Raw genomic sequence first — 144,179 nt, 5'->3', positions numbered from 1 at the left:
CCAGTGTCAAACGAGAAATTTCTAGGAACTCGAACACTTGCTTTTGTCTTACGCGGAAAGGACTTCATCAGTTCTGATAGAATTTATGTTTGTTTCCTTACTGTCTATATCTTTAACAATTTTACACTCTTTTTTTTTTTTCTTTTTTTCTAAAGGTAATACAGATAAAAATATAATGTAACTTGTTTTTTATTTTTTTAAAGGTAATGCAAATAAAAATATAATGTAAAGGTTATCTTCAAGTGGAAATTATATCGAGATGTATGGATGCTTCACTTGCTAAATCGATTAACTCCATGAAACAAAAAGTCGAAAAAAGTGATGAAGAAGATAGTGTTCTCCAATAGGAGTGAATGGGCCCTCGTGTTACATTTTCTGCCATCGCAGGATCAGAAATGTACTGAACCAAAAGTTTAATATAAAGTCACATTCTAAGCATTGATTAAGCACTATTAAAGCAGAAATGAGGATATTTTTAAAAAGTGGAGTAATCCATTTGGCAACTGAGGCATCCATATGTCGTTGAATGACGCAAAGTTTATTTATTTTCTCTATTTGTCATTTTGAAGCCTTTCTAATTTTAGTAGTTTGGTTCTCATCTCGAACAGATGCGTTAACGAGCGATACGGCAATGAATTCTTCTTTTACTTTTCGATGAAATGTTCATCTCATCCACCACACTGCAAGTATGTCGTTTAATTTTCTGAAAAAAAATTAATTTTCTCTTGCACAACTTTATCTGCGGCTAGGATCCCACAAGTAGGGAACTTTTTCCGGCAAACTGTCAACCTTTTCCATTTGAGGTTCTCCAAAACCATGTTTAGCTTTTTGTTTGTCTAGGATATTCACCATTTCATCGAACAGAATCTGTTTCACACAAATGGGATTGTTCTCCAGAAGAGTTCCATGGCACTTGAGGGCAGCATCAAAATCTGAGACATTAGTAAACTCCACAAACGCTCTTCCGTTCGGCTTGTATTGATCGTTGAGCAAAACGTGAATACAGTCAGGCCTTAAACCAAAGTTAGAAAAGAAAGCAAAAACTTTTGAAATTGTTATACTTGTGGGTAGTCCAGTAAGCAGAGCACATAGGGAACGCTTAGAAGAATCTAATTTCATATCAGGCTTCAAGTCCCCATTCTTCCTTTTGGATTCCATCACCTCTGGTAAAGTACATGCAGACATTTTTATCTGCTTGTTGTCCATAACACTCCCATTCTTTTGTCCTGCAGCAAGAAAATTCCCAACATCTGGGAAAGAAACAAAAGCAATTCCTCTCGTGTACCCCTTATATGTGTAAACAATGTAAATATCTTTGACTTGTAGTCCATTAAAGAACTGTGTGATATCTTCTCGAGTTACCATAAATGGTAAACCCTTTAATTTATAACACAAATCTTTATGAACCACCGACTCTGGAAGAATCTGGGGTTCATCCATGAAATATGCTCGATGAACTGCTGCAGGGCAAACTTTGACACTTATGTTCATACCTTTGTAAGTAACTTTTTTCTTTCTTTTAATTCTATTAAAATCACTTTTTTGTAAGCGGAGAATTGCAATGTCAGTTTTCACTCCCTTGCTGTCAACCATCCACTTAATGCAATCCTGTGGCGCATAAATTCCTTTGAACATATCAATAATGTCTTTGAGAGTAAAAGTTGGTGACAAGCCGGACAACAAGACAAAATGTCTACTGGAATTTTGGTTGTGATGTAACTGCTTAGGCCGAAAACCAGGCTTTGAAAATTTCCTATTATTTTGGGGAACAATAAATTTAGAACTTTGTTCCAAGAAGGAATTGCATACATTTGTGGGAAAACTTTGGATTTCTTCAGGAGGTGATGGAGTTGCGTGTGGTTGAAAAAAAGTAGAATTATGAGCGTTATCTTTTAAAACAGGTGAACTGATTTCATGAAAGTTGTTTGGAAATTTAGAAAAAGGCATTGGATCCAAACTATTTATAACATTCTCAGTACAAACAACAGGTGAACTGATTTCATGAAAGTTGTTTGGAAATTTGGAAAAAGGCATTGGATCCAAACTATTTATAACATTCTCAGTACAAACAATATTTTGCTTGTCGTCAAGTTGATTACTTAAATGAAGTACATTAGATTCTGCTTTTTGTCTTGAATCAAAGCAGTTACTTGAAGCATCTCTGATATGTTTCTCGAGCAATGATTGTGGAACGGGTATTACATTCAACGCGTCCGTCTTAGCCAGAGACTGAAAGCTAGAACTGTTTCCCATAGAAAGATTTTTTGAAGCTAAATTTTTATTTTTTTCCTCAGAATCACCTTGTAATTGTAAATCACAGACATCAGAAAAGGAATCTGGAATAGAAGATTGTTTTGTAACATCTGGCGGAAGAAAAAAGCGATCCTCTTTTTCTGAAGCATTAACCAATATGTTACATATTCCCGTAGAGTATGCAGAATTATATGTCCTGCTTTTATCGAGTTCGGAGCAATAATCACTGCTTTCCAGTGGTACTTGCTCATGACGGGATGAAGAACTTCCTTCACGGGAGTTCTGATGAAGTTCCAAATTAGGAGACATTGATTTTTTGAGAGTGGATAATGATGCTGAAGGAGAGGAGACAAGTTCTGGGTTAGAGTGGTTGGACTTTGTCCTTTGCGACGAGGGTGAGCGAGAGATTGAATGATGACAGCCGGATCTTAAACGAGGAGAGTAAGATCTTGAACGATGGGAGTGAGATCTTGATCTAGGAGAGCGAGATCTTGATCTAGGAGAGCGAGATCTTGATTTAGGAGAGTGAGATCTTGATCGCGGAGAACGAGATTTCGATCGAGATCTTGATCGAGGCGAACGAGATTTTGAATGACGGGAATGGTATCTTGAATGATGAGAAGGATACCTTGAAAAAGAAGAGCGCGATCTCGAACGATGGGAGTGAGATCTTGATCTACGAGAGCGAAATCTTGATTGATGAGACCGAGATCTTGATCGATGAGAGCGAGATCTTGATCGACGAGAGCGAGATCTTGATCGATGAGAGCGAGATTTTGAATGACGGGAATATCTTGAATGATGAGAACGATACCTAGAACGAGGGGAATAAGATCTTGAGCGAGACCTTGAACGATCGTGATGAGAGTTACGCCATCCAGACCTTCTTGGCGAATGGGATCTTGAGCCGGAAGATGACGATCTTCTTGGTGAGCGGGACCAAGAATTGGACGTTCTTGATTTCTTCCGCGAGGAAAGAGCTTTCACTGAGGTATATTTATGTCGTTTAGGTGAAAGAGTGAGTTTTGAAGTAGAATTGTTCGGTGAAAGGATCCCGACAAACTCCCTACGAGTCACACTTTCGATTTCACATTTCATTTCATCATAGCTACTGATGCTGAGTTTCACACTTGCACCATGGATTTCCTGACCACTCAACTTCATGGCGATTCCTGCATCAATATCTGACAGAAAAACAATGAAGGCATCTCCGAGTTTTCCGCCCAGAATGTGGACACCACCTTCTGGTATGTGAAGACGATCAAAGAATTTTCTTATGTCTCCCGGCTTTGCCATCTTCGGGAGATTTTGGAGACGAATAACGACAGGCATTGTCACAGACTACACAAAATACCTAATAAAAGATAAAATCCTATATTATTTGACTCAACAGTTTTTGCAATTTAAATGTATTAAATTCAGAAAAGTTTAACTCAAATCATAAGTCGTTACAAACTGAAAACAAATATCTTCGGTACAAAAAACATAAAATCATAATTTATAGAAATTGTATTTAAAAGTTGAAATTAAGAATAAAAAATGATAAAATAACAATGTTAGTTTATTTGAGTAAGTGGGCTTTAAGGCACAACCTTAAGTTCGCAACCTTTTTCTCCACCTTGCGAACCCCCTCCAAAATCCAATCAAAATTGGCGAAGCCCTTGTATGTATATTAGTAACAGATAACAAAACAATAGAATTTGGGTAAACATTCCTATTTTGTATAACAAATCATAAGAAGGAACGAAAACATACTATATAGGGTAAGTGCACCAGTAGTCGGCCACATAACGACATACAAATGCTTATAAATAGTATATGTATAATTCAACAGTGGCGTATATACAGGGTGTTCCGTTTTAACCTGTAAGACCTCTATTTCCGCAACTGTTAGTCCTAGATTCATACTTCAAATTGAAAAAATCTTCAGATTCAGATGCGGAGTTAAGGTATGAAAGTTTGAAGCAAAAATAAAAATGAGTCAAAAAATACAAAATGTAACTTTTTATACGGGCCCCAGATTCCCAAACTAGTATTTAGAGAAATAATCTCCATTGAAAACAATTACTGACACAAAGAACTTGACATTTGTGTGACCAAAACTCAAGGAGATATTCCAGTTTAAAGTTTTAAGGAACCATACAGAAGATGAGATTGAAACTTATCGCCCTTTCAGAAGAATGACAGGTTGTCAAAAGTAAAAAAAAAAAGGTATTTATAGTTTTCATTGCTATTTAAAAATAAATGCAAATGTTATGCCGTGATACCCAAAAACTCACTGACAGCTCGAAAATTTTGAAAAACCACTCTATGCACACATATAATTTTAAGCACTTGTTAACCGCTATATTTTCCTCCGAAAGATGTTATTGACAGAGAGAGTTCAGTGGTTGTAAGTCCCAAAACGCGGCTTTTTATATCTCGGTGAATATTGGTCGTACTAATTTCAAACTTTTTGTGTTGGAATTGTTTTTCATTGGAAATTATTTCTTTAAATATAAGTTAGAGGACCTGGGGCCCGTATAAAAAGTTAAATTTTGTATTTTTTGACTCATTTTTATTTTTACTTCAAATTTTCATTATCTTAACTCTGCATATGATTTTGAACATTTTTGCAATTGGAAGTATGCATCTAGGACTAACGGTTGCAAAAATAGAGGTCTTGCAGGTTGAAACGGAACATTCTGTATGTCTTTATTTTGGAGAGGGAAGCAACAGTTTTTCGGAGATGTAGCAGAAGACTGTCGCCCTACCCATCTTCCTTCAAGATTCTTGATCAAGTTTTATTAATTTACTAGTGGTACCCGCACGGCTTCGCCCGTAATAGAAAAATTAAAAGGTCTTTTGGTTCGCCTGTATTTACAAATACTGTATGGTGAATTTTCTCGCCAATTGGCTTGTGCCCATGTTACGGTTCCACGTTATGATAATTTCGTAATTTACTCTTCCATCTTATGATATTTTTGTTCTTAAAATTGAAATAGAAAAAGAACCACATCGAATTTTCGAAAAATCGCCTCGAGGTGCACACCCCCATGCTACAAACTAGCCCTGTGCCAAATTTCATGAAAATTGGCCAAACGGTCTAGGCGCTATGCGCGTCACAGAGATCCAAACATCCATACAGAGAGACTTTCAGGTTTGTTATTTAAAAAGAAAAGAAAAGAGGAAAGATAAAGAAGTAAAGAAAAGAAAGATAAAGAAAGAAAATTTTCAGTACAAATTATTTCCCATTTTATTAAATTTCTGTGAAAAATGGGCTTAAAATTGGAATAGAAAAAGAACAAAATCGAATTTTCGAAAAATCGCTTCGAGGTGCACACCCCATGCTACAAACTAACTTTGTGCCAAATTTCATGAAAATCGGCCGAACGGTCTAGGCGCTATGCGCGTCACAGACATCCGGACATCTAGACATCCAGACATTGAGCTTTATTATTAGTAAAGAAGATTTCTAAGCTCAGAAGAGAGGAGAATTAATCATAACTAAGACAGGTTTAATACTGAGAAATACTTATTGTGCAACTTATTACATTGGAGCAGCGGTTTCGCGAGAGGTTTTCAGAGGGTTTGCGAAAAAATATTGTAATGTCAAAGTTATAACATGCCTGTTTCTGCTGAAGTTTCATGTTCAAGTGGTTTCAGGTAAATTTTCCTCCTTTTTTATTCATTTGTCTCTCGCATATTCGTTACTCTTAACATGAAAATATTTGCATAATTGCTGATGTATTTTACATTTAAATACATAGTTTACTCTGTCATTGAAAAGTGCCAGTTTTAGCGCTTCCATTGACAATGATAGTCCTGCCTGAAGCCATGCTGAAAATCTCTACTTATGAATACAATGTCCTCAGATGAAAGAATTGGAAAGCGTTCGTTTCCTCAGAAGCTTTTGATCGGAAAGATTGATTAAACTTGATGCAAACGTTACATGGAGCATATACGAGCGTATAAAATATTTTGATGTTTAGTTTCTTTACCATTTAAGTCCGACAAAGAGTTTATCGCTCTTCTTTTGTGTTGAGTCAAAAATGCATAGAAGCATCAATGCAAAAATGCATCACGCTGTTTGTTGCTATGATTTTCACACTACATTGACTGCAATTTACTTCGAGCTTTACTGTCGAAAAAGGGAAAGAATGACTAGCAATCCAAGAATATCATAGGAAGTATGAAAAATTAATTACTATAGAAAATTTTCGTGGGTGAAAATTTGGCAATGTGATGTTTACACAGTAAAAAAAAAAAAAAAAAAAAAATCAACGGAATTTAACCATGCAACTTAATTTGCGCTATATGTAAATACGGATTTTATGAAATTTGTATAGAAAATTTCTCTTGTAGTAAGCTTAAAAATATTTGTCTTGTTAAAAATTGCATATTGTGTTACAAAAAAAAAAATGAGTAAATATGTATATTGAAAATACGCACGTCTATTATTCTTCAATATACGCATTTTACTCCTCACTTATAGCATAATTACAAGAAAAGTCTTATAGTAATCAAACGATTAATGTACGCAGTATATCTTTACCAAACATTTAGGCTCGTAGTCCTTTTCAAAGAGACTTAAACCTAGAGATAATTTTCATTTTACTGTAAGAAAAAAAATTGCATTTAGTTAATCAGAGAGTTTCCTGAAAGGTATTTTAAAGATCATTCTTTAATTGACTGATTTAGTGATGAGAGATAAATGAACCCAAGTGTTAGAAAAATTTCAGCCAAACTTTTTAAACCTCTTTATCCCACATATTTCCCATTTTCAAAACTTTTTCGAAGTTGATTGAATCTCAACGCAGAATAATCACAGTGTTTATTTTTTGGTGAATTTGTTTTGTGTTCATTCTTTTGCGACCATTTTAGTTCGTAGCAATATTTATAATTCTATATTTTGCAATTGTGTTTTCTTTCTTGTTATAAACTACGGAGCAACATCAAACTAAAAAAAAAAAAAAACTTCCAAATTTTATTGTCTATGCGTGTGTGTGTGCAAGCGCGTTTTTTTTTTTTTTTTTACTAGTTATTTATTACCTAATACCCAAGGGGTTCGCCAACTTCCTTCGGAGTTTGGAAGGAGTTCGCAAGGAAGAAAAGGTTGGGAACTGCTGTTTTAGAGCAATATGGATACTAAAAGTTAAGTTTTGTAGGAACACTTTTTTAGACGATCTTTCGTTGTAAAAAGAAAAGGAGAAGATGTGAGTATGGAGGAGGGAACTACCGGGACGAAGTTTTCAAAATAAAATTAAATAACTGATTTTTTTTTGAAATGCTAAGCACTTTTCATAATGCACTCAAAAATAAACTTTTCTAGGCCAGAAAGAACAACTTAACATGCATATAATTCTTAATGGGAAAGTTTGGTTTAAAATGACTCGAGCCGCACTTTTCTTCGTTTGTGGTGACATTTTCTTGGAATAATTGTAAAATTACAGGAATGCTTAAATTGTTCTTTCTGACGAAAAAAATTATTTTGTCCTTTTGAGTGCATTATAAAAAGTGCTTGATATTAGAAAAAAAATCTGTTATTTTATTTATTTTAATGTATATGTCCATCACGAAACTTTACCTTATTTTTTCATATAAATGCTCCATACTAAAAGGGAAAAAAAAACCTATATGCGTGTCTAAAACTTTAAGAAAATTGCCGCTAAAATTTAATCCTTGTTCCTTACTAGGATTTTTTTTTTTTTTTTTTTTTTTGGGCTAATTTAATTAGAACCATTTTAATATTAAAGGCTTCCCAAACTTATTTATTTTTCACAACATACAAAGAGCCAAATATATCTTTTTACATAGCCCCGTTATCGATTATTGGCATAGATGAAGATAAAAATCCTACAAGAGCAATGAAGGTGAATAAATTTCATGCTTGCTCCAGAAAAGCCTTCATTCAAAATTTTCATTATTATTACTGTCGTAAGGCAACGAATTTTTGTAACGATGGGTTTCATTTTAGTCATTTAATGGGGAAATTACATGAAATTAACTGTTTTCCATTCTAACTGAAATGATAATTTTATTTCAGAATTTAAATTTTTAGCGTTAAGTTTTATCTTAAGATTAAACAAATCATAGTGAAAACCCGAAGCCTCTAAGTAGTCTAGTTGCTGAGACAAAAGCAAAATCAGGCCTCAGAATTTTTGTGACAAACATACCAAAAACATTAAAAATGCTTAAATACTGTAATTTTTGGTATAGATAGGAAATAGGTCAGTTTTGGGTTCAGTCCAGAACTTTTCTCGAAATTGATGTTAATTTTTGGCTGAATTTCGTGATGTTAAGGAAATTAGGAATACACGAGGGATCTCTACTGAAATATTTCGACACTGAAGCACAACTCAGGATATGTTTGAGGATGATAGAGGGAAGAAGAGAAAGTAAACTCCTGATTTTTTTTTTTTTTTTTTTTTTTTAATGCTTTTCCAAACTAAAGTCAATTTTAGGCTATCTCTGGAAAAGAAAAGTTCGGGGATCTTCCCCTGAAAGGTTTTTTCAAATAAAAAACGCAATTCCAAGTCATTTTTGGAAACGTTAAGCGATTAAGAGCGGTTAGGGCCTTTAAAAATTTTCAAAATTGTTATCTTATAGGCGCAATTTCAGACTATCTTCAGTAGAAACGTTAGGGAAAGGGTGATGGTTCGGGGACCTTCTCCGAAAATGTTTTGAAATCGATGTTTGAAAAACGCCTAAAAAAAAATTTGAAAAAAAATAGAACCGACTTCAAAATTGCTCTAAAAAGTGAAAAATAATTTTATTCTTTAAACACCATCGATAATGCTTTTAAACATAATTTTTGAAGTTGGCGCAAAAACAAAACGTAAAATCCAGGGTAACCATGCTTCGTTCATATTTTTTTTCAGAAAAGCATCCAAAGTAAGCAGATACTTTTTGAAGTCGGTTAAAAATGCGATTTTAGGACATCCATTTCCCATCATTTCTCCAACCGAACAATTCGATCAAAATTCAAATATTTTGCGGTGGAGGAGAGTTAAGAGCAGACCATTTTGAAGACTTATTTTCACTTATTAGAGGGAAAAAAGGGTAGGGCGGGGGTGGGGGGTGGAGAGAATGAAAAAAAAGAAAGGGAAACGATATTTGCTGATCAAAAATCTGCATCTGTTTTTTTTATTTAAAGATTTCTTTTTAGGAAAATTAAAAAAAAAATCCAATATTATTTGAATTTTTTTATTTAAATAACTTAGTTTTCTCAAGACACGTTTTTCCTTTCTTCGTAAGGGGCACGGATTCCCCAACCCCCTCAGGTTGCACCACTGCCTGGTGCCATCTAACGTACTATGTACTATTGTTATTATCACAATCCAGGGTTCGAAAATATCATGATATTTTCCAGAATATTAGCTGTTTTACTCATTTTTCTTCTATTAGCTACTTTTACATATACACTGGTGTAAGAAATTAAGAATTTTTAGATTCGGTCTATTATCTCCAGAACTACTGGACCGATTTTAAAGAAATTTGGTATGTACATACATTGAAACCATACAAAACAGATAACCACCAAAAATTTAAAATACACACGCATGATCATAAAAAAACACTCATTAAAATCGAAAGGCATGAAACAGCGGTTGCAAAATTGAACAAAAAAATGGGTTAGTAGATGGTATAGTCCCCTCTAACAGACATATAGGCCTCGCAGTGTGACTCCATACTTGAAATGAAGCAGTTTATGGGATCATAGGGCAGTTGTTTCCACTCGTTCATTTACGCTGTTCTCAGGCTATGGAGGGTCCCCGGAGGGGTGTTGCGAGTTGCGATTGCCCAACCGAGAGCGTCCCAGACATGCTGTATAGGGTTGGAGTATAGAGATCTGCTTGGCCAATCCAACTAGGGAATATCCTCCCTTCCAGAAATTCGTCGACCACAAGAGCTCTATATCGACTTGTGTTAACATCCATTAAAATTAGCTCAGGGCTAGCAGTGCCCCTCAAGAGGTAAGCAGAGGGTTCCTAGACCACATCCCTATATCTCGCAACTGTCACAGAGCCTCTCTCAAAGACATGGAGGGGTGTGCGGCCATCCAACATGATGTCTGCCCAAACCGCCAAACCACCACCGCCATAATGGTCGATTTTGCGGATATTGGAGGGTAGGTAGCGGGTCCCGGTTCATCTTAACCGAGTATTATTGTCCTACGTTCATTTGGATAGAAATAGGTTTGGCGGTCTGGGCAGACATTATGTTGGATGGCCGCACACCACTCCATGTCTTTGAGAGAGGCTCTGTGACAGTTGCGAAGTATAGGAACGTGGTCTTAGAACCCTCTGCTCACCTCTTGAGGGGCACTGCTAGCCGTGAGCTAATTTTAATGGATGTTAACGCAAGTCAATATACAGTTCTTCTGGTCGACGAATATCTGGAAGGGAGGATAATCACTAGCCAAGATCTCCAGACTCTAATCCAATAAAGCATGTCTGGGACGCTCTAGGGGGCGTAATCTCAACGCCCCACCCTCCATAGCCTGAGAACAGCATTGTTGAACGAAATGAAACAATTGTCCCAGGATTCCATAAACGATTTCATTTCAGGTATGGAGTCACGCTGCAAGGCCTATGTGTCTGTTAGAGGAACCATACCCCCTACTAACCCATTTTTTTGTTCAGTTTTGCAACTGCTGTTTCATACCATCCTACTCTAACGAGGGTCATTTATGATCATGCTTGTGTATTTTAAATTTTGGGTGGTTATTTGTTTTGTATTGTTTCAGTGTATGTACATACCAGAGTTGGGCAAATTTTAATTGAATTGACAATTAAAGATTAACAATTGATTAATTGGTAAACGTAACCGCAACAACTAACAATTGATCAATTGTAATTGTAGTTTACTACAGTTAACAATTAATTAATTGTTAGTTGTCGTTTACCACAGTTAACAATTAATTAATTGTTAATTGTAGTTTACTACAATTAACAATTGTCGATTGTTCCGTGAATTTTAATTAAAACTAACTTATAAAAACATTACTGGTTTTGTACAATATATTCTACAGACTACAGGTCTACCTGGGACGTGGACGCTAAACGGGTACCATATTACTATCTAACTATTTAAATACACAAGTTAGCAACAAATAAAATATCAGTAACTTTCAGGAAATTACCGCCGAATAGCCAGAGCTAAAGCAGAAATACATGAAATACTCTAGTTGAACCGAACCATTGTGTCGGTCACTCGTCTGGTCTGCGCTATATTAGCTACCAGTTTGTTTGGCACTCTTGGCTTCCTTAAGATGTTTTCCATCTCCAACTCGGTCAAATTCCTATGCCGGGCTGATGCGTGCAAATAAGCACGAAACTGCAGTCCTCGGCTGGAAATGACCGAGCTGGCGGTGTATTTCATGTATCAGTAACTTGATTACGAGCAATAAATTATTCAATGCAGCATATAACTTTTCTCAAAAAATCTTATGGCTCCAGCAAATTATCCTCAAAAAAGATATATTTCAATTAAAATTAAAAAAAAAAAAAAAAAAATTCCTTACTAGTAAAAGTCCAAAGAACATCTGAGGGAAATTACAGAAATGCAATTGAATTACACGATTTAAAAAAAATAAATAAAATTAAACAGAGCGGTCTCTGAGATCTTACGTCCCCTGTCATGTCATTTTTTCTGATTTCCCCTGTTACAGGTTAAACTATAAAACAATGATTTGCACAATTTTAAAACACTTAATTAAAACACAAACATTTACGTGTGGAAAAAACTTGCCAAGACGAGAATAGTTCACGCGGCGAGCGAGTAATCAACACTGAACGAAAATACGAATTCGAATAATACTTTGAACTCTGTACGCTGCGCTGTACCTATTAATACATTAAGTTAATTGTTAGTTTTAATTGTTTCATAAAACAATTTAAAAAATTAATTGCAATTATTTTAATTGTGAAAAGCGATTAACGTACATTAATCTAATTTAATTAATTACAAAGTACAATTAATAGTTTAATTGCAATTGATTTAATTGCAATTACTTTTTTAATCAATTAACAAGGCAATTGAAAAAATATTTGATTAATGCCCAACACTGGTACATACCAAATTTCATTAAAATCGGTCCAGTAGTTCTGGATATAATAGACAAAATCTAAAAATTCTCTTAATTTCTTACACCAGTGTGATTCAGAAATAAAAATTGCATCTGTCGCTGCACAGTCATAAGATATTTCTTTTTTTTTTCTGACCAACATGTAATATTTAACTAGGCACTTCCAATATGAATTAAAATTGTAACATTACTGATAATTTTATGAATATAAAACAAGAAAAGAATACTTTGCTGCATTAATAATGTATTAATACATCTTAAATATATAGTACATAACTTTTTGGTTATTTTTAATAATAAATGAACATTAGTATGATAATTATTTAATTTTTACATTGAAAATACCGTAGTTGAAAAAATAAATATCGGATATATATCGTGATATATATCGGCGAACCTTGTCACAATCATTATTTATTCATTTACTTAATTTATTCATTTACTTTATTTATTCATTTACTTTAATTTAATTTATTTATTTTCATTTATCTATTTATTTGAAGCTAAAAGTACGGAAATTACTAGTGAGGAAATTAAAACTGAATAATAAAACTATATTCATTTAATTATTTTTCCAAATTTTGGGAGGGGCCGGGGCCCTTTCGGCCCCTCCCTTATACGCCCTTGTAACTCAAAATTGGATGTGACGCATTGACACGTTCATTTACCTATCCTCAATTATCATCGAATAATAGTTAAGAGTGGTACTTTTTCTTAGGTCGTAATGAATCATTTTATTCACATATATTATACACATTCACAATAAGTGAATCCCTTCTAGGGATCATTTACCTCGTATCGAGAGTCGACACTAGTTATTGTACTGCACCCTTTCTGGGAGCATGCTCCTTTCTATTTTTATCTCTAAACAACTTTTTAACATTGTCTTTATTTTATTTTATTATCTTTATTCATTAGCGTAGAAATCCTCCACGTGAGGGGGGGGGGAGGGTATGAAACTTAAAATACGTAGGAAGGGGAAAAAAACAATCTAAAAATTATTTTTAAAAACTCTATTTGAAAAACGTTTCTGAAATTACATTAAAAGACGAATTAAAATGGAAACCAATCCGGCAGCTACGTTATTCGGTGTCTTTGCGATACTGGTAAAAACTATTCTCGCGAAGCGATCATTTTATCATTACCACGCCCATCATTGCACAGCTATGTCCCATAATTCCGGCTTCAATTTCATCTCCTTTTTACCATAGACAGGGCCCCTCGATGTAAATTTCTTTACTTATGGGCCTGATTGTCACGGAAAAAAAAAAATCTGAGGCCTGCTTTTGCTAATATCTCAGCAACTAGATCACTTAGGCACTTCGGGATTTTACTAAATGATGCGCTTAATCTTAAGGTACAACTTAACGCTAAAAAATTCAATTCAAAAATAAAATGATTATTTCTGTTAAATTGGAAAACAGCAAATTTTACGTCATCTCCCCATTAAATGTTCAAATATGAAACCTATTGTTACAAATTTTGTTGCCTTACAACAGCAATATTAATAGTAATCTTATATGATTAAAAACTGAGCGTATGTACCTATGTATCTATGTCCAAGTTTCTTCCCCCGAACGACGAACTGACCATCGAACCAAGTATGGATGGATTCGTAAACTTTTAATATGGATGAAAGTTTTAACTAAGATTTTCCCCCATCTTATATAGTTTGAAACTAAGCGTATGTATCTGTGTATGTATCTATGTCCAAGTTACTTCTCGCGAATGCCAGTGAACTGACCATCAAACCAGGTATCGATAGATTCGTAATTTTCCCGTCTTCATGTTTGGCTATTTAACATAATCCTACGATAATAATTAGCGGAGGTATCAATTAAAAACTATTCATTAGGACACTTAGATTTCGACATAAAATCCCTATTTTTCGAAGACTTTCCCCCATTCAAATTATTATTCAGTGCTTCATCTCAACTTTCCGCAACAATGCTTTTATTAAAATTTATAGCAGTGAAGAAAATCATTGAGACGAAAGATCTGTTGCCATTTTTTTTTCTCGAGTATGAGCAAGTAAAATTCTGGGTTTTGTTTTAAAGGCTTTTCCTGTAATGGGGGGTTTTAAAATGTTTACTTTTTGGTTATTTTTCGGCCAACTGCCGCAAAATTTTACTGATTTTTTTTTTTTTTTTTTTTTGAAGCCTGAGTGTTGAACACGCGTCACTTGACATAACTTTCATTTTCAAGGTGGACCGAGCACAGCCGGGCGACGCAGCTAGTCATAATAAAAATTTTGAATGATGGCTTCTCTGGAGCAAGCATGAAATTTATCCACTGTCATTGCACTTGTATCACTTTGTTTATCCTCATCTATGCCAGTAATAGATAACGGGGATAAGTAAAGAGACATATGATCTTTTAGAGACTTAATCTTAAGGTACAACCAAGGCTTCACTCGATGCGCGTCTTATCAGGCTCAGTCATTTCTCAAAAGATCAAAGGCGCCGACTTGCCCGCAAGAGTGCGCTGTAGTATAACCGGGCGATCCTTTGTTTACATTAGTTAACGTATTATGCGTATTATTTCTGCTGCGAAACGGGGCGTATTTTCTATCTTTAACGTAAAATTTCATTGATATGATTAACCAATGAGTAGTACAGGGCGAATTGATGCCGGAATGGCGTATCAGTTCTGTTTTTCAGGGGATTTTTTTTTTTTTTTTTTTTTCGTTTCAGGTAAAGCTGGTCCCAACTTAGAATTCAACTATTTCTCATTGGCGTTCACTTCTGGGAAAATGCATCCCTGAAGCACAGGGGACATCCAAAGCATTGTGGGCCTTGGAACTCACTTTTAGTAAATCAAGCCCAGGGATTACGTATAGTTTTTTGAGACATTTAATGTCAGTTGATATCGAGAAGGATTCAAACATTACTATTTCTCTAATTAAAAAAAAAAAAATGTCTAAGAAGGAAACTATGCTGTTTATAAATTATGTAGTATTTTACTGCATAATTAAAGAAGGTATTTAATGGCTCAATCGTCTAGATTTCGACAAAATTGTTTTCCTCTCACCACATCGGTAAGACTGCAATACATATTTTCTCTTTTGATATTATTTCGGTATTATTTCTCTTTTGATATTTTTCTTATAGGTACTTCGCTTGACTTGGTGAGTTTTCTCTTTACCTTGACGAAATACGGATGTCTAAATAAATTAGACTATCGAAAGCACTATTACCTATATATTTATTAAAAGTTTCAATAATCCTCCCAGTAAATGAAACCGCCCAGGAAACGACATTAAAAGTTTAAGTAAAATATTTAAAAAAAATCCGCTGAACAAACTATATTTGACAACAATAAAAGCTTCATTTTATTGAAACCAAAAAACCAAATACGGGGGCAACAAATAAAATGAAAAATAATCGCCAAGATTTGAAAAACATCGTGACGCACACATATGTAATCCTTTGGCGTTACAAAATTTGACAGCATTATGTTTCTTGCCATTTAAAATTCACATTAAAATTAATGGAGAATTATCTCCTTGCGGAACATGAGAAGTTGGCGAAAAAATTTTCTATTGCTAAAATTACTGCCGCCAATGTTTGTTCTTCTGATATTTTGATTGAACTTTTATTGTTTTTAAATTAATTGATACATTTATTCGGCGAATTATTTTACACTTTAATTGATCTTTGGCTGAATACAGTAACGTGGTAGCTTCCTAATACTGTTTAGTTTTGATTTAGAGGACTACTTAATAGCTTAATTTATTTTTCCAATACATTTTTTTTCATTTTAATGTCACTTTTTATGCTACTTAAAGGCTTTTTTTTTTTCGAAATTAGATTTTTAGCAAATAATTCAAACGTTTGTGGAACTTTTTATATTTTTTTGGTGCGTAATTTATTTATGTGGGGAAATTTATCCCCTTTGAATTTCCTCACAATGCGTAAACATTGGAATACCGTTTACCTTTTTAACAGATTTGTTTTTATTTTTTAACTGTTATTATTACTTTTATTTATTTATTTTTTCAACAAGCAAAAGTTTTATTCTAAAAAAATTAGAAGGAATTTTTATTATTATTTTTTCAAAGGTTAGAATGTAGGTTTATTAAAATCTTTAAATAAAAAGCTACCATTTTATCATTTTTTGCAATTTTTATTGGCATGTTTCTTCTGCTGAATTCATTGTTTCAATGTAGTTTTAAATGATTTCAATTTCTTGTTCTTTAACATACAACGTACTCCTTAATGATATAAATTGAAATGTATAATGATCGATACTAACGATCAGTTTCATGGCAAAATTTTAATTTGATATGTTTTCTACATAATTTTCTTTAAAATAATTGTATTTCTATGCGTTTTTTTGTGCATTTTATTAGTTCTTATTGTGAAAAAAATAAAGATAGCAAATTGAGCTATTCACCATTTTCAGAATATGTCCTAAAAAATAACTAATTTTGAATCAAACTTTAAAGTAAGAAAAAAAATTACTAAAAGCTTTTTTGAATGTTTCCATAAATATATTTATCAACTAACAAAAAATATCCGGCGTTGCCTGGGTTAGTAATAATTATGAGAAACAATCGCTACTTACATTTCTTTTCTCTTTTAACTGACAAATATATTTATCAGTTGTGCTTGATGAAGCATATATAATTAATTTTTGCATAATAAAACAAAAAAAAAAAAAAATATTTTTTCTTGATACAAATTATGGAGCTTAGTTCATATGTTTAATAGACAGTATGGTTTCGTCCATAAAGTGTAATGATTAATTTTATAATATTATGCATAATTTCATTCAAAACCAAATTTCCAATATTTGTTTTTTATTAATTGGAAGCAGAAATTACCCCCCCCCCCCCAAAAAAAAAAAACTAAAGAAAAACGCCAAAAAAAAAAAAAAAAACAGTATTTCCAAAACATTTTATTCACATACGTTTTCAAACAGCAAACTTCTTATCAAGCTCGTTTGAATTGTTATCTAATGAATAAATTGCAATAAATGCTAACTCCTATTTATATTTATTGAAGGTTTGCAGTTACATTACTCAAATAATTTTGAAAATGCTTCATTGCGAAAAGTTGGAATTGTTTATCACAAAAATTTTTCATACACCGAATTTACATTGATTTAACTAGATGAACATTCTTTCTAAGCATATATTCATGTGATTTTGTTACAAAACTTAATTTTTCTTGAAAACAAAGTTTCATATTTTTTCACTTTTTACCTAAAATATCTTTACAAACACTTTTAATCAGGAAGAAAAAATCCGCTTTTAAATTAACTAAAATACTTTTCAACTCAATTTTGAATACGCATTCTCTTTAAAAATAAACTTAATTGCCACAAAATCTAACAGATGTCGCTGGAGTCTGACCAGGTTTTTTGTTTGATTGATTGTTTTCATACTACAACTTTTATTGAAATGACTGAGCCTGATAAGAAGCATATCAAGTGAAGCCTTGGTACAACTTAACGCAAAAAAATTCAATTCAAAAATAAAATTATCATTTCTGTTAAATTGGAAAACAGAAAATTTCATGTCATCTCCCCATTAAATGTTCAAATATGAAACCTATTGTTACAAATTTTGTTGCCTTACAACAGCAATATTAATAGTAATCTTATATGATTAAAAACTGAGCGTATGTACTTATGTATCTATGTCCAAATTTCTTCTCCCGAACGACGAACTGACCATCGAACCAAGTATGGATGGATTCGTAATCTTCCCGTCTTCATGTTTGGCTATTTAACATAATCCTCCGATAATAATTAGCGGAGGTATCAATTAAAAACTATTCATTAGGACACTTAGATTTCGACATAAAATCCCTGTTTTTCGAAGGCTTTCCCCCATTTAAATTATTATTCAGTGCTTCATCTCAACTTTCCGCAACAATGCTTTTATTAAAATTTATAGCATGAAGAAAATCATGGGGCCGTGGTAGCCTGATCGGTAAGGCATTGGACTCGGGACCGGAGGGCCTCGGGTTCGATCCTTGCTGGTCGAAGACCCACCGTCGTCATTAAAGGGGACTGGGCGACGTTAAATATGCTCGTGGTCTCAATGTCCTCCAAGTGAAACGATACCTGTGGGGGTGCTAGCACCAGGTGGCTATTAGCTCTTGGACTAGTTCTAAATTCTCATTAACTGCTCGATCCGGTGATGGTGCTGCCATCTATCGGTATATAAAAATAATAGAGGCAAGGCACATAGTATGCAGTCCTCGACATAAATGCAGTTGAAGTCAGTTGTGACTCTGAATCGAATCGAATCGAAAATCATTGAGACGAAAGATGTTGCCATTTTTTTTTCTCGAATATGAGCAAGTAAAATTCTGGGTTTTGTTTTAAAGGCTTTTTCTGTAATCGGGGGATTAAAAATGTTTACTTTTTGGTTATTGGTTATTTTTCCGCCATCTGCCGCAAAATTTTACTGATTTTTTTATTTTTTATTTTTAAGCTTGAGTGTTGAACAGTTATGTCACTTGACATAACTTTCATTTTCGAGGTGGACCGAGCGAAGCCGGGCGACGCAGCTAGTCATAATAAAAATTTTGAATGACGGCTTCTCCGGAGCAAGCATGAAATTTATCCACTGTCATTGCACTTGTAGCACTTCTTTTATCCTCATCTATGCCAGTAATAGATAACGGGGATAAGTAAAGAGACATAGGATCTTTTTCACGAGTAACTTGTATGTTGTGAAACAGAAATTAGATCGGGGGGGGGGGACCTTTAATATTTAAATGGTTTTAATTAAATTAGCACACAAATAAATCCTAGAGAGGAAGAAGGATTCATTTTTAGTGACGATTACTTCAAGTTTTAGACACGTATGTAGGCTATTTTTTCCTTTTAGTATGGATCATTTATATGAACAAATAAGGTGAAGTTTCGTGATGGTAACATCATACTATTTCTGAAATACATTTACACTAAAAAGAATAAAATACCAGAATTTTTTGAAAATACTAAGCACTTTTCCTAATACTCTCAAAAGGACAAAATAAATTCTCTGGGTCAGAAAGGGCAGTTTAAGTATTCCTGTAGTTTCCAATTATTTAAAGAAAATGACATCACAATCGAAGAAAAGTGCGGCTGAAGTCATTCCAAACCAAACTTTCCCAGAAAAATATGCATGTTTATACACTCAAATTTATGACAGAAAGTTAAATAATGGTTATTTTAAATAGTGTGTCCGTCATCCTAGCGTGCAATTCTGCTTATTTTTCAGTTAAGTAGAAACATTTTCTTTAAATGATAATTATCCTTAGTTTTTTCATTCTACTGTAAATTTGTTTTTACTTTGGCTTTCATGGAATGAATAGCATAACGTTTTAATGAAAAAAAAAACATCTACACTTTCTAAGACTCAGACACTTGCATGCTGTTTCGTTGATATACCCAATAGTGGGTCACGTTCTTAATATCGCTCATTTGAAAGAAGAATGCCACAATACGAAGATTACAGGAGAAGCATTTGAAGTTGAACTCTTCAGGCAATTTGCGGTAAGAAAAGTAAGTTTGCTGTGCTCTCCAGGGGTTAATATTGGAACTAGAGCCGCTATATAGATAGGCCGACGCATCAGCTTAAGTTAAGCCATTTTGGATCGGATTTTTCATTGTTGCGCTGCTAGGGTTACCATAGAAAAGTTTTGGATCTCGCCGAAAAGTATTTTATTTAATAAACAGTTCCCGTGCCGCTAATAATTGCTCACAGTGAACAATCACCAAACGCGATAACTCGCCAGAAAAGACAACCGATCAAACATACGCTCCGACCCCAAATGGCTAATCTTAAGTTGATGGCGTCGGCTCGTATATATAGGGGCCTTAATTGAAACACAACATCTGTTATTATTTTCCAAAGAAGATAACGTCATTTGAAGGACTTTAATCGAAAAAAAATTAAAAATTTCGTATTGTGGCACTCTTTTTTCAAACCAGCGATATGGATTTTCTAATGTTAGTTCATCTATTTAAATAGAAGTAGTTTATTTAAATAGAAATTAAATTAAAGTATTGGAATAACAACGACAATTTAGCTGTGTTGAGTAAAAATTTCCTTTCTGACATAATTTCTTATAATGAAAATGTTTAAATTTTGTTCATTAATTTTTTCGACAAAATGAGTCATTTCGACATTTTATTGCTTCTGATGTTGATTTTAATTTAGAATTCTTGAAAAGAAGTTTTATAATTTCAGTCAATAGTTGCATTTAGAAAATAAGTTCTAATGCTCAACTTTTCATTACCAAACGGTAATTTTTCGTTTTTCTTGTCAAATCCTCTTACATTGATGAAATTTAATTTCTAATGGTATTTATTCGTCAACTAGTGGCACCCGCACGGCTTCGCCCGCAATAGAAAAATCAAAAGGTCTTTTGGTTCGCCTGTATATTTACAAATAATGTATGGTGAATTTTCTCGCCAGTTGGCTTGTACCGACATTACGGTTCCACGTTATGATAATTTCGTATCTCGCCAATTGGCTTGTGCCCATGTTACGGTTCCACGTTACGATAATTTCGTAATTTATGATATTTTTTCTCTTAAAATTGGAATAAAAAAAGAACCACATCGAATTTTTGAAAAATCGCTTCGAGGTGCACACCCCCATGCTACATACTAACTTCGTGCCAAATTTCATGAAAATCGGCCGAACGGTTTAGGCGCTATGCGCGTCACAGACATCCTACAGACATCCTACAGACATCCTCCGGACAGAGAGACTTTCTGCTTTATTATTAGTAAAGATTAACGAACATTTCAATCGTAAGGATTGAGATGTAATACTTCGACAGTCGCGTTAGCTCAAATTATTTCTATGAGTCTTAAATATGTGGTTATTTTTTCTATTGCTCATTATGCTAAACCTTTTGCTTTCCCAAAGGTTCAAGAAGCCTGTATTCTACTTAGGCCAATTATTTCAAAAGTTGGTACCTTTCTTGTTACTGCTCTATAACCAAACATTTAATTCCTTGGATCTTCTTCACAAGGAAATCAAAATTTATTTTTCATTTAAGATTTTGCTGTATTTGTTTTATGTTTTAAAGTTATATGGTTTCAAAATTGCATTATGCAGCTACACACTCCATTTTGGCTAATTTATTAGGTTATTCGTTGTTTGCTAATGTTCTTGTTGAAAATTGTACGAGTATCATCAAGACATCCCACCAGTTCTCAATTTCAATTTACTACCTACATAATTCATCTTATTCCAGTTCGTTTACAACAAAGTAGCAATAAACTGTGTTTTAGATGTGGCTATATTTGAAAACCCCTTTTGACACTTTTTAAACGGATTTTTACTTGCATTGTTTTCAGGTGAAGTTATTTTCAAAACAACAATTTTAGTTTTATGTTCTACTAGCGGTATCCGCACGGCTTTGCCCGTAGTAGAATATTAAAAGGTCATTTGGTTCGCCCGTTACTACTCATTTTTACTTCAAAGTTTCAATATCTTAATTCCGCATCTGTTTTTGAACATTTTTGCAATTGGAAGTATGCATCTAGGACTAACGGTTGCGAAAGTAGAGGTCTTTGCAGGTTAAAATGGAACACCCTGTATAAACAAGTTCTAACGAAAAAGTTTTGATTTAAAAACCTAGAACTACTACTTGGCTTTTTTTTTTTTAGGAGCTTGTTCAAACAGGTTATTGCTAAATCTCTATTGCATAGGCGAATTCGATGATAAATGTAATGGAGTAATAAATGGTCAATTGATTCATGAATAAAAATCAAATAAAATTAGGGAAAAAAATGAATTATTACGGTTGTCGTCAAGTTAACCCTCAATATATCTAAAATAAATAAAGATGTTTTGTGAACTTTCTCATTGCTTATAAAAATGCGTATATTTTCTTTCTGAAATATGCCAAATTGCAATAATTTGTCTAATGTTAAAAAACTAAATTTTGGATCCAAAATACAATAACTTTCCAAAATAAGTGATTTGACAAATGGAAATAGTTAAGTAATGTAAATTAGAAAAATAAGGCCTCCATATAGGGCTGTCGCCAGGGTGGGGTGCTACCCCCCCCCCCCTCTTCTAGTTTGTCAGAAATGGGGCCGCCAATTTCACCTTATTCATGAAAAAATAAATTAGAAAGAAAACCTTCGCGGTCTTAAAAAATGAAATAGAAATAATAAGTGAACAAATAGAATATAAAGGTGTCAAAAATTTTAAATTTTTTTTTGGTGAAGTTTTGAAAGAAAATGCAATTTTCGAACATTACATATTTAGGAACGTCCAGGGTTCTGCATTATGATTTACCTAACTGATGGCCGCTGAAACGTACGTTTCAAACATTTTTTAACGAAAAGAAAGTTTTCAGTGTATAGTACAAACATATGACAAATTTCAGTCAAATAAAAAATGAATAGCTAAACAAACATAACTTCATGGAGGGCGCCGACATGTTTAAATTTCTATGTCTTTCTTTCTTTCTTTCTTTTTTTTTTTTTTTTTGTAAAAGTATGATAATCAAAATCGCAGTTAAGTGGAGAAAAATATTTGTACCCCCGAAATATGTTTTGAATAGCGAAAAAGTTAAAATTGCTAAAGGCTGGAAATTGAAAATTTCATTATGAAAGAACTCACATGGTTTTGGAAAAGAAAAACTGGTGAAGGGTTTCTAACAACATTTTTATCAATAATTTAATCAATCAAAAAAATATAGGGACATCGCGAAGAAAAGGGAAGAGAGGTCCCCGAACTCTGAACCTTCATTTCACGTCACCAAACCTATCCTAGAAGCGCTCGGAAAAATTTTCCGAACTCATTCGTTCCTCAATCGCCTATCGCCATTAAAGATGATTTGCAATAACGTATTTCGGACTTCGATTTCGAAACTCTTCTAGGATTGGGCCTCCGCCCAAACCTTCGAAAAATAGCCCCACCCTACCATTAAAGATCGTCTAAAATTCCGATTTTAGGACTTTAAATTGGGAAAATTCTGAAGTTCCCCGAACCTGCTCCTCCTCTACCTCTAATATCACCAAAGACAGTCAAAATTTCACATTTAGGGCTTCAAATCTAAAAATTCGGATTTCAATTTCAGAAAATTGCCGAAAAAGGGCTCCAACATCTCCTCCCACTAATATTACCTAAGATAATCTAAAACTTCATTTTCATAACTAACTTCGGAAATTTTATGGGGGAGCGCCCCTCCCCACCCTCGCTAACATAATTAAAAGTAGTCTTAAATTTCTTTCTGGGTTTGATTTTTATGGGCTTGCGGGGGCTTTTATGGGTTTGATTTTCGAATAATTACTGGGGTAAAGCTCCCGAAAACTCCTCCACTAAAAATCATTGAAAGTCGAATAAAATTGTTTTGAAGCTCCAATTTAGAAAAATTCGATCCTGTTAACGATGCCAAAGATGGTATGCAATTTTATTTTTTCGATTGCTTATTTTCGAAAAATGTCCGGGAGTGGGCGTCCGAATCGCATCCCCGTAACATCTCCGAAGATGGTCTAAAACTGCGTTTATAAAACTACAATTTCAAACATTTTTCGAGGGAGAACACTTGAATCCTCTTTTTCTTAACATAAATAAAGAAAAAATACTATAGTTGTGCTTTTCAAGTTTCAATTTCAAAAAAATTGCTGGAAAACCCCCCCATAACATTAGCAAACATCGTCTAAAATGCGTTTTAAAAAGAGCATACAAATTAGAAACATTTCCGGGGGGTGACTTCCGAATCTTCAATATCACCAAAAAATGTCTAAAACTGTTTCTAGAGCTACAATATTGAAAAGTTTTCCAGGGGAGGTCCTCCGGAGTCCCAAAATCGGAGGTAACAATTGAGTTTTCTACGTTTCAATTTCAAAAAAATAGACGGGGGAGCGCTCTAGAAACTCTTCTCCCCATAATATTACCAAAGATTGTCTCAAATGCATTTTTAAGACTAAATTTAAAAAAATTCCGGGGGAGAAATCCTCGGATCCCCTTCTTCTGCATGATATTACCCTTACAATCAGGTTCATATAATGTCGATATTAAGATTTATTTATGACTTCCTCTTACACAAGAAACTGAAACCATAAATTCTCTATACGAATCTGCCTCCATTAAAATAAAAACTGTAACATTTAGAACATATCTAGTTTTCGTAGAGGCATACTGTATTTCTTTTTCTTTTATATACTAATAAAGCAACAACGTTTTATTGGTAAGAAACAAGCACAAGCCTTCAATAGCAATATTTTTAGATTCTTTATATCCAAAGATAGCAAAACTACCGGTACCCCACCACCCTTTCTTTGTCGAGCCATGTCGTACCCCCTCCTCCGCTCAGACCGAGATACTATTGTTTATGGGTACACATTTTAATAATGACCCCCTCTCCCTAAACCAGAGCCGGGATCCGTCCTTGCTCGAACCCCATTCTAACCTTATCAGAGATCGCCTATGATTTCGTTTTTGAACTTCAGTTTTGTTAAACATTCTGGGGGAGAGTCAGTGAATCCAATCCCCCCGTTAACGTCAAAAAAAGGTGGCTTACAGTTGCTTGTATAGGACGTCAATATCGAAATTTATAAGGACAAAAACCCTGAACACCATCCCTTCCTGTAACATCATTAAAAACGTGAAATTATGTTTTAGGGCTTCAGTTTCAAAAAAAAAAAGAAAAGACTCCTTGGAGGGTTCCGAATCAGACCTCTCTCTCGCTGACGTCAAAAAGATGGTCTACAGAGGAGTAACTTGGTCACGTGAAGGGGGGGGGAGGGAGGGGGCAAACCTTTTTTTTCCCAAGGGAAATTATTTTGATTCATATTCTGCCATCCAACTAAAATAATGAAAAAATTTACTTTTTAAAGAAATAAATGAATACATTTTAAGAAATCATAATGACTTTTAACGTAATGTATGTTATTCAGTTTAAACAGAACAGAGCCACAGAGAGTAATGCGCAATATATATCCGGAGAAGTTCCACTCTTTCCCAAAAAATATGCTGACCCTCTTTTGTTGTTGCGTTCATAGTTTATACACGATCAGTGGCGCCGAACAGTTGTGCTTACGTTTTGTAACCCTAAAGTACGGATACCTTTTTCTAAATTGCGTTGGTTTTAATTCCCGAATAATTCCATGGCCTAATTAGAAAGTTCAAGGAATTCTAAGTACTTTGGAAATGATATTTCTTTCTTCCGAAGCTGTTTTCCAGGATCCCACGATTGATGAATCTGTACAGTGTACACACCCTGTTATTAGTGACCAATGCCCTGAATCAAAGCGATATTCTATTTCAGTGACGCAACGAGAAAAAAGCTTTTAGGGGGAGGGAGCACATTGAGAAATAAAAGAAAAATTTAGACGTGATAGGAAAGGGGGGTTTTGGGGCTCTCCCCTGGAAAAATTTTGAAACTTTTAGCTTTAAAAACGCAATTATAGACTTTCCTCGTTGATGTTAGGGGTACAAAAGGTCGTACAGGGGTCTCAGCGGAATTTCTAGAAATTGAAGCTTTAAAAACGCGATTATAGGCCATATTTATCAGAGTTAGGGTAAGAGATGGAGCTCAAGGACTGTCCCCGATCGATTTTTTTTATAAGTCGAAATCAATTCCTCCTCGCCCTGCTTTCGACATTGAAGTTTCAAAAACGCAATTTTAGATAAACGTTGAAGATTTTACAGGAAGGAGGTTCTGATGGTCCTCCCGGTAAAATTTTCAAAATTATAGTACTAAAAAACAAAAGCAATGTTTTGTATTCAGGGGCTATTCCATTTAAAATGTTTGTAAGTGTAGCTTAAAAAACCACATTGCTTATGATATTGGAGGATGGCACCATAGGAACCATTGCCCGAATATTTTCTGAAATTCAAGTCTTAAAAAAGCGATTGTACGGCCATATTTTGCAAAATAAGGGCCAGTAATTTTTCGAAATTAAAGCTCCAAAAACGTAAATTTTAAATGATTTCCGATGTTCGGTAATTGGGGCTTTCCCTTGGAAAATTCGTGAAATTGAAGACCTAAAATAAAATTTCAGATGCTCCATAATGCTTCCGGTGAGAGAGGGGGAGCCTTCGGAGGAGCAGTGTTTTGATCATTCTTATTTTCAGACGAACTAGAAAAAAAGAAAAAAAAAAGAGATAAAAAATAGGACTGGGGGGGGGGATTAGCTGATCAAATAAAGCTGTTACTTACTGAATATTTTTTATTCAAAGATTTATTTTTAAAAGAAATTAAGATTTTCGCCTAACGTTACTATTAATTTTTAAAAATCACTTTGTTTTCCAAATACGTGTTCTTTTCTTCTCATCAGTAATAAAGAATAGTTTTGAAAAACATTCAACTCAACATTCGGGGGTAGGGGGTGGCTGTGGGCCCCCTTTCTGATTGTGCCAGTTTTATTTTGACCCGTCTATTACATGGTTGGTTGTTCATTCATGTGAGCGCCAGTTAAATGATGAAAAGTAAACTTCGCTTCAAGAAAAAATTCGGAATTGCAGCAACATTTCCACCCTTTCCCGAAAACTCTGGTAAAAACTCTGGGGGGGGGGGGAGGTGGTTGGAGAAGCTCATCACTTTTGGATCAGGCGATCAAGTACACGGGCCTCTTCTGCGCTTCAGATTGCGCCGCTGAGGTGCAGTTTAAAAACAGATGAACTATAGGTTGAAATTACTAATTGGTGGTTGAAGATGGATACATTGGTTGGATACATCTTTTGCATATAATTCATAACAATTGCATTGATAATAAACGAATTACATTTTATTATCGTTTGAAAATAAGGTATAGATCATTTGGTTCAATTAAAAAAAAAATCCTTTGCTTAAAAACTAAGGGGGGCAAAATAATAACTCTGCCCATGGCTCAAAAAAAGTAGGGGGGCACTTGCCCCCCTAGTTTACACCAATGATGGTCTACATTTGCGTTTCCAGCGTTTTAGTTTCAAAAAAAAAAAAAAAAAAAAAAAAATCCAGAAGACAGTCCTGAAACATATTCCTTTTCCGAACGTCATCAAAAGATAGTGTACAGTTGCGCTTTTAGAACTTCAATTCCGAAAAATTTGCTGGGAGGACAGAACCCTACCCTGTCCTCTAAAGACATCAGAACTCACCTACATTTGCGTTTTAGGACTAGAATTTGGAAAACTTTCAGGGGGAACCAAATTCCACCCCCAAATTCCTCCTAACATAGTTAAGTATCGGTTTTAGGACTTCTTAATTTTGAAAATATCCAGGGCTCCCGAACTCTTGTTGTCCTCGAAGATCGTCTAAAATTGCGTTCAGTTTCGAAAAACTTGCATGGGACAGTTCAAGAACCTTATTTTTTCTTCTAACGTTACCAAAGATGACCTACAATCATGTTTTTACGATTCTGATTTTAAAAAACTTTCAGAGTTTTTTTTTTTAAATTGAACCCCTCTTCCTCCCCTTTCGACACTTTAAAAACAATATTCGAAGTAGGTAGGGTTGAATTTATTTCAGAGGGGAAAGGGGTGGTCCTCTCCCTCGTCCATAAACACTCCTGTGGACACTCCAAGTTTTGGACTCTTCGAATGCGCAAAGTGTCCTCCCAGAGCAAAAAGTCTGAGAGAAACACTGCTGCAGTTGTGATTCATTTATAACTTTTTAAAGAAATTACTTTCAGTTCTTTTTGAAGAGGTAAATTTATTTTCTATTCATTGAATGACTATCTTTAACTCTTGAACACTCCCTAATGTGAGCACCCCGATATTCTAAACACATTTTGATTTTCCCGGCGAAACTTCATAGACCAAAAAAAGGAACTTAATTTGATTTCAGTATTTTGTAGTAAATCTTGCGAAGTTAGTACACTTTTGTTTGTAACTGAGTGTAACTTTATGCCATATAGCAATCTATATATGAGAACAGTTACTAAGAATTCCTACCCGTTCAAAAACATTGTTGCTCGTACTTTTACATTTTTAAAGCACAATATTTTTTTCCCTTATATACTTAACTACAGTGCGTCCCACATAAAGCAAGCTTTACAGACAGACAACATACACGCCCTGAGAATATTGTATTCCTGCGTATAACCGCGCATCATACTACCGTCATTCATTATGCAACTAATAATAAGTACTAAACTTCATTACACAGACGTTGATAGCTTTATGAATACTCCATTTGGAGAGTGAATGTTATCTGTCGGCACATAGTTATGTCGGACGTACTGTAGTTAAGTATATAATGAAAACAAATATTGTGCTTTAAAAATGTAAAAGTACGAGCAACAATGTTTTTGAACGGGTAACAATCCTCAACAACTGCTCTACAAACTGTTTGTTATCTAAAGCCATACTAACCAGGCCCGAATCTGCTTCCTCGCAGTGCGGGGGGGGGGGGGGGGGCACTTCCTTGGACCCAAAGGACCAAGAAATTGAAAAAAGAAAAAAACGAGCACTAAGACTTATTAACGTTGCAAATACACACTGCTGGCCTCTGGGGAGGGGCCTAACAGATTTTGTTGCAGAGGGGCCTAAAATTTATAGATCCGGGCATGATGGTAACCTTGTCATAGAAGGGCAATAAATTAGTCACACTAGATGATCTCCCCCTCCAATTTATATATATATATATTTATTTATTTAAAACGTAGAATAAGTTTGTCAGTAACGAAAAACTAAACAATCAAGTGGCAAAATATCACAGACTGGAAAGTGGAAATGAAGTGCTTTAAATTAATTTTAATTGTTCTAGAATCTAGATTCCTCGAAAATAATTAAATGAGCCTTTGAAACTCCTTGAAAAGCACTTCCATTTTATTTTTTATCAAGTGCATAAACTACGAATTGTCCGATTTAAATTGAAACCAAGTTTTGTACTTAAATTATTATCACTTTTTTTTTTGCGACAAATTTTAGTTTACTTTATTGTGACGCCAAAAATTTGAAGGATCAATAATGTACATAATTCTGTGCTCATAAGCAGCAATATACTTAATTAAAAACATTTTTAAATTGAGTATACTAAATTTAACGATTGCTGTTTACGTTAAAATTCATTTTCGTCCCATTTTGTTTGAAAAAGGATCCTATATTTTTTAAATTGGTCGCTTTGATACTTGCTTCAGAGAAAAAGCCAAACAAAGTGAAAAGAAAAAAGCCTATTTGTCCTTACTGCAAATGGGTCCCCCGTACCAGAAATAACTTAGGGCCACGTTAAGTCTAAATCTGGTCCTGCATACACACACGCAATTTCATTAAGAACGACAGGGATAGATCAATGGGTCTTTATCTAGGGTGGTAAAGTTTTATGCCGTTTTGAAACCAAAGGGAGAACTAATAAAGAGAGCTAGGTGTAGGCGTGTTTGGTTGACGACAGATAAGTGCCAAACAGAGGAACAGTCACGAACTACGCTTTTTGCACTAGATCGCATGCTGAAATTTTTAACTGGTTCAACAACTTGTCAATACACTAGGAGGCCAAAAAAAAAAAAAAAAAAAAAAAAAAAAAATCAAGAAGGAATAGAATTTGTAATTTACAAATCTTCAAACCCAACATTTTTCAAAAATATCGTCTAGACACACCCTAATAGCAATTTTGAAAAGAATTATTCATTCTCAATACTGATTTCTTAAATGGTGGGGGCGGGGGGATTTCAGAGCAAAATTTTCCTTTAACAATCAAATTCACTGTACGATTCTTGTCTTCCAAAAAGCATTTTTTAAATGTAGATGTAGTCACCAAAAAGACAATAATATTGGAAGTATAATCAAATTTATTATTATTATTTTTATATATAATAGTAGAGAGAATTGTTTGAGATTTTTCTGATTTATAGCCTAGTAAAAAAAAATACTTTTCAGCGTAGAATAATGAATAACTTTTTAACAATATAAGTAATAAAATATGTACGTTTTGCACATGCTGTGTTCATAATTTAGTAAAAATAAATCAAACAAACAAAAATTATTATGTTCAGAAAGTCAAACCAAATAAAGTTATTGAATCTGCATCTATATATAGATCTGATGATGGGAAAAGTTCTATATACATTTCTATTTTTCATTCACATTATTCCACACAAAACTACAGCCATTCAATGGAAGTTTTCAAATCAAGTTCACTTGAAACAGTTTTCAAAAAAAAGAAAAAAAAATTTTTTTTTCAAGATTCCTTCTAAGTTACTAGTTTTATACTACATTCATATTTCGCTTTAGATACACAAATGCAATTTTTAACACGTAAAATGAGTATTTCTTTTTTCCCAGCAGGCTGGTTTTACCACTTTCATCATTGATGTCAACCTTTCATCATTGCATAAATGAAACATTTTTTCAGAGAACTTAAATGACAGATAGGACATCCCAAAGACAGAGCTTTGGCAATTCTAAGTTCGACATAGATCTACAATACCAAATGATCACAACAAAGATTACTTTAGCACGCGACATTTTGGCATGGAAATCAATAGGCATATTGAGCGAAATTGATTATTATTTTACTGCTTGACAAGACTGTTTTGAAGCATCTAAAAAGTGAGCATACCATTTTTCTATTGCTCAAAAATCAAGGTTTACTGCACAGCTCAATTAACAATTAAGGACACCAATGGTTGTCCATAATACAATTCCCTTTCGTATAGCGGCAAAACAGAACTGGAAGATTAAGGAAGGTCAACAAGATCTGAAAGCTAAATGTATCCTAGCTCACAAACCACTAAATTATTTTTCACCACCTAATTAAATCATCAAAGTCTAAGCATGTATCTGACTAAAATATATTTAATAATGCACAAGTTTTAAAAAATCAGTTAATATACCGATGAATTTATACTGCAATGAATAGAAGCAACAATAAATTAAAGAGTGACCAATTTGTATCGGTGTAGAGCACTGTCCTCACTATTGAAAAGATATTTCTGCACACAAGCTAAATGTTCCTCGGGTAACAAAGGAGTACCTGGAAGATAACAATTTCAATATTTAAAATTGTTTATGATGAAAAATAGAATGATAACTGACTATTACAAAATTTGCTGTTAAAAACTTGATTTTACTTTAAAATCACAGAATTCCTTATTATTTTCAGCTTTAAAGAGTTAATTCTCATTTTTTCTTCATCACTTGCATTAATTTTTCCTTTTGTTTCACACTGTTTACATGCTCATATTCTTTGGCAGTATATCTTTCAATTTTGCAAAAGCTCACATACAGAAACAGATATCATTTATCAAGTAGCTAGAAGGCTTCTTACTATATATGCAAAGAACAAGCTGGGAGGTACTTTTTCGTGAAGGGTTTTCCAGATTTCCAACCTTAACATGACTACGAACAATAAAAGTCAAGACTCTTGTGACTTTTCTTCACAAAGCATGCTCAGCCACAAGTCACGTGAAATGTTAAGTACAATATGAGTGAGCAAATAGCAGTTAAAGTAAAATTAAAAAAAGCATTGATTTTTAAAATATGGAGTTGTGATACATTGCACAGAAAGAAAATAAATGTAAAGTCACCAAAGTTCGATCCTTGGCTTTATTCAGACTCTTTTAGTCAATAATGTTACTATCTGCATGTATAATCTGCTGCATATTGTGATTGAGGTAGAATTTTGTTCATTAAAAATTTTATGTCACAGTATTTAGAAAGCTTCAAGTAACAGCTTCTAAATATGGAACAGCAATGTGTTGTTTTCTGCTAGATAAATACCATAATTTCCAAAACTTCTGTGCTTACATAGTCCTAAGAAAAAAAAATCATAAGCATCTTGACATAGTTGATATGGTGATAAAAATTTGAAGGTCACAAAGAAGTGCTTTAAAAGATCAATAATAATGCACTTTGGAATAACAGATGAAACTGATTCAAACTAGGAAAATAGCCCATTTAATCCAATCTTCCGATGACAATCTTGAAGATTTGCTCACCTCAGAAAAACCCCTGTCACAAAGAAGTTTAAGTATTCTTGAAATAAAAAGTTAATTGGCAATATTTCACCTTCTTTCTTCCATTAATTTTTTTTTTTTTTTTTTTTGTATTCAATAGCGTTGAAGTTAGATTTTCGTACACTCTTAATATGATTGCAAAACAAATTTCATGATTTTGAAGAAAAGCTTCATGTCTACATATATTGAAAAATATTTGCATTATGAATGGGGCAGCCAAAAACTCAATTTCGATGAAATGTATTTGAGCTGAAAAAAAAAATGTTAAGTCAGATATTTCATGGCAGTTTATAAATAAGACAAGGTTTGATGAAATCATGAAACCTTATGGAAATTCTCTGTAATATTAATATAGAACTTTTCATTTTTTCCACTTCGTGAGGTGAATAAGATAAGTTTTAAAACAGGGGAGAACTATGACTGTCAAGCACTGAAAGCTTCAAACCAATTTTGCATCGTTCAACTGAAATATACTCTACAAAACTTTGCAGTTCTTCAATATCTGAAAAGTATTTTTCCACTGAGGGAGCAAATGCTACAAGGACTTCAATAATTACACCCATATTCATTGTAATTGAAGCAAAAACTAACAATTATTTTAATCAATCAGAACATAATGAATACTTTGAACTTTTGCATGCGTCATTTCTTCCTTTTTCTCAATCAGAAATTATTCTCGTTTAAAAGTAGTAGAACTAAATAAGTATGTTTCTTCCATTAGTCAACATTCACACCTTTCATGGAGTAAGAATTGAGAAGTTTTTGTACAGGAACAAAGTGCGAGGAAAATATCAAGATTCTAAAAAATTAAATTCTTGATAGTGTCCGAAATAATATTAACAACAAGTGCTCAGCTCATAACATATCTTTCTTGGAAGAGGAATATTAGCATAGTATTTTGAATGGACAGAAAGGAATTTTGATGACGAAACAATTTACACATAAAAATATGTACATATCTTTTCCAGATGGTCCATATGGTACACTGTTTTTTCTAGGTATAACGTGAATGAAGTATCCAGCATCACAAAAACACTTTTCTTTATCTATGGTGTTTCATGCAATTCTTTCATTTTTTGAATACTTTTGCACGTAAAAATTAATTTTTAAATTTTCACTGAAAACTTATAAAGATAAAAATAATTTTAATCAGCATCAAAGATTTCTAAAGATGTGTGACAGTTTTAACTGGGGAGATGAGTTCCTTTAAAGTTCATGCAAACGCTGTTAATTCAAGAGAAGCATATTGATGCGCTGCCCACCCAGGAAGTGCCCATTGAGAGCATCTAAAGCTCTTTGTGCCTCAAGCAGACTGGAGAATGTAACTCGGACATCACCAGTGGGCTCTCCAAATTCTGTAAATCTCCTGATGCATTTTTCTTTCAGAATTGAGAAACTGTAAAAAAATGACATCAGTGCATCTGTATCAATAAAACTAGGTACATTACTTAACTGAAGTGAACATTCTCGTTTCGAATCAGACATGGGAGTTCTGTGTAAATCATTCTGTTGCGAAAGAAAGTGCCTTCCTCGATTAGATCTCTTTTTTTCATTCATGCTTGAAAGACGATCACTGGTCTTGGATGACGTTTTTAAGCACGACTTTAAGGCAGTTGCTGCTTTAGGGATGTGCACACTATTTTTGGATAAATTCAATTTTGAAACTTCTTTTTTCACAGAAGAAGAAAATCCAGATGAAATTTTACTAGCAAGAGGAGTACTAACTTTTTTAGGAACATTATCGAGAGTACTATCGCATTCGTCATCATCTTCTATAACAATGACATCATCATCCTGTTCATTGTACGTCGAGTCTGTCACTAGAGTCAAACCTGGAATTTCTGTTTTCACTTCGGCAGTACATTCTTTAGGATAGATAACACTTGCTTCGGTACTATGTTGAAAGGACTTTGTGTTTGCTTTGATTGCACTTATGTTTGTTTCTTTACTGTCAATATCCCTAGCAATTTTACAATCAGTTTTCTTTTCTGAAGGTGACGAAAATGAAAATTCCTTTAAAAGTTTCTTTGGAGTGGTTAACACACTAGAATCTACATTAAATGACTGAACATTTTCAGTAATTTTGCAGCTTATTAAATTTGAACGATTCCGAATCAAATTCTTCACTCGACTAGATTGGCCCTTATCTTGAATGGCCATGTTAACATGCGATATAACACTGCATTCCTTTTCAATTTTTGGAAAAGTTATCATCCCATCCATATTACTGCATGGCTTTTGGCTTTCTGGCAAAATAGTCATTTCACCCACAACTTCATCGGTTGGATCCCACAAGTAAGGAACTTTTTCTGGCAAACTGTCAGGCTCTTTCTCTTCTCCAAAGTCATGTTGAGCCTTCTGTTGGTCCAAGACTTTCACCATTTCATCGTACAGAATCTGTTTTACACATATAGGATTGTTCTCCAGAAGATTCCCATGGCACTTGAGGGCAGCATCAAAATCTGAGATATTAGTAAACTCCACAAATGCTCTTCCGTTTGGTTGGCGTTGATCGTTGAGTGTAATGTGAATACAGTCAGGCCTTAATCCAAACTTGGAAAAAAAAGCAGAAACTTTTGAAGTTGTTATGTTTGTGGGAAGTCCAGTAAGTAAAGCACATAAGGATCGCTTAGAAAAAACGGATTTCAAATTAAGCTCAAAGTCTCCATTCCTCCTTTTGGATTCCATCATCTCTGCTAAAGTACATGCAAACATTCTGATCAGTCTATTTCCCAAAAACGTTTCATGTTTTTGTCCAGCTGCAAGAAAACTCCCCACATCTGGGAAAGAAACAAAGGCATTACCATTTGAGTACCCAGAATTTTTGTAAACAATGTATATCTCTTTTATTTGTATCCCGTCAAAGAAGTGGGTGATGTCTGCTGGCGTTACCGTAAATGGTAAATGTCTTAACTTGTAACACAAATCTTCATGAGTCATTAACTCAGGAACAACCCGAGGATCATTGTTGAAGTAAGCTTCAGCAACTGCTGGAGGGCAATATTTGACCCTGATGTTCATGTCTTCGTAAGTAAATGTCTTCTTTGTCCTAATTTTATGAAAATCTCTTTTCAGTAAAGCAAGAATTGCAATGCCAGTTTTCATCCCCCTGTTGTCAAGCATCCACCTGATACAATGTACAGGTACATGAATTCCTCTAAACATACCATGAATGTCCTTGAGGGTACAAACTGGTGACAAACCAGTCAACAAGAGGAATTTTCGATCAAAAATTTTCTTGTAAGGATTGCCGCCATGCAACTGCTCAGGCTGAAAACCAGGATCTGAAAACTTAACATCATTTTTCGGAATAATAAATTCCGAACTTGGTTCCATGTAAGGATTGCCCTGGAAACTATGAATCATAGGAGGTAATTGACTTGAGTGTGACTGAAAATAAGTAGAATCCTGAGCATTATCTCCTGAAACAGGTGAATTGATTTCATGAAAGTTGCCTGGCAACATGGAATAATTCTCATCATGTAAACTGTCCATACGAGTTTCAGTACGAACAACATTATTGTGAATGTCAGCAAGTTGCTCATTAAAATGTAATGCATTAAATTCGGCTTTCAGTCTTGAATCGTAGCCGTTATTTAAAGCATCTCTAATGCGCTTCTCGAGTAGAGCTTGTGGATCCTGTACCACAACCATTTGGTCCATTTTAGCCAAAATAGTCCGAGGTTCAGAACTGTTTCCTGAAAATAGCTTGTCTGTTGCTAAATTGATATATTTTTTCTTGGAATCGTCTTGTAGTTGAAAATCGGAAGCATGTGAAAAAGAATCTGAAGTAGAAGATGGCTTTGTTGCATCTAGAGGGAAAGAAAAATGATCGGTGTCAAAAGAAGCACTTACTCCCAGGAGGCCAGATGTTTCTCTAGAATATACAGAATGATATGTTCTGCTTTTTTTGTCCTTAGAGATATAATCAGTGCTTTCCTGTGATTCTTGATCATGGTGGGAGGAAGAAATTTTTTTGTGTGAATTGTGATGTCTGAAATAAGGAGATTTTGATCTCCTGCGAGAGGATAATGATTCTGATTGTGAAGAAACAGACTCTCGGCGAGAGCGGTAGGATTCTGTCTTTTGCCATGAGGATGAACGAGAGCCCGAACAATGGGAGTAAGGGGAGCGGGATCTTGAACGAGAGGAGCGGGATCTTGAACGACGTGAGCGAGATACTGAAAGGCGTGAGCGAGATGCTGAACGGCGTGAGCGAGATGCTGAACGGCGTGAGCGAGATGCTGAACGACGTGAGCGAGATGCTGAACGACGTGAGCGAGAAGCTGAATGACGTGAGCGAGATGCTGAACGACGTGAGCGAGATGCTGAACGACGTGAGCGAGATGCTGAACGACGTGGGCAAGGTTTTGAATGATAACTTGAATGATGCCTTGAACGAGGAGAATAAGACCTTGAGCGAGATCTTGAATGAGGATAGCGAGATTTATGCTGTCCATGCCTGCTTGGCGAATGAGACCTTGAACGGGAAAACTTGGATTTTGGATGCAATGGTGGTGGTGGTCTTCTTGCCGAGCGGGACCGAGAATCGGGCATTTGTAAATCCCTCCCGGATGAATGAGCTTTGACATCATGAGGATGAGATCTAAAGTATTTATTTCTCTGTACCTCGGGAGAAATTCTCTGTACCTCGGGAGACTTTCTACGCCTCGGTTTTTCAAGATAATAATCCAGTTCTTGAATAGGAGAATTTAAACGACATGTTTTACTTGAATTTCGTATTTTTGCATCATGACGAGGCCTATCATCTTTTTGTGAGGGATATTTATCTCGCTCGGGTGAAAAAGTGCGTTTCGTAGCAGAATTTTTTGGCGGAAGTATCCCAACAAACTCACAATGAGTCACACTTTCGATTTTATATTTCATTTCATCATAGTTACTGATGCTCAGTTTCACACTTGTACCATGGATTCTCTGACCACTCAACTTCAAGGCAATACGTGCATCAATATCCGACAGAAAAACAATAAAGGCATCTCCGAGTTCTCCTCCAAGAATGTGGACACCACCTTCTGGAATGTGAAGACGTCCAAAGAATTTTCTTATGTCTCCCGAATTTGCCACTTTAGGGAGATTTTGGAGACGAATAATGACAGGCATTGTCACGCACTATATATTACACCTAATAAAAGATAAAATCTCATATTATTTGATTCAACAATTTTGCAATTTGAATGTATTAAATTTTTAAAAAGCTAACTCAATTCATAACTGGCATTGCTCCACTGAATGAGCTATTCTTATAAAACTGGGTTCATCAAAAGGATTTAAGAATCAATTTAAAACCTCAAATAAGCTATTATTCAAGCAAAAATGTATTGAGCCTTCTTTTACAGGGCGCAGCAAAAAAACTCGGACAAGCGATTTTTCATTCAACTTCATTGAAAGTAAATTTTACAAAACACAAGCAATAGTCATATGAGTAGATACTAAGTAATCAAAAAATTCAATTGTTTTCAAATTGGCAGCTGGCTTATTGAAATTTTCAGCCATTGGCCGCAAGTTTTTTACCTTTAATCTATCCTATTTCCGCTCAATAAATTGATCTAGAGAGTCAAAACTTTTCTTGCACTCTTTTCTTTGTGGAAAAGTAAGCTGGAGCGGATTTTCTAAAAGGAACGTTCAGTCTATATTGTCGAAGTGCTTAATGGCTCACAGAACTACAACAGGTTCAAAATTGTTCTTCTGGTGTACATTTTGACTCATTTTAGCGTCCTCATCCACAAAAACCAAAGATTTTTTGCCACTTGTACAAATTTAGCCACATACCAAGGCCAACTTTGGATTTTGGCTATGTTCAACATTCGTCAAGATGTATAGAGTGTCTACAGGCCAAATTCCACCGTTCTGAGAGTTATGAGCTGGTTGAATGGTAAAAAGCTGCTCATCAGTGCTCCCCAGCTGTGACTTGCGGTCCGTCTCAAAAGGTTTTGGCATCTTTGGAGCAGCACAGGTTTGTTTTCTTAAGAAAAAGGCTGAACTTTTAGGAACTTGTAAAGCTTCTGTCTGAGTTCTATTTCTGACCTAAGCTACACTGATCGGTCACACATTCCCATTTTACTAATGACCTCTCTCATCGAAACCCGAGGATTTCATTAAACTCGCTTTTTCTTGGTTTCACGATTAATAAAAGTGTTTATTGTAAGTTTTTGTATACTTCCTGGACGTCGCCTATCATTTTCAGGCTCATATGAAATAGCATATTGCATTAAACTCTATTTGTCCAGGTACATCAAAGACACAAACTGTTGTTCTCCTTGGTTAAATAGCAGATCTTTTGCTTGAAAAAATGCCAAAAAACAAAACATAAACTAGGAGGTTGATTATAAATTGATTTCTAACCGATATGAGAGACAAAAAGAAATAAACACGCTCATCAAAAAGAAATTAGTTTACTTCCATTGTACGATGCAAAATTTGTCCAAGTTTTGCGGCAGCACCCTGTAAATAGGCTGTATTTTCCTTGCAGTTTTTAAAAAATATGATTAATTTTAAAAACAAACTTAAATAAAATTATAAATACAGAAAATTTTACTTAACAGATGAAGTTAAGTAAATGAAAGTGATATAATAACAATTCATTTCAGATTTTTTTTTTTTTTTTTGCACAAATCTGCGATCTGCAACCTTTTTCCTTTGCAAATCCTTTCCAAGATCAACAAGAACCCCTCGTTCAGTAGTAACAGCGATACAAATGATAAAATCTGGGAGAACGTTTGTTTCCTTGTTGCACAATAGTTCCTTCAAGAAACGAAAACATAATAGCAAAACATCTAAGTAAAAACTTTGATACAAATTAAAAATGATAGCCACAAGAAAATGAATACAAAACTAAATCAACAAAACAACTGATTCTTAATTAAGCTTACATTAGCTTTGAAAACTCTCAATTATACTGCCATTATTTAGTACTCTATATGTATACTGTATATTATTTAGATACTGCAATTCACCTACTTAGAGCAGTATAGTATAGTGACAGAATTTTATAAAATAATATTTTAATATATGTTTCAGTTTCTTTTCATAGTCATTTAGAGAGGGCTCTAAGTTTACACCTTCTTGAACAGGACTATTTACCAAGTTGCATACTTAGGATAAATTGCATCTACAGTGTACCCAAATCCGGAATGTTTAGGACAACGACCTTTACGGATTTTGGATTCCTACTTTAAAAAAAAATGATAACTTTTCTGTTGTGCAGTATTTGTCATGTTTTTCCTGGTTCCACTAATGTTCGTGCAAAATTTCTTTTATATTTGGATCAATCTGGCTTAATAATTCTAAAACAAAAGTGGGCGATAATTTGTATAGCCACATAGTACGCGAAAGTTGCTTTTTATTACTATGCAATGTGCCGATTAATACAATAAATAATTCTTATTTTTACAAAAAAAAGTACTTTTGTTCAATAGGCTTTGTATTGCATACTTATGAGAAGGAAAATAGAATTATCATGAGCCGAAAGTGAATGTTAAAAGTTTGCTGCACAATTACAGCAAAATGCTTATTTAAGCATAACACTTGGCATCATTTTTTTTTTTTTTTTTTCAAGCTGAGCATCAAGCACTGTGTTTTCAACAAGTAATTGCCAAATGCTAACAGTTTTAAACTTTTTAAACCGGAAGAAAAAAAAATCCGGTTTTCAAGTCATAGGGATTTTAGGACTCCGAAATTAAAGTCTCTCATATTGTATTGGGAAAAGGTTCATCAAAAATTAAATGATGTTTCAGTTTTTGTTTGTTAGAGGCTTCTATTTATGATTTGTTTTCATTTTTTAGTGTCACAATAATATCAATAAAGATAATATAGAAAACTTACATTTTTTAAAGTTAATAAAATATATATTTCTCTAACCTCACTCATTCTGGCATAATAGAAAGGATCAGGCAAAGGTAATTGAAAAACTGGTGAATCCCGAATTTTGCAGTGCTGCCTGATGTGGGGTAATATGGTATTGGCAATAGCAAATCAGCATTTTTACCAACATCATTTCAACCATATTTACAAAACAAATAAATACTTTTCAAAATCATTATCTGACTCTTAATACTAATAATACTGAATTCTTAATGATGTCTTAAATTACAATATCTTATATTCATTTTATAATAACATTTGCTCAGCATTATTGAAAGGGCTGCTAGATCCATAGATAACCACATTCAACCCTATGATTAAAACGACTTTGAAAGTTGAAATGTCTAAGCAACTTTGAGAATCTTCTTCAGTCAGATTTATCTTCCAGAGAGAGCATGTTTAAAGAAAAAGTCAAGAATGTACTTTGACACATTATAATGAGACAGAACTGAAACTTCAGCTTCAAATAAAATGCTTAATTCAATGAATTTTACAGTTAACTTGAAACATTCGGTAGTAATTTGTGATTAATTTTCACAAACTGAAAACTTCCAACTCTAACAACTACAAAGGAATACTGCCTTTTTGCCAGCAATAATTATAGGTAACATTATATCATCTGTTAAATTACTTGTTCATGCATTTTTTTTTCCAAAAATTTTCTATTGGAAAAATTAGCTACAATCCTTCCCCCCCCCCCAAAAAAAAAAAATACAAATGAATTCAAGACAGAAACTTTCATAAAATAAACAAAATAGTAAACATCAATTCCAGCATTAGATAATATTTTACCTTAAAATATTTACATGCTTAGTTTTTTGTCCTTTCAAGATATTATGCTTAGTGGAGTAAAATTGATGCCTCTATAAATAGTTTTTGTTCACACTATTACTGAGGACAAATTTTATTGATGTCATAAAAACGACAACCTTATATTTCGGGTCAACGTGACATTCCTCACAATAAACGTATCAATTTCTGAAAAACATATCACTTTTGTAGTTCTTATTGAGCATTTTAAGCTATCAGTAAAACTTAACAATTTTACATTGTACTACTCACTCTTTAGTTCAAGTCACCCTTAACTTCAAAAAAAAAAAAAAAAAAATTCATAAACTAATATAAGAACACCCATCATCATACATTTTACACAACATCAATTCTAGCACATTTTTTTTAGAATTGAAATTCCAAAATTATTCACATCAGTGCCAAATAGCTAGAGATTTGATTGAGATAATTTTGGGCCCCAAGTCCAAATCATGGCTTTAAGCTGGATGATAGCAATATCTATCCAACTTCACATATGACAAGGGCTTCAACAAACTGTTAACTCATGCATAAATTCAGTCTAAAATAATAGATAAAATTGATTTACATAAAAAGTGCTGCTACACTGCACCAATAGCCTTATCCTACAAGGCAACTATTCTATTGGTTTGTTCCATAATTATTGGTTGCAACCAATATAGGTAGCTTCTATGGTACCTTCCGATTTGCTGAGGCGGCATGATCGGTAGGCCATCGAACTCATAACCAAAGGGTCGCAGTTTAATTCCCCGCAGGTCTAAGATCTTCTGTGTTCATTAATGGTGAGTGGGCGCGTTAAATATACTCCGGGTCACAAAGTCCTCCAAGTGAATCAATACCTCTGGGGGTGCTAGACTAAGGATTGCTTGGCTTCTGGTCTGGATCAAAAAATTAGACTGTCTTCAGGGTCCCATCCAACTGATTAAAACACAAATAGTTGTAGGCACGGGGTTCCCTGGAGTGTGAAGTGTAGTACATTCCGAAGTCCAGTGCAGTAGTGATGAACCAACTAACACCTCTACACCATTAAATAGAAAAGTCCACACACTATGCTGTTGAGAAGATGAAAAATAGGTGTTGTACAACAATTGCAAGAGCAAAATACATTTCTGCATAGAATTAAACCCACCAAACAGATTCCCAAACCATACCTCCATCCTCCAATCAAAGATTCTCGTCTCTGTTTGGTGGACTGCCAAGACCGAGGCCCATTATGAGTTCCTTCTGAGGAGCCATACTATTGATATGGAAAAGTACTGTCATCAATTGGATGAATACCATTGAACGCTTAGCATAAAATAACAGTACAATGAAACCTGTGTAAGTTGATCACTTGCAGTGCACTACTTTAGTGGTCAACTTTAGCAGGTGGTCAACTTATAGAGGTTGAATTATGTGATAAGATCTAATTCTGTGCATGAAAATAGCAGTCAACTTAGACAGGTGATCAACTTTACAGGTTTTACTTTATTTGTTAATAGGTCCCATGCTCTTGCAAGATAGAGTTACGCTTGATGTCTGGGTAGCTATCAAAAGATCCAGGTGTTGGGGTGTGAGCTTCAGTCCCATCCACATTATTCTCCAGCCTTTGCTCAGACTGATTATCACATGTTTCGTCCATTGAACAGGTTTGTGGGGACTAACAGTTCCCGAAACAGGATGCTGTGATTCAGGAGTTGTGAGATTTCTTCGACCAATGTTATGCTAACTTCCATCACCCTGTCATTCCCCCCCCCCCCGACAATAGGGAAAAGTGTATTTTGGCTGATGGATACATCATTGAATAAAATACATTACTTCATCATGGACACTTTTTTTTTTGTGTGTTTCAATTTCGTCCAATAATTATAGAGCAACCCAATACATCGAAGGTATGGCAGATTGTTACACTCGAGAAGTAGATTAAAAAAAGCTCAGAGAGACGCTTTGAAAGAAAAACAAGAGCAGCCAGATCTCCTAGGGAAGAGGATGGGTCATAACATTAAATGTTTATAAAATGCCACACAAGTCTTACTGCCAATTTGCCAATTAGGATTGGCAGTAAGACTTAAAACCAAGGGTACTGGGAAGAACCCTCAACCCTTCCCCCTCCTGCAGAGCCCCTGAAAGGAATCAACTATAAAATGATTCAAACAGACTTTTGTTCTAGATTTTGATGGTATCAACATGAAAAAATCAGTAAAAAAAAAGTTCAAGTTTGTGTTCCCCTACTGTTTACCATGTTGAGTAGAATTCTCACTCTAGAATTTTCGGTGGATGTAAAAATCTTCTTTTGAGCGTGTTTCAACACATAAGTTTTGGTTTGATGAAAATTTTTAAATGCAAGTGAACCTATTTTCTTTAAAATGAACATGATTCATATCATTAGCACAAGAAAATCTCTTGGGAGCATTTCTCTTATTAAAATAACCAATATTTATCTTTGCAGGGTATAAAAGAATTCATAGCTTTCCTTCAACTGTATAGCAACACAGGTTTATTTATCTCGAAGGAAGAATGTTAGGTTTTAAAAATGTATTCTCTTTTCTCAGAAGCCAAAAATTAAAGTTTAAATGTCACATTTTTCAAGAAATCATTTTTTCCCCTTTTGGTCACAAACAAAAAATCATGTGAGCTTTGATTTTGACAAATTAACACATGTCAAAAAATATTTGATACAAAAAAAAAAGCAAAAACTATAACTCTTTTACATGCCTTCACTGCTTTTGGCCTCTCAAACCAAGTCGCAATTTGATGGAATTCTCCACAAACAACCAAGAAACAATAGTTTGTTTCTGAACTCCTTATCCTCAGTATCAATAGCAGCATTGGCACAAGTTTTTTTTTTTTTTGGGAGTAGGCTTTCAGAAGTGATTATTATTCCACTCTCATACCAGAATTTGATCTCCAGTTCTTCATTTTTAGGCTGGCAAAATCCTCCTGCAGGCAGTCTGTTCACCTTTTCTTCGGTTTTTTCTCTTGATCGTCCACAAACAGGAGTTAAAGACCTTTGAGCTGTTCTTTCTGCATTCATTCTCAAAAGTTGGCCTGCCCATCTCATTGTATCAAGTTTTATAAGTTTAATATTTTTACCTTTATAAATTTTAGAGAGTCTATTATATATATATATATACCATTATTTATGTCATATATTATTTTCCAAAATGGCACCAAAATGGTAGAATCTTCCTTTTAAAGATTACTCAGGCTTTTTCTTCCCTCATTGTCAGATAGTTCATGTCTGTGATTTCTACGTTAAAATTTATTTTATCAAAACTTTGTACAATTGAGTTTTGTCCTTCTCTTTATTAGATAAGGTTTCAGAAAAGTCATATTTAAACGGGAAGTTGAAGGGATCCGAACTCCTCCAAAAATAAGTTCAAACACACTCTTTTTGAATAATTTTCAAACTTAAATTCTGACATTTTTTCATAATATTTCACTTGGGTCCCTCTCAAAATAAATTCCTATATACACTCCAGGGTTTCAGAAGCAGTCATGAAATAAAGTAATTTCGGGCCTATTCGAACGTCAATGGAGTTGTGATAGCCACAAGTGATCTTGTAACTTCCCAACGATGGTAGGTATTGTTTCTGCACGGCGGGCCTGATTAAAACTTCCAGCATGGGAAATTGCATTATTGCTCCTTTTACTACAGTAAACAAAATTGACCATTACAAGGTAGTTTCATAATAATTCATACCTTAATTTAAGGCTTCATTATTATTATTACACTGAAGACATTAGCTACTTTGCAATAATCTTATAAATTCTAATCCACCTTCATCAAAATCTTATATTTTTTACTTTTTATAATGATTTCAGGCAAATTCATTTTGGTACCTGCATTAATGTTATGATAATTCAAATCGAAAAAAAGTCAAAGTTACATTCAACTCTTCATTTTAAGCATTCAAAATGCAGACACCAGATTTGATCGGAGGTAAATAAATAAGAAATGAATTTTTCAGTTTAGAAAAGAACAATATGCTCTATGCAATGTCACAAAGTAAGATGCAATGTGGAGCATATACAAGCATTTGTTTACAGACAATACAAAATATGAACCATGAAAAATAACAGAAAAAGCATTATTAGATGTATCATATTGAATCATAAAATAAACTTAAGGCATCCTAAAATTTTTTCATTTGTCAAGAATAATCTACTTGATACTGTGGTGGTAGTTTCTAAATTAGGTAATGGACAGACGCTGATTGCAAGTCATCTTTTGGTGCTACAGAATAGTCAATGTGGCCAGAGCTTGTCTTAAGCTAACTCTCACAGCCATAGCCTAAACAGGCAATGCAGATGATGAGTGCAGCAGGGAATTAGATTTAGTTGCTTATATTGTCAACCCTAGGTGCACCTCATTGATGATTTTATATTGGCACTTTCTCTGCCCTTTAATCACTTGGCACTTCGACATTGGGCTGCTCTGGTGAAAAATAACTTTAAAGGTCTACTCAGTAGAGTTGGAATTTTCTGATTAGAAAATAACGGATCATGGGTTGAATTTGTGAAAAAAGCTATTGGGTTCAAATAAGTGACTTGATAGTAGTGGATTGATTAAATTTGTAGTTTATTAAAACAATGTCATCAGGAAATAAATCATAATTTACTACTTTGTTTAAAAAAACTGGATGGGCTTAGAGACTATTGCTGGTCGCTATATTTGTATTTGTATAAATAGGCTAACTAGAAAGAATATGGTGGCAAATTTTCAAAGGTGATGAATTTTTGAAGGTAGAAAATTTTCTGCAGCAGCCACTAAAATGAACTATTAACTTCTTGGAATTTCTTCTTTGTCCTCGATTCTTAGTAATGGGACACATGGTGGCCGCTCAGAAGCAAAGCCTTGCAGTAAGGCAAGATGGTATCTCTCTTCCACATCATAAGTGTCTGTCATGAGTGCTACAATATCACAGCAGCATACATGACAACAAAACAGCAAGAGCCCCTTCGTTTTGCAGCATCGTTCACAGTTTTTATATTTAAATAAATACCCTCAAATAAAAATGTGCAGATAAAAAGTAGTTTTAGTCTTGTGTAAATGCTACAAGCTATACGTACATGCTACATGTCTTAGACTACATGCTACATTATTTGCTTGACTGTTTGAGACAGGACTTGTAACTCTTGTAACTACATCAAATTTGCTTATTTTTCATTTTGAATGATAGTCATCAAAAATAATCAAACCTTATTATCATGTTACTTTTCAGTCTTTTTACAAAATGTCTTCATAAAATAGTCTTGAACAGATTGTTTTAGAATACACAATTAAACAATGGCTTTCCTTTTTAAAAAACAAATGATATTTTTATTTCACACGAAAATACTTCCCTAAAAGGGTTTGTTTCTTCTTGAAGTATAACCTTTTTTTTTTGTGTGTGCATTAAATCTAAATTCAAAATCTTCATGTTTAGCTTCTTAAATAGAAAAAATGTGGTTTTTCACAACATCATCTCTGTTTCAGTCGAAAGTTTTCTTCCATTTCAGGGTTACTTTCTGGATACAAAACAACAGTTTCATCATGTTCCGGAACATCCAGGCTCGGCTCTTGGGGTAAGCAAGCTGTGTCACCGCCTAGAGCGGCAGATTTTATGGGTGAAAACTTTCACAATGGCAAAATGTAAGATGACACAAAAAAAAGAGAGAAAAAAAGGAAAACTTGAATTTGTTCCTTCGTTTTTCTTCTTTGTTGCTGAAATTGCAGAACTATGGGAGAGTATGCTCGATGATTTAAAAAATATATACATATATTATTACGACTAGGAGGCGGCACTCGTCAATATTGCCTGGAGAGGCAAAACTATTAGCACCAGCCCCCAAGTACATTAGAAACAATGTTGCAAATAGTTGCTTGAGATGAAACAGAAACCAGCTGATGTGTGCACCACATGACTTCCTTTTATGCCAATTTAATAATAATGCATTGGAGGAAGTAAGGAAACACTTTAAAAAGTTTCACCCCCTAGTTTGTCAATGTAAAAAAGCATTTTATAAAGATTATTTTCTCAATATCGACAATTTAAATGTTATTCAATGGATAACTCTTTAGATATAACCAAATTGAAACCAAATTCAAAAAATAATATTTTTTAAAGTTGGTGATCAAAAGCTTGCCAATTATTTTCAAGTGTTCAAATTTTCACATCAATTGAGTTTGCATTGAAATTAATGCTGATTTTCACCCAAAAGGTGTAAAAGACCCCTTATAGAATATCCAAATGTAAACAAAAGGAGAGGTGCACAACTGGGCCCCACTCAGAGTCTCCATGGAAAATTTCAGCATTCTACATCATACTGTTTTTGAGTTATGCGAGATACATATGCACGTACCTTAAGTACATACCAACATCATGAGAAAACTAGAGGTAATTAAGTCATGGATAATCCCGGCGTCCATACATTCTAAGGTACATATGCACATGTGGTCACGCTGAAAAAACAACTCAACATTCATTCGGGGGTGAACAAAATGGAAAATTAGGCCGATATTTAAGTGAGAAATTTTTCGTGAATATAATACTTCCTTTTTTTGAAAGGAAGTAAAATGCAGAGTCGTATTCAAGGGGTGGGTATTTAGGGTTCAAAACCCCTCCGAAATACTCTGAAACTATTCTAAAAAATGCAGTTTATTATTTTTATTTATTTATTTATTTATTTTTTTGCTGAAATAAATTATTACTAATTTTCAATTTTATGTGGAAAACAAATTTGTTATTATTGAAGAATTGTATAAACTCAGTGCTTCATCTGCAGTAATTATTTTTATTGCAGTTATTGGCAAACATAATTTTTTACAAAACAATACGGCATTTCATTCCAGATTGTGAATACCCGAGACTTACAAAACTAACAAAATTCTTTAAAATAAAAAGTTTCTATTTTCTATGTTTAACAAATTTGGAAATGTCACAAAAGTATGAATTTCAGAAGTACCTATTACCTTGAATGCACGTATGTATGAGTGCACACATCTATTTATTCTTTTGAGTTAGTGAAAAAACATTTAATATTTAAGGGGTGAAGTTATGTAGTGTACACACATTGGCTTTTTTTTTTTTTCTTTATTTAATAGATACACAACACCTTTTTCATTTGCTCATACTAATGATCTTAAAGCAGTACCCCCTCATTTAAATAACTTATTGAAATATAAATCAATAAAATATACGATTGAATTTAAAATTGATCAATATAAACTTCTAAAACCCTCCCCAAAACAGAAGTCTGGTTACTGCCCTGACACAATGTTATCTGCTAAGCAGTAAGTTAAAGCCAGGGCTAAGGCAGAACTACTTGCGATACACTGACAGCTTCGTTATCACATTCAGAGACTGCAGTTTCGTTCTTGTCATGAACTCATCAATCTGGAACAATGAGTTTGGAGGCAGATGTCATCTCATTGAAGCGAACTCTCACTGGTGAGCTGAATGTACTATAGCTACCCAGTTTTTTGGCAACCTCAGCATCAATGAGACGACATCTATCTCCAGTTCTTTTATTCACCGTTCCAGACTGGAATGTCCTTGAATTTAAAAGTCCTTGAATTGTCTGGAATGATGAGTCCATAACAAAGACGAAACTGCATGGTGTAAATATATCTTAACACTAGAATATTTAAATGACAAGAGAAAAAAAATAACTAAAGAAGTCCAAGAATACTTAGAGTAGGCATAAAATTGCGCTTATACCTGCACCCTTTTTGCATCCCTGATAGAGGATGCAGTCAGAGCAAGAAAAGAAAATGTTTAAAATTATTAAAACAGAAAACATCCATGCAACTCTGCGCTCTTATAAAAATAATAACAATAATAATGTCAAATTTTCACCTTTCAAAGAAATTTTTTGATCCCAATCTAATAAAGAAGAAGAAGGTATGAATGGTGGAAGAATCAATAAACATTAATTTTTATGAGTTTTCATTATTAAAATATGTTAAAAAAGTATTTTCAAAGTTTGCTCTGAGGCTTTTATTTAAAATAATTTTTTTCTTTGATAAAAAAAAAAAATTGTATTCCTAAATGCATTAAACCAGGAGAAATAATGTCTACAATGGAAAACATAATGACTTTCTTAAAATCTACTACTTGTCCTGTTTCTATAATTGCTGTCACTGATACATTAGGTAAATAAATTACACGATTTGTAACTTTTTTTTAAATCTTTAAAACAAAACATTTGTTGATCTTTTGATTTTTAAAGTTGTATATGTACATCAGACTTATGAATCATTTGTAGTCATTGCAAAATACTTTCCATGTTTAGGAATGCATGATTTTAATTTTACTTTTTTATCTGTACAGTAGATAGCTATGATTATAAGGAAATTAATGTTGTTTGTAATTAATAATGTCTGAACTGTCACAGTAAATTATTTCTTTGATTATTGATACCAAGACCCATTTACGTATTGTATTTTTTAAAAGGGTTAAAGATTTTCAAACAATATTCTTCTGTATAAATCTCTTATGAAGAAATGACATTGCAAGATTTTACTCTTAATTATTTAAATAATTATGAAGAAATTAGGTACAAATATGAATATTAAACATTCCTAAACAATTAATTCATAAAATGTTCATGATTTTCCTAAAATAAAATTGTTTCTTACAAAAGTAAAAAAAAAAAAAAACAAATAAACTTGGTTTAAACCAAAAAACCTGGTTTAAACAAAAAAAAAAGGTTCTTTTGGTTTCTTTAATTAAAAAAAAAACGGTTTTTATAATAACCCTGGATTGCACCATTCCCTGCGTCTCTCTAAAAGGGTTTTCTGTTCAACTCTCCATTTTGCAGAAATAGAGAGAAGGTCCAAGGAAATGGCGCGAGAAAGGGGCGAAAAATTTTATATAGGTTTTTTGGGCTTCTCAGGACTACATATTTTGACATCCCAGGGTTCTAGAATGAAAGTGACAGTAGATAGTCTTACTCCGAATCATTCTTAACCCCTGAGAGAAATAATGAAAGGTAGGAGAAATTTTTGGAAACATTCTTCAAGGTGCTTCAAGACAATAAACTGCAGTTTTTCCGAAAAAATGATATTTTACTTCGAAAAATATTCGACATAACAAGGTTTTGGTTAAAACCCTTTGACATAAGAATGAAAAATAATATTAGGGCTATTCCACGATCATGTATGTGACATTTGTAAAAAAAAAAATTCAACAAAATAAATTTTTTAAATGGATTAAGACTAAATATTTACATGAAATTTTTTTTTATTTTATAAGAGTATCCTACTACATTTATATACAATTGTTTTCATACACATTGCATGAATTAATTATAGGCAAGATAATTAAATTGTATCTATCATGTATGTGACAATTTTTGGAAGTCCTTTTCCACTTTGAAACTTTCAATTAATTTCAGCAAATGTACAAAGATTTCAATGTTGATATTTTTTGTATATTTAACATCTAAGTTGAAGTTAATAAAAACAGTTCTTTTACGCTTCTTCAGGTCCAGGTACATTTAAAAAAAAATAAAAACCAGGTATCATGTTTGTGACATAGCAATAATGTGTGACAGAGTACGAAATTAGCATAGCTTTGCTTATATAAGTTCTTTATCTGTAAGAACTACAAAATTATTTTTGACATACATGATTTTAAGATAGAACATAACAAATTTGCATTAATTAAGGTTAATGTTACAGTTTCGTGTCTATCCAAATTGTGCATCGACAGGTTCATTGAACATTACAAATCTATCAGAAATTGTAGGCATCGGCAAGACTTTCACAATATCACTTCTAGACACTTGATATTGTTCAGCATTCTCTACATAAGAAAAGATTGTTGCTGATGCTTACTTTAGATACAAGACAGTTAAGTCATGATTTTCATCTTCGGGAATCGAAACTTGACATACAAAATTTTGCTATCTTCTTTTCCCTGCAACTTTTACCAAAAGGAATGAACCTGTAACAATTACTTTTGACATTCCTTTGTTATCTACTTCTAAATATTTCAAAATCAATGCGGTTTCTTTACAGCCACAATTAGTGAAGAAATGCAATTCAGAATTTTCAAAAATAATTGCATGAATATATTGTATTCCTATCCCTCCAGTACTTTTGACCAATCTATAGCTTCAGATTCTTCATCGATTTGATGTTGCATTATTGACAGAACCAGGGGCGTAGCTAGGGGGGTTTTGGGGACAATCCCCCCCCCCCCCCCCCCCCGTCCCGAAACGTTAGTCTCAAAGAAAAATGAGAAAAAGAAGAGGGAAGAGAAAGAAAAAAATCACTATGACTTTTTTCTGTGTAAAAAAGGTCAAAAATTCACTTCGCTCCCCCCCCCCCCAATGCCATTGAAAACCTGCTCCATGAGTGAATTTCAAGTATAAAGACGCCTCCCTCTGCTGCGACAATTTTTTGATAATTGAGTGAAATTTGACACTTTGCTTTAGAAATGAGATTGTTTGTTAAATCCACGTATAGGCTGCCTTTCTTTGTCATAGATTCTGCAAATTGTTAAATATGTTTAATTTTATGAGCCGCGCAGTGGGAACATTGCATACAGTCGAATCTGTACATTTCGAATTTCACATTAAAAAAATCGAGATAAAGAGGTTTTGAATTACGGAGGCTTTAAGAAACTTTTTATAGAAATTTGAAATATGATGGTGAAAATTTGAAATCGATACTAAAGACAATATGGGCTCTTGATTAAAATTCCTCTTTATTAGTTTTGTTAGGTATTTATTCTATTATTACATTATTAAGTGCTTTATTGCGAGTTTAAGGAATCATTTTGACAGCAAAAGAAACATTAAGCATATCTTTTTCAAGAAAAATCTTTTATTGCTTTTTGGTCCCTGATTTTTTTTTTTTTTTTGGATTCATTATTTATCCTCTTGAGGTTAGCAATTGCAGCAAATCTAACTTGGCCAGTAGTCTACGATTTTCCTTTTCTCATCACTTGAAAAAAACTTATACTTTCTTTTCAATCCTATCATTTCGGTTTTCTAAGGAATCACAATTTTAAGAAAGAGAGCAACCAAAGAACAGTACTAATCCAGATAACAGAGCGAAATGGCTTTTAACTTGAATGACCTTTAACCATGAACTTTAAGGTTCATCTTAACATGCCAAACCTGTGAATTTCACCCCTTAACTCTTCTTCCAAGAAAGTGCGCGAAACGACTGTCCTTTGGTTAATCTTCCTGGAAAGCCTATTCGTGGACCGCATTTACTGCCTCCTCAGCTCTTGAAGACAATTCCTCTGTTTCTGAGTTGAAGAAAATGTTTTTGTTTGCAACTTTGAAGATCATTGGGCTTCGAATCCGAAAATGATAGAATAACCGGAATTCGAGACGATAGAGGTTTTTGTAGGTCTGGTCTCGTGTGTTTCATAGGTCATAGTCAAAACTACCTTTGCTAACCAGAGTATCCATTGCAATCACATTGATTCTTCAGCCAGTATTTACTGCGTATTCTTTTGGAAACGTACAGTCTGTTTAAAGTAGTACATTCTAAGTGAAAGTTGTTACATAATGAAACGAACAAGACCGATAACAAGCTTTTTTCAACTCAAAGAGAAAAAAATTAAAATGACGAAAAGGATTGCTCTAAAAAGAGAAAGTTAACATCGTCTGAAGAAAATGAAGTACAGTCTGCAAAGCAGCGTTAGTCCCATCGGACCCTTCTGAAGGTAATTTTATTTTAATTCAAAAGAAAAACTGCATAGCATTACATGAATAAAATGTTTAAAAACGAGATGAATCTAGATTATTTCTATTAGCTTGGTTCAGATGAAAATGTAGAAAATAAAAAAGACTTCTGTTTATAATTCTCGAAAATTGCTGTTGCTCTCTCAAATAGTAAATTCTAAAGCAGCTAATAAAATTAAAAATAAATATCTTTATAATTATATAATATCTTTACAGTTTTACCAAAGATGAGATTGAAAGTCAAACATCCAGTTTACAGGCGGAAATGGAAGTATCTATTAGCTTTCAGGGATGCCAGCTTTTGTAGATGTGTGTTAGCCTCTAAATTAAGCAGTCACACTGAACTGAATGGAACACGCTCATCAGATATTTGATTTCCCCCTGATTTGGATAGACTGGTTTTGACAAGACGATGCTAGAAAATGTCACTTTAAATTAAATGGAGGGAAAAGAAAAAAAAGTTGAATTTTCCATAACATTAAAAAAATAAAAAAATCTTTGCTTTTGTTTTGTTTGACACAAGTATCGGAATTGGGGCACCCCATTCCAAAGAAGTATGTAAGATTCACCTCCCTCTGATTTTTTTTAATACTAAAAAAATTTACACACACACAAACACACATATATATATATATATATATATATATATATATATATATATATATATATATATATATAAAAAGAAGACCCCCCCCCCCCTACGAAAGTCGAGTCTAGCTACGCCTCTGGACAGAACTGTGATATTAGGCATAACTTTAGCAGACACTCTCGAAAAATCTAAAGCTGTTTGGACTGTTTCTCATTTGGCCATAACCTCCGCACGCACTCGTGCTTTTGTTGACCCACCAATACCATCGACAACTCCTTTGCCATGAGAAGTGGCAGTATATTTCCAGCTTATGTTATGAAATTTTCCTTGGAATTTTAAATTTAGTTCTTGTAGTAAATATGCCATGTACCGATTCTTAAATTCACTTGATGGGCCATCAGTCCAAATTATTAATTTTTATCTATTATTAGCTGAAATTACATTTAGGTGGTTGGTTAAAAACACTGCAACAGTGTTTTTACTTTTATCATTAGTGTCTGATACAATAAGAAAACACAGGGTATTTTGTGCATCAAACAATGCTGCAGTAAACAAAGTAACAGAGCTCCGACGCCATAATGCTGACAGCACCTCTCCTTGTCACTCACACCCATAATTCATAGCAAAAATCTGATTGAAGAACTAAACCATGCTTTTTATCGTTCTCGAATGCCGATGTTTGGATTTGCTAATTGCGAACATGTTCTTCAAATTGTGGAAGAGCAGTTTTAATATCATTCAGTATCACTCTAAGGATAAATTAAATGTTGCCAGATCTGGAAAATTATTTGTTATTCAACTGTAAGTACAATTCTTAATATATTTTCTAAACATAGCAATTTTAAATTTAATTTTAATTGACTTTACTTTCATTATGTACAATGCCACATACATGATGTCACATACATGATAGCTTGTATCTCTGTAAACTAATCTTCTGAAAAATTTATAAAAATTTATTTGACATAATGTAATCAATTGTGCTTTGCATAGAGTAAAAAAAAAAATTTGCTTTACAAATAACATACTTATAAGAATAAGAACAAGTCTTTATCATGTATGTGACATAAAAATTTGATGTCTTCCATGGACATTGATTTAGCCAAAATCAATTCATTGAATGTTAATTTTTAAAGTGTTATTTAATATGTAACAACATGCTAATATAAGTTTACAGTATTAAAAAGATAAAAAATAATCATTATTAAGTTTAATTATTTTTTAAAGATGAAAGTTGAATACCTGAAATATGATCATTTTAAAGAAACCAAATTTGAAGCACTCACTTTAAGGCTTAAATATTTTTGTACATAAGTAAAAACAACACCATTGGAAAGAGCATGTTTTTGACATACAAAAATGATTGTTACTCATTTTAAAAAAATAAGAAAATTTTCTTCGCTCTGGTTTTATTTTTCGTGGAACGGCCCGTTAGATAAATTACACAAAATCAAGGGGGAAAATAATTTTTCGTCATATGAAGGTTCTCGAGATATCGAAGGTATACTGAATGTATTTTTCTGCAAAGGTGACAAACATTTAATAAAGGTGCCAACTTTTTCTCGAGTTACAAAACTTTACAATGCTTAAAACTTTTGAATGGAAAACAGGAATAAAACTGGACACTACTGGTCGCATGGATCACGAAAATTTGTTTTCTGCTGATTAATTTTAAGACCTATTGAATGTAATTTCATTGAAGATAATAAATTGATTAGAAATAGCCTTGTCGAGAGTAAAGTACACTACTGGTTAGCTCGTTTGTATTTAATGCAATGAACAAAACAACAGACCATCAACATTGTTAAACCATCGTGAAAAAAAAATATATATAAAAACAAAGAAGTGTACTGAAATCGCTACATCATTCTGAAACTAGAAATCCACCAGAAAACAAGGAAGCATATACTGAATAACGTACACTGATGAAATTAATAGGCACCCACCTAACATCAGAAGTTCAACAAAGTAACAAATAAAAACGGCATGGATAATTGAAATTATACTTGCAAAAAATGTGAGGATATTCAGCACCTTAATGGAGTGATTAATTATAAGTAAAAACAATTATAACTACAACAGTTTAGACAATCTGGTACCAATCGGATTTCTTTTCTTTTTTTTACATTTTCGTCTAGCTGGAGTTTGGATGTTTGAAACAGCTTCTACTGCTTCTGGTTTCAGTAATGGATTTTAAGCACTCTAATCGCTATACCACGAAAATGTATCAAAAAATTTCCTCTACTGAAAAAATTTTGTTATTTAAATGATATCGATTTTGAAAAAGCTCCTTAATTCTATTTTCAATTTGTCCTTGATTTTTATTATGTGAAGTTGCTGAAATTGGCAATAGCTAGAATATCATGGGTGAAACATGGCTACTATTGCAGAGCAGACGGAAAAAATATCTTTAGGCAGTTATGCAAAAAAACATGTAAGATATGGAAGCATGGCAAAAGAAGGAATGAAAAGTGAAAAATATATTAAACATATGGTTCAACCAGGTGATACATTGCAAGGCCTTGCTTTAAAATATGGCGTAACGGTACTGTTCATTTATATTTATTTACGTTTTCGTTTTCCCCCGCCCAATTTATTTTTCCTAATGATTTAGAATCGAAGCTTTGTTTTCGTAGGAATCGAATTGATCTTTTCCCTCTTCGATTGTTTCTTTGTATTTTTCTTTGTTATTTTTTACTGCTTTAAAATACCGCCATTGAGTGTTTTAAAAAAATAACAAATGATCATTATTTTTGTTAAGGGTTATTTCTGAAAATGATATCTATCACTTTAATTGTAGTTTTTGCTCAAGCTTAGTTGTGGTGGGAGAATAACCGTGGTGTACATAAAAAAAAGGACTACTGCTGTAAATTCTTTGAAATCCCTGCAATGAACATTGTTTTCTCAAATTTTGTTCAAATGTATTTTCAAAACCATAGACGTTCACCAGTACTATTGGTGTATGGTTGCTTGAAGCTTTCGCCTCGCCTTTATCAATATATAGCTTTTTAAAAACCTTAAATTTTCATTTGTTTAACTTTGTCACATTATTCCAAGAAGTCACTACTAGGTCTGAGTATTGAAAATATGAACCTAATCCTGAGTACAGTACCCACTCTCTTAATCACTCTCTTTACTACCTTTTTTTACTACCTGCTTAGCCCTTATAAGGTAGACATCAGATTGTACTTGAACACATTTTGATTTTGATGTGGCATTCATGATGGAAACAAACAGGTAATGATAACTTTTCAAATTGAATTTCTGTACAAAAGCCTTTTCAGAAAATTGAATCTGATTCAGTGAAACTGCCTCTCTTTTAGCTGATAGAACGCTATTGTTTTGGTTCAACATTCCCTTTCCTACATTATGTTACTGTCCTGTTTCAGAAAACCCTAGTGTTAAATGTTAATGGCTATTAATAGCCCGGTCAATTTAGACATAAAATTAATGATCAAATAACAAAAATTCCGGGAAAGCTAAATTTTTGTAGGGACCTTGGGTTTAGCATTACAAATAAAGTGCCAAAAGTCCCCATCGATCCCATGTGCGCTAAAAAAGTTATTCGGGGTCAAAGGTCAAAATTTTAGGTTTTTTGGAATTTTTCTCAAAAACGGTAAGTTTTATCAAAAATTACCGCAGACCAAAGTTATAGATCTCAAAATTCTCTATAAAAATGGTATTTATGATTTTTATCTCCAAGACCAAACCTTCCCAGATATTGCGTACTCTCAAAAGACAACCAGTCATTTACAGAATCCCCTCTACTTGCATGGCCTTGAATAACATCTGACTATTCTAGTCCGTGTAGCATCGTTCACGTACCCAAAGGGGCCGGACCTACTAAGGGCATGGGCGCACCCCTCAAAATCGCAGAGCCCCCCTAAGAAGCAAGAGTCCCCCTCCAAAAACTGAGAAAAACACCCCTCAAAACACCCCCCTTTTAAATGTTTTTTGAGCTCTCAAACTGTAACCATATTTCATACAATAAAACATAGTTTGGCTGGCGAGTCGCATTATTATCTTGACTTCTGACAATGTTTGGCCTTAGTGATACATTGTGAGTAAGATTTCTGGATTCTAATCTAACTCTAAGAAATCCATCTCTCTTGATTAGACAACAAACTGTGTTTGACGCTTCTTCGTCTAATTTTGCGCATCGTCTCACTGCTTTAGTATAACGTGAGGTATTGGAAATCATATAATTCAGTAGTTACGCCCTCAAGCACCATTTCTTTTAAAGTTTTATCTGATATTCCTTTTTTAAGAAGATGATCCGAGTTTCCCCACTTCTGCTTATCAAAGAACTCAAGTTGAAATCTGAAATTGTAAATTTTCGCTATACAATCGAATTTTTTAAACTTACCATCCTACTATGTTTGGATTATCAGCTCTTGTTCTGCAAACTGGTTACTTTGAGAATCTAAAAAATATAGCACTAGGCATTGCGGATGACCATCATCAGAGAACTTGTTTCAAGACGGATTACGACGATCAGTTCGAAGACGGACAATGAATATGTATAATTCCAGATTTCAATTTTGAAGCAGAGAGACTGCTATGAGCTCATCGATAAGCAGAACTGGTAAAACTCGGCAGCTCCCTCTTTCAAAAAGGGGACTTCCGATAAAACTTTGAAAGAAATTGCTTGGTGGCGTACCTACTGAGTAGTATGGTTTTCAAAACTTCACGTCATACTAAAGCAGCGAGACGATAGGTAAAATAAGAAAAAGAAGTGTCAGGTACTCAAAACCTCACATGTCATACTAATGCAGTGAGACGATAGGTAAAATAAGAAAAATAAATGTCAGATGCAGTTTTCTGCCTAACCAAAAGGGATGGATTTATTCGAGTCAGATTAGAATCTAGAAATATTAAGCTACAATACCATCAAGCCACAATTTCAATCAAGACTGAAAATTATGAGAAGTAAAATAGTTCAACTAAGATGCCAAATTTATGTTTTATTGTAATCAATGTGGTTACAGTTTGAGGGCTCAAAACCCATTAAAATTTCTTTAGCAACGTCTTTTGTTTCAAAGGGTGACTGATGTGGGCTGTTGCAAGCCACATTATTTTAAAATTTTTATACTTATCCTTTGTTCTTTATCATAGGTAAATTTGACATTTTGAGCCAAAGTTATCTGCTAAGTGGAGAATAAAACATTTTTTTTACTAGATAAGAAATGCTTTTATTACTTTTTTTTTCGTATCTATGTAAGAATTCATTAATATGAAAGCAAACCTTTACAAATCATAACTTCTTATATTTTTTCTCTAAATACGGAGCAACACGATGTTATTCAGCTCTGACTATATTGGTCAAATTCAAGACTCAACGCATGTGTGGAACTTTAAAATACAGTTTATTATTAAAATGATCTTATGCAATGTGTAATCTACACAAAAAGCCTGCTCTTAAGAGCGATAACATCAATTTTCTCAAATTTTGATATTTGATGAAATTATTATAACTTTTTCCAGTTTTTATGCATTTATGGTCAACTTCGAGGCGCGAGCGACACCTCAAGATATTTTTTGCGGTCGAAATCCTTTTGTTAAATCAAATGTCTCTACAAAAGGCAACTTTTCCGGGCTATTACTTGGCGTTTAATAGATTTTGATTTTTTTCAGTCCACCCTAATGAGCATGGCCTGTACTTCAAAAGTAAGTCCACCTCGAACAAGAGCGGGATTAAGTGAATCTGAATCCAGCTTTTGTTGTAAAAAACACTGCTTATTTTGTGGCGAGGAAGTGGATGAAGAGGCTGAGAAGAACAAAACGCAGAATTATCGCAGAAAATTTTATAAAGTTTCCACACTTACATTCAAAGAATCCCTTTTAAAATTAGCTAAAGATCGTTCTGAGGCTTGTCAAAAGCTGCCCTTGCACGTTTTAATTTTGAGTATGATTTAGTCGCTGCTTTATGAATTTTTCTTTGATTATTCTGCGTTTTCTTCTTCTCAGCCTCCTCATCCGCTTTACAGCCACAAATAAGCAGTGTTTTTAAAAACAAAAGCTGGATTCAAATTCACTTAATCGCGCTACAGTACGAGGAGGACTTACTTTTGAAGTACTCTAGTCTCTTCATCCTCACGTTGCTGCAAAGATTAAATTTTTCCGGGTGTATGATTTTTTGCAATCCACGCGAATTGTAACGGACTTTTGACTTCTTAAATAATCAGCATTCTTATAACTTCTCCCGAGACTTGCATCGATTAAAGTTGGCATTCCACAACAACTCAACACAACAGTTTCACTTTCAGTTAAAAGTTTATTGCAAATAAAGCGAAATTGTGACATTTTTCTTAAATATTGATCAGCACAAGCAACAGTAGACGCTTGTGATAAATACGTTTATTCACTCGAACTGCAAGTTAAACTGTAAAAGAAGCAGGTACGTCAGGGGTGCCCTCCCCCCCTAGGAAGGGTCATGGCCTAGACTGCGCCATCGAAATTTTTAGGGGGATTGTTTTGAGGGGTATTTTTTATTTCGGGGGAGGCATGCTTTTTGGGGGATTTCCACGAAAATGAGGGGGGGGGGGTGCGCCTTTGCTCTTAGTGGGTTGGGCACCTCTGGGTACGTGAACGATGCCACACGGACTAGAATAGCCAGATGTTATTCAAGGCCACGCGAGTAAAGGGGATTCTGTAAATGACTGGCTGTCTTTTGAGAGTACGCAATGTCTGGGAAGGTTTGGTCATGGAGAAAAAAATCATAAGGACCATTTTTATAGAGAATTTTGAGATCTACAACTTTGGTCTGCGGTACTTTTCGATAAAACTTACCGTTTTTGAGAAAAATCCAAAAAAACCTAAAATTTTGACCTTTGACCCCAAATAACTTTTTTAGCGCACATGGGATCGATGGGGACTTTTGGCACTTTATTTGTAATGCTAAACCCAAGGTCTCTACAAAAATTTAGCTTTCCCGGAATTTTTGTTATTTCAATTGTCTAAATTGACCGGACTATAAATCATTAAACTCTTGACTACCATACTGTCCTTGCACATCCTAAAATGTTTCATTTTTTGAAGTAAACGTAACGCTGAATGCTTCAACCAAAAGTCATTGAATAGAGCTCATTTCATACTGATAAATTGATTCACACACAATTATTCAATATATATTAAGTGTGCCCACCCAGCCTAATGCATTCATCGAAAGGGTATTTTTGCCTGTGACCTATTTGTTCTTTAGCAAATAAGCAGTTCTAAATCGCAATTCTCATAGCAATATTGATTTTAAAGGTAAATTGTTTGAAATCATGTAAAGAATTTCATTCATACTTAAAATCAGCACCAAATACATTCGACCAAATTTGTACATTAAAAAATTACATCAATTCTTCTCTTTTAAGTGTCTATTTCTGTTTTTGTTTTGTTGTAAACTATGTAAAAACATCTTCTTTTTAAAAGTGCAAATGCATGAAATTGGTAAATTACCCCCTTTTTGAGGAAAAAAAATAAATGGTCACCTTAACCATGCCTCATATATCTAACAATTTTTCTTCTGTTAGATGGAACAATTGAAGCGAGCAAACAAGATGTGGACAACTGATAGCCTGTTTCTGCGTTCTTTCCTAAACATACCTGTAGACACAGAAGCTTTCACTGTTTCTTCCATTTCCTCTGCTTCTCAATCGCCGCAGCTCTCTCCTGTGAAACACTGCGAAAATGGCAACAACTTTATGAACTCTCATTCGTTGGACTTGTCTGCTCGGCTGAACTCTAGCATATGTGAGGACGGTGCCCATCCTGAGAGGGAGGAGAGTGCAGCCGATTTTTTGATACGTATTGACAGCCATATAGCCCAAACTAAAGACAAAGTCTTGAAGCTTCAAAACAAAGTAGTGTGAGTATTTATAACAGGCTCTGTTGGGGTAATTTGGGTATAAAAATAATCCATTTTGAATTTTCAAGTCCTGTCCTTTTTTTTTCTCGTACCAGCTTAACATTGTGATTTTCTAGAATAATTTTCTACAAATTTCATGTTATTTAATGAACTCATTTACATAAAAATAATAAGTAGTAAGTTTCACTATATCCACATTACGTAATGGATGGAGGAATTAGTTTAGTAATAGAGAGCAAAGCATGGCTTAGATAACCATCTTACTTAATTTTATCAAGCTTAGGTTGAATGTAGGTGTAATATCTAGAAACAATTATATAATATAAATCATAATTTTATGAGGATTAAGATAACTTTAAGGCTGAAAATAGCGCAAAATGGCAACCGTTTATTGACAAAAAGTAGCTTTTTGTGACAGAACATTTACAAAGTTGAAAACACACCTCAGAAATCTGTTCAATATCAATCCATTTAATGTCATTGTTGTCTGAGAAAATATACCTTGACATTTGCTTAAAAATTTAATGCAATAACATTATGAATTTTGAGGATCCTGAACAATTATTTGCCTCCAATACTCCTATATTTTCCCCCTCATTTTTTCTCATAGTGTACAGATACCTCATGATCCGCTATTATGACTTGTGGATGACCAAGCAATGTCATCATCATTTTTACTTCCTTTTACAAAGTAAAGGAAGTATTAAGATAAATACTTTGTGCTGAACAGTAAAGTAAGAAAAACAACGTTAAAAAAAGCACAAATTTGCCAATTACAGCAGACACATGTTTCGGCGTTACAGGGAATGCCTTTTTCAATGCAAAAAGGAGCTTATGGATGAAAAGACATCCGACAAAAGCCAAGAGCAGATAAGCATGCAGCTTAAAACATAAAAATAGCGGATTAGCCAAACACCAATGAGAAAATTATAAGCTGATCAAGAACCAATGGGTATGCAAGCAAAGGCCAAGAGATTTCTCTTTGGTACGAAACCCAGAAAGAAAGAATTCAATTGGACAAAGATTAAGCCGAAGCTTAAACAAAAAGAAAAGAAAATGTTGGCAACGGTGAACCGCAAGAAAAGAAAAGCTGAATGGAAGAAAAAAAAACGAAATAAAATAAACAGAAACAAAAATGTTCGAAAAAAGGAAAAATAAAGATAAATAGAAGAAAATTCGGGGGGGGGGGGGGGTGCTCTTGGCTTTTGTCGGATGTCTTTTCATCCATCACCTCATTACTTTTTGCATTGAAAAAGGCGTTCCCTGTAAAGCCGAAACACATGTCTGCTGTAATTGGCAAATTTGTGCTTTTTTTAACGTTTTTCTTACTTTAAAGGAAGTATTGTATTCGCGAAAAAATTTTCACCCAAAAATCGGCCTTAATTTCCATTTTGCTTGCTCTCCCGAATGAATATTGAGGGTTTTTTTTTCAACCTGATCACACGTGGATATATGCCTCAGAAAATATAGACTCCTGAAATATCCATTTTGACGATCCCAGAATTAATTACAACACCTTTTCTCGTGACGTCCGTTTGTATTTGCTTATGTATTTTGCATAATTCAAAAACAGTATGTCCTAGAAAGTTGAAATTTGGTACATAGACTCCTAGTGGGATCTAGTTGTGCACCTCCTGTTTTGGTTGCATTCAGATGTTCCAAAGGTGGTCTTTTGCACCTTTGGGGGGGGGGGGGAATCATTGTTAATTTCAATGCAAACTAAAGTGGTGTTATAATTTGGCAAACACTTGAGGACATAATGCCAAGCTTTTGGTCGCCAAGTTGGCAAAAACTTGGCCACAAATTTGGCGTTTTTTTTTTATTTTTTAAATTTTTAATCTGGTTTCATTTTGGCCACTATTGGCAATATTTAGAGAGCTAACCATTGAATCACATTAAAATGTCCAATATTGGGAAAATTAATCTGTATAAAACGTTTTTTTGCTTCAGTTCGCAGCAAACTTGGGGTAAAAATAAATATTTAAAGTGTGTATTTGCTTACTCCAAGGTACTATAATCATCATATTGGCGTAAAAGAAAGTCATGTGATGCACACATCAGCTCGTTTATTTTTGTGCTTTTGACTTTAAAGTCAGTTAATTTTATTTGTATAAATTAATTTTGCATTTTTAGAATGTGTTGCTCTAAATATACATTTATACATTTCGTTGTAGAATCTTAACTTCAACTAGCAAAACTACATAGATCACTCTTTCTGTGTGTTTAACATTTCCCAAGGGACTCCCGTCTTGTTAGTCACCAAGTGATAGGACCAGGGGGCCCTTGAGGGTGATGTGTGTGTGACACATTTTCTAACTCTTACAATATTGCTTTTACTATCAGCCCTGCTCAATCAAGTATCGTCGGTTCCGAAAAATATTATTCAATTAAGCGGGGTGTTTTCTATGTCCAGTAATATAGCAAAATTCAATGCTTTCTCATGCAGCAGAGACCCACTTATAGGAATGACATGGTCTTGATTTCGATACTGCTGGAACCACTTGAATAAAGCTGATTCTACTTCAGAAAAGGTGTACATCTTCATTTGTTTCAAATTCGGATTCATGGATTCGTACCACTTTTGGAGAATCTTTCTTTTTGATTGTTGAATTTCTTTCAATGTCATAAACAAGATTTTCTTTACTTTCCAAATCTAAGGTTTTTAGCTTTCGCTTAGACATCTTTAATAGTAAAGAAAACCCTTTCTCTCTCTCTCTCTCTCTCTCAGAAACTTACCAACAAATGATCAAACTAAAGATTGAAGGTGAACGCATCTTAACTGAGGTCAGCCTTTCAATAAAGGTACAATCAGTTGAGTTGGCAACTTGACAGTTTAAAAGTAGTCCAGCAACATGTCTAAGTGTAAACATTACAGTACAACAAGCTGTACTCATTTCTGCACATGTAACTCCTCTATCACACATTGACTCAACAGGTGTTCTCCTTGCTTTTAGAGGTCTAATGTGCAGGAATTGCAAGTGAAGGAGAATGAATTTTTCTCTCATAGTCACACTTGTTTCTTTTTTTTCCATTCTTCAGAAAGAAATTTTGAGTCATCTGTGAAAAATCTTCGAGTTAAAGAAAGTTAACTTCGAGATAGTGAGAATAATTAGCATGAAATTAAAGACAAGGGTATCGGGACTTGATAAAAACTCTTCAAGTTATAGTAATATTTGAGTTATCGCGAATTGACTGTATATATTCAAAGTAAGTATAAAAATTATAAAAAGTAACTTATAGCTTGAGGTATGAAACCTTTTCTTTGCCATCTTTTTCAGAAAAATTATTTTTTTGAAAAATTCTGTACTAGTTGATTTCTTGACCAGGTCCTTTGGGAACACTTTTCTAGTTCCTTTTTTTTCCTTCCTAGTCTACTGTGTTTTACATTTCATTTTTATTATCATCTGAAATGTGTATATTTCTTTGCGTTATTTAATTTAATTATTGACTGCACTATTTATTTTTATTTATTTATTTATTTATTTTTTGTTTTTTTGTAATGGCAATGACAAAGGAAATTATACAGAATAGAGGAAATGTTTTGATGGAATATATATTTTTTTCTTGTTTGTTGATGGATAAAAAGTATTTTTTTACATTTTTATGTTGATAACTTCTTACTAAACTTATTTAAATTTTTTCAGTAAAAATGTTTGCGAAAGTTGATCAATATTACTTGATTCTCTGAGGAAATTATTAGATTAAGTAATGATCTGTAACAATGTGTCTATGGGGAAATATTCGACTCCGGGAGGTTTCATTGGTATAAACGGAGTATTCAAAACCCAATTCAGTGAGGCTGACTGTACTCCAAAATTACAGTTTAGAATAAAATAAAAATTTGGCATTTCTATTTTACACCATGACTAATATAGTTAAGAAAAGTAATTGTGCGGCATATTATTTTACACTAAAAACTTAAATGACGGAAACATTACGTCTAAGCAAAGCATTAAGCAAATTCACATCTTATCTAAACATAATGTATTTCTAAATGTTTAAAATTTATTGAAATCAATAAAACCTCTCCTAACCTACACAAACCCCTGTCTTGCGGACACCCGTCTATTGTGGACAAATAATTTGTCCCTTTAGTATCTGCATTAGAGGGGTTTTACTCTATTTAGAGAACTTATCCTAATTTGAAAAGTAAGCTGAATGGGATTCATTAGTTCAGATTGCTTTATTATCAAGTTTTAACAATTGCCTTCTTCACCCTAATTGAATCCATTTCAGAATTTTTGTCAGCCCCGTCTTTGTTTACTGTATTACCTACCTGTTTTTCTGTCGAAGACAAAAGTAGGTAAAACAAAGGAGTAATATGACAAATGGAGTCAATGCAGTTTTTAGTTGACATATCTGTGCAACTGGAGAAGAGAAGGAACTCTTGTGAGTTTCAGACTCATTCTCCTTTTAGTCAAAAACTGTGAGCAGTTCTGTCGTTTGGAAAATACATTTAAATAACTTGCAGTATAAATTGGTTTTAAACCAATGTATATTATATTTTTATTATTTTTTATATTAAAAAAAACCAAATACAGTTGACTCACAATACTCTAAGTTCCAAGGGACTAAAATATTCAACTTATTCTAAGTTCCTACAGCTTTCTCAACAATTTGGAACCTAATGAAATTTTAAAGATAAAAGAATATTCAAGCTTTAAGGCTTCGAGTCAACAAGATTTCAGTATATTTCGGGAGAGATGGTGAAAACTGAATGATTTTTTTTTATTTCCTCCCTAAACAACAGGTACTCGGAGGATGACCTCCACAACTCACGAGACGGTTTTTCCTCACGACTGGGATACCAGTACCAGCGCAGCAGTCTAACTGGTTCTTCATCTCTCAGCAATCTAAATGTGGATCCTTCTATAACCCCCCAGACTGTGGTCATGACCAAAGGACGCATGGTGCGCTCTTCACTCAAAAAACTTGAAAAGCAACAAGATGAAATTTTCGAGTTATAACCAGGTATGCTATCTTCAACTCTATTCTCAATCAAATAATCAGTAACTTTTTTTTTAAATCTTAATTCTAATTTATGCAGTCGGAACTTGCTATTCATACACAATTGGTTCCAGAAAGCGGTTCAAATGGCAATCTTTTGAAATGGCAAATCATTTTCTCCCCTTGAGATATAATGTTAATTGTATTAATCCATGCCAGATCACATATGATTGCTTTTTCAAATCTAAAAAAAAAGTAAATCTGCGGTATGGTGCATGCATCAATTAACAACCAAAGGTTTAATTTTGAGATCCCCATTAGCAGACAACAAGAGTAAGCCTATCCTTAATATGCTTTTGGGCATATAATTTCTCCTCTTTTGTGATATAGGTTCTCTGAGGCATCTTGCACCAGAAGAGGCCAGTTTTGTCACAATTAAAAGCTTGGTGAGGAATTAATTCCTCGACTCTCTGCAAAGTTTTAACATGCTTTACCGATTTGCCGGGTCAGAGACAAGAGTTCCACTTTCAAACTTGTAGTTTTTGCAATTCAATTGTCATTTTCTATGCTTTCCTTTTCTGCTTGGTTTAATTATTAATCTTTCTTGAACACACGACTGCACATCTTTTAATTAAAAAAATAGCTATAAAGTATCAAGCTTCAGAGTTTACACAGTGTGTAGCGCATACAAAGGCTGATGAGACCTAGCTGTGGCAACCACGTGACTGAAGCAATAATTAAGTGATACTGTTCAAATTGCAGAGCGAGCATAGGAACGACTGTTGAATTACTTGAACATGTTCTACAAACAATGAGTTTTATGAGAAGAGAGGTGGACAAATGCCGTGGTTCCACTGTGCTTAAAAAATAGTTAATGGTGTTTTTTTTTTTTTTGCAAAAAATTAATTTTTATTTGGTTAAACAAAATTGTAAATACAGAAAGTTAGCCAAGTTTAACAGAACGGTCAACTTGTGTGGTTCTTTGGTACAATGCATGTACACATTTCAGTTAATTTGCATTAACATACAGAAGATTGCACATTTTATACAAATTCTGGATGTTTGGAGTATTTCATGATACATATTTATGAAACCAAAAAAACAGCATTACACTAGTTTTTTGTGCTATTTTTGTTGGTTTTAAGGAGAAATTGCACCCTTAGTGCATCAAAAAATGGGAGCATTGAATTTTTAACACAATCTGTTCATATATGTGTACATTAGCATGTATCACAAAAAAAAAAATGGAAATTCAAAATTTCAAGTTGATAAAAAATTGTTACTACATTCACATACTTGCCAAAACAAAAATTTGAAATTAAAAAGTGTTTAGATCTCACTGAATGAAATTGAAGTTTCAAATTTAAAAGTATTTTTGAATTTTCTTTTTGTTTACAAATTTAAAGTAATTATTGTTTTTAAAGTACAAAAACATAAAGTGTAGAAAGGCACTTACCCTTAAAAAATTATTATTTTCTGTCGTTAAGTATAAAAGTCTTTTGGAATCAAACTGAAAACTTAACTTTTTTATCCAATACCCATAACTTTCATTTTATTCAGTTGATGTTTGTACATTTTTTGGATTGGTAAACTACTAGGAACCATGTAAATCTATCACATTTTAAATTAGTTTATTAGTCTCAACTTGTTATATGAGTGCATGACATTAGAAACATTGAGAGAAAAAATTAGTTAAGAACTCATCTCATATGCCCCACCCTTGGCGTCATTTTCCTGTCGGGGCCAAGAAAGCGTCGCCAGGAAAACGATGTGTGACAACATATGTCATACATCGTTCTTAGCGATGCTTTTTTAGTGCCAACAGGAAAAATTCGGATAAAAAAACATGATCAAAGCATTTCAGAACACTATATATATAAAAACAACATAAAACCACAACAAAAACCATCTCAAATATACGCTTCAAAAATACCAGAAACTAGAAAAGGTTTGTACAGAAAGAAATAAAAGCTACTTTCTAACATGCATTTCATCAAATAAAAACTTTTCTCATACTCTGCTAAAGAGCAAAGCGATTCAAATTACGGTGTTTAAAGCAGAAAACATCCCCAAAATGAATAACTATTTCAGCCAAAGAAACGCTTAGTTACTCAAATTTTGATGTATGAAAATCAGAAATGTCTCAACAGAACATCCCAAACATAAACATTACAAAAATACCATATATTAATTTGCTGTCCAGACATACTTTCAAAATACCTATTATATTTTACATAAAATAACACCTTCATATTTTTATAAAATGCTAGAGTCAACTATTTTCAGAAATTCAGTACCTAAAGGAGGCACGTTTATGGAATGTGTCTAAATAATTGGTGGCATCGATAAGAATTAACTTTTAGAATAAAAAAAAACCATACTATTTTTGTAAAATTAATTTACATACAGTAAAAATAATGTTAAAAACTACAAGAAACCCTCAGATTTTGTAAAAACAAAGAATTTCAAAAGTGAGAGGTTTTTTTTTTAATTCTAAAAAAAAGAACTTACCTTTTTATGATATAAATCCTCACACTCAGTCTGAAACAAAACAACATATGACAATGGCTACCCTACAGATACACACCAAGTTGAAGTTTAGTTTTAACTAGCATTCAAGTTCGAAGAAACTGGCATTTTCTAATATTTATTCATCAAAAGACAACTATTGAATTTAAACTAACAACAAAAAAAGCTTTCCTGTAAGGTATATTGCACGAAAAAACAAAAATCTCTCCTGCATGAAACTGATAACAGATAAACAATTTTGAACAGATCTAAGATTGCCTTTGGGTTGCCAAACACAGGTTAGTTTCGGCAGGGATACCATGCTTAAAAAACTATCGCCTCATTAACGAGAAAAATGTGTCAATTTTGTGAAAAAAAATCGGATGTTGCCAAATGAAGGGGGGGGAGTGTATATCACATCTGTACCATTAATCACTTTTAAAAAAATATTTAGATGAAAAAGTTTACAAAAACAGCTGTTAAGTGTGCTTAACACTGAATTTGAATAACCTTATTCAAAGAAATTCTGATTTCATTTTTATATTTCTTAATTGAACCACAGTTGTATTCCTCTTTTTCAACCTGCAGCCAAAGCTTTTGGTTAGGCTGATTGTCAGAGGAAAAATACAATGCTGTGAATAAAATATGGGTATAAAATTGATGGAACATTTTAGCGTTAAATTATGTAGGTCATTATCAGCCACCTAGCATAAGAAATTTTTCCTGGGTCTCTCTGCTTGCCAATTATTGGGAGCATTTACCTGTAAGCACAGCCTGACACATATCACATATATTTATGATCAGTGTTCAGGTCTTTAATACCAACCTCTGGAAAAATACTACATGAGGTGATTCGCCAGTAGTAGTATGTAATTATGTTCCCTTAAAGGTCGCCCCTGATTGGTTGTTGGGTGGATGATGTCATCACTGATGACTAATAGGTTAAAATGTCGTGAAAACTTAGTGATATTTGTCGCCAAAAATAAGTCACCAAAAAATGGTGCCAACTTTATATCTTCAATTTCTTGCCAAGCCTACAAACGCATATGATGTCAATGATATATGAGATGTCGAAGGCACCTCAGGCGGAGAATCTAGCCATCCTAGACCGCTTGTATAATGCTTAAATATTAAAACATACTACTAAAAATAATGCATTGATATTATGAGTGACTATTGTAAGTACAGAAAACTCCCAATTATCTGCAGAATAGGGTGACATGGTAACTGCGGATAATCCGCAAAATCAATTAAAAGCGATAGCTGAAAAAATCAACTCTCACACATACTTTTAACTTCTGCCAGCAATGACTATTAAATTTTAAAACGTCACCAAATTAGGGACATTTAGCAATTTTTCAACAAATTTTGCGCCAAAAATAAGTTGCCAAAAATTCTGCCAACTTAGCAATATCTCTTTAATTTCTTGCTAAGTCCATAGCAGCCACTCCAAGCAGCTATGACATCACCATCATGTTGCCGCAGGTCCCAAACGTTACCGTCATCCCGAATCTAGTCAGCATAGCTGCCAGAATAATGCCAGTGTATTTATGAGCCAGAAATGGCGTTGGATCGATCGACGTGTGACAAAAATTGTTTGTTCGAAAATTTAAGTACCAACTGAAGAAACACTCTTTCCACTCTGCATTTTAAAGATTTTTTCCTTAAGCTTTGCACATGGTGTTAAGTGGTTGGTGCTTCTACTACCATCTTACCCTGTGAGTTATGCAAAATGCTTCTTCTTTGTATTGTCACTAGGATAAACAATTTTCATCTTTGCAGTTTTTGTCACATGCCACTTGTTACAGCGCAGTTTGAGGTTTTTCACTACGCGGATCAATTTGCACAAAAAAAATATGGATGTTGAAATTCAAAATTTCCAAAATTAGTTTTCTATAACAGAATCTGAGTTAGTATTGTGTTGTGTAAAATTTTTGCAATTAGGAGAACATCTGTTCAAATAAATATCACAAATTTTGGTTCTATTGGTTTTAGCAGACAAGCTGTTAGTCAATTACTTGCAAAAATATATATATATATATAATTTTTTTTAACAAAAGTAGCATTATATTTTATCTTATCTAAAAAATGATTGTAATCAGATTGGTTTCAAGAAGAAGCTTTAAAACCAACATAAGTTCATTACTTGACTGTTCTGGTCAACTACTGGCATTAATTGCATTTTAGACAACCAGTAGTTGACCACCCCTCAAACCCAGTATAAATGGTTAATAAATTGATGCATTTTTTTTATTTACTTAGTATAGACATGGATAGTCTGCATATATCTGTAAATGAACCTGAAGAATAAAATTTAACGTCGAGGAATACGATTTAACATTTTATCTCATGACAATTCTCACTAGTAAGAAAAGTGATTTTCTTGCAATTTTTTATATGTCTTTGTAATTGTATCGTCCTAACCTCCATTCAAATCTTTAGTTGCAACTGTAAATTATAAGAGAACACTTCATGCGATGCTATAAATTAGTTCCAAAATTCAGATTAAAAATATCTACTTATTTATTCTTGTTTTGTACATGTTAGTTCTCCAATGATCAACTACTGGCACGTGGTCAACTACTGGCAAATCACCCTATTTTAATATACTCAAAAACTGTTAAATTTTGGCAGTTTCCCAAGTAGCATCAACTCATCGAATTTTGCTCGGTCTATCATCGACTCCTCCTCCCCTCTCCCTCCCTCATCGCGTAACCAGGCTGATATCATTGCGATCAGAATTTGAGAACCGGTTTTCGATGAGCTGTTTTTTATCGAAAAATGAAATCGTAACAATCAAATTTTCCGATTAGAATTTGCCATTAGAATTTGCCGGTCAAATTTTCATCGGGAAAAAAAGATCGTAATGATCAAATTTTCCGATGAAAATTTTCCAAGCGAAATTTCATCCAAAAACGAAATCGTAGCGATCAAATTTTCCGATGCAAATTTGCTGAGCTGTACAGTGGCGTAGCTAGACCCGACTTTCGGGGGGGGGTTACTTCTTTTATATATATATATATATATATATAAATAATATATAATATATATATATATATATATATATAAATAATATATATAATATATATATATATATATATATATATATATATATATATATATATATATAAATAATATATATAATATATATATATATATATATATATATATATATATATATATATATTATATATATATTATATAATCGCTTGGAATTTTTTCCTTTTCTTTTTTTTTACTTTCTCTTCTCTCTTCTTTTTCTCTTTTTTTTTTTGAGACTAACGTTTCGGGGGGGGTTTTGTCCCCAAAACCCCCCCCCTTAGCTACGCCCCTGGAGCTGTATTTCATCAGAAAAAGAGATCGTAACGATCAAATTTTCCAATGAAAATTTGCCGGGTTACATTTCATTGGAAAAAAAAGTAGGTCGTTTAAATTTTCCGATAAAAATTTTCCCAATACATAACCTTGCCCCCCGATAGATGGCGCCACAAATGATTTTCCATTTAACACATTACTTTCCTCCTTGGAAAAACATTACTTGTCTACTGGTTAGCGTATGAATCTCGTATTCCAGAGGTCCAGGGTTCGATTCCCGGCTAAATCGACTTAGATTGAACTCATCAATCACCGTTCATCAAAAGTAAGAAATAAGAAATTAAATAAACAAGTTATTAAAAAAAAATAAAATATATTAAATAAATGTTCCAAATGACGGCAACCAAAAATACCCCGCCTGAAAGTTTTCAAGATGGCGGAAGGGTCACGTGATTGTCCAAGATGGCGGACCCCCCTTCCCACTGTTAATTTTTTTCCCTCCTGCTTGTCCCTATATCGCGGTTGTTACTACTTCTCATCGTATTTTCATCCTAAATTCATCGCCTCGGAACAGCACTGCTCGTATATTGCTCCAAATCTCATTGTATTTTCATCCAAAATTCATCGCCTCGGAACAGCACTGCTCGTATATTGCTCCAAATCTCATTGTATTTTCATCCAAAATTCATCGCCTCGGAACAGCACTGCTCGTATATTGCTCCAAATCTCATTGTATTTTCATCCTAAATTCATCGCCTCGGAACAGCACTGCTCGTATATTGCTCCAAATCTCATTGTATTTTCATCCAAAATTCATCGCCTCGGAACAGCACTGCTTGTATATTGCTCAAAATCCCAACGGGTTAAGGAGCAAAATTCATCGGTTTTGATGATCGGATTTTACTATTGCCGATGAGACATATTGGAGCAATTTCCGATGAAAACTCATCGGAATCCGATCATCAGCCGATCAAAGTTTGATTGGATTTCGATGATCGGCCGATGAGTTGATGCTACTCGGGTTTGTTACACCTTTCACTTTAGGTCTGCTGAATGAAGTTGGTCCAGAAATTGCACCATCGAAGGTAACAAAGACTTTCCTAAGATGCAGTCTGGTTTTTAAATGAAGCAAACAAACCTCCACTTGCACTGGGTGTTTTAATGCACTTTCAAACAACAATGCAATTGATCCATTAGAGACTCCAGTATTTGTTGCTTGCCATCCAATCTAACAGCTTTAACAGTTGCCTCATCAAGCCTTTATGTTTCATGTATTTTAGTATTGATGATGCAATGTCTGGAGTTATTTGACCAAAATAATTTGAATTTTGTTCTTCCACCAAACCAAAGATATGTTCTTCATTTATGCTTTTCGAAACAGATTTACCACGCACAATATCTTTCTCGATCATCGAAATGCGAAGCAATTATTTCCGAAGTGAGAGTTGAACTAATACTTTAATTGTACTTCACCTTCACACGAAAAACCTTGGATTATCAATTACCACTTCCTAAATTTCTGGTGTTACTATAATTAAATCCTGTAAAACAGTACTTGCTAATGAGCTGCTGTTCTATTGGAAATGCCTCTGCGATCACATGTTCTAGAAAACAAAAGCAGATCTAATTGTAGGCATGTTTTACTGAAATGCTGGAGATTTCCTTTTCATCCTTTGATGAAATAATTCTATTGAACTTTGATTTTTCTGTACGAACCATGATGCTGGAAGAAAACAACTCAACAAATGTGTCAATTTTCACCAGAGTGATGATTTTTTTTTGTAAATATATATATACGTAGTAGGGTCAAAAAGTTCCCGGAATAGTCGCTTACAGTCAGGTATTTGTTCGCTGGGAGGGAAATTTGTGTTTAGGAGGTTGGCATCACTGCTAGTGAAGGTCATATGAGGTTCAACAGGCAGATGTTGTTAGTCTCGTGCGTGCGGTGTATTAATATTGTAGTCTCTGATTTCTCTTTCGTCGAATTGTGTAATGTCGTCATTAGAGCAACGTGGCAATATTAAATTCTGTGTGTTGCTGGAGAAATCACCCTCAGAGACTCTTGAGATGCTGAGAAAAGCATACGGAAACTCTGCGATGAAGAAATCGGCAGTTTACGAGTGGCACAAGCGTTTCCTTGGCGGTCGCACAACAATTGAAGATAATGTTCGGACTGGGCGGCCTTCCACTTCCACTACAGATGACAATGTTGAGCGCGTTCGAAAACTTGTGCCTGCGGACAGGCGAACAAACATCGATACTATTGCCTCCGAACTTGGTATTTCACATGGGAGTGTTCACAGCATTCTTCATAATGACTTGAACATGCATCGTGTTTGCTTACACATGGTCCGAAAATGTTATCCCCTGAGCAAAAGGAAATGAGAGTGACCATGTCCAGGGACTTGATTGAAATGGCTGATGCAGACGACAGCTTCCTGCGCAAAATTATAACAGGTGATGAGACTTGGTGCTTTCTTTACGACACTCAGAGAAACGGCAGTCTGCTGAATGGAAGTCAAAAAGTTTACCCAGAAAACAAAAATTTCGCTTGGACAGAAGCCGGGGTAAAGTAATGTTCGAGGTATTTTTTGATTACCGTGGCTTAATTCATTATGAATTTATTCCTGAAGGGAGAACAGTAAATAAAGAAATGTACAGAGAGATCTTAAAACGGTTATGAGATTCAATTCGACGAAAAAGACCTGAAAAATGGGCAGAAAATGATTGGTTTTTGTTGCATGACAATGCCCCTTCACATCGCTCTCTATTGGTGAAACAGTACTTAGCTAAGAACAATGTTACCACTCTGGAACACCCACCATATTCTCCCGATCTTGCACCACCAGATTTTTACCTGTTTCCACTGCTGAAATTAGCATTGAAGAGACGTCGTTTTGCTAATTCATCGGAGGTGATTGAAAATGCGACGAAGCAGCTGAAAGAACTTTCAAAAACCGACTTTCAGGAGTGTTTCCAACAATTGTACGAATGCTGGAATAAGTGTGTGGATGCAGAGTATTTTGAAGGAAAATAATGTAAGAATGTAATATATATTTTCAATTAAATTGTATTAACCAATTCCGGGAACTTTTTGACCCTACCTTGTATATATTGAATTTAAATTAGATTTTTAAAAAAAGAATTTAAACTCCAGTCTTTAGTTAATTTACATTTATAAACAAAATTAAACTTGAAATTGAACTTTTTTTAAATAACAAAACCATTATATAATTGTTTTATGATCAACCAAGATGGTGTTTAATATACAAAATTTTTGTGTTAACTTCAACATCTTCATGAAATTCTTTTTCTTCATTTCGTTATATTTTCATACAACACTCTCACAGTTATGAGCCAAGATTTTTCATTCTTCAAAACATAATTTTTCATATAACACATTTAACACAACCATTCACATTTAACACATGCATGTGTAACACTGCTTCTATGGTAGTAATAAAAGAATATTAAAAAAGGCTTCTTGGTATGCATAATCTTAATTTTGACCTAGTCAATTAAGTTGTCCAAAACATTTGAAAAATGTTTGGAGGACTTAATTGGAGTGGTCACTATGAATTATGACCTATGTAGTCAATCAAAGTCAACTAATTAGGTTAAGTTAATTATACAGGGCTCCCAAATGGTCCGCTTTTCCCGCCAAAGTCCGTTTTTTTAGGGTAAAGTCCGCTTTAGACCTCTTTTTAACATTTTGGTCCGTTTAATCCGCTTTTGTATTGTTTTTACTAAAAAATCAGATTTTAAAAATTTTCATTACATTAAAAGATACTGTGTGCTGACTTATGTTAAGCCCGAACACGCTGCCGCGGCGCCGTTTTTCTATTGAACTTGACTTTCTGGTATTATTTCGCTTCAGATTGACGTCATTACTCCTCCTCCCACCGCTGTAACATGGAAATCTAGCAAATGGAGAAGTTTGGGGGAAGCGTTATGACGTGAAATCAAAGCATTTTGCTATCGATATTTTTCACGGGTTCGTACGCACTTGAAAAAAATCAAGAATGTTTCATCAGTGCAATTTTCTGAACTTGTGTTCGATAAGCATCGCGAAAAATTACTTCCTCTGTTTGCGAGTTCAATCTTTTTGCATCTTGTTAATATTTTGATGTTTTTGACAATCAGAAGTTACTTTAACATTCATTAACTTAGATTAACTTATTTTATGTTTAATTACAATAGATAATAATAAACTTTTTTTTCGGAACCATGATAACATCAAACTTTCTTGGACTTCGCCGAAAATTGCTTGCTGGGTTTTAAGATTTCAATCTCTTTGCATCTTGTAAATATTTTGATATTTTTGGCAATCAGAAGTTATTTTGACACACCCCACCATAGATTAGCTTATTTTTTGTTTAATTTTAATAGATAAGAGACTTTTTTTTTCAAAACCATGGCAACATTGAACTTACTCGCACTTTGCGGAAAATTGCTTGTCGTGTTTGAGATTTCAATCTTTTTGCATCTTGTTAATATTTTGATATTTTTGGCAATCGGAAGTTATTTTGGCATACGCCACCATATATTAGCTTTTTTTTTTTTGTTTAATTTTAATAGATAATAAACTTTCTTATTTTTGGAACGATAGCAGCATTGCACTTACTCGAACTTCGCGAGGAATTGCTTCTTGTCTTTGAGATTTCAATCTTTTTGCATCTTGTACATATTTTGATATTTTTGGCAATCAGAAGTTATTTGGACACACTCCACCATAGATTAGCTTATTTTTTGTTTAATTTTAATAGATAAGAGACTACTTTTTTTTCGAAACCATGGCAACATTGAACTTACTCGCACTTCGCGATCGTTTTGCATCTTGTTAATGTTATGATATTTTTGGCAATCGGAAGTTATTTTGACATAACACCTCCTTAGATTAGCTTAATTTTTGGTTAATTTTAATAGACAATTTTTATATTTTTGGTACCATAGCAACATTGAACTTTCTCGCACTTCGCGGAAAGTGCTTGTCGTGTTTGAGATTTCAATCTTTTTGCATCTTGTAAATAATTTGATATTTTTGTCAATCAGAAGTTATTTTGACACACCCCACCATAGATTAGCTTATTTTTTGTTTAATTTTAATAGATAAGAGACTTTTTTTTCAAAACCATGGCAACATTGAACTTACTCGCACTTTGCGGAAAATTGCTTGTCGTGTTTGAGATTTCAATCTTTTTACATCTTGTTAATATTTTGATATTTTTGGCAATCGGAAGTTATTTTGGCATACGCCACCATATATTAGCTTATTTTTTGTTTAATTTTAATAGATAATAAACTTTCTTATTTTTGGAACCATAGCAGCATTGCACTTACTCGAACTTCGCGAGGAATTGCTTCTTGTCTTTGAGATTTCAATCTTTTTGCATCTTGTACATATTTTGATATTTTGCGCAATCGAATGCTATTTTCACATATGCTATCCTAGACTAGCATATTTTATGTTCAATTTTAGTCGTGTTTAGTTTTAGAGATTTTTTTTTTTTTGGAAATCATGCCAACAGTGAACATAACTTCGCGAAAATTTGATTCTCTTATGCAAGATTTCAATCCTTTTGCATCTTGTAATTATTTTAATATTTTTTAAAATTGGAAGCTGTTTTGACATGTGCTACCTCAAATTTTTTTATTTAATTTTATTTTTAAAAACTAAAAAACTTTGTAACCTTATTTTTTTAAGTACTCATAATGAGTATTTTCAATTTGAAAATATAGCTCTATGAATCTAAACACACATTTATTTATTACATTAAGTTATCCAGTAAAAGCAGGCTCAAATTTACATTCAGTGTATTTATCGCTTAAGCAGCATTTGTATATTTTTGGGTATGGTGACTTTAATCAAAAAATTTTCTTTCTCATTAATTTTTATATGTACTTGAAGACAGTTACAATATTTTTTTGGTGCCCGAACAAATAATACGTACATATGAAGAAATGATTTGGATACTTAGCATTCTAATAAATGATTTGCAAACCTCTAATATTTTTGAACTTAGTCAGTTAGTAGCATAGCCAGAAATTACCTCCTGCTTTGGTGTTTGGTCATAAACTCTCATATGTATATAAACTTACCATATTTTGGCTGGAAATATGTGTAAAAAGCAAGGGCTGTGGAGGGGGAGGGGGACCTCCTGGCCTCCAAACTATATCTTCTTGTCTTGCGGTACCTTATATCAAAATGAATTCTCTTTAAACTGGTTATGTGAAAAATTTTGTAAAGTACTATGTACTAAGGTGTTTACTGTAATAACTGTATCTAAAAGGTCTTTATTAGGTATGCACTGATTGATCAGTCACTTGGGTGATTATTTTTAACTAGCCAGTTTTTACCTGTTAAGTAGTAGAAAATTTATTTTACAATTAAAGTTACTCTGTAAGATGGTCAGTCACATGTTTGCTTGTCATTCCCCCCCCCCCCCATCCAAATGTTTGTGTGAATAACATAATTCAATGGATAAGAAGTTCAGATGTACAGAAGGTGATAAGGATTTATCATTAAAAGTCATTATTTTGGTTAATTAACGAATTATCTTCACGTATTTATTGCCAGGCAGCTAATTTGCCTTTTGGTGCTACCCTGGGTTTAACTATGAATGGTCCTCCCAAGGTCCTCTTTTTAATCCTAACTGGTCCTCTTTGGTCCCCTTTTTGATTCAAAGTGGTCCTCTTTTACCCTTTTCTATGGCTAAAATGTGTTGGGAGCCCTGATTATATATTTCTAAGCTATTATTATATAAACATTCATTTGGTTAAGAACATCCATATTTTTAGTGGTATCTGTGCAATTGATCCTATAGTCCATGTTCAAACAGCCCTAACGCATAAAGTATAGCAGAGTTCTTTATGAAAAAATGTTGCATATATATATATATATATATATATATATATATATATATATATATATATATATATATTAATGAATGTGTAAATTTTGTTTCAAAACTTGCATTAATTTAAATTTGTCTTTCTTATTTTAGAATCATTAATTTATGAAGAATGAAACCGACTGCAACTCTAATATCATTAGCAATACTAACCTAGACTGAATTTATGCAGAATTAATATCAGTGCTTCAAAACAGGTGTAAGGTGATATTACTTATATAATCTATGTGAAATTATGCAATGTCATTGTATCATATCATCTTCATCGTCACATGTATGTATATGTGTTATTCATCGATATTGTTAAGAAATGCTTTATATTGAAAGTTGTGCTGTGATGAGTGAATTTTTAGCCATGTGTGTTCCGTTACACTTTTGAAGACTTGCTTTGCAATGTCAGTTTTTACCAGAATGAAGTTTCTACGTGCTTTCATTTCATTTTGACTCCTCAAAAAATAGACGTACAGTAAAACCTGTAAAGTTGACCACCTGTCTAAGTTGACCTCTATTTTCAGGCACAGAATTAGATCTATATTATCAGGGTTCATACGCTCATTCAAAACTCCTCCAATACTCGTTCAATTAGGAATTGTTTTTGAAGGGCCTTGCAAACTCCTTCATTTTGGTTTTATCTCCTTCAAAACTCCTTCTTTTTTAATTCAAGACTACATAATCTTACTATATGACAGTAATTTAAAATACTTTGATCAATAACTTAATTTCGTCACAAGGGCGATGTTATAAGGGAGATTTTAATGCAATAGTAATTTTGTCTATTTATTTTTTTCATAAAGATGTGATTTACAAATTGATTATGAAAGTCATAAAAGTTGAAAATGAAAATATTATTACAAGGCTAAGACATTTCATAAGTGAAGTAAATGTAGTTTTATGATTATTGCTTTTCCTTCCACGACTCTCAGCAGCAAAAGTCAGTTTATCTAATTATTATTTTAATATTTAAAAATACATAAGTATATGTGATTGTGTTGAAAGAACAATTGTTTAACAAATCAGTTATGACAATGTAAAAAGGGGTCATCCACAAGTGTTATCATGCCTTGAGGGGGAGACTGAGATTTATAAAATTGTGACAAGGGGAAGTGAGAAGGTGATATAAAGTGACATCATGCAGTTAATATGAAAAATTTAACATGTGACAAGGGGAGGAGTAAGGTAAGTGTGACACTTTGTGACAAAGGATGAAGTCGATCGAACATGGTGAAAAAAAGTGACATCATTTAAGGACAGCCCAAAAGTACTCCTTCAAAACTCCTCCAAAACTCCTTCATTTTATTTCTGGAATTTAGTACGAACCCTGATCATATAATTCAACCTATATAAGTTGACCACCTGTTAAGTTGACCACTAAAGTAGTGCACGTCAAGTGATCAACTTACACAGGTTTCACTGTACTGATTAACATATTTTCCTGCATATTATTCACGATGGCTTTTAAGCCACAGGCCCTAAAATCAGCCTGAAGAAGAAAAAAAATCTTCGTACAATTCATGGATCATACAATGTCAAAAAACAAAGTTGTTTTGATTTAACATACAATTTTAACAACTAAATTAAAAATGTGAAGTAATAATATTTAAGGAATCATCAAATTTAAACTAAAAAGTAAGGATTTCTTCTTGAAATCATGATTACAGTACGTCAATTACTTAAAGCAAGATACAGGAACAAATGTTTAGTCTAGTGCAAATGAAAATAGCTTTTACTATGACTGTATGGTTGATTTTTTTTACACAGCCTGAATCGTGTAAGAGGAAAATTCCTGCTATGTAAAATAAACAACCATACAGGCTACGGAAACTCTTTATTGATGAATTCTGCTAAAAGTTGAACTTAAATGCTTTGGCATTTAGAAAAAAAAAGTTCAGATAATAGTCAGGAAAATACAATATGATTTTTCATTGAAATTATGGGAAATTGCAACTATTTGGCATGTTTACAAGATGGCTTGAATCAGTTGACTGTTCTTTCACTCTCTTTACAATACCATAATCTTTATAAGAAACATATTTATTGATGTACTGAAATCAGTTCAACTTTCTTGAACCAATAGTAAGCTGCAAATATATTGGATGTTGTTCACAGCAAAATCTTGGGCAAGCAAAAAAGAAAAAAAAAATGCTAATATATGTGCATAACTCCAATTCTTGCTTAGTAGAAAAAAAAAGTTCTTTATGACACTGAAAAAATGTTCTCAGTTCTTATTTTTAACTAAGCTGAAACAATATTAGATTTGTTACAATATATGATCAGTACAAAAGGTATTGTATGGTCTCAAATGAAATCCTCCTTTTTTTTCTCTCTCTCTCTGAAAAATAGGGCCTTAAAGTATTGATAGAGGACCAAATATTATGTTACTTTATTACTGTTTCAGCTACATAATAATTAGGCAAGCTGTGCTACTGATGATGAAATGATTATGTTTTGATTTGTTACTGAAACTAAAAGACAGTTTATGCACTTCTTCGATTGGTTTAAGATTATCAATCATCCTGAAATTCAGTAAAAGTTATGAGATTGTTTTTAAAAAAATAAGCTTTAAAAATATTGTATACGGTCATGGGCATGTCTTATTTATGATTAAATGATAATCATCTTTTGTGGTTTTATTTCCATCTTTAACATTGCTATGCAAAAGAATCAATTGATATTTTGTGGTTGTTCAAGCAAAAAAATGTTTTCAATCTCTGCTCGAAGAAAAATGTTTTACAATGCTGTACAATAAACTTAAGGTATTTGTTCTGTAGGATATTTGCTTTTATTCAAGGTCTAATTTGGAATAAAAGATATGCAGGAGCACAGTGTTTTTCATAGTTGTTATTAATGATAAATAGTCCAAAGCTTCATCTTAAATATAAAACTTAGTTGAAAAAAAATCCAGAATTATTTTTCTATTGGCTTCTATATAAATTAAACCCCTGCATATTGTGTGAAATTGTGATAAACATTGAATAAAAGCTGCAGTTATTTCAGATGTAATCCTGAATGCCTGATTAGTGGCATATATTCTTTCCTCATAAGGAAGAAGGAAGGAGATATTTTACTTGAAACTATCTCCAACTATAGGCTGCTGTTGCCTGAAAAAAAGTGAGGGATCAAAGTAAATGTGAGGGCTGATGTTGGGTGGGAGCTCCTCTAAAACTGACATTTTTTTAGAGGGAAATTGGGCTATAATATTGGATTTTAACATCATTGTTGATAAATATCTTGTCTGAAAGATTCAAGACATGGCTACAAAAATCAAGGCAGATAGACATAGTAGACTCCTTTGTTTCAGTTCAAAAATCTATTTTCATTTCTATGAAATAATAACATGAGAAAAATATTTTTCACTTATTAAGTCAATTCTTCTATCTTTAAACATGTGAAACGGGGAACCCTTTTTTTCAATCAATGATTAATTTTTAACTTGGAAAAGTGGAGGGGCAAGGCCTCATTACTTTTGGAAGTGAGAGCTAGTTATCTACCTTGCCCCTCCCTACGAGCCGCCTACATCTCAGGCTGCTGCCTATCTGTTTAAAGTGAGGTGTTGAGTACGAAAACCAACTCAATCCATGAACTTTTAAGCTTTTTCTTTGGTAATTTGATACTTCTTGGTGAATACTTTTTGAAAAAAAGTGATTTGGAATGAATTCCTTTCAATCAAGCCAAAAGGTTAATTTTCAAAACCAACTTAAAACAAGCTGCAACTGAACAGCCACTTTAAAAATGCTCTGGTAACATCAACAGTATTGTTATAATGAATTACTTAATCAGCTTGCATTTTTAATTTTATGAGATAATGTAGGGGTGCCCATCCCACCAAAAGTATTCGTGTACTCCCCTCAATTGCCAAGGAGTATCCCCCCAACCGCAAAAAGAGAGACCCGAAAGAAAATACCCCTTAAAACAACCCTTTTGAAGATTTCAACGGCTCAGTCTGTGTCTGGACCACCCACCTTCGCCTTCGTGGACATCTATGGGTAATACATAGATAAAATTAAGATACCATAGGAATTTAATCAGAATTTAAGGAAAAGGGAGAAAAAAGCCAATTTGTTACCAAGTACAGTAAAACCTGTAAAGTTTACTACTTTTTTCAGGTGCAAAATTAGTCTTATATCATATAAATCAACCTTTATATATAAACCACCTGTTTGAGTTGACTACTAAAATAGTGCACCATAAGTGGAAAACTTATACAGGTTTTCGTTGCATAAATTTAGAGAAAATATTTACCTTATGAAGATATATAAAGTTAGAGATAAGGTTTTGTGAAAAGCAATTTTTCAATCAAAAATGTGATGTTTCTTTTATGTTTAAACCTACCCCAAAGCTTGTTTAGTCATGTTTGTAGATATATATTTCTTTTCAAATGTGAAGGTACTAAAGGATTATTTGGGTCTAAAAATATTTGTATAACTTTAGCATTACCTAAATTTTTGTCATGCAGTAAAACCTGTAAAGTTGACCGCCTGTCTAAGTTGACTGCTATTTTCAGGCACAGAATTAAAGCTATATCATGTAATTCAATCTCTGTAAGTTAACCACCTGTTTAAGTTGACCACTAAAGTAGTGCACCGCAAGTGGTCAACTTATCAGCAAAGAAGAAATAAGGGTGTTTCTTTAATGAGAGAAAAACTTTAAAACTAAAAAAAAAAAAAAAACATTTGACTTGTTATTGTTTGTTGAGATTAATTATGCTACATTGTTCTAATAACTGCAAATTTAGTTAAGACTTTTAATTTACTTTATTTATGATTTTTTTTCCTTGTACATTGTTTGCAATCATAAAATACTAATTTATGGCCATTATTTCTATTTTTTCTCCATTTCTTCTTCACTTCAGTTGATCTCAGTTATAATATGTAATATATATTTTTTTATGAAAAACAAAACCTTGTAAAAAATGAGAGGGAAGAAGTAAATGAAATCACTTGTCAGTATAAAATGGATGTGTCAGAATTGGAATATATTCTAAACCTCTCATCTTTTGTTGCAACGTAAAATACATAAAATTTGAGGAAATGAGTAACTTTGCAAAACCTTTTCCAACAATTAGTATGCAACAAAACCATTCAAAAGAACTCATACATATTTTCATTCCATTACTTATTTTTTGATCTCTCAGAAATGTAAATATTGATGCCAATCTTGTGCTGTTGTTCATTGTTAGATTTCTTTACAAAAGAAAATTTTATATTACAGTGCCCGCCGCTTACTAAAATCACATTCGTTCTGAGGACATTTGATTTTATAAAGCGGCTGATTTTATAAACCGGCACTCATACACTGAAAAAAATAAAAGGTTTTTAAGTATAAATACTCTAAAAAAGAAACAAATTACGATTAGTTGTATTTTATTTTTAGTCTAGTTGTATTGTATTATTTAAGTTCAGTTGCAAAATACAGTTGACATTTTAACTTACAAAAGGTGCATTTTTAAAATTTCTCAAGGGTCTTAAAATATTGACTTTAAGTATGTTTGAAGAAGAGAATTTGAAAGTAAAGATTGAGAAATCCCTAATTTAATTGCAGCATCACACTAACTACATTTAGGAAGCTTGTCATATTAATTCAAAATTTCGAATTAATCTTTCGCACTCAAGTAGTCACGACTTGCTAGCTAACAATTTTAACTCAATTGTAAAAATGAACTGTCAACCCTTGTAGATAGCTGAATGAGAACAAACTGATTGACTCAGTGGTGAGTGAGCAGGGCTGCATGTCGAAACAGTTCTGCGAAGTAGAAACAAACAGCAACAACTAAATATCTGGCTCTGAAACAAATCTCTTGAGACGGCTAGATACTTCTTCTTTTTTTTTTTTTTTTTTTTCATTCAACTCCCCCCCCCCCCCAAAAAAAAAAAAAATTGTACACCCTTCACCTTTTTTTTTCCGTTTTTGTTTATGTGGAATTTGTTATTTTATTAATGCTGCAATGTTTTAAATCCATGAAAAAAAAAATCCTGGTTCTATTCAGAGAAAAATTAACATATGCTCTCCAAAAGTTTGATCTTATAAAACGGCGAGGATGATTTTATTAAAGGATAAACCTAACATGTTTTGATATAAAAATGATTCTGTTCTTCCAGATCTGATTCTATAAAGCGACTGATTTTATAATCCAGTGATTTTATTAGTGGCGGGCACTGTACTTTGAATAATTAGTTGTACAAGTGGTTTCATCGCAATTAGTTGTCTATTTCTACTTTGGAAATTTTTTGCATTTAGAAAAACTTGTCAAACTTGAGTTGGCTTTTTTTATTGTTGCCATTTTTATTGTGATCATTTTAGAGAAAATGCTATGCATAGAGCTCAGTTGTTTGCTGTTTTGAGGCTAATGACGTTGATAAATGGAATAATTCAAACATATTCTAAAACAGAATTCCTTGAAAGAGAATGTTTGATATTGCAGATTTAATAGACACTTGATTAGGCATATTTTTTGACAGCTTCGTTTTGAACTCAAAAAGTAATTAATATAATTTAATTATTACATATTGTGGGTTTGTTTTACTATCTTCCTGAACACTGATGCATTGTATTACTAATTATGTTTAAGAATGATGTCTTAGGACATTTATGTTCATGTGTAAAAAAAAAAAAGAAAATGGAAGTGACGTATGTAAGTTTGTTCTGAAAAAGTATGTTTGAAACTCGTTAACAGTCAAACAAAAGTTTAAATTGCTCATACACACACTTATTCATATATATATATATATATATATATATATATATATATATATATATACACACACACATACAAGCCTTTGTTTTTTAGTAAGAAGTTGAAGAGCAAAATTACAAAGTTTGTTTTTACATTGTTTCAGAAGAAGCAACTATCAACAAAAATCATAATTGAAAGCTAACCCCCTTCATAAAAGCGACCCTTTTTATTTTTCATACCAGAAGTTGAAACTTTTACATTACCAATCTTAAGCATGTTCATTTCTTATCATAAACATGTTTATTACATTTCATCCTCCTATTTTTTTAAATGTTTACTTCCTGAAAACCAAGAAAAAATTTTCCTGTTAGTTTTTGAAAGTAAAATAAGTACTTGTTTTCAGGTTGCCCCCTTTTTTCTTTGAAAGGTAGTTTTATTTCATAATGTCCTAAATTGTTAGACAAATGATAATTAAATTAAAACAGCTTATGTTCTGAAGTTTTATTTCTTTAATTTTTTTTTAAACTCTCCGATGGTTTTGAACGTCCTATCATGGCATAGTGAGCAGTTTTCAAGAGCGTTTTACACTTATTTCTCTGATTCTAAACGTTTTTTGTCAAACGGTCCGAGGCGCAGTCTTGTAACTAGCCATTGATAGAAGGTGATTTGACTTACATGGCAGTTTGCTCCAAAAAAAAATTTCATTAGGAGGAATTTCACGCATCTTACTCATGGCTCAGGACCGTCAGAGGGTTAAAGAGACATTATAACAGTGATCTAATTCTTTAGGGCGGTACTGCGCATCTGGCAAAAATTGAGTTCAGTTGTCAATCTACAACTGTTCTGATTGTCATACAGAATTAGGAGCAATATAATTTCATTGAATTTTTATGAGGTTTAATGTGGTGCAAAATTTTTAAGTGTTACAGAAATTTGTTCTGATAAAAAGAGCAATTTTATGGTTTTAAAATTTAAATTTGAATGGTTTGAAATTTTTTAAGAACTTAAGACTATTGCTGAGTACTTAAGTATGTGTATACCAAATTTAGTAAAGATTCAACTTTAACTGTCCATTAGTAGTATAAGAGACATGCATAAATCTATTTATAATTTTCTACTTTTGTGATATTTGAAGAAACTCATAATTCTTTCTTATTCCTTTACCCGATTTATTCTTTAAAAATGTTATGAGGGAGCATGAGTAGGCAGGTAACAAATCTTACGCAATGCTGTCAAGTGTTGTAAGCTTTATTTAAAAATTTATGTATAGGTTTTTAAGATTCTCATAATTTCAAATGGTGCTGTACCTATATAAAGTAATGTCCAGAAAGTATGTTTAGTTAATCATTTTGTAGGAGAAAAAGCACATCTTTTTTGAAGGTGTATGTTCCATTTGTAGACAAAAGAAAGATATGCTAAGTATGGATATTTTTGGCAAATTTTTTAATGGTAGTAGCACTATATAGGAAGTAGCTGTGCATTTATTGTATAGATTGCATCTAGCTCATGTCATAAGGGAAGGTTTCTGAAGAAAAGTTTGCTATAAAAATTTAAATAGTTCAAAACCAGTATTTTTCTTTCTTTTTTTAGCAATTTGTGTTAAAAAATTTTTTATATAATTCTTTTTTTGTAAGTGTTTTTTGAGATTAGTTCAGTGTGAGTGGCTATTTTAAATTGCTCTCGAAGAGAATTTGTAACTTAATAAACTTTTGATTCCTGCCTTTTTTCCTTTTCTTGTTTTAATGCATTACATATATCCATCAGTAGAACTTTCAAGCTGTTACTTGTGTTGTAGAAAAAAGTTAGTGTAGTTTTTGTGCACACAATATAGGGTAACAGCACCAGTAACAGACACGCTTAAGACATTGCTCTCAGGTTGACTCAATTTTCTGAGCCTTTTAATGTATTTAGACTTTTAAAAATATTTTATTTCTTATGCAACTGCATTTCATCCAACGTTTGACTGCTACTGGATCCTTTGAATTAGTTAATTTTATTTTAATTTGCTCAATTTCGTAAAAGGTTCGACCCCCTGTAACAGGCGTTAAAATTCTGATGATACCCAGCAACAGAGACCAGGGTCATGTACAGGGGAGGGAGAGAGAAGGGACACCTGTTGGCCCAGGTCCAAGTCTGAGAGGGCCCAATATTTTTTAAATGAGGGGTGAAATGTAAAAGTAAACAATATGAAGGGGGCCCGTAAAAGTAATTTGATGGGCCCCAAAATTTCTGTGCACACCCCTGACAGAAAAGATGAGGAAAGGATGAGTAATGGATAAAATTCCCCTTTTTTCTTCAAAATGTGCAAAATTTCTTTATTTTTAGATCTAAAACCTTATTAAAATCAAATGAGCATGAAACACCAGCAGACCTTGTGATGGCTGTTCATGACCTTCCACTACTGCCTTGTAAATACCAACTGGCTCATAAAATTCCTCTGATCACACTAGATGGTTGTATCACATGCATGGGTCGCAACAATATCAGTTTTACCCGCTTAAAATTCTTATTATTTAAATCCAACCTTACAACTGCCTGTTACTGGTGCTGTTACCCTACTGTTATGAAGAAAGCTTTTAGTTTTCATTCTTTTGCATTAGTTTTTTAATATGTAAAAATCTTATCTTTACATTTACTTTCATTTAATAATTTGTTTATGTAATCTCTCAGTTTGTTAAAAAACAGTTCTTATGTTGTTGATTGTGCTATTTTCTCATCTTAAAGTCTTTTGTTTTTACTTTGAGAAGTGACTACAAAACCTAATTGGAATAAATTGATGAGATTGTTTCTTCAAAAATTCTATACCTTCTCCTTTTCCATGATCTAAGTTGCAGTCTTCATTTGAAATCAAAGAGTGTTTATATTTCCATATGTTGCTAAAGAGTTTTGTAATTTAGAATGAGATGTGTGCCTTACAGTATTCACTTAGACATTTCACTTGTGTGCTCTTTTTTATGAAATCTATTCGTGAGATGTTGTTTAACTGAGTGTGTGTGTCAATAGCTGAAATATGTCAGTCAATTTGTACAGTATGACCCAACCACAATAGCTGGGTTATAACTGAGGTTGTACAGTTGTGTATGAAACTAGAATAACAGATCATTGAAATCTTATTATGTGATATATGGTATAGATATGCCTTGAGTGTGAACCTTTAATATTTTTGAATTCACCTTTTGACTGACCCACTTGGCCAATCTTTCATTGGATAAATAAATTAAAGTGTTGTAAATGCAGAAATACCTTTTCAGAAGATTCACCTCTCCTCCCCCCCCCCCCCTTGTCTGTTCATTCTAGCTATGATGTGTATACAGCCAGACCTCCATATATCGAAGTAGCAAATTTCCAGGAAGCAATTCGATATATAGAAGACATCTTAGCTTATCATTAATTGCTTCGAGTTAGCAATAAAATAAAGCTAATTTTTGTGTTTTGAACTGAATTTCTAATTTATAGGAGAATCGGATTACATGAAAGTTAATTTTATTTAAAAAATAATTAATGTGAAACATTTCCTGACACTACATTAGTTTCTAAAAAACCTACTGTATTGCAGTTTCATGTTTTAGAGTGAAAGTTTTTGGAATTTAAGTTTCAGTACTTTTATTAAGGCTTTCCTATTTCTTATAATAGTAGACCCTCTGCTTGCGGAAATACTAAATTTACCAGAAAGGACATTTTTGCTCCTTAAAATGATCATTCTTCGGCAATTCAACTTGATCCGTAACATTAAGTGGTTTTCGTTTCATCAATGTAATTAAGAAAAAATTAAAAAATCAATAAGAATGTATAAAATACAATTTGATTTGAATATATTTTTCTGAAGCTAAAAAGTCTGATAAAGAATAGAATGATAACTAACAGACAAAAGGGATTGCTTGAAACTGATTTTGCTGTATTGCTGGATGCAACTAAAGTTTAAAATAAACTTGAGGGAACAGCTTCCTTGTTAGTTTCGTAGACCTTAAGTGAATGTCATTTTCTCCCTAACCTACATTTTTTGCAAGGCAAACAGTCTAAAGTGAAAAAAAATCTTGGAATTTCTCAAAAATCAATTCTATATATAGATATTTTATCGATATATGGAAACAATTTTTCTATTTATTAGACATGGAAATTTGCTGGGAGTACAAGGTATTGAAAATTTCGATATGTGGAAATTCGATACATGGAGGTTCTATTCAAATGTGTCACAAAGATTGAAAGCCCCACACCTTTTTTAATTTTTAGTATCATACATTTGAAATGAAAAGGAAAGCCTGGTAGTTATTTGTTTGTGGAAAGTTGTTTAAAACAATTTTTTAAAGATAAAAAATTATGCAATGTATTATGATTATTCATAAAAGTGATATGTATGTATTTAATTAATTTTTATGTAAAGCTTGTATTGAGAATTATGTTGTGAGAAAATTTGATAAGCACCGGTGAATTGATTTTAAAGTGTACATTTATTTTAATTCATTGTCGTCCTTCAAACAAAGTTTTCATTTTACTCTCCATGACTTTGTTGCTGTTCTTTCTTTGTTTTTGTGGTTTCCATTCTTAAGATAAGTCATTTGAAATCCATTTGTAAGTATGGAAGTGGTGGAACAAAGTATGTAAGGAAAAGAGTGTTATATAAAATGACTGATTTGAATGTTTTAATTTCATTAAAAAGTTTCTGTCATTTTTTGTTTGTGTGATTTTGCCTTTGTCATATGATTTTAAGTTGTAGTGATATATTATTGCATTAACAGTCGTACCAGCTGACACAGAAACTGGTATAAAATTTTCCTAGTTTATTTATGTTTAAGTAAGCCAATGAAACCTTTTCATAGAACTGCCAATATTAATTTTTATTTAAATATAGATGTATTAGCGTTTTGTTTTGGAGTGGAAAATGAAAAATCAGCTCCTTGATCCCATGGGTTGTAGCGGATTCAGCCTCTGGTTTTGCAGGAAGTTATATGTGCAATATTTGGGCTCAAGTGAGAGCTCTCAGACAAATTCAAAATATAAGTCCCGAAATCTTTAGTAAATTAAAGGGGTTACAACCCTTCTATTTGTTCTTGTCTGGTCCAAGGAACCAGTAACTGCAAAATGTCACTAGTCCCATACAACATTTCATGGTCCATTAATGCATCTTTAATACATTTTTTAAAAATACTTCAAATTTGTAAATAAAACAAATTTATATAATACAAGAGTTGAGTCCAGCTGATACAAGATTTGTTAATCCCTGCTCCGCTTATTCTAAGGTTGCTTTAAAAAATGTACTTCCCCCCCCCCCCTGCCTTTCTTGGAATTTTTAGAAGTTTAAGTTTTTGTTTAAGATTATACATTCAAATGATATGCAGCTTTCTTTAAGTAAAGGTACCAACGACAACAAAATTTAAATATGATTGGAGAAACACTGGTGGATTGCTAAATATATTGAAAAAAAAAACAGGGTGGCGAAAGATCAGGGAAAAGTCAAGGAATTTTATCACTCAGGGAAAAATCTGGGAAATATCAGGGAATTTGGAAAAAATCAGGGAAAATTGATCAAATGAAGAAAAAAAATTTTTTTTCCCTTGCAAAATGAAGTACTTTGATTCCCTACGAATTTTCCGCCAATTATTTGTTTTAAAAAAGTAAAATTAATAAGGTGCGATTATACAGTGCCGAATATTTGTGCATCTTTTTTCCTCAAGGTCAAAGTATTCAATCTTAGGATGAGCTTCCTAGGATTGATTCTGTGTCTGTAAAGTTGTTTATTTTACCTAGCTTGAATTTTCCTTCACGCATTCCATGCTATGTAAAATAAACAACCCTACAGGCAAAGAGGAAGCCATCATTAATGACTTTGCTCCCATGCTTTTACTCATTGTCTTGAAGTAATTAGCATACTGTTATATCACGATTTCAAGAAAGGATCTTTGTTTTTTAAATTAATGCTGAAAAAATCTTTAAAGTTATCACTTGGCATTTTTAATTTAATTGCTAAAATTAATTTTGACTTAAAATCTTTTTTTTTTTTTTTTTTGCCATGTTATTATTCCCTGTTACTTCAGGTTACTCGGAGGTTTTTTTTTTTTTTTTTTTTTTTCCAGACGTTAAAACTCTTTTATTTTAAAACCATATACATATACATTTTGAAATCAATAATTGGTTTTGTATTTCAATGTTGTTTGTAACTAAAGTAATCTAAGATTTTTTTTCGACAACTAATGAAATCATTTGAAATCGAGTTGTACATAAGTAAATATTTTTATTATTTTTTAATAGTTAAAATACTGTATTCATTCATTAAAAATTAAGTTCTTGATTAGAGAATAGCTCAATATGACTGGTTGGTGGAAGATTTCAATTTGTTTTACATAAATATATCTATTCTGCCGTGTGCAGGTAAAGGGCAGAAACTGCATAATTTTCTTTTTTATCTTTGCATTTTTGTCATCTATGGTACGTTGCCTTTATTGTACAAGCTCGCTTATTTGATTTCCCCTGAAAAAGAGGCGCAAAAAAAAAGTCTAATTCCAACATTTTCTCATTGTTAGTATTGAATCCACCACACATTTCTTCAAATATCTCAAAAACTAATTTCTGCACATACTGCCGTTTACCTGCGCACAGTGCAGTGTTTTTTATGTAAGTAAAACTACATTACTTCTATACTTTAACTATCACTTGTTACTCTTGCAGTAACAATTATGCTGCTTGAAAGTTCAGTTCAAGATTATTTCCATTTAAATTTTTTAGTTTTATCATGATTAGATATGTCTTTAAGAGTGGTTTAAGAGTGGTTTAATAGTTTCTTAGAATTCTTATGTTAACTGGTTCCTGGAAGTAAAGTATTTGTTTTAGATTTTCTATAATATTTCTTTGTCGATAATTTAATAACTATTTTTACCAAAAAAGGAGCATCTTTTCAAACTATATTTTTAATTAACAGCTTAAACCGTTTTGAACACTGCATTTTATTTAATATGCAATGCTTTTCAGGTAGGGCAAAGAAAAGAAACCATTATTATTGGTAACATAAATCAGGGAAATTTGGTGAACTTAATCAGGGAAAAGTCATGGAACTTTTTTTTCTCTGTTCCTGTCGCCACCTTGAAAAACTGTATAGCAATTTTACTAATCCTAAAGATGTTTGTAACTCAAGTGTTAAACGTTATGACTCTTTGCTGCCTCAATGTTTATCTGAACATTCCCATTAAAGAGAAATCTTTTCAATATGTTTTAATAAAACATGAAACGGTTCTATCTTGAATGCTCAACTTCTTTTACTGATGTTTAGCATTACAACAAAAGTTTTAAATTATTTGCAGTCAATAAGCACCCATTTAAAATAATAGTATGGTCATGAATGCAATGTAACAATGTTGTAAATTCTACATGTGTTCTTTTTGGGGAGGGAGAGGGAATTGAATAATTGATTAAGTTAGTTGCAATATGATGTTGAGCACATTAGAGTTTTCTTAAGAAAGCAAATGGACAGTGGGAGAGAAATCAATATGATAAGAGCTATGAAATAAGATAATGTAATCCCATATTAAATATTGCAGAACAAAGTAAGGAAGAATCTTTTTAAATAAAAAATTAGTACTATCAAAATCTTCAGCATTGCCTGCAGTAGTAATAATTATGAAAAACAATAGTACCAGTAATTTCACAATTGTACTAGTAGGAAGTCTAAGAGTGGTGTGTCATCTATGGAGGATACATCATGAGTGGAACATGCTCACCATATAGTGAGCCCTGCGAAAGGATCCCCCACATATTCAACGTTAAGTGGACAATTTCCAAAAGCAATGCATGTGATTTTCCTTTTAATTATTACTCAACAACAACTATGTATTTTTTTTTTTAAAACCCACATTTATTTCACAGATAAGAAGTACATAGATGTAATAAATAAATTACATGGTGGTTACATGACATCAAATAAATATTTGCTTCACCAAATCATTTGTGTAAAAGGCAGAATTATTCCTTGTGAAGTGGTGGTGTTTTCCTAGGGATAATTTAAGGTTCGTTCTAAAATGACAAGGAACCTTAATGTATACGTTTTAGATAGAAGCTTTTCATTCAGTCGAAATCATCATCGTAATCTTCTTGCATTATTGGCTCTGACCACAGTTCCCGGCCCGATCGCTCCTAAAATGGAAACAAAATTTTGAAAAATGCTTAGAAGTATTAAAGATAGAAGAATCCTACCCCAATTTATTGTAAATATTATGCGCAGATTACCACTATTATTTCGGGGCAGGGGCAGGCCCGTATTTACGTACCCATAGACCCCACACTGGGGGGGGGGGAGTCCTAAAGGGGCATAACGAGCCAAGAAATTGAAAAAAAAACTTGCACTAAGACTTATTAACGTTGCATATTTCCACTGCTGGCCTCTGGGGAGGGGCCCCACAGATATTCTTGCAGGGGGACCCAAAATTTATAGATCTTGGCAGGGCAGGGGTGAGAGAGACTGACAACCTCATACAAGCAGTGCTGTAGTCTAGAAAAGTAGCATCAGTATCAGTACTGGATCCAGAGCCAGATTCAAAAGGCTCAGGAAGCTTGACCTTCCCCTCAGAATTTTCAGAACACCCAAAAATGACTAAAGTGTGCTTAAAATTTTTACTTTCTGCTTTTAAATACAGTTTTAATGAGATGCAAACATTGAAACTTGTTCAATAAAATTTGGTCAAACTATGATACAATGTACTGTTATAACAATTTTGTGAAGGGAAAAATATGATTCAACACCTAACCACTCTTATTCTCTGAAAATAAGAGCAAACATATGTAGTGTACAAAATTTCAATATCTAGGGAAATGGGGGGAGGAATCAACTTTAATCTGAATTCTGTTAACCAATTTTAGAAATAATGCTTGTAGTATTAGACAAGTTTTGTTTCAATGTGCATAGAATTTTTGGGAAACAAATTTCTGAACAAAAATTTGGGGGGCCTCAAAATAAGACTGAACTTTCCCTAATTTCGTTGGTTAATCGGGCCCTGACCGGATCTTCAGTTTTTCCGTGTCGGGGCAAATCTTGACACTCACCCTTACCCATCTTCCTTCATCAACCATCAGAAAAGAGCACACACAAATACAGTAGAGAACCAATTATCCGGGAAGTTCGGGACCATCGCTCTCCCGTATATCTGAACTTCGCGGTTTTCTGGATCACTAAAAAGCGCTATTGGCCGATTGTTTGTAAAACTTAAAAGTACTATAATAAATAGTTATGCATATTAAAATAAGAAGAAAACAGTTCAGAAATGCTTATAAATATCGAAATATTAAAACTAATAGTGAGAGAATAATTTAAATATCAAAAAACTTGAAGTCATTTGTAATACCTGAGACCCTCACGTTCTGTTTGGAAAAGAAAAAAAAATCAACCACTTTTCGATGTTTTAAAACGAAAGAAAATAAAGGGAAGGGTAAAAAAATAAGTTTTTGAACCTAAATGTGCAGTTTTTCTACTATAGTGTACAAAAGAATTCGCTTTCATGATCGCGTTTTTTTTAATTTTTTTTTTCTTAATTTTTCGTGATGGTTTTGTGTTTGCGATTACGGTAGTTATTGATAACTAATGCTGTTGCATTTCGTTAATCTCAACATAAATTTGATTTATGAGTTCTTGCAGCCTTATTAGTCTTGCGTTTAATAAATTTCTAGAATTTACGATCAACTAACTATCCGGAAAATTCGCGAATCTGGTTTTCGGCGTTGCCCGCACTTTCGCGACGTCACTTATGCTAAACGCCTTTAATTATAGGCTATGCAATAAAATACTGCATTAGAATGCGACAATATTCATTTCCTTAGCTTTCGGTTAAAATAAAAGACGAAAATTTCAGACTTACGAATGTACTTTTTTATTAAGAAAATATTTCGGAAATATTGCTCCGCATAAAGGATAACCATTTGAAATTGGTGTTTGCAAATATTTTCCCGAGTTATACGTGAGTAATATGGTGTTTATTAAGAAATCGTTCATATTCTTTTTGGTATTTCAAAAAAAAAAAAAAAAAAGGTTAATTTTTCAAAAATTGCCAAAAATGCTTATTTTTAAAAAATGGTTTTCTGGTTTCCCGGATAAAAGGTTCTGCACTGTACGGGGAAATTGCCTCGCGGATGAAAGGCCCCCGCTTGCTCCCCCCGACATCCAGTACTTACTACTTATGTGAATAAATTAGAAAAATAAGAAGTTATACTTATGAAGCTTTAGAGCAGAAGTGCTTGACCTGTTTTTACCCAAGGGCTGCACCTAATGCTAAGACGAATCTCGCGAGCCAGAACACATTTTAAATTAGAATACATTCATATACTTTTTACAGATAACAAGAAAAAACGCCAAAAGGGAAAGAAAACTACAAATTAAGTATTGTTATTATCATTACTAAAATGATTATTTTATTGATACGAGTTGCCATCAGTTTTTTAGAAACAAATTTCTAACTAGTTTGCTTCAAATTTGATACAATCATTTGTTCTACCGGAAAGGACAATTTGTTGTTTAAGAAGGTTCCAAAATATATTTTTCGACTTGTAACATTGAACATTACTTCACTCTCCAAGGGTCCTCTGTATCACCAGAGTAACTTAACCATTTCAAAAGAACATGACAATGAGCCGCTTCTGGCCCGCGGGCTGTAGGTTTAGGCACCAATGTTTTAGTAGAGGAAATATGTGGGTAACTTATATTAAAATATAGAGAATAACTACTAAGAATTTTTATTTTTCTGAAAATACATGCCATATAGCAGAGCTAGATACTGAGAGAGTTAGACTGGTAATTAGAAAAAATGACATTTATGTCTGTCAGATGTTGTTGGGTGATATTTTTTACGTTAGTATTTTTAAATAATTATTAAAATCAAATATAAAATATTGAATTCATTAAAAAGCAGAGGTATACATCATTTTTCGAAAGAAACCTGAAGGTAGACGCCTGTCGTTTAAGGTGGTCAATTACCCCCTCCCCCTGGCTTTTTGAAATTAATGTAGTTACATGAAAGTAGGAGTGCTTTTTTGGTATAATTTACATTGAGTACATAACTTATGCCCTCTACCTCTGAAAAAATTTGAAATGACGAGTTTGGAAATTCAGTTATGTTTTAGTTTGGTTTTTCTCTGGATGTCTTTGAAGAAACACAGCAAAATTATCCAAGAGAGTTGATTTCAACTTTCTTCATCTTTCTTTCATTCTTTCTTGAGAACATTTGTTAATCTTATAGATTGTTAGACGAAAATATTTTCATTAAATGGTATTCACTGTTACAAAAATCTGGGGAAAAATATAAGTCAGCAACACTTAATGTCTGATAGAATTCCTTTTTGGTTTTTGGTCATTTTACGTCGATTTCAGATTTTTAAGTTAAGATTCGATGCAAATTCTAATAGTTGGATATAAGTTTGAAATATCTAAGGACGTTTAGAGTCAGCAACGAAATTAATGGTCACTCTTTAAAAAAAAAAGCAGAAAAACTTACCGAAAGGCAAAGCCTCTTCATTTCATTCACCTAAAAACAATGATAAGAATTAATTGATTGAAAAATGATTGGAGCACATATTTACCTGTAAACATGAACTTAGAATTCATTAATTACCACTCCCCCTCCTCTTGCCTACCTTACTGCTTGGTGATATCGAAAGAAAGAGGAACTATATTATGGCTCAATAGGACGCGTGATAGTGAAAAGGTCAATTTTTACTTGGAAAGAGGAGGATTTCTAATACTGGCTTAAAGGCAATAATTATCATAATGCAATATTGTTGTAGCAAACCAGCTTTTCTCGCTTCTATTTCAATAAGTGGAATCCTTTAAATGTTTCGTCCAGGGGTGTTTGTGGGCTGAAATTTCAGAAAATTTTGGGTTGACAGCACATCTAAAACTGAAAAATTATTTTAAAAAAAAAGCGGGGGGGGGGGGGGAGAGCTTCAAAATATTTTTTTTTCAATGATTTTTGAGTACATATTTTTGAAGAGTTTTTACGGGGAGGGGGGTTGAACTTCCTAATAGTTTCCGAAATTTTCACACTGTCTTCAGAAAATTTTACTTGAGTTCACTTGCATTCCTGGTTTTGTCCAAATAACTAGTGCGCTCCGGCCTCTACTCGCTGCTGCTCACCAAGCCCCAAAGATTGCTCCGCAATCTTATTTGGTACGTGAGAGATCTTTTACATGCCAAAAAAAAAAAAATCATACTACAAGGATTTCTGCATCTTGAAGATTCACCTACTGGAGCCAGGTTCGAACCTGCACCTTTGAGCTTAAATCACATGGCACATCACTCTGTCGGCGATTTAAACATACTAAAAATAAAAATGTAACTTGAAAAAGAAAGAAATTCCTATGAAATGCACTCACCTCTTCACATGATGGTTTATCTGGTAAATCGTATGACTGAATGCACTCCTTGCATGCTTCGATGTCTTCCTGCAAGATACAATGATTGTTTATTGACATTCCATTAATGTCTTTTAATTCAGCTTTGTACGGGATTGAAGTAAGTCATGGTTTATCTATATGTTTCTTTTCAAAGTGAAACAGTAATTTTCACGCAAATAATTAATGAATTTTATGAAAAACGAATCCTTCGGAAGTTCTTTGCCCGGCCCAGACAGTGGTTTACAAAAGAGCAACCGGTGCGTGAGTCTTGGCTCCTCGCATTATGGAAACTTCAAAAATTCAAACATACGTTTTCCAAAAGCCTAGATTATTTGCAAAGTTTGAAGTCCTTGGTATTTAGCCCAGATTGTTGCCATCTGGTCTAAGGGGAAATTCTTCCAACGACCAAAAGAGAAATACTTTGGACACGCTGACACGCATTAAGGATTTTTATATCAAGAGGGTCATACAATATATAAGATTTTCATACAAAATATTCGTTTATAATTTATTTTTTATACCAGAAGCTAACCAGCTTCAAATACATGGAGAAACACGTACAAAGATCTTTTGCCTCTGGACAAACACAGAAAAACTTTAACGCGTACGAAGCGAAGCTTCTACCACAGAACCACGAAGGCCGCTAGTTTATCTTGTTTCCTTGTTATCAAATTTAATTTTAAATTGATCACCATTCTATATTTAAAATCGGAAGTTATATATTTATCGGATGAATCAAAGTGAAGTGAATTCAGAGCGCGAGAAAACTGCAAACGATTTTATTTTTGTTGATACAAATGATTATTGCTGCTTAAAATATTCATCAACAATTAACTTTTAAATCATTGTTATTTTTTGGGGGGGGGGGGCAATCAAAAAGCTTGTCCCTCCAGCCAAACTGACACCAGGACAATTGTAATAACAGCTTTGAAAAAAAAAAAAAAAAGCACATACAGATATATTTTAATTTTGCAAGACAATGTCTGTTTATACATTTCTTCGTGAGGGGTACATTAATTGTTGTAAACGGCAATAACTACAGCAAAGAGTAGGACATTGAAGGATAAAAGAAAAAAAAAGATGTAATTTATAAATTTTGTACACCGACTCTCCTGCATTTTTATGCAAAGTTTAATATAGTGTAAAAACTTTAGGTAAAAGGGATAACGAAGGAATTGTTTGTGAAATCCAACCTTTTTTATAACGCACATTTAAGAATTTTTAATGAACACAAATAGGCGGTTGAACTCCAAACGTATGTTTGCTTTGGGCTTTGATATCGATATGTTAAATCAGTTTCAGCATATCTGGTATTTGAAAAACAACTTCTTTGATATTCTTTTTTTCCCCAAAAAATAAAAGGAAAAGAAAATTACCTTATCCCTTAGTTTTTTCACGCATTTTCCTTTTGCCTTATACTTGAGGCTGGGCTGAAAAAAAGGTTAGAACATTAAGTACAAGTGTTAATTATTAGAAACTTAAGGCAGAATTTTGTCATAAGAAAAGTTTTTCTCCTTTCAAAAATTTATTTGTACCTCATATGAAGAGCTATATTCAAATAGTTAGCTCTGGTGCACGTTTGTGCTAAAAATAATATTTATTGATAGAAAATAAAAATATGTTTTGTGTAGAAGGATAGAGACTTGTGAGTAGGGGAAAATTGGGTACAGAGAGAATAGCTATATACTATTTTCTGTTTGGATAGTTCCAGAGTGGCCTGGTAAAACTTTTAAAAAGTCAAGTAGACATATTGTGAACAAGCTACTAGTGATAGACAAAGGCTACAGTGAAAACATTCTATCCTTATCAAATGCTACATCACAAGATGATACTTTAAGCCAATTTACTTATATATATCCATAATTATCTAAATCATTGTATCTCAGTCCCAAACAAATATGCGGTAGATGTCGCTAGTGTGTGTCAAGGTGACATGAAATTTATCTTGCCGAAGGCTAACTACTCTTCTGTACGTTTTTGACCAGTCACGTGAACAAAATTACATTCGATTCGCCAATCTCTTATCAAATTCGTCACGTGACTGAATCGTAAACGATATCGAGGTGTACCAGAATCGTTTCCGATTGGTATTTCCGACTATATAAGAACATTAAATGTTTCTTATATGGGTAAAGAACAAAATTAATACAATAGTAAAAGCTTTTAAAACTTTTTTTTTAAATAATTTAATTGGAACATAAAAAGTTCAATTCCTTGAACCGAGATTTAAATAACGAAACCTGTTTATGACATACCTGCGGTAGACATGCTCTTCTCATTTCTCGCACCTGTAAAAAGTGAAAAAATATTTGAACATGAACCTTTTATAAATCACACGTAATATAAAAGGAAGTATGCTCTTCTTTTGGAAGAATTAGCAATTTAAAAAACGTTTCTGGTAAGCATCAAATTAAAACTGGTAGACAGTTCCAAAAAGAACTCCTATCATTTTTTTAATAAAACTAAACCGTTTTTTTTTTTTTTTTTTTTTTTTTGCTTTAAGACATTAGAAATTTTTATCATTCTTTACGGAGCCGTATACAAGTGTGGGGGTCCTTAGGGGTTCAACGCCCCCCCCCCCCCCCCGAAAAGTTCGGTTTGACATTTCAATGTCATTTTTATTTAAAAATTTCCAAAAAATATTGTTCCAAAACTCAAATGTCTTTCATATGAATATTAATTGCATAAAACGCTTTCATAATAGATAACCCGACGACTTGAACATTAGCGCAAATTGCGCAAATCTCTTCGTGAAAGTTTTAAAACCCTCCCCGAAATTATTTTCTGGTTATACGGCCCTGATTCCTTACGTAGCCGTATTTTACAAGTATGCATGTCTGACAGGGAGTGTTAATTCACAGCTAACTTGAACATTCAATACACCGTTGATTGGTCCAATGACCTATAACTCATAATCTTTGTTATGTATTGACCTCTGTGCATAATCCCTCTGAAAATCATAGCTTTCACGTTCGCTATTCTATTTTTTACGGGAGGGAAAGCAGGATTTTTATTTTTTTCTAATCGTAACAAGTATTTGAATCCGATTCTTCCTAAAGGACGATATAAATATACGTGAATCGATTAAAATTGCTTAGAAATAATCTTCGGGCGTTGGTGTGTGTGAACGAACAGGGGGCGGAACCCCCTAGTTCTTAAATTTTTTTAAGTTTATTCTTAAATTGTGATCCGCTAGTTTATTTACTTTTAATGCAAACATAATTATTTTTTGTGTACAATGATTGTAACAAAATAAATGAAAGTTAAAAGTTGCTCGTTCTTATCTGGTCGATATTTTGCCAATATTTAACAGTTTCTGACCTCCGTGTATTTGAATGCAAATTACGTATATAAAGTTTATTAAACTACGCATTAAACAGAAAATATTTTTCTTAATCTTTGGAATAGCAGAGTCGTTTCATGAACCAATAAAAGAAGTCCAAAAGCACAACTTACGTCATCTCGAGTCACATTCTGAGGAAGACTGAAATTGTCAACGCACAAATAGCAGGCTTCGATGTCTTCCTGGAAAAAATAGAAACGAGTTAGTCACTACCTTAACACTCGCAATAATGAGACAAATGAACAACATTGTGTTCTAATTTAAACTTTCAGTTTTTAACTTGAGTCTTAAATAATGCAGTTGAACAAATGAAATTTGTGGTCTAAACTTTATGAATGGTGTGTTTCAGTTGGCAATTTGTATCTGAATAAGCATATAAAAACTTTAATACAGTTCTGTTTGTGACAGTTCTTTATAAATTGCCAGACAGACAAGTTAAGTAAGAAACAAATAATTCTTATATACTGTCTAACCACGGATTGTATGGAAAGGTAAACATCCGGTTTACACGCGGAAATGGAAGCATCTATTAGTTTTCAGGGATGTCAGATTTTGCAGATGTATGTTAGCCTCTAAGTTAAGCTGAGGTCTCGTTCAAATGAGTGGAATACGCGCATAAAATTTTTATTTTTCCCCTCATTCAGATGGAGTCGGGAGTCGCCCCAACTGGATGTTTGCCAATTCCATACAATCCGTGGTCAAACAGTATTTGCAACTGTTTTAACATTAACTGTATATAAAAGTTCTTGACACATTTTCAAAATTTCTAGGAAAGCAACAAATTGTCATATTAATATTCAGTTTGGGTCATAATACTTCATAGATTCAAAAAAAAAAAATTATAACATCGTAAAAGACTTAATATGTATAGCATGACATGACTTAATAGGCTTAATATGTATAGCCTGGAGAAAAGAAGGATCAGAGGGAACATGATTCAGTTGTTTAAATTTATCAAAATGAATGATGTTAATGCATTAAATTTTTGCACCGAAAGCGGGACAAGGGGTCATTGTTTTAAGCTATTCAAATCTCAGGCTAACCTGGAAATAAGGAAAAACTACTACTTTAGTAGGGTTGTGGGCACTTGGAACAGCTCACCGGAATTTATGGTAATGAGCAAGGGGGTGCATAGCTTTAAGAGGGCCATTGATCATCATTGGGGACTAATAAATTGACTAGGACCAGCCCAGCTGGGCCAAGAGCCTGTTGCTGGTCGTCACATTTGTATTTGTTCAAAAAAAGGTGTTTTAAGTAATCGCTGTATCGTCACAGCAGGAAAACCAAACGTCATGTGAGGTGCTTTATAATTTTTTTTAAACAGAAAGCAGTACCTTTCATTACCAGAGTGTAAAGTGTGCACCGTATGTTGCTCGAACAATAGCTCATTCCATGTCCTCAAACTGTACGCATACGCACATTGGTAATGAAAGGTATTACGTTCTGTTTAATAAAATGATTAAGCACTCACATGACGTTTGGTTTTCTTACTGTGACGATACAGCGATTACCTATAATTACTTTTTTTTTACGATGTCATGAAAAAATACTTAAACCTGCGAAGTATTATGGTACAAACCACATATTCATGTGACAATTTGTTGCATTTATATGAACTTTTAAAATGTGTCAAGGACTTTTCAGACACCCTGTGTATTGACTTATTTGTCAGTTTATTCATCTACGTATCTAGATATGTTTTCTCCTCCCGACTAACTTATAATCTCTTTTTTAATTTCTTTTTTTTTTAATCATCCAAAAAAAAAAAAAATGTAAATTAGTTACAAAACCGTATTATTACAGTGAGAAACCTAGAATAAAATAATTTTTTGCTTACCAACTTTTCGGTGTTTTCTTCACATTTTCCCTTAACCCATTCCTTTGGCTCTTTCTGAAAAAAATAATACAAAGTGAACGGTATTAAAGTATGTGTAAAAACTATATCGTCACCTCATAGCAACGGTAAGATATCTTAGTGTTATTTCTGGAATTAGATATCTTACTGTTGCTCTGAAGTGACGATATGTATATCGAATCTTAACTCGACTCAGGATGGAAGGTATTCAAAAAGAAATCTGTATTTATTTGATCACAAGTGTAGAGCATAAAATAAATGTTGAAATCATTGGAAGATATTTTTTCTTTCTAAGGGGCTGCGGTAGAGGCACTGCCATTTGCACACCTAGTGCGATAGCAACCACTCTTTCACGTGGCACCACTATCAGTGGGATGCCATTGCCACGGAAATTTTGCGCCAAGCTTCATCACTAGATGGAGGCACCTGGGCTCTATTCGATACGAAACAGCACTAGGAATTTAATTTTGCCAAGAAATACTCCGTGCCAAACGAGTACTCGAGGGATCTTTTACATGCCACATAATCGTAGGTCATGGACGCTGTCGATTTTCTGCATCTTGAAAATCCACCGACTAGAGCCAGGCTTGATCCTGCGCCTTTGGGCGTGAGAGGCCAGCGTCTTAACCGCTACACCCTTTGTCACCATTTAGAAGATGTATTTTTCTATGCTTTACGTGATTATTTAGTGCTATATGTTTACGTTTTCCAACATATTGAATTTTTAGCAGTGAATGATTGTGCCTAAAACATATCAAAATCCTAATTTATGTCTGTTGAGTGATTAATGTATAGAAGTTTCATTTGTCCCCCTCCCCCCTTTTTTTGTCAAAATCTGAAATGTATCTTTAGAGAAGGTCATGGAGTTCGTAAAATTACAAGGTTTTCTCGTACTAGAATTAATACCCTCTGTAGTCTCAGAGGCAGTATGGGAATGTGGGGCAAAGTGAAAGGGTGAAATATTTATTCTGCGCTTAGTGCCACCTATCTGGTACTATTTTAACAATGTAGTTGCACATGTAATCTATTCCATACAGGAAAAAATACCGCCGAAGATTAAAACTTATGACAATCTTAAAAGCAATTTTCAAAAATTGATACTCTTATTGCAATATTTGCTGTAGATCAAATATTATTTTTGATATCATAAAATAATAAAGTTCTTGTTATTAACATTTTAAATATGAATTGAGACCTTCTAATATTCGGTGGAATATTTATTTAGTTAATATTAAGCTAATTTGTATTAAAAAATTTTGCTCTAATATATGCGGGGCAAAGTGAAATAGCTTATTTCGTTTACTCACTCAATCATTTACTAAAAAACTTATGTATTTCATTTATTAATTAATTGATGAACATTCCTTCATTCATTAAATCACTTATTTATTTATACATTCACTCTTTTACTCAATCATTTGTTTTTCTTCATATATTAATTAATTAATTAAATTATTATTTTATTGTTCCATTTTCTTTTCATTTATTCATTCAAAATTTTATTCACAGAATCATTTGATATAAAATACTTTTTATAATCGAATAAAAAACATTTCATCAGAAAAATATTTTTTTTATTAAGGTTTAAAATTATTGCCAAAAATAAAAAAACAATGTTTCAGCACACATGTTTTATTATAAAATACAATGTTCTTTCTTTTTGCACTGTAATTTTCAAAACAAATTTTCAATTTGTTCATTTTGAAAAAGCGCAGTCATCTTAGCCATTTCACTTTGCCCCACATTTTTCCTACTATTATAGAGAAAGTAACTCTCCTCCTTAATGGTGAGAAAGGCTCCGCGGAGATCCGTTGGCCGCTGTCGAAGATTTAAAAAGTGATGAATTGTCTACATTATAAAGAACAAAAATAATGATTCTTAACAAATTTCAAACATGATAGAGAAAATGTTAACACGGAATAAAAATTTTGATACAGAATAATTTTAAAAACTCAATTCTTGATTATTAGCTGTACCTTTCACCTTTTCGTCATGTCTCTTTGAAGTAACATGTTTGCGGCAATCATCACGACCATCACGTTCAACTGAAAAATCGCCATTGCAAATAGTACATCTTGCATAACTCGTCTTTAACGATGAAATGAGGAATTCGTAGAAACTACGAATTTTTCGTAGCAGTTGGCAGCTCTGTGTATTTGTAAATGTGTAGTAGTAGAAGAAATAAAAGAATAAATCTACAGAAACAAAAGTTGTCTATAAACTCACTCACCCTTGGTACACACTGTCGAATAAGACTCCTGATCTGAAAGTATGAAAATTTATAATGAAACTCTTTGGAAAACTACAAAATATATGTTAGTCACAATATTTTATGACGAAAACATGCCATAAATTAAAAATATCGAGAAGAAGCAAGAGGGCAAATGTTTTTGAAACGGCAATGTTCTTAAAATTTTTCACCAGGATTCCTCTTGCATGAACTTTATGCGTAATTTAAGCACAATTTAGGCACTGAACTACGAATAGTTCAAAACTGTCCGTAATCCGTTTGCAAATATGCTCAGGAGTTCTCGAACTTTTTCAAGTCGCGGCACCCTTTTAAAAATTAGAGCTTTCTCACGGCACTCTAATTATTCATAGCTGATATTTACATTTTTATGTTTATTTATTTATTTATTTGTATATAAATAGATCAGTATATACGTCCACAGAGACGGATAATGAAACACTACATTTATATGTTACTATATTAACATTCATATGTTAGAATAATTTTGAAGAAAAGAGAAATTATATTTAGAAAGCAGGGTACCATTATGTGTGTGTGTTTTTTTTTTTTTTTTTTTTTTAAAGGTTCTTAATGTAGATGATGGGCATTTTGTGTTACTTTTTTTTTATCAAGGTAAAATATATAAAACCGGGTGAGACTTCGGTGAGTAACCATTATACTTTTTTTTTTAATTAACAACGAAAAATTGATGTCGTGCACATTATGCGACACCCCTCGCCTATCCCTACGGCACCCACTTTGGAAACCCTTTCATAGCCTACGCATTGAGAAGAGATGAAATAGAGGCGGTGAAGACTTTCATTCGTGAAGCTAAAACCCCAAGTCACGTGATAGATTTTAAAGCAAAGCATTGGAAGAATCAGGTTTATTTTGCTAGTTTCACGTAAAACGTGCCAACCATTCGTTGTTGTTTGGTCACGTGACTTGAGGTCTTTGGGTCAGCTTTTGCTATGCAATGATTGGAGTTGCTTCCTTCATTTATAATTCCTGCTCTAAGAGCCTATGCATACACGCGGATCTTTTATTTGTTGTCTCTGTCTATACCAAATGAGTATTAAATGATACTTTTGGTTTCTCAAATTCTCTCGCTGTTAGCTCCCCTTATTGATATCTTTCGAAACGAATACTTTCTCTGTTTTCCCAACTGAAAATTTTCTGTTTTATGTCAGATTCCTTCATACTACGTATTATTTTTCGAAATTTCTTTAGTGGAGTTTCTGCGCTCTTAATACAAGCATAAAAATTACAGGGAGGGAGTGGGGGAGACACACCAGAATATTGTCATTCCTAGTATGTTACCATACTTTATACATACATTTAAGAAGTGCTATGAACCCTCCATTTACGAAAATATTTTCATCCCGCCTGTTGTGTGTTTTTTTTTTTTTTTTGTTATCCACAGCCAGTCACTGGGGGGGGGGGGGGGGATTAACAGATGGCAGAACCTATAAAACATCAATATTCACAGAGACCTCTGTCGATTTTTTTTTCAAATTACTCAGAATAAAACTTTTAGTAGAACACGTCCAGAAACAACGTGATAAACAAACTAATCTTCTGTTTTCTTAAGTTCAGGTTTATCTTCTAAGTCACTAAAATTTGCTCATATTCGTATTAAATAATGGCTTTGTCACGACTGCTGCATAAATTTGATAGATGGAAATAAATTGTTAAATATTTTTTATTGAGATTGATTTTTTAATGCATTCTTACCTCTTCTTTGGAGGGAAACTCTGGAAGGGTGTACTCCTCTACGCAGAGCTTGCATTTCTCCAGTTCCGTCTAAAAGCACCAACAGACAAATTAATTACAATTTCATCACATACAATCAACAAGTTTTTTGCCCCACCTTAATCATTTTACAGTCATCATCTCTATAAAATACAACGCTTAATTCGTTATATAAAGTATTCTACCTCATACGCGTACAGTGAGTAAGTACTCCACGAAATATAATGGATAAATTGTTTTCTAAGAAAAAATTAAGTGTATAAATAGTTCAACATTAACTTTTCCCATTAATTGATAAACAAGTTTATCCCCAGTTTCGATGACATTTCAACTTCCACTCCCCTCCCTCCTTAAATACATCAAAAGGTATGATTGAAACTGAAAAACGGGTGGGGGGGGGGGGGGCAGATTTCGTTTCGGCGAAACTGGGGAGAAATCCATAAACAATACTTTATGAATAATATAAAACATGAAAAATACAAAAATAGTTTTGTGATTAATAAGTTGCTATTAAAAACAAAAATATTACTTAATAGTTTTATAACCATAGACAAAAAAAAAAAAAAAAAAGGAAAGAAAGAAAGAAAAAAAAACTTGTTGCAATCTTTCAAACAGTTTTGTGACTAATAAGTCTCTATTTTTAACAAAAATAATACTTGGAGGTTCTGCAACCATTGACGAAAAAAAAAGTCTCTAGAAAAATTTTGACAAGCTTGGTGACGAATCTGGATACCGTTACATGCAGCTTTAATTATTCTAATTACTTTACACTAATTTCACTAAGTCCTAAAACACTAATGTGACCTGCAACTAAGGTCCGAATTCCAACAGTGTGATAACTGCTGCCTATCCGCCTGGACCCAGAATGAGAAATGTTGCAATGCCAGCCACTAATTAGCTATACATTTACTGTTGAACACTGAAAATTTAATGAAAAACTGATAGTTAAATATTTACGCAAAACGTCATTAACACGTGACTCATTTCATGTGTAGGTAAAACTGCTGATCCTGAATCGTGACTTTAGAACAGACTTTCCAATTTTGAGGATTTTTTTTTTTTTTTTTCGTTTCTGCTTTCTTTCCTTTTCTTTCAAATTTAATATTCATTTCTATGCCATTTTTCAGTTTTGTAAAATCAAAATGTGTCACTTTCAATTCGTTTTCGTAACTTTTGTGTAAGTTTTAAACCAGTTAGTAAATGTAGGTGTATAAAGTATTGTTACTTCATAAGTAAGACATTGTTACTTTAATAAGCTTACATGTTCACAATTTATTCCGATTCCTGTTTCTTACAATGCCCGATTCGACATTATGAGAAACGCCAAAATGTTTCCAGTAATTCCCAAAAAAATATAAATAAATGTAATTTTCATTTTATATTTATAGGTTTTTCGTTGTCCCCCAAATATTACGCGAAGCATATGCTACCAACCGTTACTGGTTTAAAAAAGAGGGGGACGGGGGTCACAACTTGTTTTGGCATTTTCCCCTCATTATTGAAAAAATCAAAAATTCTTATTATTAAATTTGAGAAACTGAAAATAGTTGAGCTATTTCCTCGGTTGACGATTTTAATCATCTTTCAAGGAGGAATAACGGAACCTACAAAAGGCTTCTGTTACAAGTAACAAGGATGTGTTCGACTTGTGAAATAAATAAAAAATACTTTCCAAACATGCAATTTTTTCTGTAATAAGACCCTTTTTGTCAGAGAACCACATCTACAGGATTCTGTGCTGGGCAATAAAATCAGCCTTTTCTGTAATATTACTCTCCTTGTCGGAAAACTACATCTACAGGGTTCCGTGCTGTGGTCATTTAATGCAGCTTTTCTGTAATATTATTCTCATTGTTAGAAAACCACAGCTACAGGGTTCAGTGGGGTGATAATAATGTCGGACTGAAGAAAAGAGGGAAAAAAAGGTTGAGGTGAAGGAAACGTAATTTCAAGACATTTTTTATTGCTCATCACTGTTGGAGTGGGGGGGGGGGGGGGGTGAGTAAATATTCTTTGCTTCTTGATCTTGAATTTCTAAAGAATTTTTATTTTCAAAGAATTTACACGTAATTCAAGTCACATATTTTACTTTTACTACAGAAGTATTAATTTTTAAATTGACAAAAGGTTTGTTGAACAAGGTGATAACTCGTTACCGTCATATTAAACGATTGGGCGTTTTATTTGTTAGCCCCTTTTACAGCTATCCCTTTTGCCACAAATGTTGCAGAAGTATACGGGGAGGAAAAGGTTGGAGATTTGGAAAGTTTTTGGTCTTGACACGTGATTCTCGTTACGTCGAATTTAGTTTTGCATTTTCAGTGCACTCAGTGCCTTTTGCTGTTTAACATAATACTAGAAAATCTCCCGTCAAGGTATGACGGGTGAAAATTCATTCTACATTTGAGTGAAGCAATTGCCTGTCTGATGATAGTTTGATAGTTGAAATTTTAACCATAACTACAGTGGATTAACCCTAAACTCCAGTAGATAGCGTTCATTGTTGATCACTTTTTCGTTTCTTCATTCTCCTAAAATGACAGTCAAGTTACCGCATATGGTTCAGCCTTGACAAAATAAAGCATTTCCCTGCATACCAAACATTGCCAAAAAATATTTTCAACTTATCACGCTATCGCGCGAGTTTCATTGTTGGTGACGTCAGGAGAGTCACTCGATCAATGAATTCGATATCATATATATGAGGATGAAAACATCACTGTATTATAAATTCTTTTTCCAGAAAGAAATAAAATCTTTTATGATGAACACCCGAAAATAGTACCACATTCTCATCCAAATGGCACTTGCTACTCCTGTTGCTGGATAGAAGCTATGAAATGATGTGTTCTTGCTACAGTAACTTGACTCATCACAAAGTCAACTGAATCATTATCTCACAGAGCAATCATTTGAAAAATAATGTTCTTCAAATAATATACGTACTTCATTCTTGACTCTCTTCTCGCACTTTGATTTTGCATACTCCCTTGGTGGTTTCTAAAAGAAATTTTTAAAAATGGGCATTAATATTTCAAACATGGACGCATTTTTGCTAAATATATATATATATATATATATATATATATATATATATATATATATATATATATATATATATATATATATATATATATATAAAGAAAATAATAGCTTAAAGATGATATGATTATGAAAAAAAAAATTTGGTATTAACGTACAAATTGTCAGAAAGAAGTTTATGAAGAGATTTTAAGAGGGAAAAATCTTGACTTTTCATTATTTCCTCTTACTTAAGCAGCGATGTTTCTTTCATTTAGTTCTGTTCACAGGCAAAGTTAATTTTGTTGTTGTTAATGCCGTTTGGGAGATTCAAGCCTACTCAAAGCTCCATTCGCAGAGGGAGTAGGGGTTTAACGCAGAAGGGACTATCTTCTAAGAAAGTGAGGCCCCCCAATGGGAAGGAGTACGTCTTTGGTTTAAATAGGTGGCATCACCACCTCCAGAAGTTACCCATAGTTCTGAAGATGAGGGAAAGTCTCCAGAAACTCTGCAGCCATAATAAAGTGCTAGTGACCGACCACGGGATGTTCTGAGCCTCGGAGTTAACGAGTTCGTACTCCACACATATTCGACGGTTATTTGGTGAAATCAGGCTCCGAACCACCCAGTACCCTCCGACTTTGGGTGAAGTGTCTTATCAACTAGATTGCCCACGTCAAACTTTATTGCCTTTACTCTGCATTGTTTGTTTAACTTGATTCAATTCCATTATCAGACAATGTTGATTCCATTAAGCGGTGATGAGTATTTCATTTAGTTCCTTTAACATTTTGTTCCGTTAACTGCCGAAGTTGATCAAATAACTCAATGTCTTGTTGTAAGCAGCGGTGTTGATTCATTTGTACTCTATTAACTAACTCTGATTCTATTAAGCGATGATTTTGTGTTACATAATTCTGCTAACAAATGAGTTAGTCAACTCATTGTTAGCAGAATTCAACAAATCATTATTGTTAGTTGTTTCTTTTAGTCAACAATGTTTGCTCCATAATACTATTAACCGACTATATTGAAACTGCTAAGTGGGGCTGTTATTTATTTATTATTATTTCTTTTATTCTATTAACAGCGTTGTTTTTCAAATCAAATGATTTCATTATCAGATAAAACCAATTCGATTGAGCGAGGATTTTTGTTAGATTCTACTAACCAGTTATACAAAATATATCGATTCCTGTTTAATTTGATTCATTTTACAGCAAGGTCGGTATTATTGAGCCATGATGTTAATTCTTCTAAACGACGGTGTTGTTTCTATTCGGTTGTATTAACCGGCAAACATAATTAAGCATTGAAAAGCTAATTTTCTTTCGCAGTACTCTAAAACTCTCTAAACTGCGTAAAACAAGGTTTTTCAAACTAGGTGCTGCGGCACCCTGGGGTGCCGTAGGAAGAAGCAAGGGGTACCGCGAAGTATTCATGGTATCAATATATTTATGTAAGGTGGATGTGTCAAATGCCATATAGATCAATAACGAAATTTTGACCAAAAACTCGTGACTTCATCGTCATCGTCATCGAGATCGTAACTTCATCGTCACCAGAAAGCCTAACTGATGATGCAACGTTATCAACAAGCAGTTTTTTAATACAGGGCAATAGTGTAGCAAAAGTTATTACAGCAGAATGTTGTCAAAACTATCTGATCTTACTTCACGGTAAGTTTCGTTTCTACACAGAACACTGTAGTTTAATAGTATATAAAAAAAGTCATTTTTAACATGCTTTTATTAGCTTCACATGTATGTATGTATGTATGTATGTATGTATGTATCTTGTAACGGAATCTTGCAGCTCAAATTTCGCCCACTTCCTGCGATCGGATTCTTTTGAAATTTGGCACGCGACCTCAGACCCGATGACAATGCAATATTCTATAATCAAGTTAATTAATTAACTCTTTTAATTGTTAGTTTTCTCCAATTTTAATCAATATTTTGGCATAAATCCAACAATGTGAAAAAATGAAAAATTAAAAAAAAAACACTAAAAAATGCTCGCAAAAATTATTTTAAAATATCTACAAAAACCTTTAATTTTTCTGCATCAGACAAAATTTTTTCTAATGTTCCAAGGTAATTAGAACATGAAATATAATTGTTTTTAACTAATTTCATGCCAAAATTCAGCTGAGCCTTCAATTGGAAATTCAGTGCTGATCAGACCATTGTTGAACAAAACTTTTATTCAAATGCATCTCAAATTTTCAAAGTAATATAGATATGATTTCCGCACACATACATCGATGACTGAGATGGATTAGCTGGATTAGACAATTACTCCACAGCAGGGTTGCCAGACGTCCCGGATTTCAAGGGACAATCCCGTAATTTGAGAAATTGTCCCGCGTCCCGGGGAATTTCCATACGGGACGACTAAAGTCCCGTATTCTAGCTGATAGCAATGTTTTACAGAACGAGACATTAATTTGAAGGAAAAATAAAGTAAAACAAAAAATGTGAAATAATGAGCAATAAAAGAATCATGTGGCAGCAAACGCAAAAATTATTCTCTTTTTGATTTGGTTTGTATGTTTTTGTTTTGGCGGCAGACCATGAGGAACCGAATGGTTGCTTCTTCCTTGCTCACTGACTAATGTTGGAAATATATCTCTGCACATGCATCGTCAATCGCAATAAAAACGATTTTTATACTTTAATAAACCGAGGCCTCGAATAAGCTACATTCGTAAGGTTCAATGCTTTGTTGCGATTGAATTTTTTCAGATTTATCATGCATAGACGTCTCAAAAATACCCTTACCCCCCCCCCCCCTTCACTCCCCTGTCCCGTATTTAAAGTTCTTAATTCTGGCAACCCTGCTCCACAGGCCATTTATCAGCAAAGTTGAATGTTTTAGAGCCCGGCTATTGCACTTTAAGGGGTACAGTTGCTCTTTTAGGAGTTCCAAGAGACCACGTTTCGAATGCCACCCGAGAACTTTAGTCGCTTTTTTTGGGCAAATTTCATGAATATAAAAGATTTTGAAGAATGTTGAAATGAACATTTTTTCGTGAAACAAGTTAAACTAAAAAGAAGAAAATAAAATAACAGTTTAAAAAACTAAAAAAACACGCTTTCGTAGCAAAATGAACTAAAAAGTGAAAAATAATCTTTGGATGATAGTAGTTGACCAATCACTTAATTTTAATGTAATACAAAGAAGCGTGGGGAACTTCTTATCAGTTGTCTTGAATTTCTTCCATTTGTTGTCCATGCAAAAATGTAAATAGACAGCACCCCACGGTTTTTTGTATTACGTTAAAATTAAGTGATTGGTCAACTACTATCATCCAAAGATTATTTTTCACTTTTTAGCTCATATTTGCTAATACGAAAGCGTGTTTTTTTAGTTTTTCAAACTATTTTTTTTTTTTTTTTTGTTCTTGAAGTCAATTTTACGTAGTTGACGAAATTAAAAAGAAAAATGTCTCAGTGTACCATCATTCTTTCCTGTGATTTGATAACTTAGAGAAGTAGGTTGTTGCCCTATAAGGCCTTGGTTTGCCTTATTAGCACTCTGGTGTCCTTATAGTATGGCCCCAGAATATCGGGTGAGGATATTATCATCCGCTGCATATGCTGCACATAAGTACACGAGCTGTGTGCAGTGTGACAAAAAAATAAATACATAAATAAATAAAACACACACAGAGAGAATAACAAATTATCAATTGCCCTGAATGGGACGATTTCCTTTTCTTTTTCTATGAAAATAACCATGAAAGTAAACATAGAAATTTCGGTAATGTTTCTGAGGTTATCGAATATCATTTAATATTTTTATTAATGATTTTAAGAATTTTTAATTTTTTTTTATTTTGTTTGATGGTACTTACTTTTTGCCGTTTTTTAAATTCATATATTGTTATTATTATTATTATTATTATTATTATTATTATTATTATTATTATTATTATTATTGCTTTTAACTCTGCATGAAATAATACTTGCCCAGAGCGGGCCTTATTTGAGACCCACCATCCTAATCAGGCCAAACCACCTTTCTTTGTTAAAACTGATGAAAAACATAATTGAAGCTTAAATTTTTTAGAGTTTATTTATTTTTTCTTTTCTTTTACGATTTACCTGGTAAATATTCAAAAGCTGGAGTCAATTCAGTCACAAATGAGCGAAATATTATGTTACGAGCCTTAGGGTGGTCTTATTTGATGCACTTATACCTTATATAACAGAGATAGACTAGTGTGCCGTGAGAAAATTCTAATTTTTCAAAGGGTGCCGCGTGTCGAAAAAATTTGAGAACCCCTGGCGTAAAGTAATGCAAAAACGTTGGGAAGTCTGTATCACCCAGCGCCGTGCCCCGGTTCTAGGGAGGAGCAAGACGGGATTCTTGCTCAGCGGAGGGCTATTTTGAACCACAATGAAGAAAACTAAAATAGGACGCGAAATAAACGAAAGAATTATGAATGAAAACACCAACAAAACTGAACTAAAAGCTGGAACAAAAAATGCCCATTATACTTAGGCTTGCCAAATTCCTGAATGTTCAGTCAGGGCACCGGAGTGCCCCCCACCCTCCCCGCGTCGTGAGTATTCAAAAAGGTACACATCCATGGCTAGGTTTTAGAGTATTTTACAGGGCAGTTCATTCTCAATGCTATGAGTGATTGATTAGTACTAATTATGAACCTAAAACAAGGGCAATAAGAAATGACACGATCTGATAAATTTAAAAATTTCACTTCTTGCATGTTAATATTTACAAGTTATTCTAGTAAGAAGTAACACTTTGAGACAGGAATAAAAAAATGAACAATCGTTACATATACTTTTCATTGGCAAGTGCTCTTTTTACAAAGTCTTTTTATTTTCCTTAATCTTGTTGTAAAAATCCTCACAAATTAATCTGATATTAATTTTTCAAGTCAATGTTACAAAAGGCAAAGTAATTATCCTAGAACCTAGATAATCCTTCCCAGTTAATTATTTTTTGACTCTTTTGGTCATTTGTAATCAAATTTATCCTTTTGCGGGACATGAAGTAAACCGGCCGGAACACCGGGATTTTGTCTGAAAACCGGGACTGTCCCGGTCAAACCGGGACGTCAGGCGAACCTAATTATACTACATATTTCAGTGTATAGGTTCTAATATCGAGCAAGACGAAAACTTTTTTTTTCAAACAAACTAAAGAACCAGTAAAATAGAACAAAAGAGCAAACAAAACATACACTAAAACAAAAAGACGTAATTCAAACTATGTTGAAATGGTTTATCTTGAGTCAAATAAAAGATAATTTTATAATTGAAAAAGGTATTGCGGAGTCTTTATAGTATCTATCATTCGAGATTCAAGAAAATCGATAAGTGTTTGTATCATAACAGACGCGTCATCTTAACATTTCTAAAAACAACGCATGGATTCTACCACGGGATCTGTCAGTTCCAAGCCGGGTGGAATTGCTGATGGATTACAAATCAGAAGAACAAAAAGCCATTAGTTTAACCAAGGTAACAAAAAACAAAATAGTTTGCTAAACAAAAGATCTGCGCCTGCCTTGTCTAGTGGTCAGCGAACTGTGACAGGAAGGTCCGGGTTCGAATCCCGGCTCGGGCATGAACGTACTTTCTCTCTCCTGTCCTTGTCCTTTCTTTGTGTGAATGTGTTGTTATGCTGTGAATGGTTGCCTACCCTATAAACGGATCCTTATGGCATGTGTGTACTGTAGAAGTCGGACTTCACACCAAATTACGGTACAGTTGGAAAAGTGAAGCAGCGCACCCCAAATTGCCAGTCTAGCTGGCACACGACAACAACAATAAAAGATCTTTAAAAACATCACATTGGCATTTACAGATTTTTTAACCCGCCACGAGTGATTGAAAGCCAACTGTTGTTTCTCTTGCAGAAATGTCCCTCCTCCACATACACAAAAATAAATAAATCTTTACTAATATAGGGGTTGCCCAAATGAAAAGTGGACAAGTGCAATAACATCAGAATGAATGATTCAATTAGAGTGTTACTGCACAAGTATATGAAGGGTGGTATGAGGTATGCATCTCAAATGCCGTTCAGCGGTTAAACCTGCTTGCAGTAGAGGAAATTGTACAAAAGAAAAGTCGTGCTATCCATGGATGCTTCTAGATCGGAAAGCGCGGTGGCGGCAAACGACATCAGATCTGCCGACACCGGGCCAAGCAAACATCGCAATCATCAATGATTCCATTGCCTTCGTTAATGAAATGATCCAAACTAATAGAAGGATAAAAGAGACCAGTGAAATCAGTGACGAACTCAACCTGAGTTAAGAAGCGGTTCTCACTATCAAAAAACATTCCAGGAAACTCAGACGACCCTAAGCAAATCTTCCTTCAACGAAGGCATCGACCATCTTTCATGTCCATAAAGAAAAATTAAGAAAAACTGAACCTCGAAAGTGTGGCGAATAATTTCATCACATGATTGATTCTTCGTTGAAAACTTATAATATAGATGAAAGTTTTAACTAAGATTTTCCCCCATCTTATATAATTATAAACTATATAATTATAAACTATATTATCTATGTATCTGTGTATATATCTATATATCTATGTTCAAGTTACTTCTTCCGAACGCCAGTGAACTGACCATCGAACCAGGTATCCATGGGTTCATAATTTACCCGTCTTTATGTTTTTTCATTTAACATAATCCTCCGATAATAATTAGTGAAGATATCAATTAAAAATTATTAATTATATGACACTTAGATTTTGACATAAAATCTCTATTTTTCGAAGGCTTTTCTCCATTCAAACTATTATTCAATGCTTCATCTCAACTTTTCGTAATAATGCTTTTATTAAAATTTGTAGAGCGAAGAAAATCATTGAGAAGAATGATGTGTTAACATTTTTTTTCTCAAATATGAAAAAATAAAATTCTGGCTTTTGTTTTGAGGCTTTGCATGTAATCGGGGGATTTAAAATATTTCCTTTCTTGTTATTTTTCCGTAATCTGCCTCAAAAATTTACTGATATTTTTCTTTTTTTTTTGTTCAAGCCTGATTGTTGAACACGCGTCACTTGACATAACTTTTATTTTCGAGGTAGACCGTGCAAAGCCGGGCGATGCAGCTAGTCCATTAATCTTCGTGCTTGAGATTCAAAGCTTTCTTTTATCATTGTAAAATATGAACACATATGAGACAGTTCGTACTAGGCTTTGTGCATTTATTTGCTCATTTTTTCATACAATGTAGCACTACTAGAAGAAAACACTATAGTCTGTTTTGTTTCTACAAGTTATGATTTTCATCAATATTTTCTCCATTAAAATAACTTTTTGTGTTTATCTTGATTATTTAATTGTACTCATCCTTGTTTGTATAGAACCTGTGAAAGTAATCTGTGCTAATAACCCGAAGTACAAGTTGACATTCTCCACCAAGTTTTTCTCTTTCAAATAATTTAAAGCACATTTCCATGAAGGTTTAATTTTTAAATTTCGTCCTCTTTCGGATAGCCGCCCCCACCCCCGAACTCCATATTAGAGCACCTCCTCTGATTTCATAAAAACGGTGCTACTGGAGACCCCATTTCCCATCCCAAATTTAGTTTCGTTACTTTGTGTTGCGTTTTTAGTAAAATAATTCTGACATTTTCTATTCATAATTTGAATAATAAAGGAAATAATTTGGTATGCATATACTTTGTAATAAAGTGCATTAGTACTAAACCTCATTCAATAACTCAACCTCTAAGTAATTTCTGTCAGTGGTTAACGGTTCATAAGAGAATTCGTCGATGCAAATACTCAGAAAGATTAACCTAGAAGAGCCACGAAAAGTTAATCCGAAAAGAGCAGATAAGGTAGACCAACCAACAAATGAACTCACCAACGAATTCACATTTCGTCCTTTTTTAAAAAGAAAAATTAGGCTTCAAAAAGTTTTACTTTTTTTCTTTTTTTTTTAAATTCGTAGAAGAAAATGACTAGAAAACTTTGTGTTTGTCCTCTGGTTAGGGGCTATTCATTAAATACATAAGGGTCTCGAGGAGGAGAGGGAGGTTAGAAAAATTTCTACATACCCTTACTTTGGGGGAAGGGGGAGAGTCAACCATAATATTTTTCAAGTCGATATTTCATATTAGAAGTCGTGCGGTCAAGTGGTTTCGCAGGGATCATATTTTATTTGCGTCTGGAAGGAAAAAATACGTATTCAGATGAGCTGTTTTTTCTTTGTTATATAAGGAATGAATAATGTAAAATATAATAAAAGAATCGCACTATGTATAGCTTGTTTTATTTTTAATTAATATCGCATCATATACAAAAAATGTCAAAAAAAAAAAAAAAAAACCTTCAGTCTAGATTCCAACTTTTTAGTAAATATTTCTTTACACAAAAAGGTTTGATTTAATAATAGTGAATTTAATAATGATTCTAGGGATGTAAGATTCGTCATTTTATCATTTTGAAAAGTGAAATGGAATCTTACGAAAGAATTGAGGGAAGGGTTTGAAAAATCTTGCGTACCCTTACAGGAGGGGGGGAGGGTCAAAAATTGCCAAAATCATCCTTATGAAATTAATGAATGACCCCTTAGACACATTCACTTACTTGATTGCTGCCACAGTTTTCTTTAAAAAAAAAGAAAAATAAGCCTGACGCAGACCATTAAAAGTTCATCCAATCTCCTTTATTTCTTTTTTTCAAAACTAAGTTTACACAATTCCATAAAAATGATTTTGATGTCACGTACCTAGTGCTAGTTTTTAACGATTGAATGAATTTCTGAAAATCAAAACCCCAAAGTGCTTAAGTCTTCATTTACTGATCAAACCACTTTGCACAGTTGAAGCTTTATTCTACGAACTGTTTGGGACCACGGAAAAAGGTTAAAAACAAAAGTTCGTAAAATCAAAGAACATCGAAAACTATGCACTCCGTATGGTACGCATATTTCCATGGCAAGTTCCATCAATACTAATCCATACATAATATTTTACTTTGGACCAGATAAAAAAAAAAAGCCTCTAAACACAGCCATCTAGAAACTCAAATCGTAAGATCAAGATGTGTGAAGACCACTTTCAAGCTCATTTATCTCCTTGTAAAAATTTACAAAAAGACGGACGAAGATAAAATTCGAAATTATGAAAGATATTATCTTTTCTGAGATTTCCCCTCCTTTGTTCTGGAATTCTTAAGAAAGAGCTGCTTTGACCTTTGACCTTACGTCGAGTCCGCCAAGAGATTTTTGTCATTTCGAGTTCGCTAAAAGGAATGAAAAACTACATTGTTTAAAGGAGAGATTTTTCGGGACTAGTGAACTGTTTGTAAAGTAGTGAGTGCTCGTAAATAAGAGGTTCGTAAATCCGAGCATTAACTGTATTATGACACTACAGGAAAAGTTGCTGGAAGAGTATCGCTAATTTAAAGTCACACTATATTTCACTCAATCCATTTGTATAAATGAGACATTTGCACTTTATTACCCGAAATTTAAACTTCGGCTTTCAGTTTTTATTCGAATATAAGAAACCAATATGAAGCACAATATGAAGTACAGTCAAACTCGCTTATGACGAGCGCAAAGGGACCCACGATGGTTGCTTGTTATAACCAAGTGCTTGCAAAAAACGAGTTTGTGAAAAAAAACGAGCTGATGTGTGCATCACATGACTTTCTTTTATTCCAATTTAATGTCATTTCCCCATTACTGGCAATTTTAATGTGATTCAATAGTTTACTTTCGAAAAAAACACCAACAGTGGCCAAATTGAAACAGATTTTTAAAAATATCGCCAAATTTGTCGCCAAGTTGGTGACAAAGCTTGGCGGTCAAAAGACTGGCGATATATCGCCAAGTGTCCGCCAAATTATAACACCACTTGATTTTACATCGAAATTAACAATGATTTCCCCCCAAAAAGAGGCAAAAGACCCCTTTAGAAACACCCGAATACAACCAAAAGGGGAGGTGCACAACTAAACCCCACTAGGAGTCTACGTACTAAATTTCAACCTTTTAGGACTTATCGTTCTTGAGTTGTGCGACATACATACGCACATACGCACATGCATACATACGTACATACAGACGTCACGAGAAAATTCGTTGTAATTAACTCAGGAATCGTCATTATGGATATTTTCGCATGTCTATACGTTCTTAGGTACTTATCTACGTGTGGTCGAGTCAAAAAAAAACTCAATAGTCAGTCGCGGGTGAGTAAAATGGAACTAAAGGTCGATCTTTGAGTGAAAATCTTTTCGTGAATACAATACTTGCTTTTTTGTAAAAGAAAGTAAAAATCATAAAAATTCGTCATGGTCGCATTCCTATTTCTCTTTAATTTCTATGCAGCGCCAATGAGTCGGTTAATTTGCGTTGAACTATCTAAATGTGTCATTGTTTTTTACGAGAAACACATACGCACACATGTATAATTTTTAAATGCTTCTTTACTCCACAAATTAAAAAAGAGCTATCATCGCTTGTTCTCAGAATTTATAATTTATCACTAACTTTCAACTGACTTCGAAATCCCAAGGAAAATTTCCCAAAAAAGGATAAACTTAGCTGGAGATCAACAGAAATTTTATGAATCACAGAAATATTGCTCGCTTTAAGCGGAGTTTGCTCGTTAAAAGCATGTTATGCTCGCATAGATTTAACATTGTACCAACCAAGTATCCCTGATTTCCTCACTAAATCCGGGTTCTCGTTAAATCAGGGCTCGTTATAAGCGAGTTCGACTGTATCAACTTTCTAAAATGGTTTCTTGTACAGTAAACTCCCGATTATCGGCGGTCGGATTATCCACGGGTCTCTTCATATTTTTTTTAACGGTGATGACTCACAACTAAACGACTTTTTTCGTAAAAATTTAAAATATGTACTAATATTAGTCATTATAAATGATTTTTTTTAACTTATGATTGTGTTATTGTTCGTTTTTAGCTTTTACATATATTTTTTACGTTCAATATTATCGTATTTAGCTATAATTTTAATGCATGTTTGAGTGTTATTCATATTTTTAGCTATTATATAAACCTGTATCGTCTTTTACCTATTATTCGGATTTTCCGATTATCCGCGGTTTTCGCTTATCTGCAGTTACCGTGCCACCCTATTCCGCAGATAATCGTGAGTTTACTGCTTTTAAAAATAGTAATTTGTATGTGAACGCAAAAAAAAAAAGAAAGAAAGAAAGAAAAAGAAAGAAAAAAAAATCTTAAACTGCATGAAAACTAAACCGGTAAGTTCAAAAAATCAAGCTTCTACACACGTGCTCTGCTGGTTTAGTTTTCATGTAGTTTATGGATTTTTTGGCAAAAAAAGCGGTAAAATTTCCAAAAAATATCGTGAAGAATATAAAGCACTCATTCCTTATTTCATCTTTAAAGGCAGATTGTGCAAGATGTACTATTTGTACTATTTGCAATAGCGATTTTTCAGTTGAACATGGTGGTCGTGATGATTGCCGCAAGCATGTTACTTCTAAAAGACATGCCAACCGGGTAAAAGGTACAGCTAATAATCAAGAATTTATTATCTTAAAATATTCAGTATAAAATCTTTCATTCCAACGTATTTATATTTTATGTATCATATTTAAATTCATTGAGTATCATTATTTCGTTCATTATACTGTTGACAATATTCATCACTGTTTGATTCTGAAGCAACTGCCAAGCCCCCCCCCCCCCCAGTACAGCTATGATTTTGGATTTTCAAAGGTTGGCAGCTCTGAGTATAGTACTAGCAACGATTAAGTTTTCAATGAATCTACCTAGGATCGGAACTGAGGTGCCCTTCTCAATAAATAATAATATTCCCAAGTAATAATAATATCTAGTAATATGTAAGGCTAACACCTCATCCATATTTGCAATGCATTTCAATTGTTAAATATATTTATTATTATTATTTCATATTTTTTTTTTCTATTTTAGCACAAACTGCTGAATGGCAACACTTCATTGTGAAAAAGTAAAAGACGCACGAGATCACGTTCGATAGATTTTTAAATTAGTTGAGCGACGACTTCTTGAGATGTAACAACGTTATGTGTGATGTTTAATAAATTAGGATTTAATCTTACTACTGTTATATATGCGAAAGTTTGTCTGTATGGATGTATGGATGTATGGATGTTTGGATGTATGGATGTTTGTTACTCTTTCACGCAAAAACTACTGAACGGATTTTGATGAAACTTTACAATAATATAGCTTATGCATCAGAATAACACATAGGGTAGTTTTCGTCCCGTTATGGGGGGGGGGCAAAACCCCCCTTAGGGGAGCAATAAAATACAATTTTCGTATAAATTCTCTAATATAGGGATAAAAAAATTCTTGCACATATTTACATTATATGTCCATCGAAAGCTCTGATTTTTCTGCTGAAGATGGCACTTATTCGAAATTTCTAAGTAGAATAAAAAACGAGTTATGAGCTTTTTAGTTCCATGTTCGAAGGCTTTCCTAAACTTAATACAGTATTTAGTGTATCATCTCAACTCCCTGTCGATAGCGACTATTGTTGTATTGTTGACTATCTTTGCTTTTCGTGACTGTTCAAGGCTTTTCTCAAGTCAAATCTTGAAGTAAGATTTTTGCACAACACTGTCAAAACTACGGGTGCCTTTGACTAACTATCTGGCTCCCTGGGGTGAAAACACCGGGCCTCAGGGTGCAGTAGAGGCTAGGAAGTGTGATCAAGGTGAATGACGCTAATAAATGTGAAAACGGACCTCCTAAATGCATGGGTGAAACGCTGGCGCATGCGCTCTCCGCTCTGACATCATTCAACCACAATCAATGGCGGACGCAAGAATAACTACGCACATGCACTTTCCCATTGAATGAAGTACGAAATTGGATTAAAACTTATAAGTTTCAGCGATTTACTCTTCAAAGTTTCGCGTAAGTACATGCATTTGATCATAGTGTAGCTTTTAAGGCTTTCGAACATATTTAAAATTGTTTCAAAGGTACGTTGATTCTTCAGTTAGCCGTTATATACATTTACTATTCCTATCATGCATAAATTTTACCTAAAAATAGCTATCAGCACCGGATAAGTAACATTTAATAATCAAAACGCTTAAATTAGATGATATTTGAAAAGTTATTTCAACTATTAATTTTGACTATGTGGTTTTACTTGCTTGTATTATCAACAATCTTGTGGATTTTTAACTAAGAGATTCATTGTTAGCAATGTGATGCACTCAGCAAGTGAACGGAAACTCTAATTACGATGATGCAAATAGCAAAAACATAAAAGCACGAAAAAAAAAAGGAAAGCGGATTGAGAAAAAGAAATTTCTTCTCCGTCTCGATTTTTTTTTTATTATCTCGTGTCTAAGTTAACTAGCTTTCCTCGGCGTTATTGCTTAAAGCGAATGACTGAACTTTTTTCGTCACTCTAGTAATAGTAAGAATGAATAACTCGTTAGAATTTTTGTTTTGGCTTTTAATTTATCGAAAGACTTTTGTTCTTTTATAGTCCAGTTGCATACTTAGGGTAAAAGACCCTCCGTGGGAAATTTCGTGAGGAAATTGTGAGACCAATTCTAATGCATTCCTAATGGCCTATATAACTATGCCTCACCGGGTGTTTTGCTTGAATTTGTGTCAGACGACCTGTGTGACGTCATTAATCCAAGATGGCGGCTGCACTAGATATTGATGAAAATTTTCGGTTTTAACTCATTTTTAAGGCATATTATGAAAGGTTTTAAACTTTTATTATATATTTAATATTTTAATACTATTATATTTCAAATTTAAAAAAAAAATTATCTGCATAAAATAAATTATTTATTTTGTTATTTTTAATTTTCGATACAGATTTTGTGAACTTTTTTTAGTTAACAATAGCAGTTAAAAATATTTTGGAAAGCTTGTACGATAAAAATCAAATTTATTATTCCAAAAAAACCTGTAAAATTATTTGAATGCACGTGTTTTTGGGGTTATAAGAAGCATTTTTTTTTTTTTTTAATGTAGAAAAAATTTACAACTTCCGTTACTTAATAGCGGAAGCAATGACAATTTTATTATATACATTTTTTGTGCTCTAAGTAATGAATTAATTATTTAAACTCTACTTTTAATTCAAAAATATAGATTTAAAAGTAAACAAACAGGTCTTACTTAAAGTGTCATCAATATCGCTTTGTTGGCTGTGCTTTTCACATAAGTCCTCATCACCTCCACACATACAAAGTTCAGTGCAGTGTTTTGAGATTTGCATTTGCATGCAACTATGCATTTGCCCTTTACGCAAATGCATTGTTTCATGCAAATGCAATTTGGGCTTGCTTGTCTTTGCTACATCGAACTAATTTCAAGATGGATTCAGATGCACAAGGAAGTACACATAACTGAAGCATAGAAGTTGTCTTTCTTTTCCCATCCGAAGTCAAACGGTGATATGAATTTGGGTGCTGATGGTCAGCAAGACGCCACTCTAATACCTGATAATGCGCTCTTAAAATATATGAGGACAAAGATGTTCTAGTAGGGGGCAAAGTTTCATTTTGAGCCCACTGCTTGGAAAACATGAACCAACGAAGTTCTCCAATACCTGAAATCTTGGTCAGCGTATATATTTGCTTCGGGTAACAGAGTACATAGTAAGACCAACACCTACTTGCAAAGGCATATCTCGGGCGTGTCGATCAACAGTTTCTTTCGATGCTTGGTGCGAAGACAGTATTTTATACATGAATATGTGTGATGGTCTTTTTGCTTTATTCAGCACGATATTGTCCTGCACCTCAGAAATAGAACTAATTTCGAATTTTCCGTTGCAGCACCATTTAAAAAACTGATCAACTTCGATTGGAACGGCATCAACTATCTGATTCTGTTCAAGAGATCCTGTAAATGTCTATTTCTGGTCAGATGAAACTGCTTTGCGTAATATGTTTGCAGCTTCAAAGATAGTTCTCATGTTTTTTCCAATGTCTATAAAATCATCTTCTGCATTAGATAGGGTAATATCTGCAGTTTCCTTTAAAGATACGCGTTGCGACTCATTTACACTTTTTGGATTATTATAAATAAAGCGTCATCAATTTCTTCTTGAATGAGATTTTAAATTTCTTTTTGCATTCTATTTTTTCCTAAATTTTTATTTGCAATTGACTGATAATTCATTTCAAGGCCTGCTATTGTAGTAACATTTCCCTGAACAAGAAAATCATTTAATGCACACAGGAGTTCTACGTCTGTTGCTTTATTAGAAATAATGTCTTGTGACTTTGTTACTATATCAGGATCGCATTTTTTTCGGAAAACATTAAATATATGTTTTGCTCAGCAATATTTGTGGTGTAAAATGTTCTTTGCATGAGGGTCTCCTGGATCTGTACAGTCACTGAGTTTGATTTTGAAAGTTTCATTTTTGGAAATTTCAATGGCTTTTTTTAATTGCTGACCTGCAGAATCTGTTTTTATCGCCACCAATGGTTTTCTTACACCGCCTTTTCCGAGGCAGAAAACACAGGTATACAGGTATACAGGTTATTAGAATTCTGTCAAACGATTATACAGTCAAACCTCGTTAAAACGAATTCAAAGGGACCTTCAAAGTGAATTTGTCTCAACAGTAGCTCGTTTTATCCGAAAAACAATAGTGTTAAGTGTGTTAAGTGATTTTCAACAGAAGGACGGGGATCGCAAATGTAATTCGCTTTAGCAGTAGTTCGTTATAATCGTGTTCGAATTAACGAGGCTCGACTGTACTAATGTTTAGTGATCTTAGCCTGAAAATTAAAAGTATTTTTAACTGCGAAAGTTTACCCGAGGTACTTTTAAAACAGCTAATTCTGAGAGCCAAAGTGAAAAAAGAAGATTTTTCAGAATTTTTTTAAAAATGAGTTAATAAACAAAAAAATTAAATATTTTGTTTTTAATTTATAATAAGAAGATGAATAAAGTATTAATCAAGTGAATTCACCAGAAAATTAACACAAAATACCCAAAAATTAACTCATAATTGCAAAAACTCATTAAAGCCTCCATCTTGGATTGATGACGTCATACAGGCCGTCTGACACAAATTTAAGCAAAACACCCGGTGAGGCATAGCTACACAGACCATAAGGAATATATTAAAGTTGGTCTCACAATTTCCTCACGAAATTTCCCACGGAATGTAGTATGCCCCCCTACTATTATATTCTTTACGGATATTCAAATGTCGAATCATATATACGTACGTACTAATATGGTGCTCTTTGATTAAAATTTCGAACGTGATGAAAGGTTTTATTTTTCCATGATTGCAACATAATTGAATATTTATTGTTCGTGTAAATGATTTACAAATAGTACCTACGTTCTTCATTTTCGGTACGATCGTGCTGCAGTAAATGTCAATAACATATTAAAATTACTGAGCAATCCAAGTGGATGTACGAAAATTAGTGCACGGCAGACAAATTTAAGTCATGAACACTTCTAAACTATGTTCGAAAGTTGAAATGTGATCAAATGCCTTAAAGTACAAGTTTTAATCATTTTCAGAACTATTCAATGTGGAAAATGTACCAAGACTTAGCTTTTTATAACTCAAAACAATAAATAATAATGTATACAATTGTTTACGGAAATGCACACAAAACCGAGGGGGGGGGGGGTGCTCAGCAACAGAAAACAGAGGGTGCCAATGTTCTGCCATAGGGTTCCGTTTTTCACCGCGGTGCACGCTGGGTGAAGGGTGCCGGTTTTTCGCCCGTGTTAAGGGTGCAATTTCGGCACCGTAAAGAGTGCCGCTGGTGAACAAGCTTTTCACCCTCGAAAAGTGCCAAATGCAACCTGTAGTTTTAACAGTGAAGATTGGCAAATAATACATGATTTGGCTGATCATTTTCCATTTAAACGGAACTTTAATGTAATTAATGGTTTTTATTATTATTTGTGCTGATTGAACACTTACTCATTATCCAATCAACCAGCAGATCGCCAAAATTTTTGCAGAAATATTTCCGTAGCTGATGCATTTGGCAGTTTTTTTCAATGTCGCTGTTTTTGAAGCCGAAGACTACGTCATAATGTTTCCCAGTTTTCACCATGTAAACAAAATATCGCCAATCAAAGAATCTTTAAAAAACTTTTTTTACTGTGTTAAATAATCCAGCAACTAAATTAGGCAAATCCATAAACAGCACAAAAACTTCCATTAATTTTTCTTTTTTGCACAATTTCAAACAATCGCCAAATTTTACTACTTATTTTGGAAACATTTCGGATGAAACTCTTTAGCGCCATTTTATGGTGACCAAAAGTATCTCAGCACCTGGCGATAATATCTTTGTAACGAAAATTAATATATCGTTTTACAAAGTAAGGAAAGAAGGAGAGAGCATCATCGAAGGTATCCCAAAATGATTCCCGCAAATTCGGTAAAATCGCACCAAGAGCCCACAATGATTGAAATTTCCCAAAATAACTAAAGCAAGTATAAGGGGATTACGAGCAACGTCAATAGCAATACAGAGAAGGTTTTAGACTCCATGTTAAAAAAAAAGTATCAACAGATTAATCTTTTTAAACATGAGAAGAATAATTTCATGTTTTGGAAATTTGTATATGCTTAAATATAGTGCTTTCGTTTCTAAATCAATACTATTTTGTTCTTTATACTTATTGCTATTTTACTTTTATGGATAAGGAAGAAACTACTTTTAATCATGTCAAAAAGATGTGTTTTAAATTCTTTCACTTAAACCAGAAAAAAACTAGTATGTTGTGGCCATTACGAAACTTTCTTCTATATTTTTCCTTTTTCTGATCCCTCCCCATGCTTGACGAGGAAGCAATATTCCTAACAAAAACAAAATGACACATGCAAAAACTTGACGACCATCCCAATGTCTGAATTATTGTAAAAACAAAACAAAGAGCGAAAATTGAAAGTTACTTTAAAAGCCTTACTTGAATTAATTACAAATATTTCATTTATTAACAAACATAAGATGGCAACAGTTAAAAATTTTAAATCATTGAGATAATATTTCCGATCATTTCCATACAATTAAAATCACGAGAAATACGCAGACGACAATCTATTACGATTTATCTTTCTTATTGTTGCATTAATAAAACTATTTTTATTCGCAAAAAAAAAAAAAATCAACACCTCTTGGAGCGATTGGAGTCAAAATTGAACCAAAGCCTGTTTACGTATGGATTCACATATATTCCAAATTTCAACCAGAACGTAGCATTACTTCTTGAGATAGGGCACTCAAAATGGAAAAAAAGAACGGGTGATTGCGCTACCCCCCTTTTAGCTGTTGACACAAAAATAAAATCAGTTCTTATACCCACTAAGGGCTACTTGCCGATAAATTTTTCTTTCATTCCGTTCATTATTTCTTGAGATACAGCTGTCACAATTGACGACAAAAAACGTTCTACAGCTCAACCCCCGTTTGAGTTATTGACACCAAAATTGAATCAGCACCTGTTCCTGTTAATACCAACATATGGACCAAATTTTGTTTGATTCCGCCAGTAACTTCCTGAGGAATAGCAAGCACGCGTAACTCGAAAAACGGCCCATTGCTCCACCCCCCTTGGAGGAATTCGCGCCAAAAACTAATGGGCACAAGTTCACATAGGGGCACATATGTGTACTAAATTTCGTTCGATTTCATGCGGTAGTTTTTGTTGCAGAGCGGCCACAAAAAACTGGTCACACACAGACGTGACACACATACATACACACACACACACACATACACACACACACAGACAGACAGACATTTTCCAAAAATGGTCGAAATGGACTCAGCACACCTCAAAACGTTCGAATCCGTCAAAATTCGAAATTCGAAAATTTGCACGAATCCAATACTTTCTTCTATATATTAGATATAGAAGAAAGTAAAAAGCAAGTAACGATTTTTTCTCATAATTATTACTGACCCAGGCAACGCCGGGTATTTTTGCTAGTTTATTATATAATGGAGTCAACTTTATGTACGAAATTAGGAAGTTGTTTTATACCTTCCCGACTTCCTCAGAACTTTAAACGCGTTTTACTCGAAACGTTAAAACGTCCACTTATATCCCTTTGCCTCTCGCTGACTCATATGATAGAAGTGAAACTTTATCTTTTGTTTCTTTGTTTTTACATTTTGATCTGTCACTTCACCCGCAGTTTTTCTCTCACGCCACGCTCTTGTTCTTTCTGCGTCTCTGACTTAGCCATATTCACAACAAATTATATTTTAAAGAAGAAAATCGATCATAAACAACGAGGAAACTAAACAATACTCGAAGTCCGCTTTTTACTTTCTTCTATATCTAATATATAGAAAAAAGTATTGGATTCGTGCAAATTTTCGAATTTCGAATTTTGACGGATTCGAACGTTTTGAGGTGTGCTGAGTCCATTTCGACTATTTTTGGAAAATGTCTGTCTGTCTGTGTGTGTGTGTGTGTATGTGTGTGTGTGTGTGTGTGTGTGTCACGTCTGTGTGTGACCAGTTTTTTGTGGCCGCTCTACAGCAAAAACTACCGCATGAAATTGAACGAAATTTGGTACACATATGTGCCCCTATGTGAACTTATGCCCATTGGTTTTTGGCGCGAATTCCTCCAAGGGGGGTGGAGCAATGGGACGTTTTTTTGAGTTACGCGTGCTTGCTATTCCTCAGGAAGTAACTGGCGGAATCAAACAAAATTTGGTCCATATGTTGCCCCTAACAGGAGCAGGTGCTGATTCAATTTTGGTGTCAATAGCTCAAACGGGGTTGAGTTATAGAACGTTTTTTTGTCGTCAATTATGACTGCTGTATCTCAAGAAATAACGAACGGAATCAAACAAAAAATTTTTGACAAGTAGCCCTTAGTGGGTATAAGAGCTGATTTTATTTTGGTGTCAACAGCTAAAAAGGGGGGTAGCGCAATCGCCCGCTCTTTTTTTCCATTGTGAGTGCCCTATCTCAAGAAGTAATGCTACGTTCTGGTTGAAATTTGGAATATATGTGAATCCATACGTAAACAGGCTTTGGTTCAATTTTGACTCCAATCGCTCCAAGAAGTGTTGATTTTTTTTTTTTTTTTTTTTTTTTTTTTGCGAATAAAAATAGTTTTATTAATGCAACAATAAGAAAGATAAATCGTAATAGATTGTCGTCTGCGTACTTCTCGTGATTTTAATTGTATGGAAATGATCGGAAATATTATCTCAATGATTTAAAATTTTTAACTGTTGCCATCTTATGTTTGTTAATAAATAAAATATTTGTAATTAATTCAAGTAAGGCTTTTAAAGTAACTTTCAATTTTCGCTCTTTGTTTTGTTTTTACAATAATTCAGACATTGGGATGGTCGTCAAGTTTTTGCATGTGTCATTTTGTTTTTGTTAGGAATATTGCTTCCTCGTCAAGCATGGGGAGGGATCAGAAAAAGGAAAAATATAGAAGGAAGTTTCGTGATGGCCACAACATACTAGTTAATTTTTTGTCAAAAGCAATGAAAAATAATGATAATTATAAAATTAATTTTGTTAATAAAAGTTAACAAGCTAATTTCAAGACTAAACTTAAGCAACGTGGATTACGCTTTTAAAATGACGACTTGACTTGAATCCAAGAAATCTTTGAAAACCTCCATTATTTGAAATGTTTGAAATGCCCAAAATACACAAATATATGTTAACTAGAAAATCGCCCGTCAAGGTATATCGGGTGAAAATTGCATCTACATTTGAACGAAGTAATTGTCTGTTTGGTGATATTTTGATAGTTGGAATTTAAACTGCAACTCCAATGGATTAACCATAAACTGCAGTAGAAAGCGTGTTCATTGATGACCACTTTTTCGTTTCTTCATTCCCCTGAAATGGCAGTTTTACCAGCAAAACAGTTAAGTTACCGGATCTATTGTAAACTTGTAAAAATAAAGCGTTTCCCTGTATGTCAAACATTACCAAAAAAACACGATCAAATTATCTTTTTTTTTTAGAAACAATTAAAAAGCGGAAGTATTTTAATCATAGATGAACCTTATACGTAGTTACTATTATTTTTCATTGTTTTTGGCAAAAATTAAAAAATTACTACGCCACTTCTGAGTCTGTAGATCAGAATTTCAAAGTCCTCGCACAAAAAGTTTCACTTCAAAAAATTGATTCTTCATAGTATATACATAATTGCTTCTTACATTCGAATACATCACAATTAAAAGCCAAAGTTTAAAATTACGTGAATTAAGTGCAAATATATGTAAAGATGTTATACCCGTTGAAATGAATTGAGCATTTTAAGGTATGTATCAAGTTCAGCTACACAAAAAAATAGATTAATAAATAAATAAAATAAATTAATAAATAAATAAATAATAAACAATAACATTAAAATCTCTACCTGACCGTGAACAGAATGGATGAAACACAACAACAGTAGCAGGCCAACGACTTTTAACATGTTTGTTACAGACGACTGTACACCAAAGAATTTCGAATTGCTTATGAAAAACCTGTTGTACTTCACTCCCGATTTATATGCCCGAAACAGAAGCACACTTCATCAGAAGAAGAAAGAGATAATAAAAAAAAAATTGTTGTGCAAACCGAAAATGATTTCCGCGCGAAGTTCGTCCCAGGTAATTGGACAAGGGGGGATCATACCGGGTCACGTGATGGGAATGTTCCGGTCGCGTCCGATCCCTCTCTTTATTTTTAGTTACAAATCATTAAATGCGCTGCGGGTCAACAGTCGGTGGCGGAACAGGTTTTAAAGTGCGATGAACACAAAATTTTGGGGTTCTCGAATTCTCAACAATTATCGGGCTTTTTTCATTTTTTTTCGATTCTACATTACGTTATGTTGAAACTTTCAGTAGCTTATTTATTTATTTTTTTTCCACATTATAATTTCAAGTAGGAATCAGTTGAGGTAAAAGAAAACAGAATTTCAATGGAATTTTCAACTTTTTATCCTTCTGTTTTGGATGAATAGAGCGATAAATTTTTCTGCATTGTGACCAAGATTACTCTCTGAGAGAAACTAGGTATGAAAAGTTTAACTTTATGTCTGTGAACAAATTATGCTTCTTTTTACTCCATAGACTAGGGAAAGAACTGAAACACCCCCATTTATTTCCCCATGACGTTGGTGAAGGTAGATAATGCCACTATACATATACACAATCAGTTTAGAAGCTCAAGAACTTCTATACCAAGACACCAACAATACTCAAACTGTTTCCCGTAGGTCACATACAAGGGCGCCCATATGCAAAATTTTAAGGGGGGGCTCAGATATTTTCCCCATGGTTTAGCAGGATATTTTCCCCATATAAACCGATTTCGTTACAGATTAGAGTTATTAAAATTTGACATTTTTAATAACTTATTCATTAATTACTGGAGAAGAAAAGTTTTTACATTTTTTTTTTGCAAAGAAAAAAATACTAAAAGCAAGAAAGTTCTAATTTCAAAGGGGAGGCTTGAGTCCCCCCCCCCTTGCCCCCCCCCCCCCATATGTGTGCTCTTGGTCACATACGACCCACAATATCCTCTAAACGCAATTTGAAATCATCTAAAAAGGTTAATCATCCTATTAAAACCTTTGCAGTTCTGTCAGTGTGTGTGTGTCTGTTACCGTATCGCCTCTGAACTGTCATTGTTTACTGATCAATAATGGTACCATTGGATACAGGACATCCAGGGGAAGCCATTCCGCTTTGTCTCGCCCTTTAAACCTTAAGGGCCAGAGATAAGGGACCGGACTTTCAGGATGTCTTGAGTACATCAAGGTGTAAAAGCATTAAAGTCTTTAATTGTCACCCGCTGCAGGCGGCATTGAGCCACCGCAGGTGGCGAACGGCGGTTAGTGAGCGGCGTGTAGATCTCCCTAGTACAAAAAATAAATTTTTAGCAGAATTAATGTAAAATACACACAAAAGTGTAATTTACAACCCAATTTAATCTTCCAAAAAACTGTTAAGAATGAAAAACTTAGCTATTTCCGTTTACCTCAGAGTATACAGCGTGTATAGAGCAAATGGACACACCTAAATTTCTTATCAAAAGCTAGAAGGGGGAAATTCATAAATAAACATTTTTGGTAACCTCTCACATGACAAGTAAAACTAGCTGAAATTAGTTGGAACTAGTTACTTCGTATTTTTTGAATCTGTTGGAGTTGGAGACGAAAATGTAAGATCATCACTAAGCTTTAAAAAACTTCTTTCACAGTGTCATCTTCAGGCAGTGATGACGCCTACTCGGCTGTCTAGAAACACACGGAACTCTCAAATTGTCTCCTGTAGCAGTGTTGGGCATCAACTAAAAAAATCAACTAAATTTGTAATTGATTGATTAGTTGACTAAAGTAATCTGACTCCCATTTAGTTCAGACTAATATTTTAAAAATTTAATTCAATTGCAGACGAAGATTAACGTTAGTTTAAACTAACTCGTTAGTTGACTAAAAAAACTAATTTAGTTCAGATTGATTTAGTTCAGATTAAATTAATCAGATTGAATTTAGTCAGACTAAAAGTAATCAGATTAAAAATAATCAAATTGATTTGATTACTTTTTTAATTCAGATTAAATTCGTAAAATATAAATATCACATGAACAGAGGCACATTTGTATTTCTACGTGTATATATATATTTATGCAAGCATACACGAGTTAATGCGTGTACATACGACTACGTGGGGGTATATACGTATATAAAAGTGTTATCCCGCGTATGTTCGTGTACGGAGGTATATTTGAAATTTTAAGTAAATATACATATTTATGTGTGCATACACAAGTAAATACGTGTATATACAAGTAAATACGTGTATATACGAGTATGTACGTGTATACAAGAGAATATGCATATGGATACGTATAACCCCGAGTATACTCGTGTACAGAGGTAAATTTGCTTTTAATTGTGTATACACATACTTATGCGTGCACACAAGCGAAAATACGTTTATATACGTGTATACATGAGAATATGCGCATAGATACGTGTTACCCCGAGTATACTCGTGTAAAGAGGTACATTTGTATTTCGACGTTTATATATATATTCAAACATGCATATACGAGAAAGTACGTGTACATATAAGTATGTTCGTGTACACACGAGAATATGCGTATAGATATGTGTTACCCCGAGTATACTCGTGTAAAAAGCTACATTTGTATTTGTACGTGTATATAGTACAAATGCAAATATATACTGATTATGTATGCGTGCATAAACAAGAAGGTACGTGTATATAAAAGTATGTTCATGTACGCACGAGAATATATGTAAACATACGTGTTACCCCGAGTGTACTCGTGCACAGAGGTAAATTTCTATTTAAACGTGTATATACACATTGATGCATGCATATACGAGAAAATACGTGTATATACGAGTAAGTACGTGTACACATGACAATAGGTATATGGATACTTGTTCAACCCGAGTATACTCGTGTACGATGGAACATATTTATTTCTACGTTTATATGTATATTTATGCGTTTATAAACGAGTAAATACGTGTATATACGAGTATGTACGTGTACACATGAGAATATGCGCATAGATACGTGTTACCCCGAGTATACTCGTGTAAAGAGGTACATTTGTATTTCGACGTTTATATACATATTCAAACATGCATATACGAGAAAGTACGTGTACATATAAGTATGTTCGTGTACACACGAGAATATGCGTATAGATATGTGTTACCCCGAGTATACTCGTGTAAAAAGCTACATTTTTATTTGTACGTGTATATAGTACAAATACAAATATATACTGATTATGTATGCGTGCATAAACAAGAAGGTACGTGTATATAAAAGTATGTTCATGTACACACGAGAATATGTGTAAACATACGTGTTACCCCGAGTATACTCGTGCACAGAGGTAAATTTCTATTTAAACATGTATATACACATTGATGCATGCATATACGAGAAAATACGTGTATATACGAGTAAGTACGTGTACACATGACAATAGGTATATAGATACTTGTTCAACCCGAGTATACTCGTGTACGATGGAACATATTTATTTCTACGTTTATATGCATATTTATGCGTTTATAAACGAGTAAATACGTGTATATACGAGTATGTACGTGTACACATGAGAATATGCGTATAGATACGTGTTACCCCGAGTATACTCGTGTAAAGAGGTACATTTCTATTTCGACGTGTATATACATATTCAAGCATGCATACACGAGAAAGCACGTGTACATACAAGTATGTTTGTGTACACACGAGAATATGCGTATAGATATGTGTTACCCCGAGTATACTCGTGTAAAAAGCTACATTTGTATTTGTACGTGTATATAGATATTTATGCATGCATAAACGAGAAGGTACGTGTATATACAAGTATGTTCATGTACACACGAGAATATATGTAAACATACGTGTTACCCCGAGTATATTCGTGCACAGAGGTAAATTTCTATTTCAACGTGTATACACACATTGATGCATGCATATACGAGAAAATACGTGTATATACAAGTAAGTACGTGTACACACGACAATAGGTATATAGATACTTGTTTAACCCGAGTATACTCGTGTACGATGGAACATTTGTATTTCTACGTTTATATGCATATTTATGCGTTTATAAACGAGTAAATACGTGTATAAACGAGTATGTACGTGTACACATGAGAATATGCGTATAGATACGTGTTACCCCGAGTATACTCGTGTAAAGAGGTACATTTCTATTTCGACGTGTATATACATATTCAAGCATGCATATACGAGAAAGCACGTGTACATACAAGTATGTTTGTGTACACACGAGAATATGCGTATAGATATGTGTTACCCCGAGTATACTCGTGTAAAAAGCTACATTTGTATTTGTACGTGTATATAGATATTTATGCATGCATAAACGAGAAGGTACGTGTATATACAAGTATGTTCATGTACACACGAGAATATATGTAAACATACGTGTTACCCCGAGTATATTCGTGCACAGAGGTAAATTTCTATTTCAACGTGTATACACACATTGATGCATGCATATACGAGAAAATACGTGTATATACAAGTAAGTACGTGTACACACGACAATAGGTATATAGATACTTGTTTAACCCGAGTATACTCGTGTACGATGGCACATTTGTATTTCTACGTGTATATGCATATTTATGCGTTTATAAACGACTAAATACGTGTATATACGAGTATGTACGTGTACACATGAAAATATGCGTATAGATACATGTTACCCCGAGTATACTCGTGTAAAGAGGTACATTTGTATTTCTACGTAATCATGCATATTTAAGCTTGCATATACGAGAAAGTATTTGTATATACAAGTATGTTCGTGTACACACGAGGATATGCATATAGATGCGTGTTAACCCGAGTACACTCGTGCAGAGAGGAGAATTTGTATTTAAGATTGTACATACAATTTTATGCGAGCATATACGAGAAAAGACAAGTATGTACGAGTATGTTCGTGTACACAAGAGAATATGCGAATAGATACGTGTAACCCGAGTATACTCGTGTACAAAGGTACATTTGTATTTGTACGTTAATACGTTAAAAAACATATTTATGCTCGCATACACTTGTATATACGAGTAAAAACATGTATTAACGAGTAGTTTTGTGCATATCCGTATATATACGCGTTATCCCGAATATTCGTGTATACTGGAAATTTTGTATTTCTACGTGTATATACCTATAAGTACGTGTAAACACAAGTAAATACGTGTATATACGAGTAAATAAGTGTAAACCCATTTTTTTTTTCATTTCTACCTGTTATCCCGAGTATATTCGTGGAGGGAGGTATCTGTAATTTCTAAGTGTATGTACAAATTTATTTGTGCATACACGAGTAAATACGTGATTACACGGGTATGTACGTGTACACAAAAAATTTGCGTATGGATACGTGTTAATCCGAGTATACTCGTGCACAGAGGTATATATATATATATATATATATATATATATATAATATATATATATATATATATATATATATATATATATATATATATATATATATATATATACATGCATATACGAGAAAATACGTGTATATTCGAGTAAGTTCATGTACACACGAGAATAGACGTATATATTCCATTTTAGCCCGAGTATACTAGTGTACAATGGTACATTTGAATTTCTATGTGTATATGCATATTTATGCGCTTATACATAGGTAAATGCATGTATATACGATTATGTATGTGAACACACGAGAGAATATGCGTAAAGATACTTGTTACTCCGAGTATACTTGTGCACAGAGAAATTTGCTTTTAAACGTGTATATACATATTTATGTGAGCATATAAGAGAATGCGAGTATGTACGTGTTCACACGAGAATATGCGTGTAGATAAATGTTACACCGAGTATACTCGTGTGTAGAGGTACATTTCTATTTAAGATTGTACATACATTTTTATGCGTGCATACATGAGAAAATACAAGTGCATACGGTGTAGATTTATTTCAATCTCTCTAGATTTAGTATAAAGTTTAATCTGACGAAGTTTAATCTGCTTACTTTAGTTGACTAAATCAATATGATTAAATTAGTTAGACTAAATCATCTGATTAAATTAGTTGGACTAAATCAATCTGATTAAATTAGTCTGAACTAAATCAATCTGAACTAAATTAGTTCTTTTTCCCTACAACTAACCAAGTTAGTTTAAACTAACGTTAATCGTCGTCTGCAATTGAAAAAATCAGATTAAATATAATCTGAACTAAATGTGAGTCAAATTACTTTAGTCGATTGAGGATTTAGTTGATTAATGCACAATACTGGTTTAAACGCATATTCTCGTGCGTACACGTACATACTCGTATATACTTGTCTTTTCTCTTACATGCACGCATAAAAGTGTATGTACAATCATAAATACAAATTTTCCTCTGTGCACGAGTATACTCGGGTTAACATGCATCTATACGCATATTCTCATGTGTACACGAACATACTTGTATATACACGTACTTTCTCGTATATGCACGCTTAAATACGTATATACACGTAGAAATACAAATGTAGCTCCATACACGAGTATACTCGTGATAACACGTATGTTTACTTATATTCTCGCGTGTACATGAACATACTTGTATAAATATGTACCTTCTCGTTTATGCACGCATAAATATCTATATACACGTACAAATACAAATGTAGTTCTTTACACGAGTATACTCGGGGTAACACATATCTATACGCATATTCTAGTGTGTACACGAACATTCTTGCACGTACACGTACTTTCTCGTATATGCATGCTTGAATATGTTATGTACATACACGTCGAAATACAAATGTACCTCTTTACACGAGTATACTCGGGGTAACACGTATCTATACGCATATTCTCATGTGTACACGTACATACACGTATTTTCGCTTGTGTGCACGCATAAGTATGTATATACACAATTAAAAGCAAATTTACCTCTGTACACGAGTATACTCGGGGTAACACGTATCTATACGCATACTATCGTGTGTACTCGTACATAATTGTATATATATGTATTTACTCGTTTATAAACGCATAGATATGCATACACACGTAGAAATACAAATGTGCCTTCGTACACGAGTATACTCGGGTTAAACACTTATTTGTCGTGTGTACACGTACTTACTCGTATATACACGTATTTTCTCTTATATGCATGCATCTATATGTATATACACGTTTAAATAGAAATTTACCTCTGTACACGAGTATACTCGGGTAACACGTATGTTTACATATATTCTCGTGTGTACATGAACGTACTTGTCTATACACGTGCCTTCTCCTATATGCACGCACAAATATGTATATACACGTACAAATACAAATGTACCTCTTTACACGAGTATACTCGGGGTAACAAATATCTATACGCATATTCTCGTGTTTACACGAACATACTTGTATATACACGTACTTTCTCGTTTATGCACGCTTAAATATGCATGAACACGTAGAAATACAAATGTACCTCTTTACACGAGTATACTCGGGGTAAAACGTATCTATACGCATATTCTCATGTGTACACGTACATACACGTATTTTCGCTTGCGTGCACGCATAAGTATGTGTTTTCACAATTAAAAGCAAATTTACCTCTGTACACGAGTATACTCGGGGTAACACTTATCTATACGCATACTATCGTGTGTACTCGTACATAATCGTATATATGTATTTACTCGTTTATAAACCCATAAATATGCATAAACACGTAGAAATACAAATGTGCCTTCGTACACGAGTATACTCGGGGTAACACGTATCTATACGCATACTATCGTGTGTACTCGTACATAATCGTATATATATGTATTTACTCGTTTATAAACGCATAGATATGCATACAAACGTAGAAATACAAATGTGCCTTCCTACACGAGTATACTCGGATTAAACACTTATTTGTCGTGTGTACACGTACTTACTCGTATATACACGTATTTTCTCTTATATGCATGCATCTATATGTATATACACGTTTAAATAGAAATTTACCTCTGTACACGAGTATACTCGGGGTAACACGTATGTTTACATATATTCTCGTGTGTACATGAACGTACTTGTATATACACGTACCTTCTCCTATATGCACGCACAAATATGTATATACACGTACAAATACAAATGTACCTCTTTACACGAGTATACTCGGGGTAAAACGTATCTATACGCATATTCTCATGTGTACACGTATATGCACGTATTTTCGCTTGTGTGCACGCATAAGTATGTGTTTTTACAATTAAAGCAAATTTACCTCTGTACACGAGTATACTCGGGGTAACACATATCCATATGCATATTCTCTTGTGTACACGTACATACTCGTATATACACATGTTTACTCGTGTATGCACACATAATTATGTATATTCAGTTAAAAATTCACATATACCTCCGCACACGAACATACGCGGGATAACACGTTTATATACATATATTTACGCACATAGTCGTATATACACGTATTAACTCGTGTATGCTTGCGTAAATATGTACATGCACGTAGAAATACAAATGTGTCTCTGTTCATGTGACATTTATATTTTACGAATTTAATCTGAATTAAAAATTTAATCAAATTAATTTGATTACTTTTAATCTGATTACTTTTAATCTGACTAAATTCAATTTGATTAATTTAATCTGAACTAAATCAATCTGAACTAAATTAGTTTTTTTAATCAACTAACGCGTTAGTTTAAACTAACGTTAATCTTCGTCTGCAATTGAATTAAATTTTTAAAATATTAGTCGGAACTAAATGAGATCAGATTACTTTAGTCGATTGAGGATTTAGTTGATTAATGCCCAACACTGTCCTGTAGGTATGCCCGACGAGAGGCCATGTCAACCTCATCGGAAACTAGGGGCCCGGGCCTTGGGGGTGGGGGGTGGGGAGTGAGGCAACACTGACACAAAAAAAAGAAAGAAAAGAAGGAAATGAAAAAACAAAGAAAAAAAGAAGAAAGAAAGGAAGGAGACTCCAAGTAAGAGAAAACGTTAAGATGAAGTGAAATTTATTCTTTTAATACTTTTACTCTTTACACTTGAAAATAGTGTTAATTGTTTTCAACTAAGCAGTTTTTTTTTCTTTTTTCCCCACTTTTTTTTCTTATTTTCCCCTTTTTTTTCTTTCTTCTGTTCCCTTTTTTTCTTTTTCTTCTTCTTTTTTCTTTTTCTGGGGGATGGGAGAGGTCCGGTTACATAACTGCCAAGGGGCCCGCATTGGCTGTGTGCGGCCCTGACTATAGGTTATCTAGTCTTTATTTACCAACAGTTTAGTTTCAAAAACTACCACGAGTGTTGTAATAGAGTTCGTTTCCATCTACTCCATGTTTCCTTTTACCCCATGTCGTGAAAAAAGGAGCACTTGAAATGAGCACGAATTTTTACCCCATATTGACTCTTTCTAATTTAGGAGGCAAGTAATCCTCCTTTATGTAAAATACTCATTTTAAGTCACGAACGTAAATGAAAACACCACAAATCATCACAATAAAAGTTGCATAAAGTTAAAACATCCAACAGTCGTTTGAATTTTGACTTCTTGGATTCAAATTATGTTTTTCGCAATCGTTAGTTGCGATAGGACCCTACTCGTTGGGTTTCTTGTTTCTAAAAATGGAATAGAATGGAAATGGAGAAGAAATTCTCAACCGTCATATTATGACGGTGATCTTCTAGAGTAGGTAATAAGAAGCATATCCACAGAAAAAGAAATAGTGATAAGGATGCGGTAATAAAGATATAGTTATTATGACCGATTTGCACCCGTACACTTATCCTACAGATTATATTTACAGCGTATACCATTATGTAAATTTTATTTCTTATCAGTCTTAAATGATGGGAATTAGGAATCTGGAAATTTTGCTATTTTAGTGCATCTGTACAAGTTGTTTTGCTGAAAAAACGTGATTTTACCCCAAAAGTCCGGTTTTTTTAATATAAAATCTTCTTGAACTAAGTCATGAATGAACGCAGATGATTTGTAACCATGACGACAAAAATTTGTCTCTCTCTATAAATATTAAAAACAGCGCAATAGACTTATTCTCATCATCATGGTAATCCGAAGAATCAATGGAAAAATCTGAAAAGGTCAAGTGAGGATAAATAGCTATTCGTTGTTGCTCAAAATGATCCAAAATGTTTCAAAATAACAATTTCAAGTTTCATATTCATGTTTATTTTTATGCAAAATATTTTATTTACCTTTATGTTTAGTGGCACGATCTAACTATAGCGCAACATTTTAATTCCATTTTGTCAACTGTCAAAAGCGAACAAGCATAAAAAGTAACCACATCTGAGGGGGGGGGGGGAGACATTCAAATTCTTAAAAAGGAACCATTATGGTCAGTTTCATATTCACCCCGCGATCATAATTACTCATATTAACCAGAGCTAAATTTCTACCAAAATAAATGCAGGAAGTATCTGCAGAAATAAGTTTTCGAGATATTTGAAGAAATGCGTTTTAGGTTCCATACTAACGATAGGGAAATGTTGGAATTAGGCGTTCTTTTCGCGTCTTTTTCTCAGCGGAAACCAAATAAGCAATTTTGACAGTAAAACTAAGGTACAATATATGACAAAAATGCAAAAAAAATGAAAAATTAAAGATTTGCAGCTACTGCTCTTAATCTACCCACGGCAGCATATAGTTCTTCATGTGAGTCGCATATAAATTTTTGAAAGGAGAAAATTTTTTCTTATGAGAAAACTCTGCCTTAAGTTTCTAATAATTAATATTCGTACATTCTGCTTTTCTCTGCTTTATTTTTAGCGTGAACCAAATAAGTGAGATTGTGCAATAAAACTAAAGTACAATAAATGACAAAAATAATAATAATAATGTTAATAATAATAATGTTAATAATAATAATAATTCGAATTATGACATTTTGAATTCAAATTATGTTTTTCGCAATCACGAGTGTGTGTGTGTGTGTGTATAGGTATGTGTATGTGCGTTTGTGTTTGTGTCTGTATGCAGGCATGAGTGTGTGTATGTATGCGTGGGTGTTTGTGTCTGTATGCAGGCATGAGTGTGTGTATGTATGCGTGGGTGTTTGTGTCTGTATGCAGGCATGAGTGTGTGTGTGTGTGTGCGTGTGTATTTGTGTCTGTGCGCAGGCATGGGTGTGTGTGTGCAGGTGTGTGTATGTATGCGTGTGTATGGTGGATATGGAGTAACCTGGAGACGGTTTTCATTAGAGGAGCAGCGTCGTGAGGCTGGCCGACGGTGGTGCTGCAGGGGGAGGCGGTGGGAAAATAAAATCATAGGAACATCAAAACAGTCAAATGAGAACAATAAGCAATCATGATTGCTCAAAAAAAACAATTAAAAATGAAACATTTTCAGATATTGCTTCACACGGCAGTATAGTCCTCGAAACTTATTTTCACTTGCAAGTAGCCTAAATTTTAGCTAAAATGTTGAATTTGCATAAAATTGAAAAGAAGTGCACAGGAGTCCCCATGAGTCGTGCAAACTAAGCTCTGACATTAATCATCACCACTAACCCTGCGTAATATCCTGTTTAATATCTAGATTTAATGAAGGCTTTTCCACATCTTATATAATTAAAAACTGAGCGTATCTATGTGTGTACCTATGTATCTATGTCTGAGTTACTTATCCCGAACGCCAATGATCTGACCATCAAACCAGGTATCGATACATTCGTAATTTTCCCGTCTTTATGTTTGGCTATTTAACATAATCCTCCGATGATAAGTAACGGAGATATCAATTAAAAACTACTAATTGTGATACTCAGATTTCGACATAATATCCCTATTTTTCGAAGGTATTTCTTCATTCAAATTATTATTCACTGCTTCATCTCAAATTTCCGTAAAAATGCTTTTATTAAAATTTGTAGCGTAAAGAAAATCATTGAGACGAAAGAGCTGATGCCATTTTTTTCCTCGAATATGAACAAATAAAATTCTGACTTTTGTTTTAAAGGCTTTTCCTGTAACCGGAGAATTTAAAATGTTTACTTTTTGGTTATTTTTCCGCAATGTACCGCAAAACTTTAATGTTTTTTCTTTTTTTTTAGTTTTATTACAGTCGAACTCGCTAATAACGAGTCCTGATATAACGAACCGGGATTTATTGAGGAAATCAGAAATACTTGGTTAGCACAATGTAAAAGTCTATGGAATCATAACTCGCTTTTAACGAGCAAAACCCGATTAGAGCGAGCAGTATTTGTGTGATTCATAAACTTTCTATTGACTTCCAGCTTCGCTGCACTTATCCTTTTTTGGTACATTTTCTTTGTTAATCTGAAGTAAACCGTAAGTTAGTGATAAATCATAAATCCTGAGAACAAGCGATGACAACACTTTTTTTTTCTTTTGTGGATTTAAAGAAGCGTTCAAAAATTAAATATGTGCGTATATGTGTATTCCTCAAAAACAATGGCACATTCAGACAAGTCAAAGCAAATTTACCAACTTCTTTGGTACTGTTGAGAGATTAAAAAAAAGAAGAAAAAAAGCAACTATGATAATTTTTTTATGATTTTTTTCACGAACTCGTTTGTTACGAGTACTCGAGTATAACAAGCAAATATCGTGGTCCCTTTGCACTCTTTACAGTCGAGTTCGACTGTACCAGCATGTGTATTAATAAAATGTATTTATTTTATTCATACATTTTATGAAACGTCAAACGTCGAGAAAGTGATAGAAAGAAAGTAGAGAAA

The 144,179-nt window shown here is 33.5% G+C and overlaps 3 protein-coding genes across 3 annotated transcripts in view; 1 reads left to right on the top strand and 2 right to left on the bottom strand.

The window, feature by feature from the left end:
* The window catches only part of LOC129228219 (RNA-binding protein 12-like), a 2,078-nt gene extending 85 nt beyond the window's left edge, over positions 1 to 1,993 (bottom strand). The window contains exon 1 of the mRNA XM_054862884.1: positions 1 to 1,993. This exon is cut by the window's left edge and continues 85 nt beyond it. Coding sequence (XP_054718859.1) covers positions 736 to 1,947 — 1,212 coding nt within the window. The 5' untranslated portion in view covers positions 1,948 to 1,993 and the 3' untranslated portion in view covers positions 1 to 735.
* Positions 1,994 to 55,566: 53,573 nt separating this feature from the next.
* Positions 55,567 to 121,916, top strand: LOC129228396 (lysM and putative peptidoglycan-binding domain-containing protein 2-like). Its single transcript, XM_054863075.1, has 4 exons — positions 55,567 to 55,662; positions 60,638 to 60,972; positions 65,723 to 65,943; positions 121,825 to 121,916. The coding sequence occupies exons 1-3, from the start codon at positions 55,567 to 55,569 to the stop codon at positions 65,937 to 65,939; spliced, it is 648 nt and encodes a 215-aa protein (XP_054719050.1). The 3' UTR covers positions 65,940 to 65,943; positions 121,825 to 121,916.
* On the bottom strand, positions 93,247 to 124,546 carry LOC129228395 (uncharacterized). The gene is made up of 11 exons (XM_054863074.1): positions 124,535 to 124,546; positions 109,813 to 109,866; positions 106,849 to 106,917; positions 105,115 to 105,147; positions 102,867 to 102,920; positions 101,143 to 101,211; positions 99,942 to 99,974; positions 99,063 to 99,116; positions 97,666 to 97,734; positions 96,789 to 96,818; positions 93,247 to 93,444 (listed from the first exon to the last, which is right to left on the bottom strand). Exons 1-11 carry the CDS (start codon positions 124,544 to 124,546, stop codon positions 93,376 to 93,378), a joined length of 546 nt encoding a protein of 181 aa, XP_054719049.1. The 3' UTR covers positions 93,247 to 93,375.
* Between the last annotated feature and the right edge of the window lie 19,633 nt (positions 124,547 to 144,179).

This window comes from Uloborus diversus, chromosome 8, assembly GCF_026930045.1.
Source record: "Uloborus diversus isolate 005 chromosome 8, Udiv.v.3.1, whole genome shotgun sequence".
Taxonomy (NCBI): Eukaryota; Metazoa; Arthropoda; class Arachnida; order Araneae; family Uloboridae; genus Uloborus; species Uloborus diversus.
This window is presented reverse-complemented; position numbering and strand designations above follow the sequence as displayed.

Bases quoted from the DNA above. Each gene is read 5' to 3' on its own strand.
- LOC129228396 (XM_054863075.1), top strand. From the start codon at position 55,567: ATGGCAAAAGAAGGAATGAAAAGTGAAAAATATATTAAACATATGGTT. The intron at 55,663-60,637 runs GTACTGTTCATT...TTCTTCTGTTAG, and splicing joins CTTTAAAATATGGCGTAACG to ATGGAACAATTGAAGCGAGC. The intron at 60,973-65,722 runs GTGAGTATTTAT...CCTAAACAACAG, and splicing joins AAGCTTCAAAACAAAGTAGT to GTACTCGGAGGATGACCTCC.
- LOC129228395 (XM_054863074.1), bottom strand. The intron at 101,212-102,866 runs GTAAGCAAAAAA...TATTTTTTCCAG, and splicing joins AAGAAAACACCGAAAAGTTG to GAAGACATCGAAGCCTGCTA. The intron at 97,735-99,062 runs GTAATTTTCTTT...TGTATCTTGCAG, and splicing joins TGAAAAAACTAAGGGATAAG to GAAGACATCGAAGCATGCAA.